Raw genomic sequence first — 144,179 nt, 5'->3', positions numbered from 1 at the left:
CCTTCCTTGGCTAGTGCTTGCAAGGCAGATACCTTACCTCTAGAGCCACCTCGCCGGCCCCAAAATAAATTTTTAAAAATTTTATTTTTGGGCCACACCCTATGTGCTCAGGGATTACTCCTGGCTCTGCTGCATTTAAGAATTACTTCTGAAGGGCTTGGGAGACTATTTGGGAGACTCCCTTTTGAGCTTCAGAGAATTGAAGCCTGATTTATGCAGGGCAGACACCCTACCTACTGTACCATCCTCTTAAAAAATTGTAAAAGGGGCTGGAGAGATAGCTTGGAGGTAGGGCACTTGCCTTGCATGCAGAAGGATGATGGTTCTAATCCTGGCATCCCATATAGTCCCCCGAGCCTGCCAGGAGCAATTTCTGAGCATAGAGCCAGGAGTAATCCCTGAGTACTGCCAGATGTGACCACCCCCCCCCCCAAAAAAAAAAAAAAAAGGTAAAAGAAAAGAGACTCTTTTTTTTTCTTTTGTTTTTGGGGCATACTCGGCGGCTCTCAGGGGTTACTCCTGGCTATGCGCTTAGAAATTGCTTCTGGCAGGCTCAGGGTACCATGTAGGATGCCGGGGATTGAACCTGGGTTCATCTTGGGATGGCTGTGTGCAAGACAAATGCCCTACTGCTCTACTATTGCTCTGGCCCCCAAAGTTACTCATTTGATAGCTGTATTTATGTGGTTTAAAAATAATGGGGCAGGGGCCGAGCGATAACACAGGAGTAAGGCCTTTGCCTTGCATGTGGCCAACACAGGACAGACCCCGGTACGAATCTTGGCATCCCATATGGTTCCCCGAGCCTGCCAGGAGTGACTTCTGAGCACAGAGCCAGGAGAAATCCCTGAGCACCACTGGGTATGACCCAAAAACAGAACAAAAACAAAAACAAAAAAAATAATGGGGCAGGAGATTGCTCAAAGAACTGGTGTACATGTTTTGCTTTGGGGAACCCTGCATTTTATCCTATACCCGAGATGACGAACCAATGGCACGCATGCCAGCTGTGGCACGTGAAGGCCTTGCAGCTGGCACACTGGAAGGTCCGCAATTAATAAATTTATAAAATTTATAAAGAGTTTTTAGATACTAAAATCTTGTTATTAAGGTTTAATTGACGTGTTGGCACTTTGAGGAAATTCTTTGGTTTTGTGCAGCAGTTTAGGCACTTGGGCTCAAAAAGGTTAGGTATCACTGTCCTATACTCTGCCCCCCGCCACATAGTCAGGAGTAATCCCTGGTATTAGGGATTATTTCCTGAACTTTGCTGGTTATAGCCCAAGAACCAAACACACATTCAAAGTTTTCATGAAGTTTAACAAGTTACTGTGAAAACTAAGCTTACTTCCTACAGCCACTACTATACACATGTTTTAGGGACATGAATTGACCAACATGACTTAAAAATATTTTTTAAATTCATTTTTGTTTGGGGGCCATTTTTGGTAGTGCACTGAAGCTACTCCTGGCTCTGCTTCAGGGTTGTTTTGTGATTCTTGAGGGATCTTCTTAGGTGCTGGGGATTGGACTTCGGTTAGCTGCATTCAAGGCAGGTGCCATCCCTGTGCAGTAACTCTGGCCCCAATCAACTAAGCAATAACTGAAAGACTGCCTTCTAAATAAGAGGTTGGTTGTTTGTTTATAAATTGTATAGTCTCAAAACTGGGGCTGGAGAGATAGCATGGAGGTAGGGTGTTTGCCTTGCACGAAGAAGGACAGTGGTTCGAATCCCGGCATCCCACATGGTTCCTGAGCCTGCCAGGAGCAATTTCTGAGTGTAGAGCCAGGAGTAATCCCTGAGTGCTGCTGGGTCTGACCCAAAAACCAAACCAAAACAAAATAAAACAAAAAAACCCTGGAGACAGCTTTTTGTTTGTTTTTGGGGTCATATAGCAGTATTTAGAATTCACTCCTGACTTTGACCTTAGGGATCACTCCTGGTGGGGCTCCGGGGACTTTATGGGATTTTGGGGATGAAATCTGAGTTGACTGTATTCAAGGCAAGCATTCTCCTGACAGTACTATCTCTCCAGTCCCTGGAGACAGCTTCTAACATATTTATTCTAGGGTTCAACAAATTATTGTTGCTGACCCTGGCCCATTTATATTTTTTCTTTTTTGGGGGGTTGTGGGAGGAGTCGTTGGAGGGTGAGGGAGAATTAGGGGCTGCTATCAGTGACTGCTACCAGTGGTGTTGGCTCTGGACTGGCAACTGAATTTAGGACCTGAGGATTTGGTGCTGGGGATAACTTGGGCCATACCTGGTAGGGCTTGGGGGCCTCCATAGCTGCATACCTGGCAGTACTGGGGGACTGGGGATTCAAACCAAGGTGAACTCATGCAAGGCACATGTCTTTATGCCTTTATATCCTCTCCCATCCTTCCTGCTTCTTATTAGAGTTCCCCTAAGTGAGAGTGCAAATCCTTTATCAGTTATTTGTATTTTTTTGTTTGTTTTTTTTTGGAACATACCCATCTGTGCTCAGGATTCATTCCTGGCTCTTGGCTCAGGGATCATTCCTGGTGGACTTGGGGGACCATATGTGGTGCTGGGGATCAAATCTGGGTAGATCATCTGCTAGGCAAGCTCCCTGCCCTCTGTATAAAGTAATAAAAGTTGGGGGGTTGTTTTGGTAGGGGGGATCCTGACATTCAAGACCAGAATAACTGGGTCTTTGTTGTTCTAATCTCTATTCTTCTTCCTCATGAATATTATTTTTCGAGAAAAATGAAATGCTTTATTGCCCAAATATGTCTTCTGGTCCTGTTTCTTCAGGTTAGAATTCTCGTTATCCTTAAGTTTTCAAAACTTTCCTTATTTATTTTTTAAATTCAATTAAAAAAATTTTTTTTTGGTTTTGGGTCACACCCAGCAATGCTCAGGTGTTACTCCTGGCTCTGTGCATAAAGTCACTCCTGGCAGGCTCTGGGTACCATATGGTATGCCAGGATTCAAATCAGGGTCCAGCCTGTGTTGGCCGCGTGTCAGACAAGTGCCTTATCACTGTGCTATCGCTCCAGTCCCCTCTTTCGTTTTTTAAATATGTGGATTATAGTGACCACTTGATACATGCATTTAGAGGAAGGATTCTGTTGCAAGTGGTTTATTTTTTAATAGATTAATTTGCTTTTCACAATAGTTCACTATCATATATGTAATGTCCTTATTCTCAGAAAAAGAAATTGAGCACAGAGAGGTTAAATAATTTGCTAGAAGGTATGCAGCTGTTAAGAGTGTTTTCTGGGATATTTATTATCTCAAGCCATCTAGTTCAAGAGTCTTTATTTTTTGCTGTCATGTTTTACTTATTTTATATAGATAGCCTGACAAACTTAACAGTTCATTTTGGTACTACAAGATTGAATATAAGCAAATGTACACTGAGAGAATCAACAGTCTTTTTTTTTTTTTTTTTGTAGCAGGGGATTCATCCCAGGGCTTTTAAGCACACTAGGCATGTGCCCTCCTGACATAGAACTTTCATTGACCCTAAGGATTTATAGATTTTTAGTTCACCTTTGTTTTCCTTTCACCTTTGCTCTTCCTGAAAAAAATTTCAGATAAAAAGTTGTAAATTATTGTGTTAATATTATTATTATTTTGAGTGTGTGAGTATATATGTGTGTGTGGGGGTTTGGGTCACACTCTGCAGTGCTCAGAAGTGACCCTTGTGAGGCAGTTCTCAGGGACCTATATGTGGTGGTGCTGGAGGTTCCAAATGGGGTCGCTCTCTTCCTGTTCTTACCTCTCTGGCCCTTCTTTATTCATTACTTTTCCACATAGCGAATAGGTGTGTTGGTGTGGGTTTACTATAAACTGATTTGTCTCAAGCCAAAGTATAAACATGGACCTTTTTTCACGAGCATAAGATGTGAACAGTTGGGCCCGGAGAGATAGCACAGCGGCATTTGCCTTGCAAGCAGCCGATCCAGGACCAAAGGTGGTTGGTTTGAATCCCGGTGTCCCATATGGTCCCCCGTGCCTGCCAGGAGCTATTTCTGAGCAGACCGCCAGGAGTAACCCCTGAGCATCGCCGGGTGTGGCCCAAAAACAAAAAACAACAACAAAAAACAAAACAAAAAAAAAAAGATGTGAACAGTTCAGGTGCCAATTGGAGAACCTGATGTTGGATTGCTGTTGTCTTAGTGGAATCTTTGGGGGAAGATAATGTAGCATAATGGTTCCCAATGAACTTTTTCAAAATTGGTTGGAATCCTTGTTTAAAATACTCTAAAATGGCCAAAGGTTGTCATCTGAGAGTGAATTTTCTCATAAGCCATTATAATTGGTTATTATTTCACCAATCTTGTAAGCGTATAACACTGGTAGAGCATTTAGAACAGTGGTACATACACACATCACCCTGATGTGCACACACAGTGCCCCCCCCCACATCACACCATATCACACTACACCACACCACACCACCCAACACCACACACCCTGATGTGCTCAGTCAGGGCTAACCACTGCAGAAGCACGAGAGACCATTTGGGGTGACTGGGAATGAACCTGGGTTGGTGGCTTGCAAGGCAACATCTACTGATCTCCCCAGGCACCAGATATAAGTGATGTTAACATAAAAATTCTGTAAATCCCCTACCTCACAGTAATAGTACAGAGGGTAGGGTTTTTACCTTGCATATGGCTGACCTGGGTTCTGTCCCTAACATCTAACATCCCATTTTATTCCCCAAGCACTGCTAGAAATGACCCTTGAGCACAGAGCCAGGAGTAAATCCTGAGCGCTGCCAGGTGTGCCCCCAAAACAAAAACAAATTCTGTGGGGTTGAAGATTGAAATCAAACTGGATTTACCATACTGAAAACTTTTAGAGGCAAACATGGTTCCTTTAGATAACATTTTTTTTTTTTATTTAGAATGGTTGTTATATTTTGATGTCATGTGAATTTGGAAGCACAGAGCCAAAATTTAAGATTTAAGTATTTATTTTTTACAGAAGAAAAGTTATCAATTTGATAAAAGGCTTTAGAAATGGTATGACTGGGACCGGAGAGATAGCATGGAGGTAAGGTGTTTGCCTTTCATGCAGAAGGTCATTGGTTTGAATCCCAGTACCCCATATGGTCCCCCGAGCCTGCCAGGAGTGATTTCTGAGAGTGAAGCGAGGAGTAACCCCTGAACACTGCGGGTGTGACCCAAAAACCAAAAAAAAAAAAAAAAAAAAAAGAAATGGTATCACGGGGCCAGAGAGATAGCGCAGTAGGGAGTTTGCCTTGCAAGCAGCCAACCCAGGACCAACAGTGGTTCGAATCCCAGTATCCCATATGGTCCCCTGTGCCTGCCAGGAGTAACCCTGAGCACCACTGGGTATGGCCCCAAAACCAAAAAAAAAATTGGTATGACCAAGCTTTAGGAAGGGAGGTGCCAATCAAGTGATATGTGGGCCCCTTCCTGGGTCAGGAGAGGGGGCTTGTTTTGAAAAGGGGGTGGGGTGTCTGACTAGTCAGAACTCAAAGTGAAACTGGAAGTTTCTTTAAAAAGAGGGGGTGATTGCTTTAGGCTGAGTCATGTTTCACTGAGCAGTGAGACAATGAATCAGGCACAAAGTTGTGTGTTGTGCAGTTCTGTTAGCCATTTACTGGGGACTGAATTCAGATTATGGATGGAAATAAAGGAGATAAAAGGGAAGGGACAGAGGCAGTGTTTGTCAGCCTTTCTTCATCCTGGCCCCTCTGGCCTTTCTTTTTCTTTCCTGTACATCCCCCCCAGCCCCAGCCCCACTTTCCTATCATTTGCTCCCTTTGCTTGTGCTATACCCTTCCGTAACCCCCATTTATGCTGTTTTCACCTATGGCCTCTTTGGAAGCCCACAAAGGGATCTTATACCCCCTAGTTGAGAAACAGTGCCTTAGGGTGCAGTTGTTTTGTTTTTGGGGGGCCCATCTGGTGGTGTCCAGGGGCTCTTTCCCCCCTCAGTGCTCTTGTGGTCACTTCCAGGAGTACTCAGGGCTTCTGTGTGCAAGGTATGTGTCTGCCCTTTGAGCTGTCTCCCCAGTCTGATAAGTTTTGAAAGGTTTCTTCTGAGCCTTTACTGGAGGCAGTCCAAAATTCTAGATGGAGTTCTGAAGGACAACCACCTCCACTCTTCCAGTCCCAGTCCTCATACCAGCTGAATCCTGGTGGAGACTTGGAGACTGCAGGAAGTGAGGAATAAATTATATACTGTATAAACTTGCATATAAGCTGAGTTTTTCTGGCACAGAATTTGTGCCGAAAACCCCGAACTTGTTTTATACTTGGGTCACACAGGTTATTTGATTTGGTGTGCACAGTTTTCTGCACTTTATTTAAAGTTTTAAAGTTATTTTTGCTAGTTTACAGCTTTCTTTAGCAATAAATATTGAAAAGCATTCAGCCTACAGGTTCCTTAATTATTGTAATTGTTTTGGGTATATATTTTTATCTTTGAAATTTACCAATGGCTGCTGCATTTTTTACTTCGGCTTACATCTAGTCACTAAGTTTCCCCAGTTTTTAGGGTAAAATTAGGGGGGTCGGCTTATACTCAGGTCAGCATATACTCAAGTATATACGATACTTGTAGGGGTTGGGGAAATTATCCTTGTTAGAAGGAAAATATGTTTAAATGGTGGGGTTTATTTGTTTTGTTGGTTTCTGCACTCACAGATCACTACTAGTGATGCTTGGCAGTGGGACCATACTTGGTGTGAGGCTCTAACTTGGTTCGGCTACATGCAAGGCAAATCCCCAACCTGCTGTTCTGTCTCTTCAGCCCCTATATGATGGGGGTTAGTAGGTGGATTTCCAGTTAGGCCTGGGCTTAAAATTGAAATTCACTTAATTTAAAAGGAAAAGAGAAATTTAAGATTGATATCTAAGATCCATTCATTTCCAGAGTGGCATGCTGATAGTCATGGCTTGTCTAGCTGGGACATGAGAGATGCTCTTCCCATGAGAACCCCAGATATACTCAAAGAGAATAGAAGGCACTGGGTACCCTTCCCCTGGCCTCACTCTTAAGAACATAGAAAAGCTGCACTACGGTACTCTGTGATGGTGGGTACTGGAACTGTGGATTGGAGTCAGGCTCCAGACTTTGAGATAGACCAGTGCTTCTCACACTTGAGTTAATTTATTAATCCCCAGGAGATCTTGCTGAAATGCAGATTTCTAACTTTGCAGATTTTTGGCCAGGATATAGGTAAAGGCTGTATAATTTTGAGTAGCCAAGTAGGCCTTAAATTAGCACTGAAAGTGGTTAACAGATTATTGAGGGCTGGAGCGATAGCACAACGGTAAGGCATTTGCCTTGCACGCGGCCAACCCCGGACAGACCCCAGTTTGCATCCTGGCATCCCATATGGTCCTCCGAGCCTGCCAGGAGTAACTTGTGAGCACAGAGCCAGAAGTATTCCCTGAGCGCCTCTGGGTGTGACCCAAAAACCAAAAACCAAACAAACCCTCCCTCCCTCCCTCCCTTCCTCCCTCCCTCCCTCCCTTCTTCCCTTCCTTCCTTCCTTCCTTCCTTCCTTCCTTCCTTCCTTCCTTCCTTCCTTCCTTCCTTCCTTCCTTCCTTCCTTCCTTCCTTCCTTCCTTCCTTCCTTCCTTCCTTCCTTCCTTCCTTCCTTCCTTCCTTCCTTCCTTCCTTCTTTCCTTCCTCCCTCCCTCCCTTCCTCCCTCCCTCCCTTCCTTCTCTCCCTTTTTTCTTTCCTTCCCTTTTTCCTTTCTTTCTCTCCTTCCTTTCTCCCCATCCCCCCACATATGCAAGGCAAACAAATTCCTAGGGATGTGTGTTTGGGCTGTGTGTTAGGTTCTTTAGAATTATAACTGAGGGGCTGGGCGGTGGCGCTAAAGGTAAGGTGCGCCTGCCTTGCTTGCGCTAGCCTTGGACAGACCGCGGTTCGATCCCCCGGTGTCCCATATGGTCCCCCAAGCCAGGAGCAACTTCTGAGCGCATAGCCAGGAGTAACCCCTGAGCGTTACCGGGTGTGGCCCAAAAACCAAAAAAAAAAAAAAAAAAAAAAAGAATTATAACTGAATTTTTTTTTTGTTTTTTGTTTTTTTTTTTTTTGTTTTTAGGTCACACCCGGCGGTGCTCAGGGGTTACTCCTGGCTGTCTGCTCAGAAATAGCTCCTGGCAGGCACGGGGGACCATATGGGATACCGGGTTTCGAACCAACCACCTTTGGTTCTGGATCGGCTGCTTGCAAGGCAAATGCTGCTGTGCTATCTCTCCGGGCCCTGAATTATAACTGAATTTTTAAGTGGTGAATTGTGGATATCCCCTCCCCAACTTCTTATTTATCCCACCTGAATGATCAGAACCGCATACATCTGGAATGGGTGAGAAGAGGAGTCTGCGGGGAGAAAGGGGATAGGAAGGCGAGTTAGAGAAAGAAAAGAGAATCAGAATCAGCAGAAAGAATCAACAAGGAGAATCAGCAAAGGGAAGTCAGTCAGCAATGAAGCCTGAAGAGCAGCTGAAAGGGAGATAGAGGCTGAAGTATCACGTTCTCTAGGAGATTGGTTGAGGTTTGATTCCCACCGAGCTCCCAGACAGGAAAGGCAGTTCCCATTCCCCTGTCTGATTAGGACAGGGGGAACAGTTCCAATTGTAGAGGAAATAATTCACACAGTGAAAAGGTACAAAAATGGGTTCAGGAAATCCAGTGCTCAAGCAAGGAAATCAAACCACAAACGCTTTCTGCTCCTAAGATGGAGTGCAGCCCAGTGGAAGAAGACTGAAGAATGAGCCCCTGCCTTCCTCAGACCTCTAGGGTTGAACAGAATACAAAGTAAGGAATAATTCAATATACTATCACCAGGTCACACCGTAGGGTGTGATTAGGGTAGGATCAGCAACCCAATAGAGTTAGAGAGAACCAGAGAAGGAGCAGAAAAGTAGCTGCTAGGAAAAGGCTAGCATAGAAGCCTTATGAGGAAATGTACATGGCGGTTAGGATAGGACCCTGAAATAAAGCTGGCTGATTCCTGGAATTTTATCTGACTGCTTTGTGAATTTCTCTGCAGTCACCCTACAACCTTCAGACCCACCAGGCCTTAGGGACTGTAGGAGTTGGGCTGAGCTGAGAAAGACCTCACCCATCCCCCTACCAACTCAGGGATTCTTTAAACTAAATTAAAACAACAGTGAATAAAAGTGATTGTTCGACTGGAGAGAGCACAGCAGTAAGGCGTTTGCCTTAGACGCAGAACGACGGTGGTTCAAATCCAAATCCCGGCATCCTGCCAGGAGCGATTTCTGAGCATAGAGCCAGGAGTAACCCCTGAGTGCTGCCAGGTGTGACCCAAAAACCAAACCCCCCCCCCAAAAAAAAAGTGATTGTTCATATTAAGTAAATAACTTCTCATAAAACAAATTTTCTGGGGCTGTTGAGGTGGCGATAGAGGTAAGGTGTCTGCCTTGCAAGCTCTAGCCAAGGAAGGACCATGGTTAAATCTCCCGGTGTCCCATATGGTCTCCCTCAAGCCGGGGGCAATTTCTGAGCGCTTAGCCAGGAGTAACCCCTGAGCATCAAATGGGTGTGCCCCCCCCAAAAAAAACAAAAACAAAAACAAATTTTCTGGGGCTGGAGCCGGTGGCACAGAGCTAGCCTAGGACAGACCACCCTTCGATCACTAGCATCCCATATGGTCCCCCAAGTCAGGAGCGATTTCTGAGCCCATAGCCAGGAGTAACCCCTGAGCATCACCAGGTGTGGCACAAAAACAAAAACAAAAACAAAAAAAAACAAATTTTCGGGGGACGGAGAGATAGCACAGTAGTAGGGCGTTTGCCTTGCATGGGGAAGGATGGTGGTTTGAATCCCGGCGTCCCATATGGTCCCCGAGCCTGCCAGGGGCGATTTCTGGGCATAGAGCAGGAGTAGCCCCTGAGTGCTGCTGGGTGTGACCCAAAACCCAAAACAAAAGAACAAATTTTCTATTTTATTATGGTACATGTCCTTGCCTAGAAAAATCAACAGTAAATCTAGTCAAACTGATGGTAATAAGATGATTGAATACTTTTAAGAAGAAAATCTGATTTTGGAGGATGGGATTTTAATTTTTTGTGTAAGACTGTCAAAAATTTTAGCACCTGGTTGAGGTATATATTTCACTAATGACCTACATCCCTGACAGAGGTTTGAATTTTGTGTGTATGTGGGGTGGGGCACTTCTCTGTTGGTGCTCTGAAGGTTAGGTCTCCTGCTGCTAGTGATTCAGTGCATGGACCTGAGAATGTAAGACAGCTGAGGCCATCCAGGGCTGTACTTGGCAAAACTTGGAATGCCATATTTTGCTGGGAATCACACTGCTAGGGTACGTGCCTGGCATAGATTGCTGTACGTGGGTCCAAAGTGATAGCACGGCAGTAGGGCGTTTGCCTTTCATGCTGCCTACCTATGATAGACCGTGGTTCGATCCCCAGCATCCCACATGGCAGCGTTTTTCAACCACTGTGCCGAGGCACTCTAGTGTGCCGTGAGATATTGTCTGGTGTGCCGTGGGAAAAATTCCAATTTCATCTGTTATCTGCAGCTTCGGCATGATTGATCTATTTGTGAGCCGAAGCACATGCTATGGACTATAAAAACTAAAGACAGAGACTTAGAGCTGTTGATGAAGAGCTATGTGTGTGTCTTTCTTCGATTCCTGCCAGAATATCAGCTTTGTGTTCAGCCAAACAGGCCCAGGTTTCACACTGAGTAAGTAAATAGAAATATGAACAATTATAAAATACTTTATTATTTCATAATAAATTATCAAAAATTTCTTTATGTTTATTTGATTCCTATTCAGAATTACTTTATATATAGTCAATATAGGCACAAATTTAAATTTTTCTTTAACGTTTTCTAATAGTGGTGTGCCTCGTGATTTTTTTCATGAAAAAAATGCACAAAAAGGTTGAAAAACACTGCCATGTGGTCCCTGAGCCTGCCAAGAATGATTTCTGAGCACAGAGCCAGGAGTAATCCCTGAGTACCGCCGGGTGCAGCCCAAAAACCTAAATAAATAAGTAAATATTGTTACACCTATCTCCCAACCACCCAAGTATACCCCATTGATGATCAGGGGTTACTCTGCATTCAGGAATCACCTCTGGCGGTGCACAGAGGACCATATGGCACGTTGGGAATTGAACTCAGGTGGGCATCGTGCAAGGCAAGCACCCTACTTGCTGTTCTATTGTTCTGGCCCCCAGATTTTCTTTTCTTTTTTTTTGGACCACACCCACCAGTACTCAGAGATTACTCCTGCCTCTGTGTCAGAAATAACTTCTGGCAGGCTCAGGGGGACCATATGGGATGCTGGGGATGGAACCTGTGTTGGTCACATGCAAGGCAAACACCCTGCCCTCTGTGCTTTGCTCCAGCCCCAGATTTTATAAGAAAGATATTTTATTATGAAGAGATTCATACCAGTAGTTTGTTTGTTTGGGGAGTTTGGGGGTATTTAGAGATTACTTCTAGTGGTGTTGGGGATCAAGCTCTGGTTTGCCATATGCAAGGCCTTACCTCCTGTACTTCGTCTCTGACCCCTGTATCTTGTATAAGTTTATAAAAGAAATCTGGGCCAGTTCTCTTTTCGTTTATATTTCCATATTTGTTCTCCGCACTTTCCCACCTGGCTCTCTGCCCTAGAAAAAGATAACCCAGGGCCTCTGGCTTCTTGTTGGGTTTAATTTCTTGGAGGCTGATGGGGAAAAGTCAGATCCTCTTTCCTCTACCAGTAACCTTCATGGTTTTACTTGGACTCCATTCATAAGTCTCCTGTCTCCTTAGTTGGAGCAATAATTGTATTGTTGGGATTGAAGAGATAATGGGTGTATGCTTTGTTGGCAGCTGACCTGGATTTGATCCTCGGCATCCTATATGGTCCCCCAAGTACCACCAGGAGTATTTCATCAGTGCAGAGCCAGGAGTAACCCCTGATCATCACCAAGTTGGTCCCAAAACAAAACAACCAACCAAAAATTGTTGGTCCTACTTTATGCTTCACCTTCATTGCTTTCTGAGGTCTTTACTTTCCAACTATGTTTATTCTTTTTCTATAGAAACTGTTTTCTGATTCTTCTAATTTGGGGATTTTACCCATCTTTGCAATATTTTCCTCATTTAATTGACTATATTGTATTTTCCAGAAAAATGTCATGTAATTGAATTGTTTTTTTAGTTTTTTTGTTTTTTGGTTTTTGGCCACATCCAGTGGCACTCGAGTTACTCCTGGCTCTGCACATAGAAATCACCTCTGACAGGCTTGGGGGACCATATGGGATACTGGGGATCAAACCTGGATTCATCTCAGGTTGGCTAAGAGCAAGGCAAACACCCTACATCTGTGCTATTGCTCCGGCCCCACTTGATTGTTACAGAGTTGACTGGCTGAAACTTATCGAGTTAAAAGGAATTTTTAAAACTTTATTAGGTTTGTCAAATGCTTTTCATCAGGAGGTTTATCAAATGCTTTTCAACTTTTAGAAATTATTTCTTTTTTAATTTATGTATTTATCTGTTGAATCAGTTTTAGTGCGGGATTGTTGCTAAATTTTGGAAATTTTGCAGTACTGGATTGATTCATGGATATTTTTGACTTTTGGTATTATTTCACAAGAAAGGCAGCTTTCAGAGAAAACAGGATTTTTGAGAGATGAGGGCAGTTGCTTATTCTGTTTTACTTTTTGTTCTCTCTATTTTGTTTTATTAAAAAAAAATTTTTTTTTTTTTTTTGCTTTTGTGGCACACATAGCAATGCTCTGGGGCTCCTGCGTGCACATCATGAGTTCTAGCCTGCTGAGCTTTCTCTGTGTCCCTCTTACTTTTTTGAGGGATGGGGTGGAGGAGAAGGGACTTTATAGACTTTTGTTGAACTAGGTTTTTTTTTTTTTGGGGGGGGGGGGGAGCTTACTCCTGAGGCTCAGGGATTGAATTTGGGTTGGCAGTGTACGAGGCAAACAAGCATTCTACTGCCTACCGTGCCTCTAGGTTTTGTTTATTTATTTTTGGGCCACACCCAGCAGGGCTCCCATGTTACTCTGACATTGTACTCATGAATTACTCCTAGGGCTGCTCAGGGAATCATATGGGACAACAGGGATTGGATTGCATTTGGGACTTGCAAGGAAAATGTACTATCACACTGGCCCCTAGATTGTTTTTGTTAGTTTATTTTGGGGTGCTGGCAGTGCTTTGGGTTTCCTACTGGCTTTGCACTCAGAGTTCACTCCATGTGGGGTTTAGGGAACCATATGTGGTGTTAGGGATCATACCTGATCTTCAGTGTGCAAATCAAGTGCCCTATCCGTTACTTTATCTCTCCTGCCCCTAGTTTTTTTTGTTTGTTTTTTTGTTTTTGTTTGTTTTTTTTGACCACACCCATTTGATGCTCAGGGGTTACTCCTGGCTAAGCGCAAAGAAATTGCCCGTGGCTTGGGGGGACCATATGGGACACTGGGGATCAAACCGTGGTCCTTCCTTGGCTAGAGCTTGCAAGGCAGACACCTAACCTCTAGCGCCACCTCGCCGGGCCCCATGCCCCTAGTTTTTTTATAAGATTAAATCCTTGGACTGGAGATGTGACTCAGCAGTAGAACTTGCATGTGTGAGGTCCTAGGTGGTTTCATTCCCTGGGCAGACAGCTCAATGGGCTGGATGTTTTGTATGATGGAGTCCTGCGTGTGATCCCTATATGTCCCTCCAGCACTGAGTGGGAAGTAGCCCCCTCAGCACAGCTGGTATGATGTCCCCTGGTTCCCCTCCGAAAAACAAACTAGTAGATAAAGGGGAGGAAGGAGGGAAGGATAGGAGTAGTTCTACCAAGTTGTGTACAAGATATCATTGGATCTCTACCAGTGGCCTGAGCAAGCCTGCATGGGCCCTAGGGTCAAGAGAATGAAATGCTTCTATTCCTGCAGTGTCAGATGGTACTGGGGGCTTTTCAGAGCTGTACTTAGAGATGTATTAGGATTCTATGCTGTTGGGGATGGGACCGGGTCTGCTCCATGCAAAGCAAGGTCTTAACCTCTGTACTTCTCAGTATGCCCCCACTTCCAATGTTTTATACTTATTTTTGGGTTTGAGACCACATCCAGTGATGCTTAGTTAGGCTTATTCTAGGCAGGGCACAGGACACTATATTGTATGCCAGTGATTCAACCCAGGTCAGCTACATGCAAGGCAAGTAAGTGCCTTACCTTCTGTACTATCGCTCTGCTCTGTATTTTTTGTTTTGTTTTGTCTTTAGGCCACACCAACCATGATCAGGGGTTACTCCTGGCTCTGCGCTCAGAAATTATTTCTGGCAGGTTCAAGAGATGATATGCTATGCTGGGGATAGAACCGGATCTGACATGTGCCAGGCAAATGCCCTTCCCCTGTGCTATTCCTCTGGCCCCTCTGCTCTGTTGTTTTCTTTTTTTTTTTTTTCATTGCAAAGTACACATCATAAATAATTCAAATTTTATGGAAATGTATATCAGTGTGGATAAAAGTTCCTATACTTGAATTCTTGGTAAGATATGTATGGATAGAATATTTTTCAAAAATATGGGTATATGTATGTATATGTATATTTATTAAAGGTAGGACCATCTGTAGATATTGTTGAAATTTTTTTTCATTTAATGCCTTCCCAAACCAGTATTTATAGACCACCTTGTTCTTTAATAAAAACATTTTATGACATGCATATTGAAACATATACACTTACTTTGGGGGACACACCAAAGTAGGGCTTACTCAGGGCTTACTCCTGGCTGTGCACCCAGGCAGTGCTGGAGGAACATATGATGCTGGAGATTGAACTTGGGTTGGCTGCATGCAGAGTGTACTATCCCTTGGTCCCATTTTTTTTAAAATAATATATTTAAGTACCATGATTACAAACATGTTTGTAGTTTGGGTTTCAGTCATAAAAAAACACCCCCTTTTTGGTCCCATTTTTGTTTTTGTTTTTGGGTCACACGCGGCAGCGCTCAGGGGTTACTCCAGGCTCTGCACTCAGAAATCGTCCCTGGCTGGCTCGGGGGACCATATGGGATGCTGGGATTTGAACCACCATCCGTCTGTGTGCAAGGCAAACACCCTACCGCCATGCTATCTCTCTGGTCCTTGGTCCCATTTTTTATAGCCAGCAATCAGGTCAAATAATATTTGGCAAGAGGGATAGTATAGTGGTTAGATTCATCCACTATAAGAGGCACAAGCCTCACTGTGCTCTCTCTTTGGCTCTGGAAATAATGTATTTTGTCTATCATTTTATGAACATTTGGGTTGCATCCACTCAAGCTATTATGAGTAATGCTGCTGTGAAAATTTGTGTAATAGATTTTATGTGAGCATATGTTTCTGCTTCAGACACACATGTAGAATTGTGCTTCCATGGACATTAAGTTTCTTTTATAGACCCCCCTCCCTGCCATGTTTTCTCTTTTTTTTTTTTTTTTTTTTTTTGGTTTTTGGGCCACACCCAGCGGTGCTCAGGGGTTACTCCTGGCTGTCTGCTCAGAAATAGCTCCTGGCAGGCACGGGGGACCATATGGGACACCGGGATTCGAACCAACCACCTTTGGTCCTGGATCGGCTGCTTGCAAGGCAAACACCGCTGTGCTATCTCTCCGGCCCCGCCATGTTTTCTCTTACCCCACCTCATCTTGGAATTGATCTGCAGTCAGTGATAACTGTGATTAATCTTTTCAGGAGCTTCCCAGCTTTTTCAGGGTTGCAACATTTACATTTCCACCTACAATGTCCTAATTGCTCATCTATACCTTATCATCTCCTTAAGCATGACCATCCTACCAGGGATGCATGGGCAGTTTCAAGTGATTTTGAGGGGCCAGAGAGATAGCACAGTGGTAGGGTGTTTGCCTTGCATGCAGCAAATTCAGGATGGACAGTGATTTGAATTCCGGCATCCCATATGGTCCCCTGTGCCTGCCAGGAGCAATTTCTGAGCATAGAGCCAGGAGTAACCCCTGAACCTCGCTGGGTGTGACCCAAAAACAAAACAAACAAAAAATATATGAGCTCTGCCTACAACGATTATTTGACTTTGTTTTGTTGTTGCCTTTCATCTTTATTCAGTAAACATAAGTCTATTCACCCAGCAAGTGCTGCATTTTTTGAGGTTTGTGTTACCACAGATTCACATGATCTAAATGACTGATAAACTTGAGTCAGCTTCCCACAGGTACATTTAAGGTTGCATTTCTTTTTTGCAGGGAGGGAGCTACACCCAGTGACGCTCTGGGGCCACAGCCAGTGGTGCTCAGGGAATCGTTCTTGACAGAGCTCAGGGGACCATATTAGGTCCTGGGGATTGAAGCCAGGTCAGCTGTGTAAGCCAAGTGCCCTACTCACTGTACAGTTGCTTTGACTCTACCATCATTATTTGGAAGAATCACCTGGTCCTGGAGTATCATACCTACTTACCTTTGTTCACATATGTTCAGTAGAATCAAGGAAGAACTCAGTGGGCTAAGCACATGATTTGCCAGCTGGAGGCCCAGGTTTGATTCTGGCACCACATGCCAGTACCAAGAAGGCCTGAGCACAACCTGGAGCAGCTGGTGTAGTCTCCCTCAACAGCCCCTCCTCCAAAATAAACAAAAAACTCTCCCTAAAACACCCTATAGATATTTACCTGCTTCATATTTGTGTTACTCATCATTACCACTTCCCCTTCATGATGACTGTTCTCTCAGTTTTCTTTTTTTTGGTTTTTGGGGTCACACCCGGCAGCGCTCAGACATTCCTCCTGGCTCTATGCTCAGAAATCGCTCCTGGCAGGCTCAGGGGACCATATGGGATGCTGGGATTCGAACCACCGTCCTTCTACAAGCAAGGCAAACACACTACCTCCATGCTATCTCTCCGACCCCAGATGACTGTTCTCTTACAAATAATTTTTGTCCAATGTACCTTTTATGGGGTTTTTTTTTGGGCTACACCTGGTGACGCTTAGGGGTTACTCCTGCCTCAGCTCAGAAATGGCTCCTGGCAGCCTCGGGTGACCATATGGGATGCTGGGAATCGAACCAGGGTCCGTCTGGGGTTGGACACATGCTAAACAAACGCTCTACTGCTATGCTATCGCTCTGGCCTCAATGTCCCAGTGTACCTTTTTTTTTTTTTTCATACCCTGCAACAAATGGGTCACTACTGACTCAGCACTCAGGAATTACTCTTGATAGTGCTTGGGGGAACCATATGGCATGTGGGGGATTGAACCCAGGTTGGTTGTATACAAGTAGGCTCCCTACCCACTGTATTATCTCTCTAGGCTAGACCCTTTACTTTAACTTTTCCTGTAAAGTTTATATTAAAATCTGCAAGAAAATGCTTCTTGGATTTGGCCTATGAGAAGATATTAAGAGTTTTCTGAGGTATAGAAACTTAATTTCAGTTTTATGGCCCCAGAAACTGGACTATTTTCACTTATCCACAGATGATCCAACTCCACTGTGTTCTTAGTTTTATATCAAGACAGAAAGACTCAGCTTATGAATTTATAATATGGAAGGGTCTTTTAAATTGTTACATGCCACAAAAATAAGTCTTCTGTGTACCAGACCCAAGAAGATACACCATAGTGCAGGGACAAGAAGGCAACAGAAATACAGTACTGCTCTTTTGAAGCTACTTCCTGACAAAAGGAAGACAGTAGTTAATAGACAGTATAACTATATATGCTATGCAGATTGGATGGGGTAAGGAAAGCTACACACAGAATGAAAGGAGCCTAAAGTTGGGTGGAAGTAGGGAAAATGGTCCACTCCGGGAGGGCAGCAAATGATAAGGTGACTTTTGTTGCTTAGTAGCACCTGGGTGGACAACTAAGCCAGGAACAAGTAGGGCTGTTTAATGTCAACTTCCCCAAAATGCTCCCACTTTTTTTGAGGGGGTAGTCACACCCAGTGGCACTCAGAGGTTATTTCTGGCTCTTCACTCAGAAATCGCCCCTGGCTGGCTCAGTGGACCATATGGGATGCTGGGAATTGAACCCGGGCCCGTCCCTGGGTCAGCAGTGTGCAAGGCAAATGCCCTACCGCTTGTTATTGCTCTGGCCCCTCACCCTCTTTCTTGAATCTCCCTTGTCCTGATCTGTGATCTCATCACTCTGGTTTTCCTCTTGCCTATATGTGTATTGTTTTGCCTTTTTTTTTTTTTTTTTTTAGGTCCTACCCACTGGTACACGGGGGTTATTCCTGGCTATGTGCTCAGAAATTGCTCCTGGCATGCTTGGAGGACTATACGGGGGGCTGGGGATTGAACTGAGGTCTGTTCTGGGTCAGCCGCATGCAAGGCAAACACCCTACCCCTGTGCTACCGCTCCAACCCCTATATGTGTACTGTTTTGCTTTTGTTGTTTGTTTTTATTTGGGACACACCAGTGATACTCAGGGGGTTACTTTGTGCTCAGAAACTACTCCTGTCAGTACTTGGGGACTATATGGGATTCTAGAGATTGAACATATGTCATCTGCATGCCAAGTCAAGTGCCCTACCCACTGTAATATCTTTGTCCCCTGTTTTCTGTTTTAGCCCCTTTTCTGGGTCCTTTCAGCTTTGGATTTTTCAGGGCTTGACCCTCTGCCCACTGCCTCTTCTTTGTGTTTTCTTTCTTGATTCCCAAAGATTTAAACATTTACACACCTAGAATCTTCAAATTCTATTTTACAGGAAATCAGATTTCACAAAACCCAACATTGGAGTGGGAGTAATGACTTTTGAGGGTTGGAGTGCATTATATGTCCCACTGATGCTGTGACATTTCTTTTTTTTTTTCTTCTTTTTTTTGGTTTTTGGGCCACACCCTGTGATGCTCAGGGGTTACTCCTGGCTATGCGCTCAGAAGTTGCTCCTGGCTTCTTGGGGGACCATATGGGACGCCAGGGGATTGAACCGCGGTCCATCCTAGGCTAGCGCAGGCAAGGCAGGCACCTTACCTCCAGCGCCACCGCCCGGCCCCATCTGTGACATTTCTTAGGTGACTGATAGCACCTGAGCCAAGAGTATCTTCTGGCACCCCAGTATGATCCATAAAGAAACAAAATCTAAAATTATTAACCAGCTAGTGGGAACTGACCATTTGACACCCCTATTCCCCACTTATTCCATCAGAAAATGAAATTCAGTTGCTTAAATTGGGGAGCCTAGCAATTACTTTAGTGTTGCTTGTTTCCTTGTATTTTTATTTTTGGGATCTGTGCTTAGAAGTCACTCCTGATGGTGCTCAGGGAGTTCTGATTGAACCATGGCCTCCCACATGCAAAACTTGCATCAAGCCCTTGAAGCTCTCTCCTACCGTAGCATTTATTTTCGCTGTCTCTATTTTTCCCGCCCCCCTCTTCATGCCCCTTCCCCCCATTCTACACTAAGTTCTTGTACCTTAACCTTTCAAGGCATCATACCTCATCTTCCCGGCCACCAGAATCTTGTCTCCCCCAGTAGTATCCTTTAAGTGAGCTTGGACACTCACTGGCCTCACTGGCCTCTCTCCCACTTTCTCTTTGCACAGCAGCCAGAGACTTTCTAAAAGAGTGGGTACATGGCAACTTAAACCATTCGGTGGCTTCTTGTTGCATTTGAACTTACCCAGTTTGCCTTTCCTTCTCAGCGGCTGTTTTTTCCTCAAATAGATATTCTGTCCTTTGGAACCTGAGTGCCTGCTTCTCTCTAGCTCTCTTTGTCTTCCTTGATGGTACATCTAAAAGAGGTTCTATCACTGTTCTCTCATTATGGCCCAGACACTGGTCCCTCTAGGTTCATCAATACAGATGAAATCTGTCCTTTAAAATTTTTTTGTGGGGGACCACACCTGGCTGTGCTCAGAGATCAATCTTGGTCATGATCAGGGGACCAAATGGGATGCTGGGTTGGCCAGCATGCAAAGCAAAACACCCTATCCACTGTACTATCTCTGGCCCTATTGAAATCTTGTTATGTTTTAGTTTGGGCCACACCACTAGTACTCAGGGGTTATTCCTTTCTCTCTGCTCAGAAATTACTCCAGGCAAGCTCGAGGGAACTGATGGGATGTTGGGCATCGAATCTGGGTTGGCCACGTGCAAGGCAAACACCCTTACCCGATGTGTATCTCTCTGGCTCTTTAAATTTTTTTTTTTTTTAAGTGCTGGGGTCAAACTCAGAACCTCACACTTGCGAGCAGTGTTCTTTCTGGGGCCGGAGAGATAGCATAGCGGCGTTTGCCTTGCAAGCAGCCGACCCAGGACCTAAGGTGGTTGGTTCAAATTCCGGCAACCCATATGGTCCCCCATGCCTGCCAGGAGCTATTTCTGAGCAGATAGCCAGGAGTAACCCCTGAGCACAGCCAGGTGTGGCCCAAAAACCAAAAAAAAAAAAAAAAAAGAAAGTGTTCTTTCTGACACTGAGCTACAATTGTGGCCCTGAAGTTCTTTAAACAAATAATTCAATGTGAATTGTAAAGTATCACAAAGAAAATGAATGCACAAATGGTTGCAAATAAATTTTCACTTTGTCTTGTATGACTTCCCATAAGTTAATCTCCTTTAAGCGTTCTTCCTTGTCTTTACTCTTACCTTTCTTTGTGCTCAACATTGGAAAGATGTTGGAAAGATGACAGCTTGTTCCTGATTCCATCCCTAAGATGCTTTCTGTATCATCATCATCATCCTCAAAACTGAATATTTACAAGACAGAAAGTCATCTTTATTTGGCATCCTCTCTTAGTGTAGCTTTAATATATTTTTGTATTTTATTTAAGTCAAACTATTGGGGGTGGGAACTTGAGTTTTATTGAGTATTTTTAGGGGTGAATATAGGAGAAGATGGACTGGAGGTGAACTAAGGGGAAGGGCAAAGAAAATGGGAAGAGAGAGGCGTGGGAAGAGAAGAGGAGAAGGGAGGGGAGGGGAGATGAGAAGAGATAAGATGAGAGGAGACTGGGGGGGTGAGGATCCAGTCCCATTAGTTTGTACTTAGGTCTTATTCCAGGCTTTGTTCATGGAACCATGTATGTAGCATGGGATCAAATGAGGTCAGCTGCTTGCAAGGGAGTGCCCTATTCACTGTACTATGGCTCCAGCTCCAAACCTCCCTCCCTCCCTCCCTCCCTCCCTTCCTCCCTCCCTCCCTCCCTTCCTCCCTCCCTCCCTCCATGTGAAGGGGATTTGGGCCATACCCAGAACTGCACAGGGGTTACTTCTGGTTCTCTGCTCAGAGATCACTCCTGATGGACTCAGGGACCATATGGGGTTGGGAATAGAACCCGAACCATACAAATACAAAAACAAGCACCTTACCCATTGTACTCTCTTTAAACTCCTGACATTAATTTCTGTGACCTAGGTCACTGTATCTTCCTTAATGGGTTACCCTCCAAGCAGGGAGGTTGAGGGTGGTTTTTTTTTTTTTTTTTTTTTTTAATTGTTCTTGGCTAGTGCTACAGGGATCCGTAGAGAGCCTGGAATTCAACCCAATATTCTTCATGTATAGCACACGGCCCAACCCCTGAAACTATAGCTCTCCAATCTCAGGAGACTGACCTCTTATGACTAAGGCTCTCCTCACAATTCCAAGACAGTTCTACCTGTCTACAGTTCTACCACTGATTGGGCAAGTTAGAGATTAGTACAGTGTAGTCAGTCGGTCAGCCTTCACATCTGACAATGTAGGCTATAGCAATTCTAGGACCAAAGAGAGTGATATTCTTGCTAGCCAGGAAGAGAGTAGTTACCATCCATTTGTTAGGTTCCTTGAGTGCAGGGACTAAGAGCTGACTCATAGGAAGAGGTGAGAGACTCTGAATCCAGGAGAGAGACTGGATACTTCCAATTAGATCCATATGACAAGTTGTTTGAGTCTAAGACCAGGAGGTAGGCCTCTGAGAAGTGGATGTCTGGGTCTTCTTGATCCTGTAGTTTCAGCCTGAGTCAGCATCACTGAGATTTAGGAACATGAACATTAAGTTACTTTGGATTTAATGTTTTATTTTGTTTTGTGTGTGTGGGGAGGGAAGAAGGGAGGGAGAGAGGAGTGAGGGAGAGTGCTTTGTGTCACACTAGGCTGGTGCTCTGGGACTATTCCTGGCTCTATGCTCAAGAGTGACCCCTGGTGGTGATCTAGGATTCATACATGGTACAGGAAATTGGATCCCAGGTTGGTAGGATAAACACAAATAAGATAGATTACCTCCTGTGCTATCTCTCCTGTCCCTGAATTTAATGTTTTATAAAGCAGAGGCATGTCTGTTACATTTTAGGATACTATTAGTAAATATGGCTGAAGTAGAGGCACATCTTGTTACATTTTGGAATACTGTTAGTAAAGATGGCTGAAGTAAGGGTTATTTGTTTGGTACATTGTTACTGAGAAAATTTGTTCAGGCAGTGAGAGCTATTCCCTGCTGATACTGGAAAAAATAAAAAAAAAAATCCACCAAGCTCGCTTTTATGTTCTGGTCAAATGACAGTTCCTGAAAGAGGAAGAAAAAGAATCAAAAATGAATTCACTGCTAAATGAACTCATTTGTCCCTTAGCTTCCTTCTACTTTAGATAGTTGAGAGTGGATTCCTTTGTGTGATTGTGCTAATATTACAGAAACAGAGCCTCGGCTAGTATAAAGTACAGTGCTGTGTTTGCAGTTATTCTGTGAATTTGTTTCTGAACACTTATGGGAGTTGAATCCTGAAAAAAATTCCAATTTTCACTTTTGTAGCAAATGAGGCTTAGCAAAGTTTTGCTAAGCAGAAATATGAAGCTTTGAAAATTGGCTATCAAGTTACATGATTTTAAAAACAGCATATAGGACTGGAGTGATAGTACAGCAATAGGGTGTTTGCTTTGCATGCTGCCAACCCAGGACTAACCCGGGTTCAATCCCCAGCATCCCATATGTTCCCCTAGGCTGCCAGGAGCAATTTCTGAGCATAAAACTAGGAGTAACCCTTGAGCGTTGCTGGGTGTGACCCCAAAATGAAAACAGAAGCACATATAAACAAAAACAAAATCAGCATATAATTACTAATTTTGTTAGGCATAAATATTTTCTCAGGTTTAAAAATTATCTAAAGAAATAGTTATTTGTATAATGGAACAGGTATGCCATTTTATTTCTCAGGGTTTAAAATAATAAGATGAAATAATCCTGTATATAATAGGTAGGTACACTTTATCTGTCCTCCTTGGGATACATCTGGCAATGCTCAGGCGAGACTCCTGTCCTCATAGTGATCACTTCTGGTTCTGCTCTGGGGACCATTAGATGCTGGGGATAGATCAGGTCTCTTTGCTTTCCAAGTATGTACTCCAGCCTGTTGAACTCTCTCCTGTCTTGTATTTGTTACAGGAAAATTTGAAGACGTGGCTATTTAGAGAAGAGGATCTAACCATATCTCCATCCCTCATTTAGGATACTGGCTAGCTTGGATGATGATGATGATGATGATGATGATGATGATTTTGGGTTTGGGTTTGAGGCAATACTCAGCAGTGTTCAGCGCCTACTTGTAGTTCTGTGCTCAAGGATCACTCCTGGCGATGTTCATGGAGTCATGTGTGGTGCTGGGGGTTCAAGCTCAGGGCTGCTGCCATAACCCACAGTACAATGTCTCTCTGGCCCCAAATATGGCATTATTTTGAAGCAATTGATTACTGTGACACAACCTTGCCACCTGGTGGCAGCACCCCATAGTTTAAAAGTTAGTAAGTCCTTAGAGACTATAAAGGTCTGCGAGGATAGGAAGTTGTTGCTTAATGGCTTAAGGCAGTGGTTCTCAAATAGTGGGATGCGCCCCCTGGGGCTCGAGGCTCCGTAAAGGGGAGCACGTTTGACAAACACTGTCATAACAAGCTAAGCCCCGTGTTTATGTTTCTGTATGTCTTTGGAGCTGAGAATTGCTGTGTCCTGCTTCAAAACGTGCTCATTGTAGCCATTAAGCCAGGCATCACCTCTGAATTAAAAATCAGCTCAAATTATTTTATATATTTTTGTTTTGTAGGTTAAAGTTTTCTTAAATAAAGACACTATTTTTTTTCTTCTTCCTAGGGGGGCATGACAGAAAATAATTGAGAAGCACTGGATTAAGGGGTTTCTGTTTGTGGCAATTAAAATGTTTTAGAAAGTTATAATAGTGCTGACTGCACAATAACATGAATATAATTAACACTACTGAATTGTACATTTAACATTGCTATGGCAGTTAATTTTATTATATTTATCACACTGAAAATTATTATTATTTTTTTTGTTTGTTTGTTTTTTGGTTTTTGGGCCACACCCATTTGACGCTCAGGGGTTACTCCTGGCTATGCGCTCAGAAGTCGCTCCTGGCTTGGGGGACCATATGGGACTCGGGGGGATGGAACCGCGGTCCGTCCTAGGCTAGCGCAGGCAAGGCAGGCACCTTACCTCTAGCGCCACCGCCCGGCCCCACTGAAAATTATTTTTAAAAAATCGAACAGCGTCTTGACCCAGCCTAAAATAGCATTTAAATACATAAGGTTCTGTGGTATATTTAATTTAATTGTGTGGTATGGCTCTTGTGAAAAGGCCTAAATGCTGTTGTCAAACTATCTTTTGGGAGGGGGTTTGTTAGGCCACATCTAGTGATACTCAGGGATGACTCTGGCTCTGCACTTTTATTATTCCTGGCAGTACTCGAGGACCATGGCACCCACAGCTTCATCTAGGACTATATAGGGACCACATAGGATGCCGGGGATTAAACCCAGCACTGCATGCGTAAGGCAAGCACCTTATCCTCTGCACTATCTGACCATTCTATACTTTTTGAGAGAAAGATGTAGACCAGCCTTAAAAATCTGCTGAGCTCTCAAAATACTTTAACAGCAAAACAATTATAAATGTGAGTATAGAACTCTGCCTTAACCCCACCACAGGTTTTCTCGTTGTCTCTGGCAATTCTCAGTCTAGGAGATGCTGGACAGTACCACGTTTTGTCCTGTTGTGTGAAAGCCCAGGCAGCACAGAGGAGTATCTGAATTGTGAGGCCTAGCTAGTGATGGACACTGGTTATCTACTCACAGTTGATAGAATTTAAAATCAGGCTAACTTGCCATATATTTATACTTAGCAGTAATTTTTTTAGGATTTTAATTAAATTTTATTACAGATAAGCAAATAGTTGTTTTACAAGCCATTCCCTTTAAGTTCTTGTAGAAATTCACATGATTTCCTCTTCCTTTCCCCTCCTTTTGTTGTTCTGATGACCAGTAGTTGCTTGGTTGGCTGTGGTGGTGCCCTGGAGAAGCTATATTGCATAAAGGCTCAGAGGGTCGCAGATGGCATTGCTGACATTTAGGCATGTGGATTGGCACCAGGGTTTGTGAGTTGGCACCCACAGCTTCATATTTGGAAGGCGGGCACTCTACCACTGAACTATTCATGGGTTTTTCAAACCTTTTTCTTTTCAACAAGCATATGGGTAAATAGAATCATTTTGTGTAACTGAAATTGTTACACAAAAATTGTTTTGCCTTCAACTTCAAGAAGATGATGGAAAAATTCTCTCTCTCTCTCTCTCTTTCTCTTTCTCTCTTTCTCAGTTCTTTTCTTGTGGTTTAGGTTGGAACTCAGGGTCTCTGACTGGCAAAGCAAGTATTCTTCTATTGAGCTATATTCACTGCCCCTCCTCAGCCTTTCTGTTTGTTTTTGGGCCACACCTAGTGGCACTCTGGTTATTCCTGGCAGGCTTGGGGGACCATGTGGGATGCTGGGGATTGAAACTGGGTTGGCCTTGTGCAAGGCAAATGCCCTACCTGCTGTGTTATTGATTGCTCAGCCCCATCTTAGCCTTCCTGAGGCTTCCTATTAGCTCTTTGTTTTCAAACTCAGGGCATAGAAAGTAAATTCCTGTTATAGAAGTCAGCAAGAAAGCTTGCCTGGAGTCTTGTTAGCTATTGGGCAGGACTGCCACAAGGAAATTTTGACTTAAATGTTTGTTCAGTTGTGCATGTGGACAGCACACACACACACACACACACACACACACACACACACACACACACACACACACACACACAAAAACACCCGGGGAGATTTGTTGTTGTTTGTAAAAGTAACACCACAGAGCTCAGTAAACTTGTCTATGCAAGAATCACAAATTTGGGTGAAGAGGAAGGAGGCAGCCAAGGAATTAGTGTGGAAGAAGCAGATAATTCAAGCTAATCGAATCGCTAAATTGCTAACACTGTGTGGGACTAGACTAGCTCTCAATGTCCACATCAGGGTGACATATTTCAAACCTGGATGAGGGTTGAAAGATAAATAAATGCACATTGTTCTATCTTTGCCGAGGCTGTCATTTCAGATGACACAAACAGCATTCATGACTGGTGTTAGGTGGTTTTGTGACACTCCTTGCCATCAAGCTGACACTGAGGTACTGAATTGAGAACTTGGATTAAGGAGTGTGAGCTGACTCTGAGAGGGCCACTATTTGCTTGTTCAGGGATGGTCACCAGTTGGTTTGCTTCCCTGACTTTTCTGTTCTGCGGTTTGACTTGCTGCTCTTCACGAGGTCTGCCTTCATTACCTCTTATCCGTTTCAGTCATTTGTCTCTATCTCTGTATCAGTGTTGTAGATTCCTCTGCCTCAATACATGGCACAACCATCTCAGTGAGCATCACAATGAGGCCTGTGCACACAGTGCAGGCTCACAACAGCATTAAAAAAAAAGGAAAGGGGTAAGGAGGAGAGAATAGGAGGTCTTTAAATTTTTTTTAATTGGATTTGGGGTCACACCTAGCAGTGCTCAGGGATCACACTTGGTGGGCTCAGAGAACCAAATGGTATGCTGGAGATTGAACTCCAGCAAGCCACATTCAAGGCAAGCAAGTGCCCCTACCCTTTGTAATCTCTCTAGCCACCTGTTAGATGGCTTGAAATTTTTTCTTTCTTTTTTTTTATTGTGGGCAAAGTAAATTACAAATCTTTCACAGTGATATTTAAGGCAGTGATATTTAAGTAATAGTGAATGAGGGGCATTCCCACCACCAGTGTTGTCCTCCTTCCACCCCTGTTCCCAGCATGCATCCCACCTCCCCCAGCTCTACTCCCCATAATACTAGTGCAACTGTTCCCCCATGTACAGCTTGATGTAGCTTGATATCTGTTGTCGTTGACTTTGGATTTTGTGTTCAAGTCTGATCATTTTTTATTTCCACCAAATGGACATAACGACTGTGTGATCTTGTTCCATCCATTTTTCTCCCTCCAACTATGATGTTGATCAAGGTGATTCCAGTAATGTGGCTCTATTGGAGATATAAGAAGGGATATGGGAGGAGTCTGTCTAGGTGTTGTAAGTGTCCCTTTGGTAGAAGAAACGGGAAAGAAGAAAAAAGTAACAAAAGAAAACGAAAACCAATTAGGGAGTAACAAAAAAGTACAAAAAGAATTAAGAAAAAGAAAAAAAATAGAATAAACCAAAAACGTTATAAAACCATCAGCCACAAAGAAACAAACCAAAACCAAAACCAAAAACAACAACAACAACAACCAAAAAAATCAAAAACAAAAAATAAAGCAAAAAAAAAAAAAAAAGACCAGAACTTCTTAAAAAAAGGGTTGTGTTTCTTTTTTCTTTTTCTTTTCCCTTTTCTTTTTCTTTTCTTTTTTTTTTGTAAAGGCACAGTAAACATTGGGGAAATTAGAACAGGAATTCCCTTGGCCTGGGAGATACAGGATTTCTCTGCCCTTGAAGCATACTGCCATGGGAACAACTACAGGCTCCGTACTCACTCTTTTACACGCCCCAAGGTCTTTTTATGGTGCCAGAAGACTTTCTGCTCAGGTGTGGGTGATGACATCCCACCTCTGTAGCTGAAGATCTTATTATTTGCATAGGTCATAGGGCGAAGGCTAGGAGAGAGGTTTTTTGTTTGTTTATTTGTTTTACGGTTCTAGGATTTCTGTTCCATCACGTTGTAATCAGTCTTCTGTGGTTAGTGGACTTAGTTTTTGCTCTGATCCTAGGTCAGAGCCTAGGCTATATAGTCTTTCAGCATGGTTCCAGATGTTCTGCTCACTTGCAGTTGTCAAAGTCAGACCTCTGGGATTAGAGATCCTGGTTTTTGTACGAATCTGAAGCTGAGGCCTAGTCTAGGAACTTCCTCATTGGTCCCTTGCTAAGTTCTGTCCAGTCCGTGTTTGTCAAGGTCAATCTTTTGTAAATAGCAATTTTGTTTTTTGCTTAGGGCAGGGGTGGTGAACAAGTTCGACACAAAGAGCCAAAATTTTATAACTGTGAGAGTCAGAGAGGCACACCACATAGTGACCTGCCAAAACAGAAAACACTTACACAAAAGCATATAATTTTAACAATAATATATTAAACACATATTGCATTTTGCCATTTTGAATGAGGGTAAAAATCCTGTTCGCCACCCCTGGCTAGGGCAAAGGACGACATGTCTCCCAATTGTATCATACCGCTAGATGATGAGATAGGGTGGCCCTCTCCTAGCTCAAGTTGTTACCATTTCCTCTTGTCAGGATGTCATGGTAAAACTGTGCAAGTTGGTGCCAGTGTGGGGTGTGGCATTCAGAATTTCCCTGGGCGGAGTGTGGTTCCTGGTGATGTTGCTGGGACCTGTGTCAGTTTCACGTCTGGGATCTGGGGTTCTGGGTTGGATGGTCACTGTCCGGTCACATGGAGTCTAAGTTGGGTCCACATGACATATGTTGAAAATTTTCTATTTAGACTTTTTTATCTGTTGAGAGTGAGTCCCCATTGTTAATTTCAGTTTTCTGTGTTCCAACAACTTTATTTTTTTGGGTATTTGGACCACAGCCAGTGGTACTCTGGCTATTTGCTCAGAAATCTCACCTGGCTTGGGGGACCATATGGTATGCCAGGGGATCTAACTACAGACCGTCCTAGATTAGCATGTGCAAGGCAGATGCTCTACCGCTTGTGCCAGCCCTCGGCCCAAGTGTTCCAACAACTTTGTGGTTGTAGTGTGCTTAAAAACATTGGAAAGGGCCAGAAAGATAGCCTGGAGGTAAGGCATTTGCCTTGCATGCAGAAGACGTTAGTTAGTTAGTTAGTTAGTTAGTTAGTTAGTTAGTTAGTTAGTTAGTTAGTTAGTTAGTTCGAATCCTAGCATCCCATGTGGTCCGCTGAGCCTGCCAGGAGCGATTTCTGAGCATAGAGCTAGGAGGAACCCCTGAGCACTGCTGGGTGTGACCCAAAAATAACAAACAAACAAAAAACATTGTAAAGATCAAATTGCTTTGTTTTTTACCTTTTAATCAAAGCACACAGCAGCATTGGCATTGTTCTTAGTCCTGCATATTTTGTACCTTTGCTTGAAAACCCTGGTGTGGAAAGCCCATCTTCCTTCTTTCCTTCCTTCCTTCCTTCCTTCCTTCCTTCCTTCCTTCCTTCCTTCCTTCCTTCCTTCCTTCCTTCCTTCCTTCCTTCCTTCCTTCCTTCCTTCCTTCCTTCCTTCCTTCCTTCCTTCCTTTTTTCCTTCCTTTCTTCCTCCCTCCCTCCCTCCCTCTCTCACTCCCTCCCTTCCTTCCTTCCTTTTTTCCTTCCTTTCTTCCTCCCTCCCTTCCTTCCTTCCTTTTTTCCTTCCTTTCTTCCTCCCTTCCTTCCTTCCTCCCTCCCTCCCTCCCTCTCTCACTCCCTCCCTTCCTTCCTTTTTTCCTTCCTTTCTTTCTTCCTCCCTCCCTCTCCCTCCCTCCCTCCCTCCTTCCTTCCTTCCTTCCTTCCTTCCTTCCTTCCTTCCTTCCTTCCTTCCTTCCTTCCTTCCTTCCTCCCTCCCTCCCTCTCTCCCTCCCTCCCTTTTTTCCTTCCTTTCTTCCTCCCTCCCTTCCTTCCTTCCTCCCTCCCTTCCTTCCTTCCTCCCTCCCTCTCTCACTCCCTCCCTTCCTTCCTTTTTTCCTTCCTTTCTTTCTTCCTCCCTCCCTCCCTCTTTCCTTCCTTTCTTCCTTCCCTCCCTCCTTCCTTCCTCCCTCCCTCTTTCCTCCCTCCGTCTTCCCTCCCTCCCTCCGTCTTCCCTCCCTCCCTCCCTCCCTCCCTCCCTCCTTCCTTCCTTCCTTCCTTCCTTCCTTCCTTCCTTCCTTCCTTCCTTCCTTCCTTCCTTCCTTCCTTCCTTCCTTCTCTCCCCCCCTCCCTTCCTTCTTTCTGTGACACTCAGAGGTTACTGCTAGCTCTGTGCTCAGAAATTGCTCCTGGCAGGCATAGGAACCATATGGGATACCGGCATTTGAACCACCATCTATCCTGGATCCGCTGCATGCAAGGCAAATGCCCTACCATTGTGCTATCTTTCTGGCCCAAAAGCCCATCTTTAAATTTGATCTTGTAGTGTCCTTCCTGAGCTTTGTGGTTATCCACCAAACTCCTGGCAGAGTCATTTCTTTTATCCTGACTTCCCTTAGTCCATCTGGTTTTCCTCTCTATGCCATGTCTTGCCATACTATGCCTCTAGACATTAAATTAATATATTTGAAGATAACAAAGTGAAGACAGTAAAAGATACAAATGTTTTATGGCCTCCATAGAAGGGAAATGATGTTAAAGTAATACATTAGGAAAGAATTTAATGAATTGATGCTTTAATATAGTACATCATAAAGCATATACTATCATCACAGTTTGATTAAACAGGCAAAGATAGACTTACGGTTCAGTGTTCACTGTGAATAGTTTGGAAGTACAAATGATTTCATGTACTAGGAAATAGTCTTTCTTGAAGACAGTAATTTCTTAAGTGGTTGTGATTTTTTTATTTGTTTTTTGGGCCACACCCAATGACACTCCGGGGTTACTCCTGGCTCTGTGCTCAGAAGTCGTTCCTGGCTTGGGGGACCATATGGGACGCTGGGAATAGAACAGAGGTCCGTCCTGGGTCAACCACGTGCAAGGCAAACACCCTACCACTTTCACCAAGGCTGTGATTTATTTGAACTTCTGGAAGGCTGTTTTAAAATCGTCCTGGGGCATCAATAGTAATTACCCAAAGCAAATCCTTTGGAAGGTGTATGCTTTTGTTCATTGAATTCATGCATGTGAATATATGATCTTTTCTAGTGTATGGTAAAATAAAATGTGTTGAGAAGAAAACTTTTGGAAACTTTTCTAGGTAATATAATTGAATATTAAAAAGATTTGTCTGGGGCTGGAGCAGTAGCACAAAGGTAGGTCATTTGCCTTGTATGTGACCAACCCGGGACTGATCTCAATTCAATCTCCTGCATTTCATATGATCGATCCCCAGAGCTTGCCAGGAGCAATTACTGAACACAGAGCCAGTAGTAAACCTGGAGCGCCACTGGTTGCCCAAGAACCTAAAACCAAAAAAACAACACCCCCCCCCAAAGAAAAAAGATTTGTCAGAGTAATTTAGTAACTCTGAACAGGTGCAGGACTTATAAAATGAAATGATGCACATTTTCTTTTTACATCTCAACTAGCATTTGTGGAGAGGTTCCATTGGCTATGTTGTAGATACATAACTGGTGTCATATTAGGTGTCCAAATGCATGTTGTCACCTCAGTGTATCTTTGTTGAGGCCGTTATGCCTTGGGCCTTTGTTTCTCATTGTCCTCCCACTCTTTCCCCTTTCCCCTCACCACTATTGTGAGGAGAGGAGCCAAACACAGCTTTGCTGGGCTTGTGTTAAATTGCCTGGCAGATGGAGCCCCAAACAAGTCTGCTCATGGGGTGTTCAAGATTGCCAGATCATGAACAGCTATTAAAAACAACAACAATAAATGCTTGGGATTATTTGGTTAAATTGACTTTACATGAGTAGTTTTCACTTTATTAATACATGTAATACTATTTTTCTTCTTGGATTTAGGGTTTTGGGAGTTCCCCCCACCCACCCCCTGCTTTTCTAGCAGTGTTCAGGACACCTTACAAGTGCCCTAATCCCTCTACTCTTTCCTAACCCTGCTTTTAGTTTTAATTATATATGCAGTGCTTATAATTGGAGAGGAGCATAAAGAACAAAAATTATAATCCTAGCCCCATTATCCAGTTCAAGAATAATTACTGTTAACAATTTATGTATACTTTCAATATCTGTTTAGATTAATTGAACCTTGTTACATTTATTTATTGTTTTGCAGCCTGCTTTTATTTCTCCACTTAATATATATTGGCAGCTTTTCTATGTGAGTAAACTTCTTGAGGGTTATATAATAATTTGGATCATGAGAAGGGAAATAATAATTTAGCACATTCCTTTTCATGGATACTCGTAAGATTTTTCCAAGTAGAATATAAGAGGCAATTTTTGGAGGCTTAAAGAAATACAGGTACTATTAATTACCATCTCTGTTGATACAGTATAGGAATCATCTCTTAGGAAACATTTTTGTGTCACATGGATAATTTTTTTTAATGCATCAAATGCTAACTTTGCAACAATTGTGTCAAAGCTTTTGCATACCTTTTCAGATGGAAAAAAAATTAAGCTTATGTACCCAAGGTCTCATATTTTATGTATGAAAGAACATTGATAAATTTATATAATCTTTGTGTTGTGTTTTAAAATGTGTGCCTCTTTTATTTGTTTTTTTTTTTTTTGGGGGGGGCCACACCCGTTTGATGCTCAAGGGTTACTCCTGGCTAAGCGCTCAGAAATTGCCCCTGGCTTGGGGGGACCATATGGGATGCCGGGGAATCGAACCATGGTCCTTCCTTGGCTAGCGCTTGCAAGGCAGACACCTTACCCCTAGTGCCACCTCACCAGCCCCTGCCTTTTTTATTTGTAATTCTAAAGTTTTCCTCATGAATTCATTATGCTGTATAGATTTGGAATATAGCACTTTGACGTGTTTCCTCAGGTTCAGCTGTCTCCTCTGTTAGTTTGCAGGGTAGGACTTATGTGAATGTCTGTCTGTATAGTGGTATTCAAAGCTGAGAAAAATATTTAATGATTCTGTGTTAAAAATGTTGTTTCTGTATACTGCTTTACCTTTCCCAGGCCAGTGGCCCTTGTGGTAGTGAGATTAGATGAGGAGCACTCAGAGCAAGATGCCCAGCCTAGAAATCAGCAGTTAAATTTTACTTATTTTAGAGGCTGGAGTGGTGGCACAAGCAGTAGGGTGTCTGCCTTGCATCCTCTAACCTAGGATGTACCGCGGTTCGATCCCTGGCGTCCCATATGGTCCCCCAAGCTAGGAGCGATTTGTGAGCATAGCCAGGAGTAACCAACCCCCTGAGTGTCACCGTGTGTGGCCCAAAAACCAAAACAAAAAAATTTACTTACTTTACAATGCAAGGAGTAGTCTGTAGTCATTCTCAAAGTTTTGTCTGGATTCAGAATTTCTCCTTTATTTTGCCTCACAGAGAATAAGGAGATGCTAATTAAAAAAATTACTTTGAATCATCACCACATATAGAGTTGTTCATGATTGAATTCCAGTCATACAGTGTCTAATATCCATCCTTCACCCACGCACATTTCCCACCACCAGTGTTCTGTTTGACTCCTGGCCTCTTTCCTGGCCTCCCCCCAACCTGCCATGCATTTTCTTTCTCTCTCTTCCTCCACCCCTGTCTTTTTCTTTCTTTTTTTGTTTTTTGGGTCACACCCAGCGATGCTCAGGAGTTACTCCTGGCTCTGTGCTCAGAAGTCGCTCCTGGCAGGAGCAAGGAGCACAGGGGACCATATGAGATGCCGGGATTTGAACTGTGGTCATCCTTTGATATCACTCCGCTCCCCTTTTTTTTTCCTTTTAAATATTGGTTCGCAATATGGTTATTGAAGGGTACCATTTATATCACTTTACTTCCTTTCAGCTCCTAGTTTTTGTCCAGAATGATCATTCCCAACTATTATTGTCAAACTGGTCCCTTCTCCGCCCTAACTGCACTCCCTGGTTCTTTGTAGCAAGTTTTCTACCATGGACCAGTCCTTCTGATTGAAGTTAAATAATCCTGTCCCACCCAATTTAATTTAGCATTTTATTCAAAAAAATATATTTTTGGGCCACACCAGGCAGTGCTCAGGGGTTACTCCTGGCTGTCTGCTCAGAAATAGCTCCTGGCAGGCATGGGGGACCATATGGGACACCGGGATTCGAACCAACCACTTTTGGTCCTGGATCGGCTGCTTGCAAGGCAAACACTGCTGTGCTATCTCTCCCGGCCCTCAAAAATATTCTTAAAGTGAAACTTTCCTTTATTAGTCTTTGATTAAAACTTAATATATATATATATATATATATATATATATATATATATCAGGAATCAGTTACGTTCTTCTTGCTCTTTCCATTGCTCTCGAAATTGCTACCCTTGTTTTTATTTTCTTCTGTTTTCTTTCTCTTTACTGTCATTATTAACTTGTACCATGCTGTCTCCCATATATTTCCATACTAACAAGTTTTAGTGGTTATCTATCTGCCTTTTCTCTGTCTACAGCTCCTCTTTCGCAAATCTTACCTATTTTTGTATCAAAAGGATTATCGTTTTGATACAAATACAATCTAACATATTTATGTTGGAGGACTGGAAAGAGTTTAATTCTGATAGTAAATAACATGGCAGAAACTGAATAAATAGTTCATGTTATTGATAAATCAAGACAGTCATCTAAATATATTAGCAAAATTGAGATTTTTTTTTTACTGGAGAAGAAGCCAAAAAGATCTGTGGATGCTGGGGAATAGGTAGGCAGGGAGAGGCCTTTTTTTTTTATCATCTTAAAAGCACCTTTACTCTTTTGCTTTTGAAACATGCCATATTCTGTATTTGACAGAATTATTGACAGGAAAATAATTAAATATAGAATTAGTTAAAATAGAATATAGCTAAAATAGAATTAGTTAAAATATAAAATGGCGGGTCCGGGCGGTGGCGCTAAAGGTAAGGTGCCTGCCTTGCCTGCGCTAGCCTTGGACGGACCGCGGTTCGATCCCCTGGCATCCCATATGGTCCCCCAAGCCAGGAGCAACTTCTGAGCACATAGCCAGGAGTAACCCCTGTGCATTACTGGGTGTGGCCCAAAAATCAAAAAAAAAATATATATATATATATAAAATGGCAAATATCCTGTCTTTCTTAGTTATTCCTATCACCTCAGTGCTTGGGATAGACCTGACACATAGTAGTAGGTGTTTACTGAATATTCATTGAATGAGTGAAGCTCTTGCAAATATACAATTTCCAAACTTGGAATGAGATTAAAGTCTTGATGCAGCCAGCAAATGCTCTCTCCTGAATTCTCGAACTTAGGTAGAGTTAGGGCTCTTTATCTCCCTGAGTCTTGTACCAGTGTTTGCTATAAAGTAGGTACTCAGTAAGTAACCCGAACTATACCCCTGCGTGGGAGACGACAAGACCATCTCCCCACTTTTGCACCTGTCCAGTTATCCTATATTAACTTTCTCATCTGATTGGTTTCTTTTTTATTTATTTGGGGGGGGCCACACCCAGCAGCGCTCAGAGATTACTCCTGGTTCTGCATTCAGAAATCGCTCCTGATAGGCTCGGGGGACCATAAGGGATGCCAGGTATTGAACTAAGGTCTGTCCTGGGTTGGCTGCCTGCAAGGCAAACACCTTACCACTGAACTACTGCTTCAGTACCCAGGGTTCTTTTATAGGTATAAAGTCAGAATTAAGTCGCATAGAGATATGACTTAAAGGGGTTGGAATATGACACTCATATTTGAAACCCCAAGTTAGGTTCTTGTTAACCACTGTGTGAACCCTGGCACTGTCTGGTGTGGCTGTAGTGGCATTCCTTAGCATAGCAGCCTTGTTCTGACAGAGAACTGTCAGGCCCTCATGGGCCAAGTGTGGCCAGGAATGGCCCCTCCTTAAAGATAACTCAGAGAGGTTTAAAGGTAGGTACTTGGCCTTACATGTAGCCTACTTTTGCTTCCTTTCCTCGTTTTGAATCCCAAATTAGAATTTCTGCCACTGCATAGGAGAAGTTGCTTAGGATTTCCTAAGCACTACCAGGACTCTCCTGAACACAGAGCCAGAAATAATCCCTAAGCACTACCAGCTGTTCTCCCCAACACCCCTTCCCCCAATAATAATTTAAAGAAAAAAAAAAAAGAACAGGGCCAGGGAGATAGCACAGTGGTAAGGTGTTTGCCTTGCATGTGGCCAGCACAGGATGGACCCCGATTTGAATCCCGGTGTCCCATATGGTCCTCCAAGCCTGCCAGGAGCGACTTCAGGAGTAACCCCTGAGCAAAGCCGGGTGTGACCCAAAAACCAAAAAAAAAAAAAAAAAAAAAAAAAAAGAAAGAAAGAAAAAGAAAAAAGAACTCTAGAATTACTTGGTCTTCAAAGTCTATGTATTCAGTAAAAATTTTTAGTAAAGCCTCCAGTGAACATAACATTAGACTCTGCAGATCATGAAGATACAAAAGGGCCAGTCTTTGGCACCAAAGACATTATAATTATAAGGGGAAATGGATTCTTTTTGCTTTTAACTAGTATCTACAAGACATACTATGAGGCCTAAGTTTTATGGGGGAGGGGAAGCAGGTAGGGAGGAAGGCAGGAATGAACTCTCACAGCTATTTGAGGAGAGAGGAACAGTTTGAAATGTAGGCCTGAGAAAGAAGGGATTAATTCAAAAGGGTTTCTTTGTTTCTACATTTACTTTTTGCTTGCCATGAGTCAGGAAATACCCCCCCCCCCCACATCCCACACCCTGAGTCTTCCTACACTCTCAGTGTTCTTCATGATAGACTCTAGAAAGGCAGATTAAGGATCATGTGCAATGTACATATATAGTCAAGTTGGAGAAGCAGACATAAAACCAAAAATTGCAGTATGTTGACTACAATGACAGTGTTACAGTTAAAAGTTAAGAAGTTAGGGGCCGGTGAGGTGGCGCTAGAGGTAAGGTGTCTGCCTTGCAAGTGCTAGCCAAGGAAGGACCGCGGTTTGATCCCCCAGCATCCCTATGGTCCCCCCTCCCGCCCCCCGCTTAGCCAGGAGTAACCCCTGAGCATCAAATGGGTGTGGCCCAGGGACCGGAGAGATAGCATGGAAGTAAGGCGTTTGCCTTTCATGCAGATGGGTCAGTGGTTCGAATCCTGGCATCCCATATGGTCCCCTGAGCCTGCCAGGAGCGATTTTTGAGCATAGAGCCAGGAGTAACCCCTGAGCTCGGCCGGGTGTGACCCAAAAAAACAAAAACAAAAACAAAAAAACCGGGTGTGGCCCAAAAACCAAACAAACAAAATCAAAAAAAAGAAGTTAGGGAGCTGGAGAGGTGGCGCTAGAGATAAGATGTCTGCCTTGCAAGGGCTAGCCAAGGAAGGACCGCGGTTCGATCCCCCTGCGTCCCATGTGGTTCCCCCAAGCCAGGGGCAATTTCTGAGCGCTTAGCCAGGAGTAACCCCTCAGCATCAAACGGGTGTGACCCGAAAAACAAAACAAAACAAAACAAAAAAAAAAAGAAGTTAGGCAGTGTCTCACAAGAAAGTCAACAGTGTTGGCATTGAGTCAGAATATTTGTTATGATAGGATTTCTTCCATTGTTAGGTGCCAGGCCCTGTATTACATAAATATTTGTATGCCTTCAGCCTTATTTTGGGCGGGGGGCACACCCAGCAGTGCTCAGGGATTATTCCTGCTTCTGTGCTCAGAAATTGCTCCTGTCAGGGGGCCAGAGAGATAGCATGGAGGTAAGGCGTTTGCCTTGCATGCAGAAGGACGGTGGTTCAAATCCCGGCATCTCATATGGTCTCCTGAGTCTGCCAGGGGTGATTTCTGAGCATAGAGCCAGGAGTGACCTCTGAGCGCTGCTGGGTGTGACCCAAAAACCAAAAAAAAAAAAAAAAAAAAAAAATTGCTCCTGTCAGGTTTGGGTGACTGTATGGGATGCAGGAATTGAACTTGGATCTATCCCAGGTTGGCAGTATGCAAGGCAAACGCCCTACAACTGCGCTATTACTGTCTTTTTGTTTGTGTGTTTGTTTTTTGTTTTTCGGTCACACCTGGTGGCGCTCAGGGGTTACTCCTGACTCTGCACTCAGAAATCGCTCCTGGTATGGGGGACCATATAGGATGCCAGGAATAGAACCCAGGTTCATTCTGAGTCAGCCACGTGCAAGTCAAACGCCCTACTGCTGTGTTATCACTCTGGCCCCAGACCTTCAGTTTTAATTACCCTCAACTCTTGAGTAGCTCTAGGCATAAGTATTACTGTTCCCATTTTATAGATGAGAAAGCATATGGTTTGTTAAAATTAGTTGGCCCTGGGCCCGAGCGATAGCTCAGCAGTAGGTCATTTGCCTTGCACACAGCTGACCCAGGACAGATGGTGGTTTGAATCTCAGCATCCCATATGGTCCCCCACGCCTACCAGGGGTGATTTCTGAGCACAGAGCCAGGAGTAAACCCAGAGCACCACTGAATGTGAACCAAAAACCAAAAATTAAAAAAAGTTGGTCCTCGGGGCCAGAGAGATAGCATGGAGGTAAGGCATTTATTTGCCTTGCATGCAGGAGGATGGTGGTTCGAATCCTGGCATCTTATATGGACCCCTGAGCCTGCCAGGATTGATTTCTGAGCATAGAGCCAGGAGTATCCCCTGAGCACTGCCGGGTGTGACCCAAAAACCAAAAAAAAAAAAAAAAAAAAAAAAAAAGTTGGCCTTGACCAGTCAACTATGTCCAAGAAATGACAGAACTGTATCTAGATCTGACACTAAGATCACTGTACTCAGAAGCCGAGAGATTCTTATATACTTTTGGTGGGATCTTAAAATGATGTGAATGCTTTAGAACACTCTTTGGCAGTTTCTTAGAGTGTTGTGTGGAGGTATCATATGACTTGGCAATCCTCACAGAATCTTGAATCTTGACTAGATATCATTGTGGCATTATCCCAAATGTCCACTAGCTGGTACATATATGAGGCTGTTATTTTATTGTGAGAAAAGAATGAATGAATACATGTTATGGCATAGATGATGAACCTTGCAAACATACTAGACAAAAGTCAGGAAGATCACATGCTGGGTTGAGGGAGAACTCAGAGGGCTGAAGTGTGCCTTGCTTAGGAAGCCAGAGTTCCACCTCTAATGCCACATCATCCCCTGAGCACTGCAGGGAGTGACCTACAGCCCTCTAGCATTGCCAGCAGAGCACTAGCCCTTCCAGGACAAGAATTACCAGAAAGTGGCCTCAGGGCCTCCTGAATACTACTTGAGAGCCCCTCTGCATCACTTATGTATGATTCATATATGATTTCAAACACTTTTTTGAATAGGAAAAGTACAATAGTGGTTTTGAGGGTCTTCAGAAGGGGAAAATGAGATAGGAGCCTAGGGTTTCCTTCCTTCCTTCCTTCCTTCCTTCCTTCCTTCCTTCCTTCCTTCCTTCCTTCCTTCCTTCCTTCCTTCCTTCCTTCCTTCCTTCCTTCCTTCCTTCCTTCCTTCCTTCCTCCCTCCCTTCCTTCCTTCCTCCCTCCCTCCCTCCCTCCCTCCCTCCCTCCCTTCCTCCCTTCCTCCCTCCCTCCCTCCCTCCCTCCCTTCCTCCCTCCCTCCCTCCCTCCCTTCCTGCCTCCCTCCCTCCCGCCCGCCCTCCCTCCCTCCCTCCCTCCCTTCCTTCCTCCCTCCTCCCTCCCTCCCTCCCTCCCTCCCTCCCTCCCTCCCTCCCTCCCTCCCTTCCTTCCTTCCTCCCTCCCTCCCCCCTCCCTCCCTCCCTCCCTCCCTCCCTCCATCCCTCCCCCTCCCTCCCTCCCCCCCTCCCTCCCTCCCTCCCTCCCTCCCTCCTTCCTTCCTTCCTTCCTTCCTTCCTTCCTTCCTTCCTTCCTTCCTTCCTTCCTTCCTTCCTTCCTTCCTTCCTTCCTCCCTCCCTCCCTCCCTCCCTCGTCTCTCTCTCTCTCTCTCTCTCTCTCTCTCTCTCTCTCTCTCTCTCTCTCTCTCTCTCCCTCCCCCTCTCCCTCCCCCCCCCCCCAACAATGCTCAGAGGTTACTTCTGCCTCTATACTCACAAATCCTCCTGGTCTTCTGGGGAGACAATATGGGATGCTGGGATTCAAACCACTGTCCTTCTGCATGCAAGGCAAATGCAGGTAGCTCCATGCTATCTCTTCGGACCCCCTGATTCTAACGTTTTAAGGAGATTGAAGAGTAATTTCAGTTTGTAATGACTGGTCAGTAGTTGGTCCAAGCCTGGATCATCAGCTTCTATACTTAATGGTGAATAACAAGCCCTAGTTAGATCACTGATTAACAAATTCAGTGCTTACCCTTCCAGTGCTGTTTGAGAGTCTATGTCTCTACTTACTGTTTTCTATTTTTGAAAAAAGATGGAGCAGAGAAGAGAGGTTTTTCTATGAAGTTTTATGGACAAGCCAGGCCAAGTGATCATAGGCTGGTCACAACTGCCTGCTGCTCCAGTGAACTACTGTCAGTTATTAGGTATTTAGATTGCTTATAATAATAAAATGGAGTCAGAATATTCCTGTCTCCAGCCAAGTTAACATCTATCACCAGTTACCACCAAGATCTCTTTGTGGACAGGTCTCCTAGGAGAGAGAAGGTAATGGATAGTTTTCTTCATTTTTAATCATTGTGAAGACAGAGGAGGGAATGTGAGGAGGTGTACTTTTGAAGTTATCCTTTTTTTTTCATTAAGTTCACCATTCCATCAGGTTCAGTACCTCTAGGACAGTGGAGCTGATTTTCTCAGATACCACAAAAAACCAGAAACTGCTAGTGAGGAAAAATGATTATGAAAAAAATAGGGGTCGGAGAGATAGCATGGAGTAAAAGCGTATGTCTTGCATGCAGAAGGTCAGTGGTTCGAATCCTGGCATCCCGTATGGTCCCCGCCCCGAACAATTTCTGAGCATAGAGCCAGGAGTAACCCCTGAGCGCTGCCGGGTGTGACCCCCCCCAAAAAAAAAGTTACCTAGGATCACCGCTATATATTTATATAAGTGAATGTTTCCAGTGCCTAGCTACATACCATAAAGTCATACTATTAATATTCAATGTCTTCCTTTTCTCCCTCTACAGGACCTCAATGCTGAATACCCACCGAATCTTTTGTTTTATTTTTCTTCTCCTTCATTTTACTTTCTTTTTTGTTTGTTTGTTTTTTGGGTAACACCTGGTGACGCTCAGGGGTTACTTCTGGTTCTGCGCTCAGAAATCGCTCCTGGCAGTCATGGGGGACCATATGGGATGCTGGCATTCGAACCACTGTCCGTCCTGGGTTGGCCGCTTGCAAAGCAAATTCTCTATCTCTCCGACTCCATCCTTCATTTTACATTCTGATCTTACTATGACCAGGCACTGCACACATGAGCTGTTTGAGATGTTGGTATACTTACACTTGCCAGTGCTTGCACACAGTGTGGTGTTACTGCACAAACTTGGTTGCATCATGATGACTAGTCTCACACTCTTGTGATGTGGTGCATGTACTCCAGTTCTTTTGGTTATCTCCCTGGCCCCCAATATAATTTTCATTTAGTAAATTTGTCTCATGTGAATTTTTGGGTGGAGGGATCTTGGGTACCAGACCCATAATGCCAGACCTGTTTAAAAAAAAAAAAAAGCATGGGCCAGAGAGATAGCACAGCGGTAGGGCGTTTGCCTTGCATGCAGCTGATTCAGGAAGGACAGTGGTTCAAATCTCAGCATCCCATATGGTCCACTGAGCCTGGCAGGAGTGATTTCTGAGCGCAGAGCCAGGAGTAACCCCTGAGCTCCACCGAGTGTGATCCCTAAACAAAAACAAAACAAATAAAAAAAGCATGTGTTCAACCAATGAACATCATGTACTTCATCTAATTTCAACAGTTTTCCCCATTTTTTCTCCAAATAGATACTTTAACTGCTTTATTCAAACATATATAATCTGACACCTCCCATATATCTGATTAGGTCCCTTATTTTGTCTTTCAATATAGCATAGATTCCTTTTCTTTTAAAGTAGTAATAAAACTGACTTATTGAGTAGCTGTGCCAGTTTTGCAGAACAACTTTTGGATGAACTGATTACTTCCTTGTGATCTTTATTTATTGCCTGTATTTCCTATAAACTGGAAACCATATTTCAGTTTGATGGATCCAGGAGAAGTGTTTTGGCTCTAATGCTAAAAGTTATGACTGAACTTCATATTTTTAGTTTCACATATTACTTTTACAGTGCAAACCCCCCATTTCAGATGTGCATACCATGGAATAATTGTAATAGTGCTCCTAAAGTCACACTTTTTTTGGTTTGTTTGTTTTTTTGTTTTTGGGCCACACCCAACAGCATGCAGGTTATTCCTTGCTATGTGCTCAGAAATCGTTCCTGGCTTTGGGGGACCATATGGGATACTGGGGATGAACCTAGATCTGTCCAGGGTCAACCGCATGCAAGGCAAACACCCTACTGCTGTGCTATCGCTTCAGCCCTAAAGCCACACTTTTATGATAGTTTAGCCAAGGTACAGCCCCCCAACCCCCCATTCTACTCCTAAAATATAGGCACATTGTTCAAGTCTCTGAGATTGTTTCATGGTTTAATACTGCTTGTTTTCATACCTGGAATTAAAACTAAGGTTATGCTTAGCATTGCCATTCTACTTATGTTTGTAGGATATATCTTTATGTTTTACAGACTCAGCGCAATTGTTTGATTTTTGTTGTTTTGTTAAATGTGTCTATGACATCCTCTGCTATTCAGGTACTATTTCCAGCTCATAGAGCATTGTATAGTGTCAGTCCTGCCCCTCACTCAGTTTTTGCGTGTTTACGCTCACTCGCACGCACGTGCGTTTGTGTGTGTGTGTGTGTGTTTGTGTGTGTAAGCAGAGTAATCTGCCAAACTCTCTGTGTGCTTGTTTTGTGGTGTGTATGTGTGTTTAAACATAGTGTAACTTGCCGTAGTTTTTCCATAACATTCCAGCTATCCTTGAGAGAACATATCAGTTGAAAACCCATGCTGTATATCAAAGGAGGGGATTGTAAATTTTGGTCCAGGACACCATGTTACTGCATACAAAAAACTGTTCATGTTTGGCAGTGCTTTAAGTTTGTTTTTTTTTGTTTTTGTTTTGTTTTTTTGTTTATTGTAAGAATTTATTCAAGAGACAAAATTGATTAGCATAATGAGGTAAACTAACAACAATATAGTGACATAACATAACATATAATATAATTGATATAATAATACATGTAAGTCAAAGAAAGTTTCTGATTAAAAACAATTTTTTTTCATAATGGCTTACATATCCATCTGCATGCAAGGCAAATGCTCTACCGCTGTGCTATCTTTCCAGCCTCAGGTCCCCCAAAGCCAGGAACGATTTCTGAGCGCATAGCAAGAAATAACCTGAGTGCCGCTGGATGTGGCCCAAAAACAAAAACAGAAACAAAACAAAAAAAAGTGTGGCTTTGGGAGCACTATTACAATTATTCCGTGGTATGCACATCTGAGATGGGGGTTTGCACTGTAAAAGTTATATATGAATCTAAAAATTAAAAATTTAATACTTTAGGGCCTGGAGAGATAGCACAGCAGCATTTGCCTCACAAGCAGCCGATCCAGGACCTAAGGTGGTTTGTTCGAATCCCAGTGTCCCATATGGTCCCCCGTGCCTGCCAGGAGCTGTTTCTGAGCAGACAGCCAGGAGTAACTCCTGAGCACCGCCGGGTGTGGCCCAAAAACCAAAAAAAAAAAAAAAAAATTAATACTTTACTAACATGATACCTTTTACTCTGCTTTAGTTTACTTTGGAAACTGAGACTTGTCAGGAGATATGATCAGAAAGGTCTTGGTTAATCTGGTCATGTGAAATAGTAAACCAAACTGGAAGGACTTTGGATTTTACTTTAAGTTCATAAAGGATCCCAGAATTTTATTGGTGATGTGATGTAATCTGTTTGAAACCTTGAAAGAGTGATTCACTCTACTATGTGGAAAATAGAATGGAAAGGAAGAAAGGGGGAGGAAAAGTTGCCAGGGTATGAGTAGAACATAAAGAGGCCATTTGGATTTGAAACCTTTGCCTTGACTTGGGTGGTAGTAGTAAAGATAGTGTGAAATGATCGTGTCTCCAGGATATCTTGAAAATGGAACCAGCAGGATTTGCTGACTAGTCAAGTGTAAGATCTGAATGAATGAGAACTTTTTTTTTTAATATAATTTTTATTTTGATCATGAATGAGAACTTTTGAGAATGATTGCAACCAAAGGTTTTGGCCAGAGTTGCTAGACAGTTGATAAAACTGGAGGAAGGACCAGGTTTGAAGGAGAAAACCAAGCAGTAAGACTTGTCTCAATTGATGCTAGGTAAATTCTAAGTTGTTGTGAGACTCATGGATTACAGATACATTTTGTTTGGTTTTGTTTGTTTTGATTTTTTGGGCCATACCTGGCTGTGTTCAGGGATTTCTCCTTCTTCTACACTTAGGAATTAATCCTGGCAGTGGTTTAGGGAACATCTGATGCTGGAGATTGAGTCTGAGTTGGCTGTGTGCAAAGCAAGCACTCTATGCACTGTTCTGTCGTTTCGGCCCTGAGATATATCTCATAGGGATAGTTGAGAACACTAAAAGAGTCAATGTAGGTAGCAAAGAGAAGTCTAAGGATTGATTTGGGGTGGGAGAAGGGCATTCCCTCAGCCTTTAAAAATTCGGAAGAAAAAGTGAACCAAGAATAAGAACACGATTGCATTCAGTAGTAACTTCATCACCATTGCAACTTTTACCTTTCAGTGCTTTATTATTCTTATTTTGGGGTTGGGGGGTTCCATACCTGGTGTCGCTCAGGAGTTACTTCTGGCTATGTGCTCAGAAATCATTCCTGGCTCGGGGAACCAACCATATGGGACACCAGGGATTGAGCCCAGGTCCATCCTAGGCCGTCCTTGTGCAAGGCAAATGCCTTACCACTGTGCTATCGTTCTGGCTCCCTATAATTCTTAATGTTGGACTTCATACTCTAAATTATTTCTGTTCTCTTCCCTGGATTTTTCCTCCCCACTATTTTTCTGATGGCCCAGGATGTTATATTCTGGAAAACTTTTGATCTGATTTGTTATTCTAAGTCTGGCATCTTCTGTCCACTCAAGTAAGACTTGTGACTTTGATTGAGATGAGGTGTGAGTTCCTATAGTTATAACATGAAGGTTATTGATCCCTTTCATGGAGAATCTTTAATTGCTAAAATGAAGTGCATGATATTATAGAAGAAATCTATTATACTGTAATGTGGCTCTCAAATATGAGAAACAATAGGAAGTATATTGGCATATTTATTATTCTATTAAAAATGTATTCTAGCAGTGGGCCAAATAGTTCTTGTGAAAATTTAGAGTAGGGATCATTATAAATGTTATTTCAAAATACCTACAGTCAGCTGTTTTATATTAAAACAATGGTGGTTTTATTAATCACAGGTACTTTCAATACTAATGTGTTTTCATGTTTATATTCATAATGGAGTGAATTTTTACATTTCAGTTTCAAGTTAATGAAAATAAAGATCAAATTTTATTCCCATGTAAGTCTTAGGTTCCAGATTAAGAGCCTAGAGTGAAAACTCTAATGCTGGTGTGAGCAGACCCCTGAAGGCCACCAGGTGGAAGAACAAGCCTTGTCTGCATGGAAAAATACTGCCACTTTGTTTCCTCTGGCACCTACCAGGCAGCATTCCTCACTGGGGAGAGGATTCAGACATGGACTTTATGCCTTGAGTAGTAGAGTGCCAGGTAGGTTCTTGAGCAGGAATAATTTTACAAAAAAATTTTTTTAATTAGAAAATTGGTGGTAAACACTGTCATTAATTTACTGTGTTTGGCTTATCTTACTAGAGTCACTCAAGTTTAAAAAAATGGACCCCTTTTTTCAGTAGTTTCTTCTTTTACCGTTGTGTGCTACTTTCTCTGATTAGCTCTATCCAAATTTGCCTCAAAACCTCTTTTATTTTTAAGGAGTTCAGTTTGAACCATATGTCTGCATCCTCTGTCTTATGTGGCAGGAAGAGCTGCAGGGGAAACTGGTGCTGTGACTATTCATTAGCCTCTGACATGCTTCTGCTTTGCTTTCCATCAAAAGGCCAGAAGTAGTTAAGGAGTGAGTTCTGATATTTAGAACAGAAGGTCCAAGAGCAACCTTGCCCATTTCCTTGGGGGTTATATTATGTTTTCTTATTGTTGAGTTTCAAGTTTGAATAATTTCTGATACCAGTACTTGAACAGAGATGTGTCTTTGCAAGTATCTTTTTAACTAGTCTGTGGATTTGTCTTCTCTATCTCGTTGACAGTGCCTTTTGCAGAACAGACACTGAATTTTAGTGCTGTTTATTTTATCAGGTTTTTTTTAATAGATTATATGTAGTGTTGTATCTGAAAAAAATTTTTAATTACATTTAAGATCACAAATTTGTTACCCATGTTACTTTTTTAAAAGTCTTACAGTTTTGTGGGTTTTTGTTGTTGTTATTGTTGTTGTATATAGGGTTAGCTACAGTCCGTTTTCAGTTAAATTTTGGGGGAGGGCTTTTTGGTTTTTTGGGAGCCACACCCAGTTACTCCTGGCTATGTGCTCAGAAATTGCTCCTGGTTCGGGGGACCATATGGGACTCTGGGGATTGAATCAGGTTCATCTTGGATCAGCCACATGCAAAGCAAATGCCCTACTGCTGTGCTATCACTCTGGCCCCAATTTTCAGTTAATTTTTTAATGAAAGGTGTAAAATCAGAGTCTAGGCTTTTTATTTGTGATTTGTTTATTTTTAATCTTTCAGAAGAGATTTGAAGTTTTTGACTAATGTTCATCCTTCCAGTGCTCATATTCTAGTTTTGGGTGGTGATCCAAATGTGGTATTAGGTGGTATTACACAAACTGTTTCCAGCTCAATATCAATTTCTTTAATATGTTTACTAGAAACACCTGGGCTGTGTATATGTTAGATACAAGGATTTAGGATATGAAAAAAATAGTGTCTGTTCTGGGATCTCTTTAAAAGTAGCTAATGTAAACTTACAATCATCAGTACTGAGGTTTCAAACATGAAAACTACTTGGCATTAAGTTAATGACATTGAAAGTATAGTTTTTATTATATTTCCCCTTGAGGCATATGGACTCAGTAGTAGTGTGATTTAATTTAGCATTCTGCCCTCCTAGAAGATTGTAATTGGGAACCTTATTTGTATTTTTTCTTCCAAATCAAGCATTTGAAAGACATCTAATGATATCTGATAACAATGCCAGAGGTAACTCTAATGGCTTATGTTTTTCTTATTTGTAATAGAACTTTTTTTGCCAACTGTATAACTTCTTTTATATCTTTCCAGAACTGTCATCAAGTGACAAAAATTTAAGTTTATATATTTAACAAGTTTCTGAAAAAATAGGAATTGATATGAATATTATCATATACTTCTGTAGCATCTTTAGATGTGCCAAACTCTAAAATATTTTTCACCCTAACACTGTTGAAATTATGTGTGTATAGAAATAATTGGTTAAGGTTAGGAATCAGGCTTTCTCCAGTGACACACTCTTGCATAAGTTGTCACTGTTCTATATAAGATGTGCTATTTATTTAATGTTCTTGTTCATGTGTTTGAGTGGTCTTCATTTTGTCTTATTTCATTGCTGTTCTTTTTACATTTTATAATTAACTCCCTGTAACATGAGCTGGGAGACAACCACTTATTTTACGTTTTTAACCACAGGTTAGGTAGGTAAATCACTTTCATGGGAGTGACTGAGTTTGTTTTTGGAAAGATTCATAGATACACCTACTAAGGTAGAGGCTGGAGCAATAGTACTGTAGGTAAGGTATTTGCCACTACACCTTTCCATGTGTCTGCCTTACTTTTGATCCCTGGCATCCCATATGGTCTCCTGAGCATTGCTGGGTATGATCCAAAAGCCAAAACCTAGTAAGGTATCTTTTATTGTTGTTGTTGTTGTTTTATTTTTATTAACTAATAGTTTTTCTCTTTAAGGAAGGCGTGATTCTTATTAAATTCTTTTTATAGTTTTTGTTTTTATTTTTGTTTGTTTGGGCCACACCTGGTGATGGTCCAGGGTTACTCCTGGCAAGCTTGGGGGACCATGTGGGATACCAGGGATTGAACCCAGGACAGCCGTGTGCAAGGCAAATGCCCTACCTGCTGTGCTATTGCTCCAGCCCCATAAATTTAATTTTATATGTAATGTACTTAATTTAAAACTCGGCCCTTAAACAGGTCTAAGCAGCATCAGTAAGTGTGCTATATAGATTTTTTGCATTAAGACAATTTTGGGTTGGGAAGTTGGCTCACTGGGTTGAACTCATGCTTTGTATGCAGCAGTTCTGGGTTTGATCCCCAGCACTGAGTGCTTGACTCCAGGCTTCTTCCCACAACCCCCACCACTATCACCAGAGCTGTCCCTGGGCACTGCACTGTGAATAAGCCCTGGGTACCACCAGTCTCCTTTTCCCAATTCAATATGGAATAATCAGATGCTGATTTTATGGCATAAAATTTGGAGATGGGCACTCTTCCACATATTGCTCAGGAATCCCTGGGTCCCCATTAGATATTCGTGGCTAACCAAGCATGTGGTTTAATGCAAAGGCCCAAGGATATTGAACCACCCAGGCTTTGAGGTTCTGGGAATAACTCTGTCACTGCAGTGATGTCTTGGGAACCATGTAGTGTTGGGAATTGAGCCCAGGATTGCTGTGCTATCTCCTGACTGACTCCAGTGGAATCAATTTTTATAGAATACAATGTCCACAGTGGGGGTGTTGGGATGTCTTTTTAGGTTCAGCTAAACATGCATACATTTAGACTGATCAAACCATCTTAGGTCTCATCTGACACTACTTTATTTGGAAGGATCTAGGAAACTGATTTGTTAATAAGACCATGGAGACCAGCCTTGGGAACTGTCCATCGTGTAGCTCATGATATTTTAAATGCGCTTCCAGCAGACAGGCCAGATCTAAAGAGATGACACCCACGTAGGGTGGCAAAGATGATTCCCTGTGCACCATTCCCAGGGTCATCTGCCCAGGAAACAGTCCAGTACTTCTCTCACATTCAGAGAAACTCACTATCATTCTCTGCCAAGTGTCTGTTGTACTTCTAGTCCAGATCTGATTAATTGGCTTGTTCATTTCTATCATAAGCAGTGTGGTATCCGTTCCTCATTTGGTTAACAAGGATTAGTCTGGGCTTAGGAGAGAGCTCAGTGTGCAGAGTTGCAGAGTTGTATACTGGCATGCTCTGGTGCTTGAGTTTGCACTGGGGCATCATGCTGACTTGAGTATACCTGGCTCTGACCCTGCTGGTTCCTAGCACCCTCAGCCTTGAGCATCACCAGCCAAGCATACTAGAAATGCCCCATAGGACTCCTTGAACACTGCTTGGGAGGCTCTCACACAAAGAAGAAAAACAAAAGCAAAGATTAATCCAGGATCAGATTCTCATGCATAGAAAGGACTTTGTTCATCTGTGGTCTGGTCCATTCATGCTGACTTTTCAGTTATGGCTATGTTTTAGTCTGTTCTATCAAGTATTTCTTATTTCAAAGTTAATTTTTTAACCTAAATGTAAAAAAATTGTTTTTTTAACCTTTGCATAGATATTTGAGCCACTTTATGTATGATATGAGATAGGAAACAAATATTTTATATGGTTAATTGATTGTTTCAGTTCATTTACATAATTACTTTTGTTTGTTTGTTTGTTTGGCCACACCTAGTGACCCTCAGGGGTTACTCCTGGCTCTGTGTTCAGAAATCGCTCCTGGCTTGGGAGACCATATGGGACGCTGGGGGATTGAGCCACAGTCTGTCCTAGGCTAGCGCTCAAGGCAGACACCTTACGGCTTGCGCTACCACTCCGGCCCCCATAATGATTTTTAAATGTCACTATTTTTGTAGAGTAGTTAATCATTAGGAGATGGGTTTTGTTTAAATCAAATGGTCCCACATATTAAAAATGTACATCACTAATACGTCTTATTCATATTATATGAACGTATATTTTATGTGCTGAGAATTTATATGGTTAGGTTCCCCCCCCCCCCAAAAGTACATGTCGTCTGAAAAGGAATGTACTCTTCTTCTAAGTGAAAGTTTATATTATTGAAGGCTCATGTGCTCATTTAGGTATCCTTTTTTATTGCAAACTTAGCCTTGAGATGTGGTAAAAATTAGGGGTTTGAAGAATGGAGTCCTAGTTTCATATTTACCACTTCACAGACTTTGTACATGTTAGCCTCCCTGTGTTTTGTTGGACTCAATTAAACTCAGTGAATAATGACCTTGATCCTGCCTCCTTCCTAGTATTGTCTGATAATGAATATTAAAGGATATTTTAATCAGTGAAGCAGCTGAACTGTAAGGGATGATTGCATTTTAACTTTTCCTCCCTTTCTCTTGTAGGTAGTGTTGGTGCTTCTTTTCAGTGCCAGTCCATCCATCACGACCACATTTGTCATGATGACAGTGACAAGGTGAGGTCCGTGTTGACGCCACCCTGGTGATGTGCATGCTGTCCTTAGAGTATGAAGTCACCTGCCACGCGAGGATGCCCCTGGGGGCACAATTGTAAGATGCAAAGGGCCTTGCTGTTTGTGTCAGATTATCAGACTTCCCAGAAAACTTGAGGATGGTGTCCAGGAGGTGGACTAGACTCGATAAACACTCCATTTCCTCAGCCCCTCTCCTGTCCATGAACTTTCTCTTCCTCTGTACAGTCTGGATGGGTTATCAGTATGTGAACCAGTGCTCCCAATTCTCTCAGCAATTTGTGTCTGTTTCCCATTTGAAATGTCTTAGATTTTTTAGGTTCATGGTTTCTTCTCATATACCTTAAATTTTTTATTACAGTTTTTTTGTTTGTTTTGTTTTGTTTTGTTTTGTTTTTGGGTCACACCCGGCAGTGCTCAGGGTTACTCCTGGCTCTACACTCAGAAATTGCTCCTGGCAGGCTTGGGGACCATATGGGATGCCTGGATTCGAACCACTGTCCTTCTGCATGCAAGGCAAATGCCCTACCGCTGTGCACATGGCTGATCCAAGTTCAATCCCTAGTACCCCAAATGGTCCCCTAAGCCACACCAGGAATAATCCCTGAGTAGAGTCAGGAGCAAGCTCTGAACACTACTGGGCGTGGCACCAAACTAAAACAAAAAATATAATTTTAAAATACTGAAATAGAGGCCGGAGAGATAGTATGGAGGTAGGGCATTTGCCTTGCAAGGGGGGAGGGGCAAACTTGGTAGTGCTTACGGGTTGTAACTTACGGGTTCTGAACTCAGGAATTACTACTGGTAGTGCTGGGGGACCATATGGGATGCTGGGGATCAAACTCGATTAGCCCTACCTGCTATAGTTGACTTTGGTCCCTTTGGCCCCTCATACTATTTCTATCACATTTGAACTCATTGTGTTTTCTTGTTTTGTTTTGTTAATTGAAATTTTATTTTTAAGTTTGTGGGCTACTTAAAGCATTAGGATCTACTCTCTGCTTGGTCACTTCTTGGTAGTGCTCTAGGGACTGTGTTGTGCTGAGTTCAAATCTTTAGTTGCAAAGCATGTGCTTCAGCCCTTGTACTGTCTCCCCAGCCAATGCTTCTGTTCTTTTTATATCTAAAGAAACTTGGTCTTTAAGAGTACTTTTAATATTCATTTGTAATCTTGATTTCCTAGTCCTTGTACTAGATATTGATGTGGACTTAGTTTTAGGAATATCTGGTGGGCTTATATTCTATATTTTCATCTGTTTCTATTGGCTTCCATTCTATTTCCTGTGTCCTTGATATGGGAGTGGATTTCTTTTGGATCAGTCCAAATGACCTTCTGTTTCAGTCAAGATTTGCCTCTCATCCTGTTGGATCCATCCCAAGAAGTTAGCTGATCACTGGGATAGTCCAAATAGCCTTCTTTGTTCTGTGTGTTATGCTTGGTTATTGTGAGCTTTGCTTAAACAGATTTTAGTTTGTTTACAGAGCTCCATGCTTTTAGCATTCCACAGTCTCTTTTATTATTATTATTATTTTTTTTTTTTTATTTTTTTATTTATTTTTTTTTTTTTTGGTTTTCGGGCCACACTTGTTTGATGATCAGGGGTTACTCCTGGCTAAGCGCTCAGAAATTGTCCCTGGCTTTGGGGGACCATACAGGACACCAGGGAATCAAACCGTGGTCCTTCCTTAGCTAGCGCTTGCAAGGCAGACAACTTACATTTAGTGCCACCTCGCCGGCCCCCACAGTCTCTTTTATTATTATAGTATTTCTGAAGTTAACTTTTAACTTCTTTTTTTTAGAAGCAAGCCACTGAAAGAATCTATCAGACCATGTAGTTAACGCCATAAAATTCAGCATATAACCAATTAAGCTTTTAAAATAGGAGTGATCCTGGAAGGAAAAGGCAAATCATGTTAGGTCAGTGCTGATACCGTTTTATAATGGTTAAGGTGTACATTTTCTCTGCTAAGTATAATAAGGTTCTATCCACTTGTTTTGTTCAAGGTGTACAAGCTAAACCATCACCCCAAAGCCAGTCAGGGCAGAACCATTGGCTCTGTCACACAGTTGTAGCAAAGAATGAAACAAACACTGGCTTGTCTAGGCAATAGAGATCACCTAAACTTTCCCCCAAAAGAGGGTCTGCCTGAACATTTTATTTGTAAGCCTTTGAATTTCCTCTCTTTCCTGCTTACATAATTTTCTATAAATTAGTACGTATCTTTTTTTAGAACCATGGAGTTATGTAGCCATCGGCATATGGATATAATGTAGATGAGCAACCGGCTCGTACGCTTTATATATGTATAATTTAGGTATGGGATTATCTTGTTTTTCTGAGCAGATACTCCCTGCCAAGCCACATGGTTTACAGTTCTGGTAAACTTCCTTAAGATTACATATCCCCTATAGGACATTTCCTGCTTTACCACACATTTGCTGCTCTGTTGCATGTTTGATCTTAAATGTCCCTTACTAAACTAGTTTTCTTATATATTCCTAGCAGGATGTTTTCTGCTTGACCACTCATTTGGAGCTCTGATGCACATTTGTATCTCACCTTACTATGATTGCATTACCCACAAACTGTCCAGATCTTGGCACCTGTTTAGCAGGACAGTTTCCTACACCATACCTTGTTGTTTTTAGTTTTAGAGAATGGAGATGAGTTGTCTGCCTGACATCCTCATTTTATTGTTATAAGGTCTTCCTAATGTTTGAATTTTTGTACGGCTGATGGAGATAAGATATTTTTTTCACAACTACACGGGGAGGTGAAGGAAAAGTCTTAAGGGATTTTGACACTTGTTGAGCTAGCCTAAGAATGATTACAAATGTTTTCTTCTATCTTCTGCCTATCCTATTTACATCTAGATTGTCCTCGATGGAGAGAATGGATTGGGGTCTTAGTTTTTCAACCTATCCATTCTGTGAATAACACAAATCCTCAAAAGTCTTAGGCACTGGGGGAATGGAATAGTATACAAAATAAAGACTTTTGGTGATGCTGGGAATTAAACTTAGAACTTTGCACATGTAAGACAATTGTTCTGTTGCGAGCCACATCACTGTCTTCCAAAACAAAGATATTTTTTCCTCATGAATTTATAGTCAGGCTGCAGGAGACAATAAAAATAAATATAAAATCAATCATCTAGCAATAAAAATATATTAAAGAAAACAGAGCTGAATAAATGGAGCCATATAAAAGGAGGGAACATGGGTCCACACCCAGGAAGAATGCCAGCATTTTTTTAAAAAGAAGTATAGGAAGACTTTGTATGTTCAAATTGGAAAATAAATACATCAGCACATTAAAAGTACATAAAACTTTTATTAAAATGGTTTCTTAATATTTTGTCATGAGGGTACAAAGTAAATTATATTAAGTACGCACTGTGTGCCAGGCACTCTTGAACCATCAGGATATAATGGTGAGAAAAACAAAAGAAGTACCTTATTTTTAGTGTGTCTGTCTGTATGTGAGAGAGTAAGGGGCAGAAAATGCATGTGTATATGTGACTAGATACACATAAATGCTGAGCAAGTAATTGGACAGTTAGTACTATTTAGTCTAAGACCTGAGTAATAAGAAAGATCAAGTTATATGAAAATCTTTGCCATAGTTAAGCCCTCTATGAAAAGGTTGTCAAATGTGAGCAGAAAGAAGTCTGTTACCTGCATAACCCAGGTAATAAGGAAGGTGCATAAGGGTAAAAGAGGGATGAGATCAGTTTGTTTCCAAGCTGAAAAGTTACTTTAATTTAATTTTTTGGTGGTGCCAGGTACCTTTCAGACACACACATATACAAGGCATTTGTTCTACCACTGAATCATGTATTCAGCATCTTGAGATAAGTTTCAGGAGATACCACAAACCAGTTTATGTAGCTTCTGGTAAGTCAGGGATGACACTAACATTTATCCAACCTTAAAAGCCTTTGGAACTTTTTTTTTCCTTTGTTTTTGTTTGTGGGTCACACCCTGTGGTGTACAGGAATTACTCCTCATTCTGAGCTCAGGGATCATTTCTGGCAGTGCTTAGACCATAATGAGTGATGGGATCAAACCCAAGTTAGCCATGAGCAAGGCAAGAGCCCTACCCACTGTACTATCACTATAAGCCACACCATTGGAACCTTTTAGCAAAAGAATGACATAATTTGATATAAATTTGGGGACCACAGCAGATGTTGGCCAGGGGTTGTACCCTATTAATTTTATTTGTGGACTGGTGTATGGTTGCTTGAGCTTTGGTTATTGTGAATGATGCTCCTATTGAATATGAGTTTACAAATATCCATCTGAGAACCCATTTATGTTCTTTTTGTTGTTGTAGTTTTGGGATACACCCAGTGGTGCTCAGGACTAACTCCTGGTGGGTTCAGGAGACTATCAAACAGTCAGCCTTTCACAAGGCAAGCACCCTATGTGCTGTACTATTTTTAACCACTCACTTTCTTTTTTTTGAATGTGATTCACAAAGTGGAATTGTTAGATCATTTTCAGGGTTTATTTTTCTCTTTGTGCTTGTAGTGCACTGGGGCTCACAAATTTGGTGGCTTGGCTTGTATATTTGGTGGTGGTCCTGCAATATGGCTTGCTAACATGTTTTTTAGTTCCTTCAGTTCTATTTGTATGGATTCTCTCATCTTTTGAAAGAATTCTTCTTTGAGTTGGTTGAATTGTTCATTTATATATTTCTTTTTTTGGGGGGGCACACCCGTTTGATGCTCAGGAGTTACTCCTGGTTAAACGCTCAGAAATTGGTCCCCCCTAGCTTGGGGGGACCATATGGGACGCCGGGGGATCGAACCGCAGTCCTTCCTTGGCTAGCGCTTGCAAGGCAGACACCTTACCTCTAGCACCACCTCACCAGCCCCCATTTATAGATTTCTTAATTTTGCAGGCTAATGACTCCTTGATTCCCATTGCTAAACCATTAAGTGTTGATTTTAGATCCTCATAAGGTTCAGGCATTTGGGTGGTGTCGGAGATTTGCCAGGATTTCTCTCCATATCCCCCCAACAGTAGATATCTTCCTTAGCTTCCTCATTGATCTTTGTATTTAGTGGTTTGGAGTGCTGGAGTATCAGGGTATTTAAGAAAGTGATCCATTGAATTGTTTGTATGAAATGTGGCTCAAGGTATATATTCTTTAGAGGTTATTTTTCTAAATTAATAAGGTTGTTTTAAGTATTATAAAAATATGGCATACTAGTTTATTGATTTGTTCAGCTGATGATCATCTTCATCAGTAATCATCATCAATCATTGTTTTATATAGGGGTCAGCATTGATTAGGGGTATAATGGCCACTCTATTGGAGGGCAACACCCAGAGTTGCTCAGGGGTTACTCCTGGCTCTGTGCTCAGGGGTCATTTCTGTTGGTGCTTGGGGGACCATATAAGATGTTGGGGATCAAACTCAAGTCAGCTGTGTGCAAGGCAAACACCCTACCCACTGTGCTATTGCTCTGACCTCTTGGAGCCACACTGTAAGGGAGTGGGCCACATCTGGTTGTACTCATTGGTTACTCTTGGCTCTGTGCTCAGAAATTGCTCCCTGCAAGCATTTTTTATGGTCAGGGGACCATACAGGATGTAGGGGTTCGAACCTAGTTCCGTCCTGGGTCGGCCGTATGCAGGGCAAACACCCTACCCACTGTGCTATCGCTCCAGCCCCTTAAGGGCCACTCTTTTTTGTTTTATTTTGTTTTGGGATCACACCTGGCAGCACTCAGGAGTTACTCCTGGCTCTACACTCAGAGATTGCCCCTGGCAGGCTCGGGGGACCATATGGGATGTCAAAATTCGAACCACCGACCTTCTACATGCAAGGCAAATGCCTTACCTCAATGCTATCTCTCCGGTCCCTTAAGGGCGCCACTCTTTCTGATCCTTTGCAAAGTGGTCCTCAGGCTTGGTGTTGCTTGAGGGCCAATAGGCCTATATCACATGGTGCTCAGGGATCACACAGTGCCAGAGATAAAATTCAGAGTCTCACATAAGAAGAGAATGTGGTCTGTCACCAAACTGTCTTGCCAGGCCAGATATTTAATTAAGTGCATGATATATTTCTTGTGATTTTGATTTGCATTTCCCTAAAAATTGCTGACACTGTGTATTTTTTCTTTTTACTTTTTTTTTCCCCCTTGGGCCACACCCGGCTGCTCTCAGGGGTGTTCAGGGCTTACTCCTGGCTCTTCGCTCAGAAATCACTCCTGGCACGCTCGGGGGACCATCTGGGATACTGAGAATTGAACCCTGGTTCGTCCTGGGTCAGCTGCAGCAAGGAGAAAGCCCTGCCATGTGCTATCACTCCGGCCCCCTGGGTATTTTTTTTTCATAAGCTTATTGACCATTTGTGTATTTTCTTTGATGACTTGTCTTACTTAACTTTAATTCAATCTTATTTTATTACTTTTGGCTCCCACTCTAAGTTGAGGCATACAAGTGATGGTTGTGGAGCTTGCCAGGTCCCTGTGGTGCTTATACATGCTTGCGAGAAGTTGCTCTTCTAAATTGTGGTGCTTGGAACATCTATTTGTGATCACTAGTGCTTACGGAATTGCACTTCTTGTGGTATTTATGCACACCTGCCTGTCTGTGGCTATAAATTAATTCTAATGTCTTAGATCACAGATAGTTGGGCTGCCATGATTATTCAGCACCCTGGGGGCACTGACAATTGAATTTGTGACCTTGCACTTGCAAAGCAGATGCTCTCTAAAACCCTTTGATCTTCCTCTAGGCCACTATCTTCCCTGATTTTTTTCTTTTGAATAATCCAATTTATCTACTTTTTCCATTTCATGCCTGGTGTCATTTACTAAGTCATTGCCAAAGTCAGCACCATGAAGTTTTCCCATTGCTTCTTTCTAAAAATTACATAGTTTATTAAGCATAGAGAGCTTTGACTCATTTTGAGTCAAATACATACATTGTTAAGATTTCCTTTATTTTATATATGGACATCCAGTTTTCCCAAAACTGTTCTTTATCAATACTATGAACAAAAAAAATTTTTTTTTTTTGCTTTTTGGGCCACACCTGGTGACTCTCAGGGGTTATTCTTGGCTATGTGCTCAGAAATTGCTCCTGGCTTGGGGGACCATATGGGACATCGGGCTATCAAACTGCAGTCCGTCCTAGGTTAGTGTGTGCAAGGCAAATACCCTACCGCTTGCACCACCACTCTGGCTCCAACTTTTTTTTTTTTTTTTTTTTTGGTTTTTGGTCCACACCCAGTGACACTCAGGAGTTACTCCTGGCTCTGCGCTCAGAAATCACCCCTGACAGGCTCGGGGGACCATATGCGATGCTGGGATTCGGGATTCGAACCTGTGTCAGTCCTGTGTTGGCCGCATGCAAGGCAAATCCCCTGCTGCTGTGCTATCACTCAGGTCTCAAGAATGCTTGTTTTTACATATTTTCTCATCTTTTGTGTCTCATCTTTTTGAAAACGATGAGAAATGGTTTCTAGTTGCCTTTGTGTATTTTTCACATGAAAATTCACATATTTGGAGGGGGCAAGCCCCTTCTACTTGGAGACTATTTCCAGTTTCTTGTCCAGGAGCTCTCACAGTGGTAATGGGAGGTGGTGGTGGTGGGCACTATGGTCTGGGGATAGAATCAAGGCCTCATACATGCAAAGCAAATCCTCTACTGCTGACATATTTGTGGGTCCATGTGTTTTTAAAATAGATTTTCTTTCAGCCTTATTTGATGTATTTGAGGTGATTAGGCATAATGTGTAATGATTAGTCATTTGAAATGACTGTTGTTTGGCATTTTCCAGTTTGCTTTTAAAAAATCATTATCGGCCAAATGAATTTTTACAAGCCATTTGCTGTTACAATAGGAAGAGGCAAGCCTAGGGGATGAATTAAATTCCTATGGAAGGAGATAAATTTTATGGGTTTTTTTTTCCTATAAAGAGATGTCCTGCTTTAGGAGTTTTATTTAATGCTAGAATTCTGCATCTACATTCTGTATCTATCATCCAGAGTAACTTAGGGGCCAGAGAGATAGCACAGTGGTAAGGCATTTGCCTTGCAAAGCAGCTGACCCAGGACTAATGGTGGTTCAAATCCCAGCATCCCATATGGTCCCTCATGCCTGCCAGGAGCAATTTCTGAGCACAGAGCCAGGAGCCTGAGCCTCAGTGCCACCAGTGTGGCCCAAAAATCAAAATCAATCAATAAATAAAAGAATTATGCAATCATATTGGACCATATGGATTCCAAAATGTTGTCTGGTCTACTTCTTACTGAAAAAAGTTCTAATGTTGTTCACATGAGAGACTCCACTTTTTTCTTTTTTGCTTTTTGGGCCCGGTGACGCTCAGGGGTTACTCTTCACTGTGTACTTAGAAATTGCTCCTGGCTTGGGGGACCATATGGGATGCTGGGGGATCGAATTGTGGTCCGTCCTAAGCTAGTGCGGGCAAGGCAGATGCCTTACTGCTTGTGCCACTGCTCTGGCCCCTGAGAAAATATTCTAATTGTTCCTTATATATCAGACATTTTACTACCTGCTGTCATTTCAGTGTCCCCTCCAAAAACTTTATTTTCATTGACCTCCCCACAAATTTACAGAGCCACTTGTCTGTGCTTCTCTGTATCTTAATCAATATTTATACCATCGTATCACTATTACTAGCTTATTACTCTCCTGTTCTTTTGTTTTGTTTTGGAGCCAATCTGGTGGTGCTTGGGCTTTACTCCTGGCTATGTGATCAGAAATCAGTCAGGGCTGAAGTGATAGCACAGCAGCAGGGCATTTGCCTTGCACGTGGCCAACTCAGGATGGACCCAGGTTCAATTCCCGGCATCTGATATGGTCCCCTGAGCCTGCCAGGATTGATTTCTGAGTGCAGAGCCAGAAGTAACCCCTGTTCGACATCGGGTGTTGTATATTGGGTATCCATTCTGTTGTCGTTGGCTTTGGATTTGGTGTTTAAGTCTGATCATCGTTTTATTTCTACTTTATGTCCATATGACTGTTTGGTCTTGGTACCCTTCATTATTTCCCCCTCAACTTGTGAGGCAGAACAAGATGGTTCAATTTATGTGGTTCTGTTTGAAGGAAAGAAAAAATAAAATAAAATGGGGCAAAAATCAAACAAGCAAACAATGGGAGGAGTCCTTAAATATCAATTTAAAAGAAGAAAGAGAAAAAGGAGGGGCCGGCGAGGTGGCGCTAGAGTGGTCCACATATTGTATTTGTATCTGTTTTGTTTCTTCATTGCAAAATAAGATATATGCAGTGTGCATAAGAATTCATTCATAAGTTTTGTTTTTTACTATAGTCAGACCCTCCAATGGTCTGAGGGATAGTGAACTGGCCCCCTATTTAAAAAGTTTGAGGACCCCTGCAGAGGTAAGGTGTCTGCCTTGCAAGTGCTAGCCAAGGAAGGACCGAGATTTGATCCCCCGGCATCCTATATGGTCCCCCCAAGCCAGGGGTGATTTCTGAGCGCTTAGCCAGGAGTAACCCCTGAGCATCAAACGAGTGTGGCCTGAAAAAAAAAAAAAAAAAAAGGGAAAAAGGAAGAAAAACAACAATCCTAAAAAACCCCAAAACCTGGAAAAGCACCACAGCAATAAAGACAACAACCACACTATAACCGTGGTCCTGAAATAAAACAAAACAAAGCGCACACACACACACACACACACACACACACACACACACACACACACACACACACCCGGGGGGGGGGACAACAAAATAACAAAACCAAAAAAAATTAATTTGTGCTTCTCTTTTTTTTTTTCCTTTTTTCTTGCATAGGCACAGTAAATATTAGGGAGATTAGAAAGGGAATTCCCTTGACCTAAGAAATATAGGGTTTCTCCGCCCTTGAAGTATACTGTCATGGGAATAACTACAGGCTCTGTACATGTTCTTTTACTCTCCCCTAGCTCCTTCTGTGATGTCTGGAAATTTTCCACTCCATCATGGATGATAAAATCCTGCCTCTGTAGCGAGAAATCTTGGTATTTGCACAGGTCAAAGGATGGAACCTAGGATGGAGTCTTTCATTATGGTTCTAGTTCTGTTCCATCACTGTTGTTTTAATCAGTCTTCTATAGTTGGTGGTCTTGGTTTTTGCCCTTATCCTAGGATGAAGCACAGAATAGAGCCTTTCCTTATGTTTCCAGAAGATCTGCTCAGTTGCAGTTGTCTCAGTCAGATCTCTGGAATTAGAGATCTTGGTTGTATAGATCATAGGCCAAGGCCTAAACTAGGGCCTTTTTTTATTGGTCCCAGGATAAATTCTGCCCAGTCATGGTTGTCACAGTCAGTCTTCTGTAGATATCAAACTTGGCTTTTGTACAAATCAAAGGATGGTATGTCTTATGATTTTATCTTATCCTTAGTAGGTGAGGTAAGACCACCTGCTCTTAGACCAAGTTGTTGCCATTTCTTCATTGTCAGAATGTCATATCAAACCGGTGCATGTTGGTGTCAGAGCAGTATTAATAATGTTCCAGAGGGAGTTTGGTTCCTGGAGCTGTTGCGGAAAACTGTCTCAGTTCTATGTCTGAGATATAGGGTTCAGGGTTGGATGGTCACTGTCTAATCACATGGAGTCTTAAGTTGGGACCACATGACATATGTTCAAAATGGAGGTGCCCCTGTATTGTAAAGTGTATGTGTTCTTATCCCTAATAGGTAAGAGCTTGTTTCTTTATGTAAAATTTCCCCATTTTTAGTATGCCTTTGCAAAAAGAAATGGTGCTATATTATATTGCTGGTGCATTTGGGGGTGAGAGTGTCAGGCTCCATCATCTCTCTGCCCTGGTTTTGACCTGAACTATTACCCCAGGCAAGACTTTTTCTTGTAGATTTTATATCAAGCAGAACCAAAACAGGTGGAGTTAAGGAAGAAAACAGAAACCAGACTATATATATATTTTTTTCATATATATATAAAATAAATAAAATGAAAAATAAATAAAAATAAGTTTAAAAATATTAAGGGAAGAAAGTGATGCAGGTGACTACCTTACATTTGGGGATAAGCTGGTTAAGAGGTAGTATTATATAGGTCTTCAACTTATAAATGAAATATAGGCTTCCTCATCCCCATTGTCTTTTGAGATATTCTTGTGGTGGGTGGGATTCAGGGCACATTTTCATCTCACACACTGGTCTTCTTGAGATTGAGAAAAGATTTGCGGCAGAGAGGTCTTGGGTAGAGTTCTTGCACTGGGGATCCTTCTGGAGCTGAGTCCGGTATCAAACAACAGTTCACATTTGGGGAGGGTGAGAAGGAGGGCCACAAAGCATGAGTTAGCAGAGGCCGAGATCTACTCTTACCTGAATGGAATTAGCAAGGATCTCTGCTTCGCTGGAGTATGTTTATAGGCATGTTTGACCAGTTTTCCTGCCCTGTAGGTGAACTATGATGTGATTTACGCATTTTATTTGTATGCTTGCCTCTCAACATAGGTCTGCCTTGCCCATTTTTGACATGGCTTATTTTTTTTGGGGGGGGGGGCACACCTGGTAACGCTCAAGGGTTGCTCCTGGCTTGGGGGACCATATGGGACACCGGGGGATCAAACTGCGGTCCATCCAAGGCTAACTCAGGAAAGGCAGGCACCTTACCTCTAGCACCACTGCCTGGCCCCGACATGGCTTATTTTAAATACAGAGGTTTATTCACTTATGTCTGTGGAACTACTACTTCATGGTTTTATTTTGGGTTGATTTTGAGGCCACTCCCAGTAGTACTCAAAGCTTATGCCTGGCTCTGTACTCAAGGGTTATTTCTGGTGGTATTCATGGAATACAGGGATCCAGCCCAAGTCGGAGCCCTAAGAGGTTTTTCTTGTCATCCTCAAAGATAAAGTTCAGGCCATCTCATCTAATCACTTTCCTGTTCCAGAAATCATGTGACCACTTTTTCAGCCCAGGGACTCTTATCCCAGGCTTTCAAAGGCTTCAGACTTGGGTGAACCTCTGCTGCCCCTTTGTGGTCCTTGGCCACTATGGCTGGTAGCTGCTGCCCATTAACCTTTCCAATGGAAGGGAGCTGACAAGTGTGGGTGAAAGTACATGTCTCTTGACTGTTTTGCAATTGTTTTTGGTGATACTTGCCAGTACTATGCAGCCTGGATATTGCTAGATCACTCTCCATTTCCTTCAGTTGATTATTTTATTGGGATCAAAGAAGAAAAAAATTTTTTTTTTTTTTTTTGTTTTTGGTTTTTGGGCCACACCCGGCGTTGCTCAGGGTTTACTCCTGGCTGTCTGCTCAGAAATAGCTCCTGGCAGGCTCGGGGGACCATATGGGACACCGGGATTTGAACCAACCACCTTTGGTCCTGGATCGGCTGCTTGCAAGGCAAACGCCGCTGTGCTATCTCTCCGGGCCCAGAAGAAAAAATTTTGAGGTAGAAGGGCAGAATTAAATTTAGGAAATTTTCCAGATTAATTTTTTGCCTCCTTATTGTTCTCTTTCACTCCCCATACTATTCTTTTAAGACCCATTCCTTCCTGGGACTTTACTATTGAGAAAACATGGGAATAGCCACTGCTATGAAGTATTTACATATTATTTACATATTTAGATATAGTTAATTTACATATAATTAACTGACACTTATTTAGTACCTGCTATGTGGTTCTGTGCCAGAACTGAAGACTTATTCTGTGACTTAAGGAGCTATATTTGTTTGTTTGTTATTTGTGGGTTTTTGTTTTGTTTCGTTTTGGTTGGTTGGTTGGTTGGTTTTTGGGCCACACCCAGCAGCGCTCAGGAGTTACTGTTGGCTCTGTGCTCAGAAGTTATTCCTTACAGGCTCGGGTGACCATATGGGATGCTGGGGATTAAACCCAGGTTCATCCTGAACCGGCCACATGCAAGGCAAACGCCCTATTGCTGTGCTATCGCTCCGACCCCCCCCCCATAGCTTACTGTTTATAGGCAGAAGAATCCAGTATCATATTTGTAAGGCAGAATAATGAGGAGCTGCATTAGAAAAATAGGATGCCAATAGCTCTTTGCCTTAGTTCTTGAGCTGGCATAAGGGCAGTGAGGGGAAGCAGCTGTGGGTGTGATACAGCAACACTCCCAGAGTGTTAGCCACAGAGAACTACCTCCTTGATTCTGGAGCTCATAGACTTCTATTAGGATGTTTATTGCCCTCTCTATAGTGCTGCCTTTGTCAGGACCTTGACATCTGTAGCAGGTTTATTTTTTTCCATTCTTTTTTGTTTTGGGGCCACATCCAGTGGTGCTCAGAACTTACTCTTGGCTTTGCACTCACTACTAGTAGGCTTGTGGGATGATATGATATGTAAGGGATCTAGGCTGGGTCATTTGTATGGAAGGCAAGTGCCTTACCCATTGTACTATCTCTGGCCCTTGTAGTAGTTCTGTTTTGTGATTATTTTTATTCTGTATGGTTCTTCTAACCAGGTAACTATCTGCAGCCCTTCAATTTAATTCAATATATTAAAATAGATGACTTGCCTTTTGTGTGTGTGTGTGTTTTTCTGTCATTATCTTTCTAATATTAGTGTCATTGAGGAAAAATGGACCCTGCAATCAAGGAGCATAGTTTAATAGAAGGGAGATATGACAGGAAGCAGACCTGGGAACTTACTTTTTTTTTTTTTTTTTTGGGCCACACCCGGCGGTGCTCAGGGGTTACTCCTGGCTGTCTGCTCAGAAATAGCTCCTGGCAGGCACGGGGGACCATATGGGACACCGGGATTCGAACCAACCACCTTTGGTCCTGGATCGGCTGCTTGCAAGGCAAACGCCACTGTACTATCTCTCTGGGCCCGGGAACTTACTTTTAATAAATCTAGAACACCAAAAAAAAAAAAAATCTAGAACACCACTATTTTAAGTTTTCTTTTTTTCTTTTTTTTTTTTAAACACCATGGTAAGATGGTACCTCATTGTTAGTTTGATTTGAATCTCCCTGATGATTAGTGAGTGGGGCATTTTTTCATGTGCCTTTTTCGCCATTTCTTTTTTTTTTTTTTAATTTTTTTTTTCAGGCCACATCTGTTTGATGCTCAGGGGTTACTCCTGGCTAAGCGCTCAGAAATCGCCCCTGGCTTGGGGGGACCATATGGGACGCCGGGGGATTGAACCACGGTCCTTCCTTGGCTAGCGCTTGCAAGGCAGACACCTTACTCTAGTGCCACCTCACCGGGCCCTATTTTAAGTTTTCTTAGAAAATCACTCAGCATCCCTTTTTTTTTTTTTTTTGGTGTTTGGGCCACACCTAGCTGTGCTCAGAAATCACTCTGATCACTCCGGCCCCTTTAGCTTTTTTTTTTCCTCCTCCTCCTCCTCCCCCCCCTCCTCCCTCCCTTCTTCCTTCTTCTTCACGCACGCACGTGCGTGCGTGTGTGTGTGTGTGTGTGTGTGTGTGTGTGTTTGTTTTATTTTGGGGGGGCACACTTGGCTGCTCTTAGGAGTTACTCATTGCTCTGCATTCAGAAATTACTCCTTGCAGGCTTAGGGGACCTTATGGGATGTTGGGGATCAAACCCAGGTTGGCCATGTGCAAGACAAATGCCTTACTCACTGTGCTATCACTCTGGAAATCCAACTTCTTTTAGTGAACAAACATAAAGCACTCTTTAATTGTACCCCAGATTACTATGTCCCCTCTATATATCATTCCAATCTTTACCTCTCAGGTGGGATGGTATGGCATCCTTTGGGAAACACTAACTTCTAGGGACCAGAAAGCCACAGCTTCATAGAGATATTCTACAGTGGGTGGGATACTTGCCTTGCACATAGCCCTGACAACCAAGCTTGATCCTCAGTACCATATTATGATCTCATGTGCCTACCAGAGGTTTTTCCCTAAGGAGCAACACCAGGAATAAGCCCTTTACACCACTGGGAGATGCCCAAAAGAAATAAGCCTCATAGTCACTACTTCTGTATAAAGGTACTTCAGATAGTCATGATTAGATGGACTTTGATATCCAGAAACTCCACATTGAGCACAAAACTAAATTATAAGTTTACTGTAGGGAAACCATGCCCTAATTTGTGGGAAAAAATTATAATTGTTTATACAGTTGTTTGTCCAGTAAGAGAAAGAATTCTAAAATTTCACAAGATTGAGAAATGGTTTTCTAGAAGTAGATTTTGAGTTTCAGAATGAGATATTTTTCATATTCTAAGATTGTAGGGTTTTTTTTCTTTTTTTGCTAGAAATAAGAGAAAAGCCAAAATCTGACAAGATCCATACTTAAGATTTTTAATAAGTCTAGCCTAAGAAATTCTCAAATTTTACTGAATGTTTAAATAAAGCATAAGTAGTTCGGAATGTAGCTCAGAGATTGAACACTTGCCTTTTATGTGTGAATCCTAGGTTCAATCCTAGGGTGGGGTATGCTGGGTAGAGAGAGAAAAGTTGCACTTTGAGGTGTGTGTGTGGGGGTTGGCAGCTGTAAAGGTTGAATTAATGCAAACCCTGGTATGGCATAATGATCTCCCAAGTACCACTTGGAGCAGCTCAAAAATAGAGGAGAGTGGGAGGGAGGAGTGAAGAGAAAGCAAAGAATATTCTTATAGAAAATATCCTAGAGGATATATATATATATATGTATGTATATGTATACATATAGAGAGATGCCCTTGATTATTTTCTGTGGTTAGCTTAATCCTTGTAGCAAGAATATTGCAAAAAAGGGAAATAATAACTACTCTTAGTAACAGATGTAAAATTCCTAAACAAAACACTATATTCCACAATCTGTAAAAGAGCAATATAATAAAGCCTGTTTTTATTAGGAATGTAAAATTATTTCATTATCTAAACGCAATGTGTCAGTGATGCAAACACTTTTCAGTTAGATATTCAGTTATGGTTTACATGTTTTTTACAGCCATACCACTGTACTCTCTGACCACCTGTGATAAAACTTTAATAATGTAGAAATAAAAGAATCTTCTAACTTTCTGAAAGTATCTACACTAAAGACATTATATGTCATATTGGAAAGTTGAAATTTTTTTTTGAAAAGTTGAAATTTTTAATGGCGATTTGGGAGAGATAAAAATGTCTGCTCTCAGGGCCAAAGTGATAATATAGCAGGTAAGCTGTTATCCTTGTATGTGGCCAACCCAGGTTCAATTCTATATTGTCACATATGGTTCCCCCAAGCACCACCAGAAGTAATTTCTGAGTGCAGAGTCAGGAGTAACTCCTGAGCATTTCTTGGTGTGGCTCCAAAACAAAATAAAATAAAGCAAAGAAAGTGCCTGATCTTGGGCCGTAGAAAGAGCACAGCAGTAGAGCATTTGCCTTGCACACAGCTGATCCAGGACAGTCTGTGGTTTGAATTCCAGCATCCCAAATGGCCCCCCAAGCCTGCCAGGAGTGATTTCTGAGCGCAGAAACAGGAGTAACCCCTGAGCACTGCCGATGTGACCCAAAAACCAAAATAATAATAATAATAATAAAAGTGCCTGATCTTGTCATATTTGTGTAGCTCTTTACTAGGAGCCCTTTTGAGGAAGAGAAGACTAAGAGACTGTTGAAAGAAATTGAAGTGCCTGTTTTCTGACAGAATTTTTGTTTGAGGGCCACATCTGGCAATGCTCAGGGGTTACTCTTAGAAGGTTGCATGGCAGTTACTCCAGGAGTGGTGAACTACCAGGCAGTGCTTGGAATTGAACCTGGGCCTCCTTCATTTGCTCCAGCCTTTTGAAACATCTCTGTAGTCTTCCCCAAAGAATTGATATACAGGAAACTCTAAGAATTGAGATAACTATTAGAATTACATATATATGTAGAAATCTAAATTAAATCAAAGAATAGAAATATATAAGGTCAACACAAAGCTGAAATACGATGGGGAAAGACTGTGGTGGGCACTCATAGGAGTGTTTAGGGGTTAATAGTTCCTCTGTAATTCCCAGGAATTACTCCTGTTCAGTAGTAAGTTCAGGAGACCATATAGAATATGGTCGAAACTAGGTTGCCTGTTTGCAAGGCAAGCTCCCTACCCTCTGTGGTATCGCTCCACCTCCTGAAATACTATTAAAATAAAACATAGGGGCCCGGTAGGTGGCGCTGGAGGTAAGGTGTCTGCCTTGCAAGCGCTAGCCAAGGAAGGACCGTGGTTCGATCCCCCGGCGTCCCATATGGTCCCCCCAAGCCAGGGGCAATTTCTGAGCACATAGCCAGGAGTAACCCCTGAGCGTCAAACGGGTGTGGCCCAAAAACCAAAATAAAACATAGTATCCCAGATGTGACCCCCAAAACAAAAAGTAAAAGGATACATTCCATTTATAGATTGTTTTATAGAGATTATTAATAATTAAGCTCTAGCTCCAAAAGTAATGAAGTAAAAAAAAATATATATATATATATATATATTTTGGTTACTCCTGGTTCTGTGCTCAGAAATCGCTCCTGGCAGGCTTGGGGGACCATCTGGGATACTGGGAATCGAACCCGGGTCTGTCCTGGGTTGGCCATGTGCAAGGCTGTGCTATCACTCTGGCCCATGCTATAAAATTTTAACTGATAGTCCCGTAAGTTTAAGAGATAGCCACCATGATAGACAACCCCAATAACCAAGGACATTTGCAGGAATTTGGTTTCATATTTGGTATGAAATGGACCAGTATATTTTTTTGATGAATTTTAGAAGTGAGAGGACTTAATGATTGATATCCCAGGAAATTTTTAGTAATCCTTCATTTGTTTTTATTTGTGAAGTGAAAACCAATTTTATTTATTTATATATATATATATATATATATATATATTTTTTTTTTTTTTTTTGGTTTTTGGGCCACACCCTGTGACGCTCAGGGGTTACTCCTGGCTATGCGCTCAGAAGTTGCTCCTGGCTTCTTGGGGGACCATATGGGACGCCGGGGGATCGAACCTCGGTCCGTCCTAGGCTAGCGCAGGCAAGGCAGGCACCTTACCTCCAGCGCCACCGCCCGGTCCCTATTTATATATATATTTTTTACTACAGTCAGTGGTGCTCTGTAGCCACATGCAATGTGAGGGATGAAATCCACATTGGCCACATGCAATGCAAGCACTTAACTCTGTACTATCTCTAATCCCTTTCACATTATTAACTGTCTTAAAGGACAGTCCTAAATCAGAATTCTTTTTTTTTTGGGGGGGGGCCACACCCGGTGGTGCTCAGGGGTTACTCCTGGCTGTCTGCTCAGAAATAGCTCCTGGCAAGCACTGGGACCATATGGGACACCGGGATTCGAACCAACCACCTTTGGTCCTGGATCGGCTGCTTGCAAGGCAAACACCGCTGTGCTATCTCTCTGGGCCCCTAAATTAGAATTCTTGATTTTGCCATTAGGAACTTATTTAAGTGTACTGTTCCCTAGCCAGCTAAGCCTATTTAAGCTGATTCTGGTCAGTACATTAATTGGATTAGTTCCCATGTAATTGCGTAGGAGTCACTTTTAGCTAGTGGCTACTTTTACTTTTTATTTTTGGGTCACACCCGGCAGTGCTCAGTAGTTACTCCTGGCTCTACGCGCTCAGAAATCACTCTTGGCAGACTCGGCGGACCATATGGGATGCCGAGATTCGAACCACCGTCCTTCTGCATGCAAGGCAAACGCTCTACCTCCATGTTATCTCTCCAGCCCCTAGTGGCTACCTTTTGAACAGTGATGATGTAGAACATTTCCTTCACTGCAGCATTTTTTCCCTTTTAATTGGTAGTTACGTTCCTAAAAGGCCTCCCAGCTGTGTATGCCTACATTAAATAAAATTTCAGGATTTGGCTGAAAAATTGCTTTGGTATAATTGCCTCTTATTACATCAGATGGTCAAATGTTAACAGCAGGGTGCCAGATTTTTCTGTTTGAGAAAATCAGAAGATTGAAGAGACAGCTCATTCAGGAGACTTAGTTAGATCCCTGCTACCTCATGGTCTTCCCAGCACTGCTGGGTGTAGCCCCAAATTTGAAGCAATTTAAATATAGAAAGAAAAAAAAATTAAAGCTCCAGAGGCTTGAATGCTTTGTATGTGGGAGCCCCAACTTCAATTCCCAGGGGTTGGAGCGATAACACAGTGGTAGGGCATTTTGCCTTGCACGCAGCTGACCCAGGACAGATCTGGGTTCGATCCCCGGCGTCCTATATAGTCCCCCGAATCAGGAGCGATTTCTGAGTGCATAGCCAGGAGTAACAACTCCTGAGCATCACCAGGTGTGGCCCAAAGCCCAAAATACAAAAAGGGAAAAAAAAAACCAAACCCAACTTCAATTCCCAGCATCATGTGATTACTGCTAGGGAGGCAGCCCTTAAACATTGCAAGGTATGCCCTAAAACAACATAAAGAAGTTTTGGGGCCGGAGAGATAGCATGGAGGTAAGGCGTTTGCCTTTCATGCAGAAGGTCATCGGTTCGAATCCCGGCGTCCCATATGGTCCCCCGTGCCTGCCAGGAGCAATTTCTGAGCATGGAGCCAGGAGTAACCCCTGAGCACAGCCGAATGTGACCCAGAAACCACAAAAAAAAAAAAAAAAAAAGTTTAGACTGTCCTATCTTGTAGTATGGGAGCAGTATTTACAGCTAGCTTCTTGGGTAAAGCCCTCAAGTCAACCCAGTTAACTTTGATTTTCATTTGTGATAGGCTCTCTTAAGATTTTGTCTCTTAAAGGATTATAAAACCAAGGAGAAGGAGATTCAAATAAGCTTAGGAACCCTGGAGGACTATAATAGAGTTTTGCTTCTGAAATTCAGTATATGAGGAATATGACTCTTAAGAGGGGGCAGTGCCATCAGGAAATTCTCCCCACCCCAATCACATTACCCATATCTGAGTCAGTCATATCATGGGTCCTAAGATTATGCCAGACGAATCTCCAGGAGTAAAGGAGAAGTTGTGAGGAATTCCGAGATTAAAAGTGAATTAAAGTGACTCCTGTGCCTTTTGGATTGTGCCATAAAATGAGAAAAATAAAGCAACATCTTTAAAACGTTTTTCTCCAAACTATTTTGGAAGACTGGTGGGAGCACTCTTGGAGAAGTCAGCTAGATAACTCATATACGTAAAAGAAGCACATATAGAGCTAGGGCAGATGTGCTCATTGGAGCCTACTATCTTTACCTTTTTGTGCAGCAGTTTTAAAAACCAGGATGTTTTGTTGGGATTTTTATAGAGCAATTGAACCTGTGATTTAGAGTCAAAACAGTCAGCTTCAGCTTGATACGAGAAACTTACACAAATAGTTTCCATATCTATGTATTATACGTGGAGATTTTCCGTACGTCCTAGAAATAAAAAAAATTTTTTTTGTGGAAGACCAAGTAATACCAAAGAAACTAAAACCAGGTTTTGGTTGTTGCCTTAATTGTGATCCGCATTTCTTGTAGACATCGAGATCCTAACTTTATTTTGGTTTGGGGGTCACACCGGGTGATGCTTAGGGCGAACTCGTGGCTCTACGCTCCGGAATCACTTGTGGTGCTGAGAGTTGCTGGAGATCGAACCTGGATTGGCCACAAGTGCCTTAACGTGCTGTTGCATATGATCTCTCCGGTCCCTCAAGCCCTAATTTTAAAATTGCATTTCCCTAACGACCTCCTAGAACGCCTGCCCTCTTTCCTTTGCTCGAATGCCTTTTGTTGGTACTTCTTTTATCTAAGGCCCTCCCCCTGCGCGGTCCGGAACGCGAGCGCGGCTCGAGGAGCTGAGGCCATTGGGTTTCCTCGCCTATCTCCTTTCTCCTCTTGAGCAGCCTTAAGTACTTAAGTTGGACCGGCTGAGTTGAGCGAGTCGAAACGCTCCTCGCTTGGCACCTTACCTACCGCCCTCTGCATCCCAAAGCTCCTCCTCGCCAGGCCACAAGGATACTACAGATTATTTTTGTGACTTGTGAGGCTAGGACCTTCGCTGAACGCCTAGTGAGTTTCGAGAACCGGCGAGGCCCTGCACAGCCTCTCGGCCGGAGGTGAGACGCAGTCGGTCCCAGGCCGCCCGCCCGGCCCAGCGTCGGTCTTCGGCACCGAGTGGGCGGAGCCGAGCGAGGCCGCGCGCCGCGCCCCCGACCCCGCCTGGTGTTGCCGGAATCCGGCCGAGCCGCGTGGCCCCGCCCCCACGCCGCGGATGGGAACAAAAGGGGCTCGGGCCGCGGAGCCGGGCCCCGTCGGGGAGAGGCGGAGTCTCGGCCCGGCGGAGGTGGGTTCCGGCCGCCCGGGTCCGTGCGTCCGCGGAGGCCCGAGTGGCCGGGGCGCCCCTGCGCGCGCAGCCGCAGCCGCGGACAGTGCGCCTGCGCGTGCGGCTGTGCGGGCTGTGGGGCGGGCGGGGGTCGGGGCGGGGCGGCGGCCTGCGCGGTCGGGGCGCGGGGCGCAGGGCATGGGGCACCCCGGGCGTTAGGCGGCCGCCGGGCCCGGGCGTGCGGCGGACGTGGGTCGGCTCGGCCGTGGGATGGTGCGGGGAGGAGGGCCGCGCCGCCACAGCGCCTCGGAGGGAGCGCGGGTTCCGGGGGCGACGAGGCCCGGCGGCCCGGCGAGCGGTCACAATAGGAGGCGGCGACCCGGCGCGGAGCCGCGGGACCAGCCCCGCAGGGCGGAGCCTCCCTCTCCAGGTACTGCGGGCCGCCGGGCTGCCCGGGCCGGACGCGGGAGCCTGCGGGGGCGGCGCCCGGCGGGCCTGGGCGGAGGCGTGGTGGCCGCGGGAGAGCCTCGGTGGGCGCGGTCCCGCCCGCCCGCCCGCCCGGCGCTCTTTGTTCGCGAGGCGGTGCGGGGCGCCGCGGGCGGAGGGCGAGCGAGCGAGCGGGCGAGCGGGCGAGGGGAGAGCGGCCCCGCGCCCGCCCCTGCGCCGCGGCGAGAGTGGAGTGATGTCACCGCGGAGAACGCGGAACCCGGGAGGACGGGGCCCCCTCGAGCCCTGGCGCGCCGCGGCTCTCCGGACACGCTGCGTCTCGGCGGCGAGTGCCCGTCGTTGCTCCGCGGGCCGGAGGATGCGAGAGGTCGGTCGGAGCCGCCCCGGCAACCCCGCTCCCCTCCCGCGTGCCGCGGGGGTCGCGCTCGCCGCTCAGCGGCGCCCGGAGCGTCGGACGCTCGGGGAGCCCAGGGCCGGAGCGAAACGCCCCTCCGGGGTGGCTCTTCGCCTCGCCTCGCCTCGCCTCGCCTCGCCTCGCCTCGCCTGGGGGGCCGGTGTCACGCCGCGTCCGGGGCGCGTTTGAGGGAGCGCGGGCTGGAGGGGGACGAGCCCCGCTCTGCCACCGTCTAGGGCGGCCCCGAGCGCTCGGGAAGGCGCTTTGTGTCCCGGGCGCCCGAGGCTCCGAGACCCGCCTGGTCCCGTCGTTAGGCTTCGAGCTGGCGTTAACGGCCGGGCCGCTTCCCCAGCAGCTGGCTCTCGGCCGTGGGGGCCACCGCGGGGTCCCCGGCCCGACCCGCCTCCCCGGTCCGACCCGCCTCCCCGGTCCGCTGGCATCGTTAGCGCAGGTTGCGCGTTGTAGGCCCGCTCCCTTCAGTCGCCTCCCCTGAGGGGTGCTTGTTGACGCGCTTGCATTTTCAGTCTCCCCACCTCACCCCATCCCGGGAATTGAGGGTGCGAAATCTTCAGGTACAAGTGTGTGTGACAGTGTCTGTGTGTGTGTGTGTGTGTGTGTGTTTGTGTGTGTACACACACCCAACGGGTCTGTTTCTTCTCGCAGTCGGTTCATCCGCTTGCTTCTCTCTGCTGCCCCAGTTTGGCTGGGCCAGGGCACCACCGCTTCTCTGCAAAGGCAATTCTTGACTAGTCTCTTAATCTTCGATCGAGCGCCTGCCTGGGTTTGCTTGCTAGGTTCCTCATTCTTTGTTTTTCTAGCAGCTACTTTGGCCAGACATCTGCTTTCACTCGCTTTACCTTGGATGACTCACAGCCCTGCTCTTCTCTGAAGAGAGTTGTCAGATTAGATACTTTGGCCCCATTCAGAAAATGCTAAGAATTCTTACAGCAGGGCCTGGAGATTAAACAAACATTTTAGCTTTTCTATAGTAAATTAACGAGTTAGCAAGAAATTCAAGCACAGGTGGAAAAGGACCATGTTACAGAATTACTTCTACCTTTAACTGGTCTTTATAAGAACCTGGACACTGCCTCATCTGCCTAGGTCAGAGGGCCCTACTTTCCGCATAAAATTCTTTTAGTTTGGCCGTCGCTAGACTGAATCTCTTTGAGAGCAAGGACTCTACTCCCCTTCCCCTTTGTATTCACAGTACCTAGTACTTGGTAGACATGGAGCAGGTATTTGACTTAAAATATTTGAGAAGAATCATAAGCTTACTCACTTTATATTTGTAGACAAATCAGGGAAATTTGACTATTTTTTAACCTTTATCACCCTAATGTTATCAGTAGAGATTCTTTAATTGCATATCCCTCTCTCTGCCCCATTAATTTATGGTACTGTAATATAGGGATGGGACCCTTGAGGCTATTTTGATTCTGCTCAACTCCCTGGAAGACAGTCATGATTAATTGCTCACTTTGATTCAGAATTGAAATGATAGTTTGTAGTATTGTGGTACGATGAATATTTTTAAGTGATTGTCTCCATACCAGACAGTAATGTTCTCCTTCCCACACACAAAACATCCATATGCCAGTTCTTGAATGACATAAGGGCTACATGATCATTCTTTTACTCTTAATTCTTCTGTGGGGGGCCTGCACCTGTTGGTGCTCAAGACTTATTTAAGCTTTGTGCTCAGGGATCCAACCTCAATTAATTCATGCAAGGCAAACACCCTACCTGCTGTACTGACACTTCAGCCTGTCTTACACTTATTTTTTACTCAGCAAATATTGCTAAATATTTTCCAATACTATGATTACTATAATGAACATACTTCTGCATAGTTTTGTTCCCACATGGGGAGCATAGCTTGAGAATTTATCGGATTAAAGAATGCTCATTCAGACTCTTTGAATTATTAATATTTTCCCAATTAGTACTACTAAATTGTTTTTTAGAGGCTACTCCAGACTTGGGGGACCATGTGAGACTATTTGGTGCCAAGGATGGAACTCCCACATAAAAAACATGCCTCTTATTTTGTTCAGACCTTCCTTTCCTTCTTCCTGATTTCTTTTGATATTAACCTTAGCCACTGTGGGTATAGTGGGAATATTTGGATATTTAGATGAAGTGGTTTTTCAACTGCCAGTTCATGGACGAGTGCTGGTCCTCTCAGAAATTACTGCCACTTAATATGAATGCCTGAATTATGTAGTACTGTTATAAAAGTTTCCATTTCTGTCTTAGTTGTATACAAAACATCCTATTTCAGAACCATTTTAAGTAGCTGGGATTAAACCTTAGGGTTTTGTCAGAACTGAGCCCCAACTACTTCTTATCTTTTGTTTTGTATTTCTTTCTTTCTGTGAGATTAAGATTTGAGTAGTTTTTGACAGCTGGTGCTAGGAACTGTAAACATATTTCCCCAACCCCTTTGGAGAATTTAGCCATTTTGAAGTAAAGTCTATTTGAGTCTTAAATCAATTTATCTTTTTCCTTTTTACTTTTGGGCCACACCTGGCGGTGCTCATGTGTTACTTTTGGCTCTGCACTCAGAAATTACTCCTGGCAGGCTTGGGGTACCATTTGAGATATTGGGAATCAAACCTGGGTCCGCTGCATGCTAGGCCAACACCTTACTTAGGGTACTATTGATCTTGCCCCAAAGCAATTTATTTTATGGAGGATGTCTAATGTTGCCCTAGAAGTCATACACCTGTTTGCCCTCTTTTACCTTGATGATGATGAGAAAAACGTAAATGAAGAACATTGCCATCTGAAGCAATTTGGAGGAAATAAATTCTAAGACCTAAGTAGTCTATTGTTTTCAGCTTTTTAGCAGAATCATTGCTGTAGTCCCCAAGATGAATATTAGGTAAGTGGTTATTATGATAACTATCAAGATAGAAAAGAGAAAAAAGAAAGATCATGTTTAAAAAAATAAAGATGTCGGGGCTGGAGAGATAGCATGGAGGTAAGGCATTTGCCTTGCATGCAGAAGGTCATTGGTTTGAATCCCATATGGTCCTCTGAGCCTGCCAGCAGCAATTTCTGAGCATAGAGCCAGGAGTAACCCCTGAGCACTGCCGGATGTGACCCAAAAACCAAAAAAATAAAATAAAAATTAAAAAAAAAGATGTTCTAATACAGTGGGTAGGCACTTACCTTGAATGCAGCCAACCTAGGTTCAATCCTTGGTATCCCATATGGTACCACAAACGCACACAGCTCTCCACAAGTCCTGATATAATATTGTATTGTGCTTAAAATTTTAAACTGTATTTAGTTCTGCAAAATGTTTCTTTTCCCAACTATGTATGATGAATTATTCATAGTTAGATATGTAAATAAGCATTAAAAATGAAAAGCATGGAGAAGTGTAAATTTAATCCTATCACAATTTTTTTTTTAATCACTGACTTGGTTTTGTTTTGTTTTGTTTTTTGTAGGCTGCATCCTGAAAGAACGCTTTATTTAGTTCTTAAAAATTTGTAAAGTTCAAATGTCACCTTTGAGAAAAATAGATTTGGATTAGATTTCAGATATAATCTCAGTAAATTATATAGATATAATATATATAATCTGAGTAAATTATATAGTTATAAATTATATATGATAATAGGGAATTAGAAGTTAGGCAGAAACAGTTACAAGGAAATATTTAAAATAGCTTTAAATAGGTATTGTGAAATAGTTTATACTAATTTAGATTATAATAGAAAAAGGATGTAGGGTCTGGAGCCCCATAGCACAGCAGGTAGAACATTTGGTGAATATTTTCCATTTGATTGTAAGAGCTGAGGTCTCTCATTTTCTTGCTCTCTTCTGGTGACTGACCACCTACAATTCTTAGATTAGGCCTTTAAGCCTGCTACATAGTCCCCTTTATTTGCCTTCTCATAAAATGGCCATTTGGCTAAGAAGTTCTTCAGGAAGGGCTCATTTCTTTTTAGAGCTTTCCTGTTAAGTCAGAACTCTTACAGGGGTCCTCAAACTTTTTAAACAGGGGGCAAGTTCACTGTCCTTCAGTCTGTTGGATTATATGTAAAATTATAGTAAAAACAAAAATTATGAACAAATTTCTATGCACACTGCATATATTTTATTTAGAAGTGAAATACTTTAATAAATACAATAATTTAATACTTTAATAAATAATACTTTAATAAATACAATATGTGGCCCACGGGCCGTAGTTTGAGAACCATTGGGATACACTGATGACCATTGTGGAGGGAGAGAAGAAAGGGTTGCTATAATTTAGGTTCTAACTGTGGAGTGAAATGCACCAGTCCTCACACTCCAGACATGTTGATATCACTGGAGATGTATACCAAAACTGGGAATCTTGGAGACCACCTTCAAATTCTGCTCCATGAGCCCCTATCACCCACCTCCGAAAGTCTGATCTTACCTTGCCAAAGGGTACCTAATTTCTTTCCATATGTATATTGATGATGTGATCTGGTTTTATACATGATTTTTGTAGTACTATCAAATCACACATGCTTGTTGTTTTCCATGTGATGATAGATAGGATTTAATTGAATTATCTCTCTTTTATGATTTGGGGCCACACCCAGCAGTGCACTGGGCTTAGAGATTACTCTTGGCAGGGCTGGGAAATGGGTTCTGAGGATTAAACCTGGGTCAGCTGTGTGCAAGGCAAAATGCTCTATCTGTTCTTAATATCTATCTGCTCTGGCCCCTGTCAAGAGCTTCTGACTAAAGGAAATTGTGGGTAGGAGAGTATCTTGAAATTATTTGCTTGTGGCCATGGGGGTAGTTCTTTTTTGTAAACTTATTTATGACAGACTTTAAAGTTTTTTTTTGTTTGTTTGTTTTTTGGGGGGGGGTTGGGCCACCCAGTGACACTCCTGGTTTGGGGACCCATATGCGATGCTAGGGATCAAACTGAGGTCCATCCTGGATCAGCCGGCTGCATGAAAGGCAAACACCCTACCTCTGCACTATCACTCTGGCCCTCTAAAGTTTTTTTTTTAAAAACTTCATAGGTGAAAGGGAATCCTATCCCCCACCCTATTAATTTTCTTAGCTACTTGCACTAAATTTTGTTAGAGTGCTATTCTGTTACCTTGACAGACTGAGAGTTGAAGCAGGTGGCCATTTAGAACTTTTTGTGCGATTCTAAGTTAAAGAGTATAAAATCTACATGAAAGAGCCAACTAAATATTTTAAGAAAGTTACTTAAGTGTTAACACTTTTATTTTATTTTGATTTTTGGGTCACACCCAGCAGCTCTCAGGGGTTACTCCTGGCTCTAAACTCAGAAATTGCTCCTGGCAGGCTCAGGGAACCAAATGGGATGCCGGGATTCGAATTGCCATCGATCTGCATGAAAAGCAAACGCCTACCTCCGTGCTATCTCTCCAGCCCCTGGTTAACACTCTTTAGACTAAAAAATCAGGAATGTAAAATGTAAAATCTTTTCTTAGTCTTGAGTAGGGTATATGTTGAGATTCACCTATAACAGTGCTCAGGAATTACTCCTGGTAGTGCTCAGGAGATTAGAGCAGTATACCAGGGATCAAACTGGGTCAGCCAGGAAAAATGTGTTAATGCAAGTACTGTTTCTCCAGTTTCTCTTTTATGCCTCAAATAAACACTAGGCTCCGTTCTCTAATCTTCTGATTTTTGCCTATTTTTTTTCTCTCTAAAACAAAACGAAAAGTTTTATTTTGTGCCACACCTGGTCTCCTGCATCTAAAACATGTGCTCAGTGCTATGAGCTACTTCTGTAGCCCCATATTAACCTCTAAGGCATCTTAAAGTGTGTTTTCCTTCCTTCCTTCCTTCCTTCCTTCCTTCCTTCCTTCCTTCCTTCCTTCCTTCCTTCCTTCCTTCCTTCCTTCCTTCCTTTACTGTAATAAGGCTCTTAGAGGGCAGACTCCATGTTTTATCCTTTAAATTGACATAACTGCTTGTAGGAAGCATTCAGTAATCGCTTCTCGGCCTTTTGGCTAAGATCAAGTGTAGGAAGCATTCAGTAAAAGTAAAATTCATCAGAGATACAGGATAGTAGTAATGCATTCATTTGTTTTTTAGTATAGATGTTAACTCCAGCTGTTTTCCAAAAATATTTAGTGTACAGTAATGAATTAGGAAGTTCTGCCCTCAATTACTTAGCTTTTACTCAAAGGATGAGTAACAAGGCATATTTAATCTGTTTACCAAGTTGATTGCAAATTAGAAAAAATATCAGATGAGATAAGGTTGTTATAACAGGGTTATTAATGTAAATAGCATGCCACTTCATTTCATGATTTTTTTTATTATTATTATTTTTTGCTTTAACTTCTTACTGACCAGCCATTCTGAACTATCTTACTCTTTCTGACTAGAGTACTGTTGTTGCAAGGCCTACTATGAAGATGAAGATACCTTTGTGGTTTTCTTATTTTTTTTTTAATAGCATAAACTTCTTGGAGTTTAGGAAACCATCTGGCTTATTTAACTGAATGGTTGATGGAACAAAATTCTGAAAACAAGATATAGCATGGACAGTTTCACCCACTCCTCACTATAGTGGAACCAGTTATGCTTGTGATGTCTATGATTAATAATGCAGCAACAGACTAAGTGTATTTGCATAAGAGTTTATAGAATCAAGCCACAGTTATAATTCATACTTTTAAAATTCTTTTACTTTGGTGCTTATTACCATGGTCCTTATTCCTTAGGAAGGTCAGTCTCTAGGTTTGTGTTGAATAGAAATGATGAGATTCCTCAAGTCAGTTTTTGTTTTTCATACCTCTTATCATTGTGGTTTTGACAGATGTTCAGAAAACTCTCATCTTTCTTTGCCATGTTCATTTTGAAGATTATCTTTTTAAAAATAGGGTGCAGAAAAATACTAATTCTAGCCCTACTGTGTACTAATCTTCCATGCTTGTTATGTTATTTTAGATGAAGTCTAAAGATTTTCTTAAGATGAAGTCCTAGGTGTCCTTTGGGATTTTAGAGTTCATGCCAACAAAATTTAACACTAACATACCTGAGGGAACTTGACAAAGGACTTTGAATTCTTAGGCGGTGCCTTAAAACAAGTTTCTAAAGAGCACTCCATTGACAGGAGCAACTTTTGCCTTCCATCCTTAATATTTGTTATGATGTTTAAGATTAATTTTTATATTTCTTCCTAATCTCTGCTAACAAGATCATCAAATACCTAGAAAATCCAGACTGTCTGCAGAGGCATGATTCTCTCCACATTGGTGCGCTAGCCATGAAACTATCCTTTTCTTCTCCCTCTTTTTCCCAGATATCTCCCGGGTCCAATACAGCACCTCTACCTGGCCATCCTAACAAGGTGATTTGTGAAAGGGTGAGACTTCAGAGCCTGTTCCCTCTCCTCCCAAGTGATCAGAACACTACCGTTCAAGAGGATGCCCACTTCAAAGCTTTCTTCCAGGTTCTTATATATTTACCCTTTCCCTACTGAGGACTGAAAGAAACAGATGCCAGTCTAAGTTATTTCTAGGGAGGCTTGAAACAAAATTCTTATATCTTCTCAATTCTATTTTCTATTATGTGGGAGTAAGTATTCTTCTTGGGACTTCTTTAATATGACTTTTTGGCCAGTTTTTTTTTTTTTTTTGAATAATGTTTGTCTTTCTGCTTTTTTGTCCTAACGGCCAAATTCTGCAGGAAAGAAGATATTGTATAATATGTGAAATTATGTAGGAAAGGAAATATTGAAACATGTAAGAGTTTTATTTTTATAGTCATCACTTATTTGCTCAGTTCCCAGAGTTTGATATGAATGCATTCTTTATAGAGAAGAAAAATGGTTAGTTGCCTTCTAATGGTTACTTTATACTCGGCTGTAGAATGAAACTTAAAATGTTGCTATAAAATGAATATAAGTTGATATGAATTAAAATGGTCAGTTTGCTAACTAGATTACTAGGGTGTCCTTTAAAAGATAGCTGGTTGTAACACATTTAAAATAGATGTGGAATTTGTGAAGATAGTTCACCTGATAATTCTGTGTTGGAATTTGCTAGATTCTCTGCACGTATTTTCACCTTTTGTAATGGGGGAGAAGAGGGTTTTTTGTTTTTTTTTTGGTTTTTGGGCCACACCCGGCGGTGCTCAGGGGTTACTCCTGGCTGTCTGCTCAGAAATAGCTTCTGGCAGGCATGGGGGACCATATGGGACACGGGATTCGAACCAGCCACCTTTGGTCCTGAATCGGCTGCTTGCAAGGCAAATGCGGCTGTGCTATCTCTCCGGGCCCGAGGTTTTTTTTTTTTTTTTTTTTATTATGGGCCATGGCTATGTCACGGTTTATTCCTAACTGCAGTGGGGGAATCACGATCCCTGATAGTGCTAGGGGTACCATATGTGAGATGCTAGATATCATACAGAGGTCAGTTTGCATGCAAGGTAAAGGCCTTACCCACTGTACTAACACTTGGGCCCCTTGCCTTTTCGTTTTTAAATCTTATAGAAACTAGTCATCAATAGTTTACTAGTTGTGAGTTTTTTTAGAAAATCAGATATACTCAGATAATAGCTAACAATAAAATCCGTATTTCTTGTCAACTATGTCATACCACCTTTATTTCCTTCCCCCCCCCACTGTTTTTCCTTTATTATTATTGCTTTTTATGCCTAGCTGTTGTGCTTTTATGTTTTTGGTTGTACTTATTAGGATCTATTAATAGGTCAAAGTTCTTCTACCGTTGATCCTGGTATTTGCTCACATGCTTGCTGGGGGATTTCTCTCATTGTGTTCCAACACTTCTAGCTGTACTTTCTTGGAGGGATGAACACTTTGGTTGTGCTTGCATACCTGCCATTGGCAGAATGGCCAGAAATATCTTGTCTCTCTAGAGATGACAGACAAGAATTGTGCTTGGTGTATGCAGCAGTGCTGATGCATGGAAGGCACTCCAGGCAGCTGAGCTATCCTGATGCCATACCCCCTCTATGTACTTCTGTAAACACAGTGCAGTTCCAATTACCTGCATGAAATTAAATAGTATATTGACTCAAGTTTATGATACAAGTAAGCCTGCAATAACTTGATACTTAGTAGTAGACTAATAAAAGAAAGGACTTGATTTAGTATCTTAATATCTATCAAGTTTGGTTATTTGACACTGTTGTTCTCTTTACTTCTTTTTAGTCTTCAAGCATTAATTTTAAATTCAGAGACTGTAATCAATTTTTGTTTCCTTTTGTTTGGGGACAAAAATGGCATTGCCCAGGGCTATTCCCAGCAGCTATTCTCATTTCATCCCAGGAAATTAGTACCAAGGCTGAACCTGGACCTCCTGAATGCAAATCTTGGCTTGTTCTCTCCAATTATTTGAGTTGATCTAATTTTAGTATTTCAGAAATGTTAAAGAGGCTGGTGAGGTCAGATATCAGACAAGTAAAGCACTCACAAAGAAGCATCCACCAGCCACCTTGGGAGAGTAACTCCCAGGTTTATTGTAGGTGGGAAAGGGCTATTTTTATTAGGGGAGAGTAAAGTGTGGATTCTGTCAGTCTGCTAGGATGTGAGAGGTATTACAATAGGGTGACAGGGTGTATACTCTGTGTTTAGGGAAGACAGGATAAAGGAAAACAAGTGTGTTCTCTGGAGGTTAAAAGAGTGTGTTTGTAAGGTCTTTAGCTACATCTCCCCCCCCTTTTTTTTTGTTCTTGTTGTTTTGTTTTTGTTTTTTTTTGGGTCACACCCGGCATTGCTCAGTGGTTACTCCTGTCTCAACACTCAGAAATCGCTCCTGGCAGCCTTGGGGGACCATATGGGATGCCGGGATTCAAACCACCATCCTTCTGCTTGCGAGGCAAACACCCTACCTCTATGCTATTTCTCCGGCCCAATATTTCCCCCTTCTTAACTTTATAGGACATTGAAGAAATATGAGGTAAAACAAAGTAATTTGTGCCCCAAGGTTCTAAGAAAAAGGTGGATGTCTATCTAAAAGATAAAAGAAGTGGTAGTGTTTTGCATAGGTGCAGCAAAGGATGGGAAAAATAGAAAAACTTTTGGCCTAAAAACAGGGTGTCCCTACCCATAAAGCATCCTTCAATAAGACCAACTACAGGCTCCAGGTATACAGATTTGTCTAACTCCAAAAACCCTTTTTATTGTCCCAGGAAAGGCTTTTAGTCACAGTTGTCACAGTCAGGCTTCAGTAATTAGAGATCTTGGTATTTGCACAGATCCTATGTTGTAGTTAGGGTGTCTTGAAGTTTCCTGGTATTATCTCACTGATAGGTGGTGAGGCAGGGAGGGAAGTCATCTGCTTTGAAAGCAAGTGGTTACTGATTTCCAGGGCATTGTTAGGGTGACGTAGGAGCCCACCTTGGGCCAAGTAGGTGCTGAGGCAGTTCTAGAGCCTGCCCTGGTAGAAGGTCAATTCCTAGTGTAGGTGCAGAAAACCTTGCTGGATCCGTGATCGACTGATGTCCAAGAAACTGAAGACTTGACTTATCAAGTCACTATGGCAAATGTTCAGGTGGAAGATCTCCCTGTAACAAAACATTTTTGAAGTTCCCATCCCTAATGGATAGTAACTCCTCTTTATCTAAAGTCTCCCCATTTTAAATGCACCCATGCAAAAAGTACAGTGCCATGGGATACTATTGGAGCCTAAGGGGGAATAATAACAAAACCAACGATCTCTACCAAAACCCACAAAACTCAAAGGATTCTATCTACTATGAATTCCTACTAGCAAATCCAAAGGGGGAAGCACTACACCTTTATAATGAACTATACAATAAAGAATTATACATATTGAGGAAATATACAGAGGAGGTATTCATATCCTCTTGAAGTCTTTTGAAATAGTCTGAGGGGAGAATAAATTCCAAATCACACCTTCAGCGGCAATGTGGTCTTGTACAGTCTGAAAAAATGGCTCACAGCAGTCACAGATGAGGAAATGTTCTAGAGCCGAGGGTCTCCTCTCAAAAGCCAGTTGCATACACATGTCCATGGTGAAGGTAAGTGAGAGAAAAGGGCACCACTGAGAACATAGTAGCAGTAGTAGCAGTAGCAGTAACAGCATTATCTTCTTCCCTGGAGAAAGAAATGGAAGAATACAAGAAGGAAGGGCTATATACAACATAGACATTATATACAATACAAACAGACTTAAAACATAGAGGTGGCCACCACATACACAGTCTCACACACAAAGACAAAAATGATTTTTTTTCCAAGTAATTGGAAAACTCTGCCACTTGATATGCTGGCTTTGTTTTGAAGTGCTTTGACCCATTCCACCTGGGCCAGTTTTCCAATTACTTGGCGGAATCAACATTGGTGAGGTCAGAGTCACTGGATGTTGAAGTCACTGCTGAGGGCCAGATCTTTAGGCAAGTAGAGCACTCACAAAGAAGCATCCACCAGCCAATTTGGGAGAGTAACTCAGTTTATTGTAAGTGGGAAAGGGATATTTATATTAGAGGAGAGTAAGGTGTGGACTCTGTCTGCCAGTCCAGTAAGTAAGATGTCAGGGGATTACAACAAGGTGTGTGCTTTGTGTTTAGGGAAGAAAGGTTAAAGGGATTAGGGAAAGCAGGGTGTGTGCTTAAGTGATTGGCTACACAGAAAGGCCTAAGATACTGCTAAATTTTGATAGTTGTGATTTCACTTAAAGCAGTGGATATACTTTGTTCCAAGGAAGATGAGCTTTTCATTTTTTTAACCTACTTAGTACTTTCCTACCACTGTTCTGTATTTAGTGAAGTAAATCCCCACATCCTCTTTGTTGTCAAATACCTTCAGCTAAAACTGACACCAAAGCTAGGTGTGCTTTCTTAGTTTATACTATGCTTTTCTCAAGCGTATAAAATTGAGTTGATGCATGGAAAGGAGAAGTTACCCATTTACCTCACTAAATTAATTCCTTAGTGTATATGGTGTGTGTATGTATATATGTGTGTGAGCTGGGGGTAGGGGCAGGGAAGAGATGGGGGGAGAGAGTTCTTCTTTCCTTCAAGTTCTTCTATTTCAGTTCCTTTCTACCTTTTCTTTTGAAATATTCCATTTTAGACCTTGAGCTATTCCCCACCCCACCCCCCCCTTTAAAGTACTTGTATTTTCTTAAGTGAAACTAGGCTCTCTTCCAAGGATATACTTTTCCCTGCAGGTATTCTTTAGATAAATAATTGATTTTTTTTTTGGTTTTTGGGCCACACCGGCGATGCTCAGGGGTTACTCCTGGTTGTCTGCTCAGAAATAGCTCCTGGCAGGCTCGGGGACCACATGGGATGCTGGGACTCGACCACCAACCTTCTGCATGCAAGGCAAATGCCTTACCACCATGCTATCTCTCCGGTCCCATTAATTGATTTTTTTCATCCCAATCATGGTATTGGGTATGCAACTAGGTAGGTGAGGTGGTAGGTCAGAGAGAAGACAATGTTGGCATTCTTTTTTGTCCTATACGACAGAAATATTCAGCTGTTCTTTGTTTGGTTTTGGTTTGCCTTTTTTTTTTTTTTCTTTTTGCTGTCATTATAATGTATAAATTCTTTGTCCTTTTGCACTTTATACATTTTGTGAGTTTTTTTTTTTGTTTTGGGGAGCATACCCGGTGATGCTCAGGGATTACTCCTGGTTCTGGGATCAGAAATCACTCCTGGTAGCCTCTAGGGACCATATGGGATGCCAGGGTTCAAACCTGATGATCTAACTTGGGTCAGCCACATGCAGGGCAAATACCTTACCTGCTATGCTATTTGCTCTGGGCCCACTTCATACCTCTTTAACTTGTTTTATGTTTGATTTCTCCTAATCAAAGATCTTTTATATTTTGCATTTTTTAAAAATGCTTAAAGTTATTTAATACAGGCTAAGGCAATAATAGCTCAAGGGGTTTTGTGTGCAGGAGTCTAGGGTTGTCTTTAGAACATTATGGTCTCCCAAATTTAGCTTAAAGTAGTACCCTAGATACTAGTGAGTATAGCACAAAAGCAAAACAAAATTATGAAATGTAAAAACACTCCAGGGTCTGGAGTGAGATAGCACAGCAGTAAGGTGTTTGCCTTGTACATGGCCAACCTGGGACAGACCCAGGTAGCATCCCATATAGTATCCCAAGCCTGCCTGGAGTGATTCCTGACACACACCGCCCCCCCCCCCCAAAAAAAAAAAACACTCCAGAAGACAATAATAATTACATCTAAATGTCAGAATCTTGTTGTTATTTTGTTTTTTGGGATTACTCCTGGCTCTGTGCTCTGAAATCGCTCCTGGCAGGCTCAGGGGACCATAGGGGATGCCGGATTGAACCCAAGCCCCTCCCATGTCAGCTGTGTGCAAGGCAAACCGCCCTACTACGTGCTCTCTCTTTGGTTCCTTTTTTCCTTTTTTTGTTTGTTTGATTTTGATTTTGGGTCACACCCAGCAGCACTCGGGCTACTCCTGGCTCTACACTCTAGCTAGCTATTTTCTGAAGTTTATGTCTACAGTCAAATCCATGTGGGTTTGTCTAAGGCAGGGGTCTCAAACTCCAGGCCCTCGGGCGCAAACGGCTCTCCATACAACATTTTGTGGCCCTGCCCTAGAGGAATCTTTTTTTGTTTTGTTTTGTTTTAGTTGTTTGAGTCACACCTCCGAATGTTCAAGGCTTACTACTGACTTTGCACTCAAGGATCACTCCGACTTTGCCTCCTGCGGCCCCCAGGTAAATTGAGTTTGAGACCCCTGGCTAAGGGATCCTTTGAATATCTTTTTTTTTTTTTTTTTTTTTTTATTGCTTGCACCACCGGTCCAGCCCCTGACTATATCTTTTCTATTTAAAATTGCTTTTCTGGGGCCAGAGAGATAGCACAGTAATAGGGCGTTTGCCTTGCACGCAGCTGATCCAGGATAGACAGTGGTTCCGGCATCCCATATGGTCCCTTGTGCTGGCCTGAAGCCATTTCTGAGTGCAGAGCCAGGAATAACCCCTGAAAGCCTCTGGGTGTGACGCAAAAATAAAAAAAAATTTTTGCTTTTCTGCCTGTAAATTGAATTTTTTTTAACTGTTGATCTGTTTCTTGGTGCATTAAATAATGTTTCAATAGAACTGGATATAGCATCACGTTTTTATCAACTAATGATTTGAGTAATTAAAATTAAGACCAATATAGGACTTGAGATTACTAATAAGATTATTTTAAAATGTTGGTGTTTGGAGTGTCAAAGAGTGCTAGTTAGAAAGGGCTGAATGCATGCTTTGCATGACAGCTCTGGATTTGATTCTGGGTTCCACTGGGAGTGACTGTCTTACCACAGAACCCCAGCCAGGAGTAGCCACTGAGTACCATTAGGTGTGGTTCCAAAATAGCAAACTAAATATATAGCATTTAAGTCTCCTTAAACTTGGGAAATCACTTTTAGATTAGCAGTTATGGCCATTTGTAAAATTTTTTTGATGTGAAACATGATGTAATATTACTGAACTAATTTCTTGGAGTAAAAATAATGTCCTTTGAAAACCAAATAATAGCGAGTATTTTCATAAAGCAGCTCTGTGTTATGATGGGATTGTAATGTTACACCAATGGAGTTCCTTTCCCAAACACTTCAGGGGTCTCAAACTCAATTTACCTAGGGGCCGTAGGAGGCAAAATCGGGGTGATCCTTGAGTGCAAAGTCAGTAGTAAGCCTTGAACATTGGGGGGTGTGACCCAAACAACTAAAACAAAACAAAAAAAGATTCCTCTAGGGCAGGGCCACAAAATGTTGTATGGAGGGCCATTTGCGGCCCAGAGTTTGAGACCCCTGCTCTAGCACATAGAACTGTTCTTTTGGGGCTGAAGAGATAATACAGTGGGTAGGGTACTTGCCTTGCATGCATCTGACCTAGAGTTCGATTCCTTGGCATCCCTGAGCCTTCCAGGAGTAAGCCCGAGCACTGCTGGGTGTCCCCCCCACACACACACACAAATAGGGATGGGATTGATAAAATGTTCCTTCCTTTTGTTTCATCATTAATAAAAGGAAAGACAAACTTGGGCATATTAAAAAGCAAAGTTCTGGGGGCTGGACAGATAGCACCTTACCCAGGACTGACAGTAGTTTGAATCCCGGCATCTTATATGGTCTCCCTTGCCTGTCAAGAGCGATTTCTGAGCACTGCTGGGTGTGGACCCCCCCCCCCAAAAAAAAAAAGCTAAGTGCTGAATTTTTGTTGTTTTCCCTTTGGGGGCCACCACCCCACAGTAATAGAGTAAGATGGGAAAATCTGTAGTATCAGGTATCAAACCAGAGCTCCTCCTCTTACATGCAAGGTATATATTCCAGTCTTTGAGCAATTTCTTAGGCCCCAGGTTCTGATTTTTTATTTTTGTTTTTGTTTGTTTGGTTTTGGTATTCAGGTTGTACTTAGCGGTGCTCAGGGCTTACTGCACTTAGGTATCACTCCTAATAAGAAATTAGCTCAGTAATATTACATCATATTTCACATTAAAAAAAAGGGAATTCTGGGGACCATATAGGGTGCTGCCAGTCAAACTCAAAATTGGCTGGGTACAAGACAAGCACAGACACATTGTACTATTTCTCAAGTCTTTTTTTTGGGGGGGGGGGTTGGGTCACACCCAGCAGTGCTCCTGGCTTTGCACTACACACTTACAAGTCACTCCTGCCAGGCTTGGGGGACCATATGGGATGCCAGGATTTGAACTGGGGTCCGCACTTTATTGGCTGCATAAAGGCAAAACCACTGTGCTATCACTTCGGCACCATGTCCTTTTTTATTAATGCTATCAGAAAATGAACTCAGGATCATACCACTGAACTACAATTGATTCACATTGATCCAGACCCTGATTTTTTGGTTACATACTTGATGAGATATCTCATAATAGAATCTTTAGCCTCCTTTATGTTCCAATAAAAGCAAAATAATATCCTAGAAGAAAGATATTTTAGTCTACTTATAAAGATGAGTTATTTTTCTGAAGTTGAGAAATAATCATGGTTAGACATTATACAATTAAAATCCTTTGAATGCTGTGAAATAGTACTATGTTCATTTATTTGTAGTTTGGTCATTATGACCTGTTTTTGGTTTAGCTTCACTAAACTTTAAATTTGTTTTGGGGCCATACCCACGGTTTTCAGGCCTTACTCACAGTTCTGTGCTCAGGGATTGCTCCTGCAAGGCCAAGGGATCATATGGAAATGCTGGGAATGGAACTTGGGTCAGCCTTATGCAAAGCAAAGTACCTTACCTATTTTACTATCATTCTGGTCCCTAGAAACACTTCTTTGGGGTGGGAGGGTTATGTAAGGCAAATGCCCTACCTGCTGTGCTATTATTCTGCCCCACTTTTATTTCTGAATGTAGTTTAAACTCTGAAGTTTTCTTTTCTTTTTTTGGGGGGCAGGGGAGTGGGGTCACATCCGGCAGCTCTCAGGGGCCACTCCTGGCTCTACACTCAGAAATCACTCCTGGCAGGCTCAGGGACTAAATGAGACGCCGGGATTCAAACCACTGTCCTTCTGCATGCAAGGCAAATGCCTTACCTCCATGCCATCTCTCCGGTCCCCAAAGTTTAGTTTTTAAGCCCAAATTCTTCCTTAACACACATTTCCTCTTTCTCTTCCTGCACATCTAGGTTTCAATTTAAAAAAAGAACCAAAAACCTCTCTTACTTTACACACTAACAATAGTTTTAATTTAAAACAAACATCAAAGTTTGGTGTTTTTGAGTAAGATCATATTGTACTGTTGTGTGATTCAATTTTAACGTTCATTTCCTGCTATCTCTATTTTTATTTTTTAGCTTTGGGGCCACACCCAGTAGTTCTCAGTTACTATTAGCTTAGTGCTCCAGCCTCTTGAGCTATCTCCCAGCCATTTCTCATATAACCTTATTTTGCAAGCAAAAATTGTTTCTCTTGGTAGTTCTCTATTAGCCAGTTTCATGTGGTGTGCTCGTTATTTTTTTTAAGTGCTTTCATACTGCCATTTAAAATGAATGCAATTCTATGTATTTCTCCTTTGAACATTTTAATGTAACATTTAAAAAACATTGGAATGAGACTATCAGCTTTGATTAAGTATAATTTTAAGGCAAGTGGGAATTTTGCTAAAAGAGTTGGGAACTCTTGACTCATGCTGTGCCTTTTTTTTTTTTTTTTTTTTTGGTTTTTGGGCCACACCCAGCGGTGCTCAGGGGTTACTCCTGGCTGTCTGCTCAGAAATAGCTCCTGGCAAGCACAGGGGACCATATGGGACACCCGAATTCAAACCAACCACCTTTAGTCCTGGGATCAGCTGCTTGTAAGGCAAACGCCGCTGTGCTATCTCTCTGGGCCCGTGACTATACATTTTTATATTTCACTCTTAGGAGTCCTTGGGGCTCACTACTGGCTGCTAAAATTCAAAGCACATTTATTCCACTAGTTTCTATCCAGGAATTGGAATATTTTTCTTATTTGGGAAAAGTTTGATTCAGCATCTCCCATTTTTATTTAAAATTTCATTATTAACATATATATATTTATATATATATATGCCTTTGTTGTATTTTACATAGCACTTAACTTTTTGGTTTTTGTTTCTGGGCCATACTTAGCTGTGCTCTGGACATTCCTGGCTGTGTATCAGATACTTAATATCTGTCTCTCTCCTTCTCTTCTCTCCCACCTCTTTTGTGTACTCTAGTAGTAGCTATACCAACAGAGAAAGTACTTGTACTTGATTTGAATCTACATCTCAGATTCAGGTTCTCAGTACTTAGCACTTTCTAAAATCAGCCAAGTTGAAGAGAGAATTTCTTTTTTGTTTGTTTGTTTGTTTTGCCACACCTGGTATGCTCAGGGGTTACTCCTGGCCCCACAAGGATGATTGATCATCCTTGTGCCACCACTCCGGCCCCAGGAGAGAATTAAATTTTGTTTGTTTTTAGGCCACACCCGGTGACACTGGGGGTGGGGGGGGGTTACTCCTGGCTAAGCACTCAGAAATTCTTCCTGGCTTGGGGGACCATATGGGACACCAGGGATCGAACCTAGGTTCATCCTTGGTCAGCCGTTTTCAAAGCAAACGCCCTACCCTACCCCTGTGCTGTCTCAGGCCCCAGAATTTTCTTATTCTAATAATATTTTGTTGTTGTTGTTGTATCCTTAGGATATCCTTAGGTATCCTTTAGGGCCCTAAATCTCTTAATTCTTAATTTCTTTAGTTCATTGATTTTCAAAGTGTAGTCTTAGATCTGCAACAGTAAACATCAGGAGAAATTGTTAAAAATTCAAATTCTATGGCCTGAATGATAGTACAGTGAGTAGTGCATTTGCCTTGTAAGCAATCTACCTGACTTCAGTCCCATGTGGTCCATGAACCCACCAGGAGTGATTCCTGAGCTCAGAGCCAGGAAGTTACTCCTGAGCACTGCTAAGTGTGGCCCCAAACCAAAAATAAATCTCAAATTTTGGGTCCTCACCCAAACTTTCTGAATCAGAAACTGAAGTGGGCCTAAAAAATCAGGTGGGTTTTTTTTTTCTTTGAGCGTGGATTGGAGCTCAAAAGCTGTTTTTTCTTTCTTTTTTTTTTTTTTTTCATCAGAGTACTGAAGTAAGGTTCTTGCAGGTTTTTTTTAAGTAAAATAAATTGAATCATTGTGAGATACTTTGTTACGAAGTTGTTCATGATTAAGTTTCATACAGTGTCCCTTCACATCCACCTCTTCACCAGTGCATTTACATTTCCCATCATCATTGCACCATTGTCCCTGTTTTTCTCCCTCTTTACCTCCTCCTCTCTCCCTCTCCTTCCTGCCTCTAGCAAACATTATCTCTCTCTCCCTCTCTCCCCCCTCTCCCCTTCCCCCTCCCTCTCCATTCCCCTCCTTCCCTTTATACATTGTGGTTTGCAATATGTTACTTAAGGTATATCATGCATATCACTTTACCTCCTTTCAGCACCCATTTCTTGTACAGAGTGAGCATTTCCATCTATCATTGTCATAGTGGTCCTTTCTCTGCCTTAACTGTACTCCCCCTCTCTTATTGTAAGCTTTCTACCATGGACTGGTCCTCTTGGCCCTTGTCTCTTTTGTCTTGGGGATTATTACCATACTATCTTGTATTTTTATATCCCAGAAATCATTCTGGGTTTATAACTCTTCCTCAGCATATTTTTCATATTCATCCATATATAAGCAGATTTCATGATTTCATTTTTTTTTTGGTTTTGGTTTTGGTTTTTGGGCCACACCTGGTGGTGCTCAGGGGTTACTCCTGGCTGTCTGCTCAGAAATAGCTCCTGGCAAGCACGGGGGACCATATGGGACACCGGGATTCAAACCAACCACCTTTGGTCCTGGATCGGCTGCTTGCAAGGCAAACGCCGCTGTGCTATCTCTCCGGGCCCATGATTTCATTTTTCTAACAGCTGCATAGTATTCCGTTGTATGGATGTTACATAGTTTATTTATTCATCTGTTCTCAGCCCTACTTGCCAACCCCAACCCAGTTTGAACTCCAGTTTGATTCCTATGTATTACACTATATGCCCCCTGAGAAGAAACCTAAACAGAGAGCCAGGAGTAGTCTCCAAGCCCTGTCATGAGCTCCCAAAAATTCAGAAGCAAGTTTGAAATCCAGCCTAGGTACAATAGGTATAATCCTCCTGATTCTGCTTTGCATTTATTTTAAAAATACTTTTTGGTGGCACCTGTGAAGGTGTTAAGAACTCGAGGGTTCACAGGATGATTTCCTGAAGAGCCTAGAGAAACAAGCAAAAAGGATTATATTGACTAAAGGGAAAGTAAGGATAGTGTTAAGGGAGATAGCTCTGGGATCATACTTTGAATGCATGGGCCTCAAATTTGGTCCCCGGACTCACAAATTATATTGTGGAGGACCTCATGCATCACTGAGCATGACCATATTGATCCCGAACCCTAGCACTTCTGGACCTGTGAGAGGTAGACATCATGTAAAAAGTGAGCTGAGTAAAATTTCCTGAAAAGATGTTTAAGATGCCAGTTTATGCATGTTTACATAGAAAATTATTTGCTTTTGCCTTTAAATAGATTAATAAACTTGATTACAAATCTTAGGTTTAATGTTATTTCCTCAGAACACTTAGCATCTTTTGATTTCTATGGAAATTTTGTGTTGAATCTTAATTCTCTATTTTTTCTTTCTCTCTCTCTTTTTTAAGCCCCATTCATCTGTGCTCAGGGCTTAGTCCTGGCTCTTTGCTTAATGGATCACTTCCAGAAGAGCTGGGGCAGGTATCTAAGGGACAGCATGTTTGATACCAGGGATTAAATCCAGGTCATCTTCATGCAGAGCAAGCACTTTGCTTGTTGTTTTATTACTCCAGACCCAATAATTAATCTTATTCTGGTTTCTTTGTAGGTTACTGCCTCTTTGTTTTCTCGAAGCTATTTCTTAGAAAACTAAAATTGATCAGGAATATAGTGAAACTACTTTGCATTGTAGTAAACTAACTTTGTAAGATTTCTCCTTAAATAAATCATTATGCTTCCTTGCTGTTTTGAATTGAAAAAGTAAGGCATACTGCCTTAATGTACAGTTCTTTTGTTTTACTTTTTTCATTTAAAAATTTTTTTATTTAACCATGATTTACAAAATAAGTTACTGATAATTGAATTTAAATATATATTTCAACTCCAATCTCACTGCCAGTATATCAGCTCCTTTCATTAATATTCCATACTTCGTTATCCCTACCCCCTCCCTGCCATCTTGAAAGGCACATTATAAAGTTTGGTGCTTGCAATTTAGATTTATGTTTTCAGTGTTATTGAATCTGGATTTATTGAGTTTATAGCTATACATTTTTCCCATGTCCTCATTCCTTGTTGTTTGCCCATTACTTCCCTTCTCATCATCTTCCTGCCTGCCTTAATTTCTTTTTTTTTTGGGGGGGGGCATGCGTGGTGATGCTCAAGAGTTACTCCTGGCTATGTGCTCAGAAATTGCTTCTGGTTTGCGGACCATATGGGATTCTGAGGGATCGAACTGAGGTCCATCCTAGGTTAGCGCATGCAAGGCAAATGCCCTACTGCTTGCGCCATCATTCTGGCCCTAACTGCCATAATTTCTTTTTTTTTTCTTCCATAATTTCTTTCCTCCTTAGTCTTCCACCCTAAACTTTGGATTCTGAAGGATAATCTAGGTATTCCCCACTTTACTACATTACATTTCCTCATCCAGCTATTCTATACCACAGATAAGTGAGATCAGCCTGTGTTTTTTTTCTCCTGACTTCATTCATTGTACCATCCATCTTGTGGTTCCAAACAACTTGCAGAAAATTACATTATTTCATTATTCCGTGCAGCTACATACTGTTTGGTATAGATACCACATCTTCATAATCTATTCATTTGTGACATACATGGTGTACAATACAGTAGTGTAGTATAGTAAACTAGCTTTGTAAGTTTGTGGTTTCTTGCTGTTTTGAATAAAGTAGGCATTTTGCCTAGTGTACATAATTCTTTTTAATTTTTTTCTTCATTCACTAATGCACAGAGTAGAAATGGAAATTTTTCATATGTGTTACTTAAAATTATTTTAAATTTTTACTTTTAAGAAAAAAGCATTTGTTATAAGAAGTGTAAGCCCTCATAGTTCAGTATCACTAAAAAATTTATAGGTTTTTTTTTTGGGGGGGGGGGTCACACCCAGCAGCGCTCAGGGGTTACTCCTGGCTCTACGCTCAGAAACTGCTCTTGGCAGGCTCGGGACCATATGGGATGCTGGGATTCGAACCACTGTCCTTCTGCATGCAAGGCAAATGCCCTACCTCCATGCTATCTCTCCGGCACAAAATGTATAGTTTTTTTTAAGACAATTTTTTTGTGGGGCCACATTAGATATGTGTACAGTATATACATATATGTATATACGTACATATACTGCATATACATACACATAGTACAGCAAGCCAGGGTAATTGCCTTGCACATGGCCCACTCATGTTCATTCTCTGGTATGCCACTCAGAATCACTACTAGAAGTGATTCCTGAGTGCAGAGCCAAGAGTAGGACCTGAGCATTGCCAGGTATGGAGCACCCACCCCTTTAAAAAAATTATTGAACATATGTGTATGACTGTGGGTGGAATATAGATCACACCTGTGTGTTCAAAGTTTACTACTGTTCTATGTTCAGGAATCAGTGCTAGGGAACCATATGTAATGACCAAGGATCAAACCCACGTCAGCAATAATGCAAGGAAAGTACCTTCTGCTGTACCAAATGTTTTTTAAGCCTCCGCCCCCCCCCCCCCCCCGGTTTTTTTGGGTCACACCTGGCAGCATTCGGGCTACTCCTGCCTCTATGCTCAGAAATTGCTACCGGCAGGCTTGGGGGACCATATGGGATGTTGGGATTCGAACCACCATCCTCTTGCACACAAGGCAAACGCCTTAACTCCATGCTATCTCTCCGGCCCTTAAACCTATTTTTAACAATTGGTGTTTATTTCTATAATTTATAGATAAAATTCACAGTTTCTTAGGTTGGCACAGTGCCACATGTTCATTTTTGATCTAATCAAAATGTCTACATTTCTGTGATTATTTTTCTTTTTAAGTTTTAGCATTTTTTAAAACATAAATTATTTTTATATTAAAGTCAAGGGCAAAAATAAGTATTTTAATAGCAAAATTAATCTGTTAAATAATTTGAAATGATTAAAATAGCAATTTGGTTCATTGTACTTTATGCTTATCTTTTAAAATCAAATGTATGAAGTACCCTGTACTCTGTTAACATTATTTGTGATATAATTTGGAATCCAAATGCAGGCAGCAGTTATTTTGGAACTAAAAGTATTCTGATATTCAAAATAATTAGAACTTACAGTTGGAAACATACATCCTCAGAGACTTTTTGTTAATTTATAATTTTGACAGTTTTGCTGAGACTCAGTAGGGAAATTGTAGAGAAAGAATAAATCAGTCATGTGATCCACACCAATTTTATAGTTTAATAATGAGCAAGTAGTCGCAGGGCTACCTTTGAGACTTTTAAACGTGTTAAAACATAAAGGCTTTGAATTATATATTAATCTCCCTGAAGCTCCATGTCTTTCCAACGATAGAATTTAAGAATCGATGCAAGTAGATCAGTTGACTGACTTGTTTTAGAGAGCCCATTTTAGCTATATAGACTTGATTTGGATTTCAGGGTCTCACATGAAGGGTCTCTATCACTGAGCTATATCTCCGTCCCCAAATGAACTATCTGGAACAATAAGTGTGACATTAAACAACAGGAATATATAAGAATATGATTTAGGGCCGGGCGGTGGCGCTAAAGGTAAGGTGCCTGCCTTGCCTGCGCTAGCCTTGGACGGACCGCAGTTCGATCCCCCGGTGTCCCATATGGTCCCCCAAGCCAGGAGCAACTTCTGAGCGCATAGCCAGGAGTAACCTCTGAGCGTCACAGGGTGTGGCCCAAAAACCAAAAAAAAAAAAAGAATATGATTTAGAATCAAAACAGATGTCAACTTAGATTGTATCTCTTCCCACTGAGAGTGAAATTTACAGTGAATGCTTAAAATGTTAATTCATGGGTGAATGTATTGGATTTCTCAGTTTAGAACTGTAGAGATGTAATCAAGTATCATATAATTCATGTTGTTGTGTACACATATGTCAAGTTTGCTTTAAAGGTATTTGGTTCTGGTGCTGAAGTGACAGCACAGCAGGTAGGGCCTTGTACTTGACCAACCTGCATCCCAAATGGTCCCCAAGTTCCCCAGGAGTGATTCCTAAGCTCAGAGCAAGGAGTAACTCCTGAGTATCATAGGGTGTGGTCACAAAACAAACACCTAATAAAGGTATTGGATAAAGAGCACTTTTTCTCTTTAAACACATGTACATTATAAAGATTGAAAAATCCTTAAAAGTAATCTTAATAGGGGCCGGAGAGATAGCATGGAGGTAAGGCGTTTGCCTTTCATGCAGAAAATCATCAGTTCGAATGCGGCGTCCCATATGGTACCTCGTGCCTGCCAGGAGCAATTTCTGAGCATTGAGCCAGGAGTTTCCCCTGAGCACTGCCAGGTGTGACCCAAAAACCACACACACACACACACACACACACACACACACACACACACACACAAACGTAATCTTAATTAATTCTGTTGCATTGGCAGAGTGAAGATAGTCCAAGTCCCAAGAGACAGCGCCTCTCTCATTCAGTCTTTGATTATACAACAGCATCACCAGCTCCCTCACCACCAATGCGACCATGGGAGATGACATCAAATAGGCAGCCCCCTTCAGTTCGACCAAACCAACATCACTTCTCAGGGGAACGATGCAACACACCTGCACGCAACAGAAGAAGGTTGGTTGATTATAATTGATTTCTTAAATTTGCTCCCATCAGTAAATTGATGAGTTTTTAATTTATGAACAAATTATAGCATGCACTTACATACAAAAAAAATACTATAATTGAACATTGTTCAGACTCCTGCTCTAAATCTTGAGAATTCATTAAGTTCATGATTAACGAAAAGTTGAAACAGACTGAAGTTTCTTTTCCTAACCCCAGTCATTGCTGTTATATGTTAATTTAGCTTTCTTGCAGATAAGACAAAGTGAGTTAGTAGTAAAATGGACTAGCAATCTGACAATGTGAGAATGCATTTTATAGATTACAACTCTAAAGAAAATAGAGAAATCCTAGAAAATGCTACCTGTGTCCACTTTTTTTTGTTTCTTTTGTGTCCTTTAAAGCATATGGAAGCTCAGTTAAGTTTCTTATAGAAAGTATTGAGACTGGGACCAGCAGGTGAGGCTTTGCCTTGCACATGGCGACCTAAGTTTGATCCCCAGCATTCCGTACGGTTCCCCGAGCCTACTATAAGTAATTTCTGAATGCAGAGCCAGGAGTAACCCAAGTGCTGCTGGGTATAGGACTCCCCCCCACCCCCCAAATTAAAAAAGTATGGAGTCTATGATGAGTGACAACTATTGGCCTTCTTTTGCTTGGGACTTAGTTCTTGTCTTTGCTTCTGAGAAGAGTACACTGCAGCCTGAACTTCTTCCTTCCTCCTTAGTTTACCTCTAATTAGTTAACGATATATAATAATATACTTATTAGCTATAAGTTATTAATATATTCTTTCAGGAAAATAATGCATGCTTAGAATGAGACAACAGTTTGCATGTCTGAGTGTTAATAATCTAAGATATTGATAAGCTCCTGATTTAGGATGGTGCTTTATATATAGACTGTTTCAGTATATGTTTGATACAGCCTTAACTTGTATTTGAAAAGGGATCCTCTTAAGTTTGAATGAATTCATAAGGTTGGGCCTCTCATGCAATGCAGTACCATTAACAATCTTTGAAAATGAGACCTCAGAGTGCCATTCTTCTGGCACATGAGCACACATGCAGAATGTAGCCAGCCATTTACAAGCCAGGAGCAATGTTTTAGCTAGAAGCCCAGCATGCTGGTTCCTTATTCTTGAACTCTACCTTTCTGTCCAGGTTGATATTTTAAATTACCTAGACCTCAAAAAACATTTAAGAAACCAAACTAAATTTAATAAAATAGAATAGGAGTGCCCACATTCCACAGCCACTGCCATGTAAACTCATCAGCCATTTTCACAAATTCATGATTAATTTTTGAAGATATGCAAGCGAGGCCCCTAGACACTGGTCTCATAGAAAACTTTGGGGCACACTCCCAAGTCCTCACCCTCCTGAAGGCCCCACATGCACACCCACACCCTCAGCCATGCCAATGGCTGGCTCAATTTCACTACTTCATGATTAATTTCTGCAGAAACACCAAATGGACAAAAAACTCTAGGTACACTGGTTTTTGGACTGAAAAAGGTCTTCTTGGAGTGAGGGTGACCTATTCCAAGCCCCATACTACCAGAAGCCCCAGAACCACAGCCACAGCCCAGAACCTTCAACAGCTGTCACCATGTAAATTCATGGGCTCATTTTTCTAGATCCTGAAGCCACATGGCTGCATATGCAGCTGTGCAACAGCTCCAAATTCCACAATACTGACAGCACACCAGTTTAGATGAGAAAGTAGCATAGAACCCAGCTAAGATCAATGAAAAAAGAAAAGACTCAATAAACATCTTAGTAACCCTCAGACAATGACTTCATGACCCCATTATAAAATATAGCAATTTTTACAGTACTAATTTTCTTTTAATGAAGTATTTTTTTTTATGATTCCATTAGCCACTTAGTTGTAACAAGCAATATAAAATTTACTTTGTGCTTGCTAAGGGGATAAGGAGAAAACTGGGAACATTAGTGGAGGGAAGGTCACAGTGGTGCTGGGATTGGGGTTAGAACATGAATACCTTAAACAACTTATGAACAGTTTCATAAATTTAAATGAAGTTTAAATTAAAAAATGGATATAAGAATTTGGAGGGGTTGTTTTGTTTAGTTTTGGGTTTTATTGTTTTGTTTTGTTTTGTTTTGTTTTAATTTTGGGCCACACCAGTGATGCTCAGGGCTTACTCCTGGCTTTGCGCTCAGAAATCGCTCCTGGCTTGGGGGTGCATATGGGACGTTGGTGGATTGAACTGCAGTCTGTCCTAGGCTAGAGTGTGCAAGGCAAGCGCCCTATCACTTGAGCTACCACTCAGGCCCCTATTTTTGTTTTTATTTTGGTTTTCAGGCTATCCCTGGTAGCATTCGGGTTATTCCTGGCAGGCTCATGAGACTATATGGGATGCCGGGAATGGAACCTGGGTCTGTCCCTGGTCAGCTGCATGCAAGGCAAACACCCTACTGCTGTGCTGTCACTCCAGCCCTGGATATAGATTTTTGACACAAAAAAGATACACTACAGATACAGAATTTTGAAAGAACCGGAGGGACTTTATCAGAGCAGTATTGTGTTACCTGTTATTTAAGATTGGAAATAAAAAACATTTGAAGATGCAAAGTAGAACTTAATTTTTAACTTTTTGAGCTCTGTGCTCAGGAATTACTCATGCAATGCTTGTGGGGATTGGAATGCCAGGGATTGAACCCAGATTGTCCACATTCAAGGAAAGTGATCTGACTTTGCAGAGACATCAGTGGGCTTCTCAAAGATTGCTCAGGTGCTTGTTTAACTTGTTTGAAAGAAGGTTTTCTTTTTTGTCTTTTATCCAATGTGGAGTACATTTTAATGAGCTCTGCTGCTGTTTTTAATTGAAGTGGTGCTGAACCATTGTAAATAGGCAGTGGAGACAAATTATAGAATTATATAGACAAGTAACAAATGGAAATCCATGCACCATAACAGTTTGCTATAATGATTGGTGCATTAAAGTAAAACTGATCTTTAATAACCAGATTATAGTGAAAAATTCTATATACTTGGGATTCTTTGCTGCTATATCAAGATTAGTATTTGCAATTGTGAGCAAATTCAGTTTTTAGTTGTTACATTTTTCCATTTTGATTTTCTTTTTAATTTAGGATATACTGGGAGCTGGAGTAATAACACAGCAGTAGGGCATTTGCCTTGCATGCAGCCGATCCAGGACAGATGGCTCAAATCCCGGCGTCCTATGTAGTTCCCCAAGCCAGGAGCGATTCTGAGTGCATAGCTAGGAATAACCTCTGAGCATCATCGGGTGTGGCCCAAAAAAATCAAACAAACAAAAAAATTAGAACGTACTACTTTATCTCATAAGTAAATATTGACTATAATCATAAGAGAAATGGTACAAGATGTCTATAGATAAAAATGTATTTAATATTTGGGATGCAAAGATAGTACAGTGGGTAATACACTTGCCTTACATGAAGCTGACCAGCCCTAGTCCCCTAGCACAAAGTTGGGATTTACACTGAGTTTTGCTGGGTATGTCACAAAAGTCCAAAAAAGAAGTTTTAATGTTTATAAAATAAAGGGAGTAAGATAATATTAAAACTTATAAAATGGCTAGAATTTGTTACTTATTTTAGTAAGCATTTTCATATTAAATTAAAATCCTAGTTTATTGATTCATAGATGAGAACTGAGAGCCACATTTAAATTTTTGTTAAAACATGAATATTTAATTTCTAGTTTGTTTTGTTTCGTTTTGGTTTTGGTTATTGGGTCATATTCAGCGATATCAGGGATTACTCCTGGCTCTGCACTCAGAAATCACTCCTGGTAGTCTTGGGACAATATGGAATACCGGGGATTGAATCCCAGGCCAGTCCCGGGTCAGCCACATGCAAGGCAAATGCCTTACCTCTGTGCTATTGCTCCGACTTCTCAGTTTATAAATTTTTTAAAGCTGTGTGTGTGTGTGTGTGTGAGAGAGAGAGAGAGAGAGAGAGAGAGAGAGAGAGAGAGAGAGAGAGAGAGAGAGAGAGAGAGAGAGAGAGAGAGAGAGAGAGAGAGAGAGAGAGAGAGGGGAGAGAGAGAGAGAGATTTTTGGGTCATACCTAGTGTGTGTGTGTGTGTGTGTGTGAGTGAGTGAGTGAGTGAGTGAGTGAGTGAGTGAGTGAGTGAGTGAGTGAGAGAGAGAGAGAGATTTTTGGGTCATACCTAGAGGCGCTCAGGAGTTACTCCTGGCTCTGCACTCAGAAGTTGCTCCTGACAGGCTCAGGGGACCATATGGGATGCCAGGATTTGAACTGGGGTCCGTCCTGTGTTGACCGCATGCAAGGCAAACTCCTTACCACTGTGCTATCACTCCAGCCCCTAAATTGACCTTTTTGATCTTTTCTGTATTACAGTCCTCCTGTCAGGCGCCAGAGAGGAAGAAGGGATCGTCTGTCTCGGCATAATTCCATTAGTCAAGATGAAAACTATCACCATCTTCCTTATGCACAGCAGCAAGCAATAGAGGAACCTCGAGCCTTTCACCCTCCGAATGTATCTCCCCGTCTATTACACCCTGCTGCTCATCCACCCCAACAGAATGCAGTAATGGTTGACATACATGATCAGGTATAACAACAATGTGGGGAAGCTGTGCTGCAGTTTATTGAGGTTTTTATTGTTGTTGTTGTTGTAAATTTTAAAAATAGGGGGCTGGAGAGATAGCATGGAGGTAAGGTGTTTGCCTTGCATGCAGAAGGTCTGTGGTTCGAATCCCAGCATCCCATATGGCCCCCTGAGCCTGCCAGGAGCGATTTCTGAGCATGGAGCCCCTGAACGCTGCTGGGTGTGACCAAAAAAAAACAAAAAAAAAATGTTTATAAATATAATACCCTTAGATATATTTATATTTTGAACTATAACATTATTTTAGTTAAGTTGCTCATTCTTCATAATTAAATTATATCCAGTTTCCCTTTTTTGTTTCTGTTTTGGGACCACACCTGGCAGTGGTCAGCACTCAGGATCAGTCCTGGTGGGGCTCAGGGTACTATATAGGATGTCTGGGATTGACCGTAGGTGGGCTGCACACAAGCAGATGCCCTATCCCCTGTATTATTGCTCCAGCTCTAGAGGCAAAAATTCTGTCCTGCCTTGGAGTAAGGAAAAACTGCTCTCTATCACATCAAAACTAAGTGTGTACAAGCATCACAACCAAATGTAAGAGTCTCCTGATTATTTGAACAACAAAAGGAAGAGGAAAAAAAAATAAAAAAAAATAGTGGGGCATTAAAAGATTAACATGGGCTGGAAAGGCCACTAGTATAGAATGTGTGTGTTGGGGGAAGTAAGAATCTTGTCTTGGGGCTGGAGTAGTGCAAGCGGTAAGGTGTCTACCTTGCCCGCTCTAGTCTAGGACAGACCGCGGTTCAATCCCCCAACATCCCATATGGTTCCCCAAGCCAGGAGCAATTTCTGAGTGCACAGCCAGGAGTAATCCCTGATCATCACCAGCTATGGCCCCCAAAAAAACCAAAAATAAAGAATCTTGCCTTGTGTACAGTAAACCCTGGTTTGATATCCCTAGCAGGACATCCCTGAGCACCACCACTGATATGGCGCTAAATCAAAAAGAATAACAGCATGAGGGCAGGAATAATTTAAGAACTTCACTTATTCTTAGATAATAAAGCCTTGTCAGTGAGGCTGAGTTTGACCTCTGGCACCTCTTGCTGAGCTGCTTTTGGCTATTCCCAGCATCACCACAAGTGTGCGATTACGTGCACTGCAGCCACATAAGCAAGCACCACCTGTAAGTATCCCCTAAATGGAGCATATGAAAAAGTGTTTGCATTTTTTTTTTTTTTTTTTTTTTTGGTTTTTGGGCCACACCCGGCGGTACTCAGGGGTTACTCCTGGCTGTCTGCTCAGAAATAGCTCCTGGCAGGCACGGGGACCATATGGGACACCGGGATTCGAACCAACCACCGTTGGTCCTGGATTGACTGCTTGCAAGGCAAACACCGCTGTGCTTTCTCTCCGGGCCCAAGTGTTTGCATTTTAACCAGGTGTTTTAATGTCCAGTTATTGTAACAGCAACAAAAAGAAAAGGAATGGAAGTGATAAAATTAGGATAAAGGTTATGAGCTCAGAATGATTGATTTCAAGTAAGGGGGTTTGAAATGACAATAAGATTAATAGAAAATACTGAATAACTCGTATGAGCACATATGTCCCATTTATGTTTCTGGAATAATTCAGTGGATGAGGTAATTGTGCACATTTTTGTTTTTTTTTTTTTGTTTTGGTTTTTGTTTTGGTTTTTGGTTTTTGGGCCACACCCGGCGATGCTCAGGGGTAACTCCTGGCTGTCTGCTCAGAAATAGCTCCTGGCAGGCACGGGGGACCATATGGGACACCGGGATTCTAGCCAACCACCTTTGGTCCTGGATATGCTGCTTGCAAGGCAAACGCCGCTGTGCTATCTCTCCGGGCCCCATTTGTGCACTTTTTTTTTTTTTTTTTTTTTTGGTTTTTGGGCCACACCCGTTTGACGCTCAGGGGTTACTCCTGACTATGCGCTCAGAAATTGCTCCTGGCTTGGGGGGACCATATGGGACGCCGGGGGATCGGACTGGGGGATCGAACCTCAGTCTGCCGTACGCGCTTGCAAGGTTGACACCTTACCTCTAGCACCACCTTCCCGGCCCCTTAAAGAGGGGACATTAATTCTTGGTTTTTTGTTTTTTTTTTTTTTTTTTTTTTTTTTGGTTTTTGGGCCACACCCAGCGGTGCTCAGGGGTTCCTCCTGGCTGTCTGCTCAGAAATAGTTCCTGGCAGGCACAGGGGACCATATGGGGCACCGGGATTCGAACTAACCACCTTTGGTCCTGGATCGGCTGCTTGCAAGGCAAACGCCGCTGTGCTATCTCTCCGGGCCCTTTGTGCACATTTTTAATGTTTGCAGAGATTGTCAAGAAAATGACAGGTACACTTTTCATTTTTCCATTAAAGATTGTAGTATTTTCTGTTGAATTTCAGATGTCAGAAAAGACCCAAATCTAGGGAGCAGAGTAATAGGGCAATGTTTAGGGTATTTGCCTTGCACACAGTTGACCCTAGTTTGAGCCCTAACTTTCCATGTGCTCCCCTGAGCTCTGTCAGGAATAAGTCTTGAGCACCACTGGGTGTGACCAAGAAAAGAAAAAAAAAAGATCCAAATTTTGATTTAATAGTAAATTTTTAAGAATAAAAGTTTGTACAGGAGAAATAAACAGGACTGGTACCTAAGCATTCAATTTTTTGTTTTTGTTTTTTGGGTCACACCCAGCAGCGCTCAGGGGTTCCTCCTGACTCTATGCTCAGAAATCGCCCCTGGCAGGCATGGGGGAACCAAATGGATGCCAGGATTCGAATCACCGTTCTTCTGAACACAAGGCAAAACGCCTTACCTCCATGCTATCTCTCTGGCCCCCAGCATACAGTTTTTTAATCTACTGTTCTGGATGATAGAAAATGAAAATATTTGAGCCGGAGAGATAGCATGGAGGTAGGGCATTTGCCTTGCATGCAGAAGGATGGTGGTTCAAATCTCGGCATCTCATATGGTCCCCACCCAAGCCCGTCAGGATTGACTTCTGAGCACAGAACCAGGAGTAACCTCCGAATGCTGCCGGGTATAAATCCAAAAAAAAAAAAAAAGAAAAGAAAATACTTGGGCTGGAACAATATACGGCGGTAGGGCATTTGCCTTGCACGCAGCGAAATCCAGGACAGACCCTGGTTTGATACCTGGTGGCCCATATGGTCCCCTGAGCCAGGAGTAACCCCAGAGCATCACAGGGTATGGCCCAAAAAGCAAAAAAAAAAAAAAAAAAAAAAAAAGGAAAGGGAGGGAGAGGGAGAGAGAGAAATGAAAATACAATATACCAGAGAGATAGTGCGGAGTAGCCCCTGAGCACTGACAAGTGTGACCAAAAAAAAAAAAAGAGAGAGACAAAGGAAATACTATATACTGAGAATTTAAACATTTTTTCTCACATACTTTCTAGTCATAATTCAAGAAAATACTAATTGTGAAATATCAACAAGTACTGTATTTTCCGGCATATAAGACGACCTTTGAAACAAAAAAAAGTCAACCGAAAAACAGGGGTCGTCTTATACTCGAGTATATCCCGAAAAATGTTTCAATATGCCGCTAAACGAAAATTGTCTGAATATTGCCACAAAACAAATTTTCCAACTCGATCCTGCACCAATCACTGCAAGGCTGCTTGGACCGCCTCTCTTAACTCAGCCAATCCAAGCAGGCTTTTTATGCATGCAAATTATACAGTGTTCTGTACTTGAATCTACACTGTAAAAAGCCTGCTCAGATTGGCCAGAGTCAGAGAGGAAGTCTATTACAGTATAACCTTTGAACCTTTGCTTGTTATTGGCTCACTGTAGTACATGAGCACAGGAACATATGCAGCACAGGAACATTCTGTCTGATACAGCGAATATAGGCCTAAACCTATGCTTTAACTGCAAAATTAGGGGGTCGTCTTATACGCCAGCAAATACGGTATATCTACAAATAATAGAAGAGTAATTATGATTATATCTGTAAGTTTAAGAACAATTTTTTAATTTAAACGCCATGATTTTCAAAGTTTCCATTCATGATATAATTTCAGTCATTCATTGTTCCAATACCAACCCATCATTCATGTGAACTTCTTTCCACCAAATGTCCTCCTCACCTAAAAAAATGTCTGCCCCCTGAAGTACAAATTTACTTTATATTGCTTGATAAAGAAAATGACAAATGGAATTATCAAATAATAAATCAAAGGGAACAGAGCAAATAGTACAGTGGGGAGGACACTTGACTTTCATGTGATCTATTCTGATTCAATCCGTGGCATCCCATACGGTCCCCCCAAGCGCCCTCCAAGACTTGAGCACAGCAGGGTGTGAGCTAGATATAAATCAAAAGTTATTTGGGTACACTGTTCTATCTCACATGGTGTTTCTAAATTATTAAGGATTAACTGACATGGTTGGTGCTAGTTGAGCTATCTGTGCTTTCACTCTTTGAGCTTGATTTTTTTTTTTTAAAGTTTACAAGAGCTTGGTTGTTTTCTATGCAACTTCCCCGTGAAATTTGCTTGTGTTGTTGATGTGAAATTTGTGGGTGTTGCACACTCCAGGAGATGATATGAAGCTGAGGTGGTTTTGGTGGCTTGCCTATTTGTTGAGGAGGTTCAGTTGTACAGCTCCATTTATATGCCAGAGGATATGGGTGTGGGTTTTCCTGGGCCTTTTGCCTGTTCCCATTCTAAAAAGGTCATAAGAATTCTCAGCCTGGGCAATTTGTTGGTTTAGTATTAGATGTTAAAAACTAAACCACATGTGCTACGTTAAAATTTAGTAATATCCACAAACCATCAAAAGAGCCTTAAAATAAAAAGAAAAATAAGAAAATTTCCCTAAATTTTGATAATGCTAGTACTAAAAAAATGAGTTGCCTTTAGTTTTTCTTGTGTTCTGTTTGTTTCTGGTTTGGGGAGCACACCTCGCAGCACTCAGGCATTACTTCTAGAGCTGTACTCAGAAATCAGATTTGACAGGGTTGGGACACTGACTTTATGGGATGCTGGGGGTCAACCCTGGGTCTGCTGCATACAAAGCAAACACTCTACCTGTTGTGCAGTCACTCCAGCCCCATCTTTAGTTCTTTTAAAGGGATGTCTACAATGTAAGATGAATTGCAAGGTAGTAATACCTCATTTCTGTAAGAAAGCAAAGCATACAGCAATTTGAATAGTCATGTTTGTCTTTTGCTTAAGGAGAAAGATATGTTAATACTTTTGTTTCAAGATGGGAATAAGACTGACAGAAAAATGTTTCATTTGTTTTAATGCTACTTGACATTGTTTCACTAGTTAAGATTGTTGTTTTTTTTTTAAGATGTTTTTTCAAGTTAGCTCTGACATCATGTATTGTGAAATTGGAGCTTTCAGTTCTCCACATTTGATCTATTTTTTTTTTCCCTTTTCTTATTTTTGATTTTGGGCCATACCTTGCAATGCTCAGGTAACTAACTGCCTTGCCAAGTTTCAGGCTCATTCCTCCCACATAGTAAGCCATGTGCTTCTCCAACCTTTTTTTTTTTTTTAAATATGGAATGCTTCACAAATTTGCGTGTCATCCTTGCGCAGGGGCCAGGCTAATCTCTGTATCATTCCAATGTTAGTATATGTGCTGCCAAAGCGAGCACTCCTCCAACCTTTTGAACTATTTCCCTGGTGTGCCTGTCTACTCATCTTCTACTCACCTCCACCCCATTTCTTTAGAACAAGTTTCTGATCTTAAGACAGACTAAAAGAGGAAATAGAGAGGGCCCAGAGAGATAGCACAGTGGCGTTTGCCTTGCAAGCAGCCAATCCAGGACCAAAGGTGGTTGGTTCGAATCCCGGTGTCCCATATGGTCCCCTGTGCCTGCCAGGAGCTATTTCTGAGCAGACAGCCAGGAGTAACCCCTGAGCACCGCCGGGTGTGGCCCAAAAACCAAAAAAAAAAAAAAAAAAAAGAGGAAATAGAGCAATTCATTATCATGTATTTTTATCAAGTGTTGGAAGCATTTAGCTTCAATTCTATGGCCACTATAGACTGTTGGGAGTCAGATCCTTTGAAATATAGTGTAGCATAAGTACAGCCATTTTGCCTCGGACAGACATTTTGTCTCAGCATTGCCCTTAATCTGAATTCAAGATGTATGTACCTGCCAAATGGGCAGGAGTTGACGCAGACTGCCCTGCAAGAATTTGACCACACAGGAAGGCTTGTTATATAACTATGGTATGTACTTGCAGGAGGTATGCTGGCAGAGCATTGTGGTTTTTATGAATACATCTAGAGATTGTATTGTTCATGTAACCACCCACTATTATTCACTCCATATAAAAGCCCTGCTTGCTTGAAATAAAATTGACACCTTGATCAGCATCCTTGTCTTGGTGTCCCTTTTCTCCCAACCTTCTTTCAGGTAAAAGTCCTTTCCACATCCACGAATAACTGAGCCACGGGCCGGCTCAATAGACTATTCTTAAAATGCTCCTAAACAATGAGAATGAATATTCTAAAAACAAATAATTGTGGAAATCTCTGCAACTGATAAGGGAATCAATAAAAACTCCCATACTGATTTCATATTTTAATTTTTAATAGTTAATATTTATCCAAACAACTCAAGTTCTGTTTTCTCTCCTAATAGCTTCATCAGGGCACTGTCCCTGTTTCTTACACAGTGACAACAGTGGCACCACATGGGATTCCACTCTGCACAGGCCAGCACATCCCTGCTTGCAGCACACAACAGGTCCCAGGATGCTCTGTGGTCTTCAGTGGGCAGCACCTCCCTGTCTGCAGTGTGCCTCCTCCGGTAAGTGTTTGGCTATTGCTCTAGGGGACTCCCTGCTTCATAGAAGGAGCCAAGATATAATAAATTACCTTGGTATCTTTCTACTTAGAAGTGAAAAAGGAATTTTATGGCAACAGAAGTCTCTATACCCTACTGACATTAACAATTGGGTAAAATTAGCTTTAAAACCGATGTGTTCTGGGGCCGGAGAGATAGCATGGAGGTAAGGCGTTTGCCTTGCGTGTAGAAGGACGGTGGTTTGAATCCCAGCATCCCATATGGTTCCCCGAGCCTGCCCGGAGCAATTTCTGAGCGTAGAGCCAGGAATAACCCCTGAGCGCTGTCGGGTGTGACCCAGAAACCAAACCAACAAACGAAACTGATGTGTTCTAAATTTTATGTTTTTATATATCCTTTCCTTTCAATACCATTTATGATAAAAAACTTTGTAAACGTTGACCTTGGGTTGTTAAGAGTAAGCTGTTGGACTGATTAGTAATCAAGACTGATTAGTAATCAAACCTACTGAGCAACAAAAGTCTTAATACTTGCTGGGGTTTTTTTTTGGTGGGGGGGAACACCCTTAGGTATCCTGGCTCTGTGCTCAGAAATCACTCCTGGGATGTTGGGGATCAAACCTGGTTTGGTCCCATACCAACTGCGTTCAAGGCAAATGCCCTTCCTGCTGTGCTAATGCTCCAGCCCCCAATACTTACTGGGTTTTATTGGGTACTTCAAGTACTTGATATTGTTCATTCTTTATGTGAGGGAGCCTATGATGGAATTGAAATGGTATCTCCAGTTTATATGATGAAAGTGACTTCATGTCATTGGTGCCAGTACAAGAGATCAGAGATTGACATGCACATTTTTCTCATAAGCTAATTCTGTCTTTTATTGTTTTGCTTTGTTTTGGGGTCACACCCTGGTAATGTTCAGGGATTATTTCTGGCTTGGCACATTCAGGAATTTTATCTGACGATGCTCAGGTGACCACATGAGATACTGGGGTTTGGACCCAGGTTGGCCATGTGCAAGGAAAGTGTCTTATTGGCTGTACTGTATCTCTGGTTCTAAAACTTTACAGATTTTCTGTGTGTGTGCGTGCGTGCATGCATGCATGTCTGGGCCACACTTGGTTTACTCCTGAGAAGTTTACTCCTGGCTCTGCACATAGGGCATCACTCTTTGTAAGCTCAGGAAATCATACGGAGTTCTGGGGATTAAGTCTTACCTACTGTACTATGTCTTTTACTCTGTCACCCACCAATTGTTTCTTTTTTTCTTTTTTTTCCAGAAGTCACGTTGAATTCAAGTTCTTTTTATTGTTTGTTTGTTTTGATTTGATTTAGTTTTTGGTATTTGGTTTTTCGGCCACACCTGGTGATGCTCAGGGGTTACTCCGGGCTTTGCACTCAGAAATCGCTCCTGGCTTGGGGGATCATATGGGACATGTGCAAGACAGACGCCTTACCGCTTGCGCCACTGCTCTGGCCCAGAATTCAAGTTTTAAATGTTTAAAGTCAATAATGTCTTCAAAGTAAAACAGTTTTCTAAATGTAAACAATTCTTTATATATTATCCTTGTGTGAATGTGACATTAAAGTATAAATACGGGGCTGGAGATAGTGTACATGGACTTAAAGCTCTCAATTTGTGTGCTTCTGATTCTGGTTCAATTCCCAGCACCACAGTACTGCCAGGGGTCACTCCTGAGCATACACTACAGTAGCCCCTGGGCACTACCTGGTATGGCCTAAGCCCAACCCAAACCCAATGTGACACACACAAATACATGTACCAGTATCAGTTTAACAGTAATTCACCAAATCTGTTTGATAGTAGATTTAGAACAACAATACTAAATTTGTAAACTAAAATATTACTTTATAAGCACTCAATTTATGAGTTGGTCTCTTAAATTACAAAAGGGTCTGATAACTCAAAAGACTGAGCACATGTGGGAGACCCAGGGATTTGTTTGTTTGTTGGCAGGTTCAGAGGACCCTATGGGATACCGGGAATCGAGCCTGGGTTGGTTGCGGGTCGGTCACATGCAAAGCAAATGAGTGCATTTGTTTGTGTGTACCTTTGTGTGTGTATGTATATATAATATAAATTATATAAATTTATAATATTCTATAAATAAAAATATATTCACTATTGAAATGGAGACCTTTCTGGAAGATGTAGTACATCTTAGATCAAGCAGACAGATTCCTCTTATTCCACTTTTCTCCCATTTCATAATATATTTAGAAGGCTAAAGGGAGGTTAGGTGTTTGCTTTGTAAAAACTATAAGATAGTGTATTTAAAAATATGTTACTGGTATTTTACTGATGGATGTAAAATGTTTATCAGTGTTGTTAATACTACAGGAAAGCATTTTGGAATAGAGAATACTGGTCATTTTTATCTTTTTTGTAAAATATATTCTGATACTTAACAAAACCCATTTCTCTTACAGATGCTTCAAGCATGTTCAGTTCAGCACTTACCAGTACCATATGCTGCATTCCCACCCCTTATTTCTAGCGATCCATTTCTTTTACATCCTCCTCACCTTTCTCCCCATCATCCTCCTCATTTGCCACCACCAGGCCAGTTTGTCCCTTTCCAAACACAGCAGTCACGTTCGGTAGGTATCTCTACTTTCACCATCTTTTATTTTAATGGTATGTTTAGACCTTTATAAAGGGTTGATTAATACATGTAAATATTAATAAATAAAAACCATAAGTTAGTGATCAGAGATTGGGCTCCAGTGATCCAGTGATGGCATTTGATTCTTGGGACTACATTACCCCAATACCTGGGAGTGCCACCCTCCTGACACCCCTGAGAAGAATTAATAAATGTGGTCACTAAAACTAACCAAAACAAAATATTCTTTTAGTTTGTAAAAAGAATTAGAGTTCATAGATTTTGACAAACCAATATAGGAAGTCAGGGTAAACAGATTTGTTTGCGTAGATAATCTTGGTTTCTTCAGTTTTTGTAATTATTTTATGTATATATTTAACAGTTTCTTCAGGGCTTAGGGCAGGAGCACATGCTGTGCATGCAGAGGCCTTTGATTCAACCCCTGACATCAGATAGCATCATCTACCTCAGCCTTGTTAGTGGCTATCCCCAGCACTATCAAACCAAACCACTGAACCAACCAACCCACATAGCTTCTAGCTGCTTTAGTGGAAGGCTCATAATCATTTTGTTCCTTTTTTATCCATAATATTCAGGAAGTAAAGATGAAAAACATAAGTTGTGATTTTTCCAAAGTATAAAATTATGAACATTTTAAATACTTGTTAAAATAATATTTTTATTCATTTAGGTAAGTAAAATAAACCCTCAGATTCTCATTTGTTTTTCTTAAAGACCTGTTTTTTTCACCATTCAGGTGAAACTAGATGAGATCATCTGTTAGTGTAGCATCATCTATTCCTGTCTTTGGGCTGGAATACAGCTGAGAGGTATTTTATTGGGGGAGAAAGGGATAAGTACTATCAAAGTGGAAATAAGGGCACAGTAGAAAATCAAGAGGATTTTTTGACAAGCCAAGTTAAAATATCTGAACTCAAGCATTAAGCTAGAACATAAAACCTGGTAAAATAGCGTGGAATTTTTAGCTGTGGATATAAACCTTCTTTGTTAAGAATCGACATCTTCTGGAATCAGAGCTATAGTACAGCTGATAGGGTGTTTTCCTTGCCTGAGGCTGACCTCAGTTCCATCCCCAGCATCCCATAAACTCACCAGGAGTGATTCCTGAGCATAGAATTAGGAGTAATTTAAGCACTACTGGGTATGCCCGTGCCCTCCACTCCCACCCCTAGCAGCCTGGGCAGGAGGCCCTTAATCAAAAAACTGTTAATTGTTTTAATTTAGGAAAGGAGGCTTATTAAAATAGTATAGCATTAAAAAGCACAATATAAGCACTAGAAGTATATTTAATTTCTCCCTCTTTCTCTTTTCCCCACCCCCCACCCCCCAGCCTCTGCAAAGGATAGAAAATGAAGTGGAGCTCTTAGGAGAACATCTACCTGTAGGTGGTTTTACGTACCCTCCATCAGCTCATCCCCCAACATTACCTCCATCAGCTCCGTTGCAGTTCTTAACACATGATCCCTTACATCAAGAGGTGTCTTTTGGAGTAGTAAGTTTTTATTCAGTTACTGATTTTTACTTATTTTGATAAATTATTCTGAATTGTTTTAGTTTATTCTAGAATTACAATTATTTTTCAAAGTATTCATTTGGAACTCAAATTTAGGAATACATATAAGATATATTTTATGGGCCCGGAGAGATAGCACAGCAGCGGCATTTGCCTTGCAAGCAGCCGATCCAGGACCAAAGGTGGTTGGTTCGAATCCCGGTATCCCATATGGTCCCCCGTGCCTGCCAAGAGCCATTTCTGAGCAGATAGCCAGGAGTAACCCTTGAGCACTGCCGGGTGTGGCCCAAAAACCAAATATATATATATATATATTTTATACTGCTTATTGCACCCATGTTAACATTTAAAAAACATGGAAGTAAGGAACTCTTTTAGGTTTTTGGAGAGAAATTTTTTTCAGTAAATTAGCTTAAAAGGTAATAATTAAATTATTTTAAACATTTTCCCCCTTACAGCCTTATCCTCCTTTTATGCCTCGGAGACTCACAGGACGTAGTAGATACCGGTCCCAGCAGCCTATGCCTCCTCCCCCTTACCATCCCAGCTTACTACCATATGTGTTGTAAGTTACGTCTTTCTTTAATGAGTAATGAATTTTTACCTTTGGAATTATCTTACCTTTATTAGATCTTCTATGTGGTTTTGCAGCTAAATTGTATGTTACACAATGCTAATGGTTTTCCATTATAGATTTATTGTTTAAGGAAAAAGACAGTAAGGCTATGGGAGATGTGGGGAGGGAGATATTTGTGAACCAGAAAATAAAGTTTAACATTTCAAAAGCTGGGAACATTTGGGGCCAGAGATGCACGCAGCCAACCCAGGACAGATGGTGGTTCAAATCCCAGCATCCCATATGGTCCTCGTGCCTGTCAGGAGCAATTTCTGAGTGCAAAGCCAGGAGTAACCCCTGAGCATTGCCGGGTCTGACACAAAAGCCAAAAACAAACAAAAGCTGTCTTCCCTATTTTATAGGTTGCATTACTTGTCACCTTGTTTTATTTTTGAGGGCTGTGCGCCTCAAAGGAAAAGAATTTGTTTCCTAAAGCTACTCTTAGGATTGTAACTTAAAACACTCATGAGTTAAACATGATAGTTCTTTTTTTTTTTTTTTTTTTTGAGGCTAGTCAAGTGAAACAGTGGGAGTGGAGAAAGAAAGGAACAAGAAAATCTGTAACTGGCTGTGATCAGTTAATTGTAAACACCACTGCACTCGAACCAGCCGATAGTTCTTTATTTTTGTTTCATATAATGAAATCTATCGGTCCAAAAAAATTTCTCAGGGGATAGAGAAGATAGTTCAGTAGGTAGGGCCCTTGCCTTTTATGCAACCAACTTAATTTCTATCTCTCAAATTTCATGATCTCGAGTGCAGAGCCAGGAGTAAGCCTTGAGCACCACTGGGTGTGGCCCAACTTCCTCATTCCCGATAAGCCCCACCTCCTTCCAAATAACTTCTCAGTCTCTAGCCATCATTTTCACATTCCATCTAGCAAAAGTAAAAATAGCCATCTCAAAAACAAAAATAAATAAAATTTAGGGGGCCGGAGAGATAGCATAGAGGCAAAGCATTTGCCTTGCATGCAGGACGGTGGTTCGAATCCCGGCATCCCATATGGTCCCCAGAATTTGCCAGAAGCAATTTCTGAGCGTAGAGCCAGGAGTAACCCCTGAGCGGCACCGGGTGTGACCCCAAAGAAAACCAAAAAAAAAAAAAAAGGAAAAGAAAAAGAAATAAAATTTTTAAAAAAATAACTATCTCTGTTCCTCCTCTTGCTGGCACTATTAACATGCATATATTAATTATGTCTGTATCCCACTGGCTGAACCTTCTAGTAAATCTGGGAAATTTACACCTGAGGGCTATGTATCCTATCACTATTTTAATAATTGTAGCTTTATATAATTCTTAAATTTTGGTGATTAATTCTCTTTAGCTTTTCTCAGTGATTTATTAAATATATTTTAAAATTAGCAAATCATTTTTACTTTTACAAATTGGCATTTTGGTTGAGGTTGTATGAACTAATTAAAATCTTTTGATTACTCAGATGATATATTTCCACATTAATCCTTTTTTGTTTATTCTACCAATGTTTTAGTTTTCAATGCAACCAAGGTTTTATCAAATTCATTCTTTATATTTTTTTATACTGTTCGATTTTTTTGTTTGGGTTTTGTTTTGGGGCCACATCTGGCAGTGGTCAGGGCTCAGTCCTGACTCTTCATTCAAGAATAACTCATTACATTTGTACACAAAGGACCATATGAGGTTCTAGGGATTGAACCCATGTTGGTCTTGTACAAGACAAGCACCCTCCTGTACTTTCACTTAGGCCCGGTACAGTTACAGAATTTTTATCATTTATTATTATTATTATTATTATTATTATTATTATTATTATTATTATTATTATTATTATTTTGGGGCTTGGGGTTACACCTGGTGATGCTCTGGGCTCTGCACTCCAAAGTTACTCCTGGCAAGTTCAGGGAATGATGTGGGATGTTGGGGATCAAGCCCAGATTGGCCGTGTGCAAGGCAAATGCCTTAATAACTATGCTATTAATCTGGCCTGTCTATTTTTTTTATTTTTATTTATTTATTTTATTTTATTTTTTTTGGTTTTTGGGCCACACCTGTTTGACGCTCAGGGGTTATTCCTGGCTATGTGCTCAGAAATCGCCCCTGGCTTGGGGGGACCATATGGGACATCGGGATTGAACCCGCTGTCCGTCCTACACTAGCGCTTGCAAGGCAGACACCTTACCTCTAGTGCCACCTTCCTGGCCCCTGGCCTCTCTATTTTTAAAAAAATTTATTGCTAGTGAATTTAGCCTCTATAGAGGGTTGCTAATGGTTTTCTCATTTCTGTAACACTAACCTTTTATTTCCTCTCCCGTTCATTGACATAACATACTAAAATTACATCATTGTTAACATTTTCAATTCAGATCCATGCTTCCAGTACCACCTACAGTGGGCCCAACTTTCAGCTTTGAATTGGATGTGGAAGATGGAGAAGTAGAAAATTATGAGGTTAGTAGGTGAACTAAGAACTATTTTAATGGATTATTGTGTACATAAAAATGAATAGGGGGCTGGAGTGATAACAGAATGGGTCATGCATTTGCCTTGCATGCAACCAATTTAGGTTCAATCCCTGCCATCCTATACAGTCCCCTGTGCCTGCCAGAATGCTTTCTGAGCAAAAAGCCAAGAGTAACCCTTGAGTACTGCCAGGTGTGACTCCAAAAAATTATCTTGTTAGGGTCCGAGTTGACACCTAGACAGCACTGAGAGTCAAAGACCACCTCAACCAAGTTTGATTTCTTGTACCCCATCTATAATTCCCCAAGCCCAGCCAGGAGTAGCACTTGAGTACCTCTGGGTATTACTGACTCAAAAGACCAAAATACAGAACAAAAGAAAATTGGTTTATCATTAAGTATGTAGGATGCATATGCAGTGGGCAGGTAGTGTGGGGAAGAGGACTCCAGGGGGAATTTTATTATGTTTTATTAAAACATAATAAAACCAAGATGTGATTTGAGGAAGTCACTGGTTTTTGACTACTCAGTAATCCTAGACCTAAGAGCTAAAAACATTATTGCTGGACTCAGTTTGTGGACACTGGAACTGAAATCTGGTAACTGGCCCAGAGAAGACTGGAGGCACTTAACTTACACACACATATCCCATTATCCCAAAAAAAGCTTTGGCAGGAACAAAAGGGTTGTGATAAGGACAAAGAGATGGGCCATCAAGTGTCAAACTCCTTGGCAAAGCCATAGCAACAGTCAGTGCAGAAAACCCCATTTGGGGGAAACTTGGGAGAAAAACTTTAAAAAAAATTACTTTGCAAAGGCAAGCATACACTTCCTCATTCTAGATTGTGGTAGCTGGCCCACATTTCTACCTGGGATGTGTACTTGACTCTGGAGAAATCCATGTTTCCTGTTGAGCACATAACTTAACCTCTACCTTCTCTCCCTTTATTTCACAATAAACTTGTTATATATATACTTCATTATTTGCCTCCTCTTGAAATTCATATCTATAAGGGAAAGATAACAAACCCAAAAGGCCTGGGTACAATTAAAGACTTTCATTTTCTTTTTTTGATTTTTTCTTTTTGGGCCACACCTGGTGATGCTTGGGTTACTCCTGGCTATGCGTTCAGAAAGCGCTCCTGGCTTGGGGGACCATATGGGACACCGGGGATCGAACTGAGGTCCGTCCTGAGTCAGCCGTGTGCAGATGCCCTACCGCTGCGCTATTGCTCTGGCCCCAAGACTGACATTCTTTTTTTTTTTTTTTTTTGGTTTTTGGGCCACACCCGGCGGTGCTCAGGGGTTACTCCTGGCTATCTGCTCAGAAATAGCTCCTGGCAGGCACGGGGGACCATATGGGACACCGGGATTCGAACCAACCACCTTTGGTCCTGGATCGGCTGCTTGCAAGGCAAACGCCGCTGTGCTATCTCTCCGGGCCCAAGACTGACATTCTTTTTTTTTTTTTTTTTTTTTTTTTTTTTTTTTTTTTTTTGTGGTTTTTGGGTCACACCCGGCAGTGCTCAGAGATTATTCCTGGCTCCAGGCTCAGAAATTGTTCCTGGCAGGCACGGGGGACCATATGGGACGCCGGGATTCGAACCGATGACCTTCTGCATGAAAGGCAAACGCCTTACCTCCATGCTATCTCTCCGGCCCCAAGACTGACATTCTTATAAAGAGTAATTCCTTGCTCAAACCTGACAGCTCCCCGGGAAATTGGATGGCAGGGATTATGCCAACAATATACAGGACAAGTGGACTGCAGGCATAATAGCTTGATGGCTACCTCATGAGGCTAGTGACATGTAAAGTCTATACTGTACAGGGACTAATGGCAGGGTTTTATCAGTCCTGAATTCCCAGGTGTTTTCAGCGGTGACAGGTAGGTAGAGAGAAAGTAGTATATTTCCTTCTCAAGGCTTCCACTTCTGTCCTATCCCAGGGAATATCCCTTAGCAACAATATGAGCCTACCACCAAAGTTCCAGTGCCATGAAAAACCTCTTTTTTTTTTTTTTAAAAAAAAACCTCTTATAAGACAGGAAATATTTATTTTAGTGTATTCTGGAAGAATAGCATGTGGCTAAAAATGAATGGGAGAAATTTAACTGATATCCTTAGATCATAGAAAGTAGATGTAGGGGCTGGAACAATAGCGCAAGCCATAGGCAGGACAGACTGTGGTTCGATCCCCCAGCATCTCATATGCTCCCCTAAGCCAGGAGCAGAGCCAGGAGTAACCCCTGAGTGTTATTGGGTGTGGCCCAAGAACAACAAAAAAAAAAGTCAAAATTCTGCTTATAGTTAAAGTGATTGGAAATTGTTGACAGGGAAACCTAAGTTATAAAATTATGTAAATTTTTTATCTTTGAGGCTGCTTCTAGCAATGCTCAGAGGGACCATATGTTGTGGGGAATCAAACCTGAGCCCCCTGGATCATCAGTTCAGCCCCAAACTTCACAGTTTGGGAATTACAGGAACTGCAAATAGAAAAAAAAAAATACATATTGGGAAATAATGCTAACACAAGAATCAACCAAATTGGATGACATGGAATTGCCATGGGTGAGGGTAGGAAGGTTGTTGTGATCAGATGTGCTTTGGCCTATGAAGAAGCTATATCAGAGAAGAGACATTATTATATTATTTGAAATTAGGAATAGGTGAAATTTATAGATTTCCACTTCAGTTAAAGTTTGAGTTCACTCAAAGTCTGTGTGTGTGTGTGTGTGTGTGTGTGTGTGTGTGTGTGTGTGTGTGTGTGTAACCTACATTTTTTTAAATAGCATATCCTATTCTTGCCTGAGTACTTTCCTTGATTTCTCCCACCACATTTTATAACATAAACATCTTCGTAGATCCAGCACTATACTACCCTGAGAGGCATTTTAAATCTATAATCTCAATAAATCTTACCTCTTTTCTAAAACTACTTGTTATTCAACATGTCCCATATATTTTTCTCTACATTGTACTTGCAGTTGTTTTGATAATTGATCATACAAATTTATTGAGGACTTGATGATCAGTTTAATTGTAAAGTTAGAATCTTACTGTCATAGAGATGACAATAGTAATACTTTCTTTGTTTTGTTTTGGGCAATGCACAGGGGTTAGTTACTCCTGGCTCTTCACTCAGATCATTCCTGGCAGGCTCAAGGAACCATATGGGATGGCAGGAATCAAACCTGGGTTGGCCACGTACAACGTAAATGCCCTACCATTCGTTGTACTATCGCTCTGACCCCAACAATAATACTTTTAAAGGCAAGAACAATAGTAGGATAAATGTAGTAATGACACTTAAAGTCAGCTAATTACAAGTGCTTTAAGGTAAAAAAGTGAAAAGGAAACATATTTAAGCATGCAGATGAGTGCTGAAAAACTTTGTTTTATTGTTTTCCTGGCAGTGAACTACCACTGCCCTTATGTTTTATAGTATGTTCTGAAAGTATCAAATGATGCTATGAAACTTTGCAGTCAATTCTTTTTATTTGCATTTGAAGCATCCTACAGATAAGACATGATTAGCCCCAATAGTGTAAGGGGTTAGTGCATCCCGACAGACAATAGTATGAATACCCAGCATAATAATTTAGTTCTCTGAGCACCTCTAGGTGTGGTTTAATCCTCTATCCCCCAACAATTCAGATAAAAGATAAACATTTTGGCCGTGTGTGTGTGTGTGTGTGTGTGTGTGTGTGTGTGTGTGTTGTGTGTGTGTGTGTAGACCACCAGTTATATAGTTATATTGGTACACAAACCAAACATTTAAGTGAATGTCATTTTGGCCGCGCGTGCGTGTGTGTGTGGACCACCAGTTATATTGGTACACAAACCAAACATTTAAGTGAATGTCAATGTGTAGCACTTGTCTGAATCTGTACTGCAGCCAGAGCAGCAAATTTAGTGCTAATGTTCCTTGAGTTTAAAATTGCTTTTTTAAAGGGCCGGCATGATAACACAGTGGTAAGGCATTTTTGCCTTGCATACAGCCAACCTGAACCCTGGTTCTATTCCCAACATCCCATATGGTCCCCTGAGCCTGCCAGGAGTGATTTCTGAGTGTAGAGCCAGGAGTATTCTCTGAGCATAGCTGGGTGTGGCCCAAGAACAAACAAAGCTTTTTTGAAAATTTAAGATTTTTTTTTTTTACCGTTTTTATTTTTTTTAAATATTGAATTATAGAATTAAAAAATAATACAGGGCTAGAAACACAGTGCTGGAATTAAGGCATATACCTTGGATATGACTGAGCCCAAATGTTACTGAGTTCAACCTTAGAAACCCTGAAGCACTGCCAGGACAGCCTGTATAACTCCAGGACCCCAACAGTACTACATCCTTCGGTATTGAAATGCTGGAGAGTGGTGGGAGGAATGGCTGAGTAATGCTTCATAAACACTTCCTTCTACCTCCAATAGCATTTCACAGAATAAGGGGGCCGGAGTGATAGCACAGTGATAGGGTGTTTGCCTTGCACACTGCTAACACTGGACGAAGTCAGGTTTGCTTTCCGGCATCCCATATGGTCCCCAAGGCTGCCAGGAGCAATTTCTGAGTGCAGAGCCAGGAGTAACTCGAGTGTCTTGAGGTGTGGCCCCCCGAAAAAAATTTCACAGAATAAAATTAATTTTTTTTATCTCAGTCTTGGCAGTAGACTGTTATAAATGAAATAAGATTTGCCATTAATCGTTTTTTGGGTCATACTGGTGGTGCTCAGGTCTTAACAATATTCTCTCTCTCTCTCTCGACCTACCTTGATTTTTTTTCATAGTCGTAGCATTTTATTTTACTTTATTTTATATAATTACATTAGGCACTGTGCTTACAAAATTGTTCATGGTTGAGTTTCAGTCATAGAATGCACACCACCCTTTACCAGAGCACATTTCCCATCACCAGTGTCTCCAGTTTCCCTCCTAACTTCCCCTGCCTGCCTCTGAGCTAGGCATCTCTTCCTCTCCTACCCTTTCTCCTTTTTCTCTCCCTCCCTCTTCACTTCTCCCTTCCCCTCTCCCCCTCTCTCTTCCCTCTCCCTCTCCTTATCTTCCTGTGATTTGCACTATCATTAATGAAGGCGTATATATCACTATCCCCTTTCAGTTTCAACTATCATTGTCACATGGCCCATTCTCTACCCTATCTGCATTCACCATTCTTTTTGTCAAGTTTCCTACGATGAACTGATCCTCCTAGCCTTCATCTCTATTGTCTCTGGATATTATAATCATACTCTTTGATTTTTCTTATATCCTACAAATGAGTGTGATTATTCTATGTCTGTCCCCCTCTCTGACTCATTTCACTCAGCATAATTTCATAGCCATCCATGTATAAGCACATTTCATAACTTCATTTTTCCTAACAGCTGTGTAAGTATTCCATTATGTAGATGTTCCACCGTTTTTTTAGCCACTCATCTGTTCTTGGGCATTTGGGTTGTTTCCAGATTCTGGCTATTATAAATAGTGCTATGACAAATAATAGAAATGCAGAGGACTTCTCATTGTGTTTTTGGGTTCCTAGGGTATATCCCTAGGTGTGGTATTGCTAGGTCATATGGAAGCTCAATTTCTAGTTTTCTGAGGGATATCCAAAATGTTTTCCACAAGGGCTGGACCAGTCAGCATTCCTGCCAGCAGTGAATGAGAGTCCCTTTCTCCTCACATCCACACCAGCACTGGTTGTTCTTGTTCTTTGTGACCGACCTTGAATTTTTGAGCCTGGGTAATAGGAATATGAAAGTTTATCTTATTAGTATTCTACTTTTCATATACATTGATTTTCCTGTAACTGTTTTATCAAACAACTTATGGGTAGAAAATTAGTATTTAAAGTGTTTTCTTTCCCCTCTACAGGCCCTTTTAAACCTAGCAGAGCGTCTGGGAGAGGCTAAGCCACGAGGACTAACTAAAGCAGATATTGAACAGCTTCCTTCTTACCGGTTCAATCCTAACAACCACCAGTCAGAACAGACTTTGTAAGTACATTCTGACATTGCTGTTTAGTTTCTTTTTCTACTTTTATAAAATAAAGCTCGAGTCAAAGATAATTTAAGAATCTATTTCATACTCCAGATGTATACTGTTAGTCACATGGGATGTTCAAATGAAAAGTTAAGTTTTCTTAGTTCTAGTGAGACTGCATTGGAAGATAAAGATGTAAACATTCTATTGATGATTGTTCTTCTGGATTTTTAGATTTTCTCTAAACTTTAGAATCTTTTTCTATATAAAATGCATGTAAAATAATAAACATTAAAAGTATACAGTTCAGTGGCTAGAGTATAGAGGATAGCATAGAGGATAAGGCACTTGATTTGAACACAGACAACCTGAATTTGATTTCTGGCACTGTCATTGATCTTCCAAATTCAACCAGGAGTGGTCCCTGTGTGCAGAGGCAGGAATAAGCCCTTATCACTGCTAGATGTAGCCTTAAAACCAAAATATACAGTTCAGGGCCAGAGAGATAATACTGTGGGTAAGGCTATAATCCTTTATGTACCCTGGTTTTTTTCTCAACGTCTCATATGATTCCCCCAAGCACCTTTAGAATCATTCCTGAGCACCACAGGGTTATAGCCTAAAAGCAAACCCATATAAAGTACACAGTTCAGGATCTGGTATATAGTAATAGTTTAGACTGCATGCAAGTTTTGCTAGGTTTGGTCCCTGGCACTGTAGGCCTTCTTTATATTATGGCCCCTGTAACCCTAGCACTTCTTTTTTTTTTTTTTTTTTTTTTTTTTTTTTTTTTTTTTTTTGTGGTTTTTGGGTCACACCCGGCAGTGCTCAGGGGTTATTTCTGGCTCCAGGCTCAGAAATTGCTCCTGGCAGGCACAGGGGACCATATGGGGCGCCGGGATTCGAACCGATGACCTCCTGCATGAAAGGCAAACGCCTTACCTCCACGCTATCTCTCCGGCCCCACCCTAGCACTTCTTAAGAGCACCCTTTGCCCTCCCAGCCCATTGTGAGCTTTTTCTAATGATATGGACAACCAATGCATTCAGTTTCTGTTTTCTTAACCCCTTTCTCATTAGCAGCTACTCCCTCATTTCTCTCCAAACTTAAGACATTCTAGCATTATCCACCACCTTCACTTAACTTTTGATTTTGTCTTAGTTTTGCAGCCACACCTGGACATGCTCAGGTTACTTCTGGCTCTGTGCTTAGGAGTCAGTCCTGGCAGGTTCAGGGGCCATATGGGATGCTAGAGATCAAACCCATGTCAGTCGCGTGCAAGGCAAGCGCCGTACCCACTATACTATCACTGTGGCCCTAACTTTTTGTTTTTATTAGATTTTTGCATTTTGGGCATTCCACATACATGGCTTCATATGGTCTTGATATGTATTGGTTATATGATATTTTTATAAAAATCTGAAAGCTGGGGCCAGAGAGATAACATTGAGGTAAGGCATTTGCCTTTTATGTAGAAGGTCATTGGTTTGAATCCCGGCATCCCATATGGTCCCCTGAGCCCGCCAGGAGCGATTTCTGAGCATGGAGCCAGGAGTAACCCCTGAGCACTGCCAGGTGTGACCCAAAAACAAAACAAAACAAAACAAATCTGAAAGCTTTCATATAGGGTAGCATTTTCAAATCTCATGTTGTAATTTGTAGTAGTATTTTCATTATGTAGCAATCTACCATTCCATTTTATGAATAGATAAATGGTTTTTCTATCTATTGATGATTGTTTACTTGGGAGGTTTCTACTTTTTGTTTAGTATGAATAATACCATGTATATTAAATATAAATGTAGATCATAGAAAATATGCTTTCTGGCTGGGCCTATGCAAACAATTTCCACATTAACACAGTCTTTGCTGTGCTCCTTTCACTCATTCTTTATGTTTGTTTGTTTGGTTGGTTGGTTTTTGGGCCACACCTGGCGGCGTTCAGGGGCTGCTCCTGACTATCTGCTCAGAAATAGCTCCTGGCAGGCACAGGGGACCATATGGGACACTGGAATTTGAATCAACCACCTTAGGTCCTGGGTCCGCTGCTTGCGAAGCAAATACCACTGTGCTATCTCTCCGGCCCCTTTGACTCATTCTTAATGAATTACTGTATTATGATCAATTGTGTCAACAATCCCTTTTAATGTTAAGGGAGTTGCATAAATTTTTTGGCTTGGATTGCTTTGTGTAAGAAATATTGTAATGTACTACAATCTGGGGGCTCAAGGGACAAAGTAAATGTACATGTTAAAATTAAAAAATGTATGCATCTCTTTATAATGGGAAACAAATGATAAAAAATATATGCTTTCTGAATTTTTATTTCATTTCTCTTGGTTAAATAGCCATATATGGGGATGTTCTAATTTCTCTTTTTATTTTTCTCTCTTGCATAAATAGGTTACAGGGTTCATAATAGTCTGCAACTCAGTTAAAGTTAAAGTCTGTTTAACTTTCTGAAGCTTTTACAAAGTTACTATCATTTTATCTTCCCACCAGCTGTGTACAAATTTTCCTTGTCCTCCCTTGCTTATTAGCCACTTATTATAGCCACTCTAGTGGAAATGAAGTGAATCTCCTTAAGATTTTGATTTCATTTTCATGAAAGCTAATGTTACATGTTGGGTTATTTTAATGTAATTAATGACCATTACTGTTCAGATCCACAGTCATTTTTAAATTTACTTATTATAATATTGTTAGTTTTATTATTAGTTGGGAGCAACTCCTAGTTCTGTATTGGGGAAATGCTCCTGGCTCTGCTTGGTGACCATATATACCAGCAATAGAAACCCAGAACTCTCCGGCTTGCAAAGTGTGTGCTCAGCCCTTTGAACACTCTCTGGCCCTTTATCTTTTTATTACTAAATGTAGAAAATAGGTATTATATGTATTTGCCATTTAGCTACATGACTTGTTTGGGGGCTATACTTGGCAGTGTTCTAGGCTTACTACTCCTGGATGCGTACTTCAGGATTACTCCTGACAGTACTGGGGGGAAACCATATGTTGTGCCAGGGATTGAACGTGGGTCAACCACATGCAAGACAAGCAAGTGCCCTATTTACCACATTATCTCTCCAATCTAAATTCATAAGTTTCAAAAATGTCTCCCATTGGGACTGCAGAGATAATATAGGCTGTGTGCTTTGCACATGGCTGGCCCAGGTTCAATCAGCAGCATTCCATATGGTCCCCAAGCACCTCCTGAAGTGATTCCTGAATGTAGAGCCTAGGAATAACCCCTGAGCATTGCCATGTATGGCCCAAAAACAAAAAATAACTCCATTGTATAATTAAACTTATCTTCCTTTTCTCATTCTTGATAATTTTTGAAAAACGTTTTTTATTTTCCTTCTTTGTGATATCAGTATCCTCTCATTGTTATTGTTGTTTGTTTCTTCTTGGGAGGGGGGCCACATCTGGTGGCAGTCAGGGGTTACTCATAGCTCTGCACTAAAAAAATCACTCTTGGTAGGCTTGGAGACCATAGGGGATGCTGAGATCAAACCTGGGTTGGCAATGTGCAATACAGATATGTGCAATACAGATGCCCTATCCGCTTGTACTATCTCTCCAGCCCCTGTAACATCCTCTCATAAGCCATTGCCTAATCAAGGATTGGATAATTTTATATCTGCTCGGGTCTTTAATTCATTTTAGACTGATTTTTATATATAGTCTTAAGAGGGAATCCTCTTTATTCTTTAGCATGATGATATTTAGTTGTTTCAGTACCACTTGGTAAATATAGCATTATAACTGACTCTGGGTTTGAACCAGAAAATTTAATGATTTCTTTTAAGTAACAGATGCTTATTTAATCTTTTTATTGTCATTTTTCCTTCCAGAGTATTTAGAGTATTGTGTTTTAAAATTGAATAATATTTTTAATTGTATGTCTTTTTTTAATTTTAGTAATCATAAAATAGAAGACAATTTTGTGCCTAAAATGTTTTTTTTTTTGCTTTTTGTTTTAGGTGTGTAGTATGCATGTGTGATTTTGAGTCAAGGCAGCTACTTAGAGTTTTACCCTGTAACCATGAGTTCCATGCCAAGTGTGTTGACAAATGGCTTAAGGTAAAGTCATAGAGTTTGTAAAGAGAATAATACTGAACTTTCTTTATTAATTATAGTTATATTAGAATTAGTCCAGGTTTTTTATTGGAAGTAGGTATAGGAGACTAAATTGAGGTAGCTTTTTTTATAATTGCTGTAATGAAGAGAGCCAGTTTAAAACATAAGATTGTTTTAGATTGTCCAAAAGTTAAAGATGAAATATTTATGTCTGATAATATGTCTTATTTTTTTCCATCTATTATGGCAATAAGGCCTGAACTTATAGGCCACAGTTTACTCTAGAAGTTTAGAGGTGGACTTATTTGAAGAGAACTCCTTCATCCTTTATCAGAAATTTTTATGGGAGATAAAACTTATTGTTGCTTTTTGACCATTTTCTCATTTGTATATATTGCCCAAGAGATAGAGATTCAGTACTTAGGCCAGTGTGAAATTATATCAGGGCTTCCGGAGTTTTTTGGGGGTTTTGTTTGTTTCTTTTTTCTTTTTCTTTTTTACTATTTCATGTTACTAGTCTTTATAATTGACTCTAAAAAGTTATGACGTAATAATAAAGTAAGTCAAAACAAATAAATCAACTTTAGTTAGGAAGACAGATTGATGAGTTAAAAAGTAGAAGCATCCTTTCTTTTTGTTTTTTGGGTCATACTCGGCAGGATTCAGGGGTTACTCCTGGCTCTGGTCACTCCTGCCAGCACTCAGGGGCTACTCCTGGCTCTGTATCAGGAGTCACTCCGGGCAGACTCGGGACCAGGCTCGGGTTGCCAGGATTCAAACGGGTTTATTCTTTGTTGGCCTTGTGCAAGACAATCGCCTAACCACGGTGCTATCACTCCAGAAGCAGTCCTTTCTGTAAGCACAAATTAAGGACAACAGTTTAATTCATGCTGAATTTTGAGGTCTTTGACATTTTAGGAAAACTATTATTTTATTCATAACTCTGAATATGAGAACAGAATGAGCAGAACACTCAAATTTTTGTAACTTGATCACTAGAGTATAAAGAGACACCAAAGTCCCAGAGTATTGCGTGAGGTTTGGTCTTGATCCTTTGGAAAGTGTAGTAGAGGAGCCGGAGCGAGAGCAGAGCGGTAAGGCCTTTGTTTGCCTTGCAGGTGGCCAACATAGGACAGACCTGGTTTGAATCCTGGTATCCCATATGGTCCCCTGAGCGCTGCCGGGTGTGACCAACTCCCTTCCCAACCCCCTCCCCCCAAAAAAAGAAAAGTGTAGTAGAAAAGAAAATTTTCTGGGGCACAGGGAGAGGCAAATAAGAATATTCTGGACTAGACAAAGGGTATGTAGTGGTGATTGGAGAAAAAGGAGGAGGACTGGTTTGATAACTACCATACTATAGAAGAGGACTGGTTTGATAATACTATCACATAGAAATTTGACAGTTATATACAGTCAAGATTAGGTTATAAAAAATTAACTTCAGTGGTGAGGCCTGTTTCTGACCTTAGCATTCAGCAAACAATGGCATTCTTGAGATGTAAATTTACTCCAGTCACTAAATTTATATGAAATTGTGATGAGTAATCTTATTATTAATATGCTATCTTAAATATTTGAAACTTGTGGGGCATTTTTGTAAAATAAAATGGTTTGCATGTCCTCAAAGGATCAAAGAATGAAAAAATATATAAGAAATAAAAGCTTCAATTTTTCAAAATAAGTCGTTTTTATTTGTTTTTTTTTTTTTTTCAGGCAAATCGTACTTGCCCAATTTGCCGAGCTGATGCTTCAGAAGTTCATCGCGATTCAGAATGACCGACCTAAGAGCACAAATTTCATTTGGTTGTTCCTCATCACATGTATATACGGACTATATCCATTGAACTTAATCTGTGGCTTCCAGCCCTCCCTTTTTCAAAAGGGTCAATGGACCTTTCTTTGCACTGTGTGACTTAATCAACTATAAAAGCTTACAATTAGTCTTCACAATTATGGGATTGTTATACTAACCGTGTGACTGGAACTCCAAAGACTTTTTCTTTAGCTTATTTTGTGTGTGCACTAACATTCCCTGGTTTTTGTGTGATCATTCCGAGTGTTGCTGCAAGATTACAGTGGACGTGATCTTTTAGCATGTGCTTTTATAAAAAGTGGTAGCTCCAGATGATATAGCAATCTACCTTATATAGAGCCTTCAGAAACTGTGAGTGGAAATGAATGCAGCGTATGACTGTCGGTGATAAATGTTTCTGTGTGCGTGTGTGCAACTACTTGTGTGAGGGCATGGTAGCTAAAGTGCGTATGAGATCCTATATACCAGCATGTACCAAGAATGTGTGTGTAGTTTTAATTATGCTGCAATGTATAATCTGGTGTGTTATTTAAACAGCACTAGTACTGTACACTGGTTTATTTTTCCCTTGTGTTTGCTGTTGCACACTGATTGCTAAGGGTGCATCGATTATAAGCATTGAATACTCCTGTCCCTTTCCCTCCCAATGAATGGAATGAGAAAGCCTTCTTCCTTTGCTTCAGGCAGCTGTCACCTTCTCTTCGTGGTGGCCCCAAGTGGGTCACTTAAGAAAAAGCGTAGCAGAATCTCACTCCATGAACCTGATCTTTTTATTCAGTTGTGAAAAAAATTTTTTAATCTCCAACTTGCTGTTTTCCAAAAAGAAGGTGCAATATCATACATCATCTGTTAGCAATATTAGCATTTCAATCAATGGTTTGAATGTTGATACTGTTTTTTTTTTCCTTTACATTTCCAGTAAGCTTCTTATAGGAAGCACTTGTGATGATTTTTTAAAAATATTTTGATTTGTAGTCTATTCTGAAGATATGAGTAATATATTTTTAAGAATACCACTGGTCCCCCACAAAGTCTAATCTCTTTGACTTCTGATACTTTGCCTTTGTTCAAGTGCCCATTGGCAACTAAATTATTTTAAGTAAGCTGTATTTTTGTTTATAATAATTCACCTAACAAGCTCCAGTTCTGAAAGTTGCCTAGTTGTTCATCCCTCAGTAAATGTGCTTCTCATCAAAACCATTTTCAGGATGGATCAAATGCTGTGACAGTTCAAGTTCCTTAGACCTGATCTACTTCGATGTTTTACTGCTTTTGTTTGAGAAATTTTAATATAACAGGTGTCCAGAATACTTGCAGTATAAATAAGATTTGATTTTTGTATAAAAATAATGCTGTAAAATGGGAATTGACCTTCATTTAGTTGACCTGAAATACATAGTTGTGTGTTTTTTTTAAAAGGTCCATTAACCATAATTCAGATTATTTAAAGTCATTTTTTCAAGCAGTGCTTAGATTTAGCTCTTGTTTTAATGCATTGTCTGCCTCTTCTGCGGTTACTTCATTACTTTATTTACAGTAGCACAAGCTACATAATTTCAGTCAGAACTGTGATCACTTGCTTGCTACCAGCCTTACTCAGCTTTTTGTTGGCTCTGCATCAGCTTCTACTCAGTGTTAACTGCCTGTCACTGCCATCCTGTTTTCCCTCCCTTGAAGATTAAAAGCTCATCACAGTTTAGAACTTAGTAAAATCTATTCACACAGAAGCACAATTTTGCCCTTTTCCAAACACTGTTGCCTCTCTACTAGTCAAACAAACAGGATTTTGCATTCTTTCTGTTTGTTCCTATACTTGTCAGTGTATCAGATACACATCTAAAGAGTGGCAACATGTGACTTTTTAAAGCATTAGGGTTGTCCCTCGCCTATTGATGAAAAAGGTATGTTATGGCCAAAATGATTGGCATATAATCAGTTACATTACAAATCATGTATAGTTTAATCTTTTTTAATGAAAAATCATGTTTAAAATGGCTAAAGTCTATCTTACACATTGACTTTTATATAGCTGCAAAAAAGTTTATATCTGTACAGATTTAACATAACACTACTACACTCAGTATTCATTTTATTGAAGCATGCAATTAAAGCACTTTTTTCTAATTTATATAGATACCTTATTAACAAGGCACATTGTACTAATGCCCAGGAAAAGTAGCTTTTTTTCTCTTTCTGGCAACTAATTCGTATAGCATTCCTTTTGTAGTAAAATTTTGAGAGGCAGTTGGCAGTATAGGAGGCAGCAGGGTCAATTTTGGTAAAAATCTAAATTGTTGCACTGTTACGACTAATCTGTCTCGATCTTATTTGCATGGGACGCTCTAGACTTGCTTATGAAGTGGTCAGTGGGTATTAAGAACACACATGCATGTGACCCAGCATAGACCAACCACAATGAGCAACTTTGTGGGTAGCAATAGAGAAAAGTTGATTCATGCCCAACTTTTGTCACCTTGGGTAAGCCAGATAGCAAGCAGATGTTTTGTTGCCTTCCTCTTTCCTTCTAAAACAATATTGATTTTATCATCTTATCTCTGCTGTGGGGGTGTTTTTTAGGTAGACGTTTTGTTGGGGCTTTTTTCCCCATGAGTTATCTGATTTATTTTTTTAAAGGAAGCCTCCAACCCCCTCCCCAAAACAAAAAAGCAAGCCAAGGCCTTTGGGTATCAGGATCTCTAGGAATTTTCTGTCCTGATTTTGTTCTTTGAACAAAGTCTTGAAAATGTTGAAAGCATATCTAGATTTTATGTGTTCTGAAATGTGATTTGTTAAAGATTCTTAAATTGAGGCCTCATAATATTTTGAATAAGATCTCAAGTCATGTGAGAATATTTTTCACAGATATCTTTAGGCCTTCAATAAGAAGCTATTTTTCCCCTGTTGGTACATTTGGTTACCTCATTTTGCTGTTTGAGATTATGAAAGCTTACAGGGGTATTTTCTGGGAATCATTTGCTGAGTCATTTCCTCAAATCATATTCCATTGTATCAGTTAACATAGTTTTAAATGTACGTATTATAAATATCTGTAACCAAATCATTTGAAGGCTTGATAAATTTTTAACAAAGTTTGTACATTTTTTATGAAAGTTACTAGTAATGCTTTACTAAGTAGTGCAATGAATTTTTATTTTTAATCCCTGTGCCCACTTTTGGAGTTGAGAGGGTTGTTGGTAATAAATGTATGATGTACACTTAACTCTCGTTGTGTTTCATGCTACTGTATTATGGAAGGGTAGTGGATGTGTGTGAGGGCTAAAAGAAGATTTTGTGGGAGTATAGAATTAAGTTACTGGCTGTTAAATATTTAGAATATGATTCACTGTTCTTCATGAACATTTTAATTATTTTGGTTTGGGGGCCACACCTGTTGTGCTCAGGTATTACTCCTGACTGCATTCAGGAATTACTCCTTGCAGGCTCAAAGGACCATATGGGGTGCCAAGCATCAAATCAAGGTTGGCCACATGCAAGGCATGTGCCCTACCACTGTTATCTCTCTGGCCCTTGTAAATATCTTGGAAACACATAATTACATTTTTAAAAGGCCAAGATAACTAAAATGAGCTTCTTTTAAGTTCATTTAGCTCATTGAATATCAGAGATACCTAAGTAATTTCTTCTTAGTGCTCAGAGATCCATAACATGAGCTCAAATATGGCTTTAACATGCAGAAACGTGCTCTGTCCAATCCTTTGCGTTATCTCCCTGGCTCCATAGATTTATTTTGTTGTTGTTGTTGTTTTGTTTGTTTTACTCCAGGCTCTGCGCTCAGAAATCACTCCTGGCAGGCTTGGAGAATTATATGAGTTGCTGGGGATCGAACCCAGGCCAGCCACATTCAAGGCAAATGCCTTATCCCTTGTGCTATTGCTTCAGCCTCAACCATAGTGTTCTTCCTTTTTGGATTTTTTTTGGGGGTGGGGCATAGAGATGACGATAGAAATACTGTTTTGGTTTTGGGCCACACCAGTGGTGCTCAGGGGTTACTCCTGGCTCTGCACTCAGAAATCATTCCTGGCAGACTCGGGACTATATGGGATGCCAGGAATCGAACCCAGGTCCTTCCCGGATCAGCCATGTGCAAGATAAACACCCTACTACTGTGCTAGTCCTTCAGCCTCCATAGATTTCATTAACGACAGATCTAGGAAGTACTGCTTGTTGATAATTGGACAGTTTTGTGTATATTAAGTTCTAATGTCATGCTCATGTCAAATGGAAAGAAGGAGCCACTGCTTGATGTTTTTATACACAATAGATGCCAATTTTCTTTTTTAGGAGGTTGTCATGATTTGGCTAAGAAAAGGTAGTATCTTGACTTAAATACTCAACTGACAAAAAAAATAATGTATTTTTCGGTTTCCTTTGATTTTCTACCATACTTTGAAGAGTATTAGGTTTTTGATGTCTCAACAAATCTCCAAACTTGGACTATGCCAGAGGCATTTACTGTTCAGTGAACAAGGCAGGAAGGACCTTGGGACTGGCCTATACCATAGCCATATGGAAGCCTTCAAAAATACCTCACTTCACTCTGCCTCAATGATGGCTGCCCAGCATCTATGTCACAACTGGGCAGAATTGTCCCAGGAAGCCACAGGACTCTCAGGGTCTCTTCAAGTGACAGAGGTCCTTGAAGATAGAATAGAATGTGAAATCTCAACTTCATCTTTGTCAAAATTAACTTGTCCATTTATGCAAGTAAGAGCTATGTCATCTGTATACCTTGGTGTAATGCTAAGTGTACCAAATGTGCCAATTAAAACACCACTGGCTACTGTATTCTTAAAAATTCATAAAACTGGTCCTGTTCTAAAATTCTTTTGAACATCTGTGTCAGATCACTTACAAACACTTTAGATCTCTCAGGTGCTTCATACTAATACTTGTATAGATGGTGGTACTCAACAGAGATACTTTATATTTTTTGAGGGGTCACAGGCAGCAATATTCTGGGGTTATTTCAAGAATGTTGGAGTGTTGTTCCTGGAACTAATTGGTGCAGGGGAACAAAGTTAAGTCTCCAACATGCAAAGTACGCACACTATCTTCCCCACCTGTACAGTAAACTTTACATTTTAGTAGCCACATTTAAAAAGACAATGGGGCCGGAGAGAGAATGGAGGTAAGGCATTTTGCCTTGCATGCAGAAGGACAGTGGTTCAAATCCCAGCATCCCATATGGTCCCCCAAGCCTTCCAGGAGTGATTTCTGAGCGTAGAGCCAGGAGTAAACCCTGAGTGCTAAAAAATTAAAAAAAAAAAAATGGGGCTGGCGAGGTGGCGCTAGAGGTAAGGTGTCTGCCTTGCAAGCGCTAGCCAAAGAAAGGACCACAGTTTGATCCCCCGGCATCCCATATGGTCCCCCCAAGCCAGGGGCAATTTCTGAGTGCTTAGCCAGGAATAACCCCTTAGCATCAAACAGGTGTGACCCGAAAAACAAAAAATTAAACCCTGAGTGCTGCTGGGTGTGACCAAAAAAAAGATAAAAGACAGTTAAGCAGTTAAGATAGTTTGAAAATACCAGCATTGCATAACCAAAGTAGAACATGCCCAGCATAAAATGAAATATTCTTATTTTCCTATAGCAAGTCTCAATGCCAGTGTATTAAATGCATTCATAGTATAAGTACAGTTCAATTCAGACTGCCCTCATATGGTTGCCACCAAGCACTGGAGAGTCTGAGATTATGCCAGCTTACCAAGTTTCAAAGAAATGAACATTACTCATGGTTTCTCAAGACTTCTCATCTTTATAGTTTTATCCCTTACCAGGAACTCTAGACCTTGGGGTGGTGAAGATCACTTTAGTAGTGAATGGCATAGGAGGCTGAACTGTTGAACTTATATTGTGAGCAATCTTTTGATTCCATTGACCCGTTTGGGGCCCTTTCATTTTTTATCATTGTGTGCCTTAAACTACAGGATGGGGATGTAGGGGAGTGGTGTAGGTAGATTATCTGAGGCTAACTTGTTGCCCCCCCCCAAATTTTTTTTGAACATTGACTTCTTCCATTGTCAATACTTGAATGAAAAATACATGAAAAGACATATAGATATATAGATAAAAAGATACAGATAAAAACAAATATTTTCTTGTTTGTCAGAAAATACCTGAATGGAGGAGATCTTTAGGAGTCACAGCTATTTGGAATATTAGCTAGACAGAAAACCTGTAACTGAGAATAGGGGACTTGGAACCCACATTGAAATGAAGGGATGGATTCCTGTTGAGATCAGTCTTGTTATTTTCTCATGAAATTTGCTGCCTTCATGACTGGTATGAATGATAGGAATAGAAAAAACAAATTGGGGCTAGAGAAATAAATAGTACATAGAACTTCAGTTCTCAGGTTCTTTGAGCTACACTCGGAAATGACAGCAATGTCGATGCTCAGCATAGTGTAATAAGATAATAAGCCACCTTTGCTTTTTTGTCAGTATGAGAATCTCATTCTCTACGCTCCTCAGTAGTACCGTATTTTCTGACATATAAGACAACTTTTTTTTTTTTTTTTTTTTGGTTTTTGGGCCACACCCAGCGGTGCTCAGGGGTGACTCCTGGCTGTCTGCTCAGAAATAGCTCCTGCCAGGAATGGGGAACCATATGGGATACCGGGATTCGAACCAACCACCTTTGGTCCTGGATCGGGTGCCTGTAAGGCAAAGGCCGCTGTGCTATCTCTCCGGGCCCATAAGGCAACTTTTTAACCCATGAAAACCTTAAAAGTCGGGAGTTGGAGCCGGCGTGGTGACGGCCCCCGGCATCCCATATGGTCCCCCAAGCCAGGAGCGACTTCTGAGCGCATAGCCAGGAATAACCCCTGGGCGTCACCGGGTGTGGCCCAAAAACAAAAGTCGGGAGTCATAAGCTGGAATAAGGCATGCTGAAACTCCAACTTCAGGGAAGAGTGATCTGCCCCCCTCTTACCATAGCTTACCATCCAGCTGCCAGGCATCATCACTCAGTCCTCTGCTTGTCCTTATTCCTCTTTCAGGGCACACAGAGAAGCTGAGTTACCAAGCACCACATCTCATCCAGCCACCGGGTATGTGTCTTTCTGATGCTCAGAAAGCTCTGTTCAGCTTTTACAGGACACAGAGGAGGAGCTCTGTCTCTCTCTAGCAGTCCTATTAATCACTGTACCCCAGCCAGCTACTCTGGGAGGAGCCCCCCTCCCTGCTCTCAATGTAGATCACAAAAAAATCACAGTTACTCACTACAGATGACAAATGTAAAATGATTGTTGGCCCTCCAAAGTCTAGCTTTATTAAACATAATGTTAACCTTTGAGGGTTCTACTTTTTCTCTTACATTTTTTAATTTCCATTTGGTGTATTTTAAAAGAAAGGTCTGGGCCGGAGCGGTGGCTCAGTGGTAAGGCATTTGCCTTACACGTGTCTGACCTAGTATGGGCTGCGGTTCAACCCCCGGTGTCCCATATAGTCCCCCAAGCCAGGAGCAATTTCTGAGTACATAGCCAGGAGTAACCCATGAGTGTCACCAGATGTGGCCCAAAATCCAAAAAAATGGTAGTCTTATATGGCAACTATAGTTCAAACCCTGTATTTATTTATTTTTATTTATTTTTTTTTTTTTTTTGGTTTTTCGAGCCACACCCGTTTGATGCTCAGGGGTTACTCCTGGCTAAGCGCTCAGAAATTTCCCCTGGCTTGGGGGGACATATGGGACGCCGGGGGATCGAATCGTGGTCCTTCCTTGGCTAGTGCTTGCAAGGCAGACACCTTACCTCTAGCGCCACCTCACCGGCCCCCAAACCCTGTATTTTAACAGGAAAAGTAGGGAGTTGTCTTATACACCAAAAAATACAGTAAGTTGTTTACCACGTAGTGGTCTCCCTAGTCCCTACACCCTTGCTCATTTGTGTACAAATTTATATTGCACAACCTTCATAATTTATCTTCAGAGCTCTCCAAGCATGTGCCATGTTTCTGGGCAAGAGAACAATCAAGTGCAAGCAATATAGTAGCTGCATGTTCTTTTCTTCCTTCTGCAAGACCTGTTGATGTTGAATTCCAATTTAAATTAGAAGGAAATAACCATGATTTTTCTTTTGTTTTGTTTTGGGGGGGCCACACTCGCCTGCACTCTGGTTACTCCTGGCTCTGCGCTCAGGAATTTTTCAAAGAATCATATGGGATGCTGGGAATCGAACCACCATCCGTCCTGGGTCAGCCACGTGCAAGGCAAACGCCCTACCACTGTGCTACCACTCCGGCCCCTTGATTTTTTAACTAGATACCAGCCTTGCCAAAAATAAATGTATTACTGTGAATGTATTACTATTCAGGTTCAAAGTGCTCCAGTTTTGCTACCAGTAAGAGTAGAAACGATTATGTATTTCAGCTTCAGAGGCTGGAGTGATTGTATACAGGGTCCTCAAACTTTGTTTTTAATATCTTTATTTGTTTTTGTTTTTGTTTTTTTGGGTCACACCCGGCAGTGCTCAGGGGTTACTCCTGGCTCTATGCTCAGAAATCACTCCTTGGTAGGCTCGAGAGACCATATGGGATGCCAGGATTTGAAACGATCTTCTGCATGAAAGATAAACACCTTACCTCCATGCTATCTCTCTGGCCCCTAATATCTTTATTTAAACACCTTGATTACAAATATGATTGTACTTGGGCTTCAGTCATGTAAAGAACACCCCCCTTCACCAGTGCAACATTCCCATCACCAATGTCCCAAATCTCCCTTCTCCCCAGCCCACCCCCGCCTGTGCTCTAGACAGGCTTTCCACTTCCCTCATTCTTCACATTGTTATGATAGTTCTCAATGTAGTTATTTTTCTAACTGCACTCACTCTTTGTGGTGAGTTTCATGTCGTGAGCTGGACCTTCCAGCCCTCCTCTCTTTTGCCTCTGAAAATTATTGCACGAATGTCTTTTTTTCTTAAAACCCATAGATGAGGGGCCGGAGAGAGCATGGAGGTAAGGCGTTTGCCTTTTATGCAGAAGGTCAGTGGTTTGAATCCCGGCATCCCATATGGTCCCCCGAGCCTGCCAGGAGCAATTTCTGAGCATAGAACCAGGAGTAACCCCAGAGCACTGCCGGGTGTGACCAAACCAAAAAACACATAGATGCATCTGTCTCTCTCCCTCTGACTTATTTCACTCAGCATAATAGATTCCATGTATATCCATGTTTAGAGAAATTTGATGACTTCATCTCTCCTGACTGCTGCATAATATTCCATCATACTTTTTAAATGGGGCCAGTCACTGTCCTTCAGACCATTGCAGGGCTGGACTATAGTTTAAAACACACACAAACACACACACACACACACACACACACACACAAAAATATATGGGACTGTAGTGATAATAGCACAATGGGTAGGGTGTTTTCCTTGCAAAAAACACCCTGGTTTGATCCCTGGCATCTGACTGACCCTGATTTGATCCCTGGCATCCATATGGTCCCTGAGACTGCCAGGAGTGAGTTCTGAGCACAGAGCCAGGAGTAACCCCTGGGCGCCACCAGGTGTGGCCAATAAAAATTCCTATGCACACTGCACATCTTATTTTGAAGTAAACAAAAGGGGGGACAAATACAATATTTAAAATGAAGAACAAATCAAATTTACCAGTGTTTCAATGGGAAGAATGGGCCTGCTTTTGGGGGGGTGGGGTCAGACAGTGCAACACACACTCTACATGTACACGTTACTCACTGCCAGTCAATGGCAAGTCAGCTGCTAAGCAGGACAGGCATCGGTGGCAAAAAAACAACAACAAAATAAAAAACACCCAACGACCAGATAAATGTCCTTGACAGGCCGCATGTGGCCTGCAGGCAGTAATTTGGGGGCACCAGGTATAGCCAATGAGGTGATTGCTTTGCATGCAGCTGACTAACCTTTGATCCTTGGCTTCCTATAGTCCAAGCCATATCAGGAGTGATCCCTGAGTACCTCTGTGTATAGTCCCCTCATTTCCCTCCCTTAAAAAAATCTACTACAGAATATCTAAAGATAACTTGGAGTAAAGGTGTAGCTGAGCTACGCCTATCAGCAGTATAGTGTTTGCCTTGTGTGAGGCCCTGGGTTTGATCCCTGGAACAACTTAAAAATATTGAGAGCATCTATCCAGTGTTACAGGTGAGCCAGGTCAAAATAGGAAAAAATGAGCTGAAGGTCAATAAATGAAAATGATCCAAGTACTGCTTAAGGAGTTTACAGCCCAACTGGAAATATCAGCAATCCATTATTGTTCTGTCATGGAATCAAAATCTGTGAATTTTTAAAAACATGATAAAGTTATAAGGCCATGTATTTTAATTTGATTATGATTTACAAAGTTAGTCATAGTTGAATTTTAGACATTCAATGTTACAGCACCAATTTCACCACCAATGTCAACTTCCCTCCACTAAGGTTTCCAGAGTCATCCTCTTGCCTTCGATGTCACCACCAACATCTCCTTCCCCCACCCCAGCCTGCCATTATAACAGGTCCTTTTTGGGGGTTTGTTCATTTTTGTTTTGGGGCTCACACCTGGTGGGAGCGCTCAGGAGGTTACTCCTGGCTCAGCACTCAGAAATCGCTCCCGGCAGGCTCGGGGGACCATATGGAATGCTGGGGATTGAATCCTGGTCCGCCCAGGGTTCACAGCATGCAAGGCAAACGCCCTACTACTCTGGCTCTACCTCCTTGTCTTGGCTATTTAGTTCTGTCCTTAACACCACCAGTGCACTGAGTCACCTTGTTCCCTGTTATTTGACATCTGTCTTTTTCCTTCATTTTTTACTCAGTATACTCTAGGGCCAAGAGTGTTCTAGACAACCCACATTTAAACCACTGCATCCTTCATACAGTTACTAAATACCACACATAAGTGATGTCATCATGTATATATAAACTTTTAACATATTTACTATGCTAAATGGCTTATTTACTTCATTTAACATAATATCTTTCAATTTCATCCATTTTGCAGCGAACTGAATGATTAGTCATTCTTTTCAGCTATGTAGTATCCCATTGTATATGTGGAATATGATATGTGTGTGTGCATGTATTAGCACATCTTTATCTGTTGTTGGACATGTAGGTTGATTTTTAACTCTTAGCTGTTATACTGAATGCTGCGATTAATATGGTGCATTTTCAACATTTTGAATGAATGTTTTTTCAAAGAGGTTTTTATTTTCTCTCTCCATTTTTTTTGTTTGTTTGTTTTTGTTTTTGTTTTTGGGCACACCCAGCAGCTCTCAGGGGTTACTCCTGGCTCTATGCTCAGAAATTGCTCCGGGCAGGCTCGGGGGACCATATGGGGTGCCGGGATTAGAATCATCGTCCTTCTACATGCAAACACCTTACCTTCATGCTATCTCTCCAGCCCCTCTCTCTCCATTTTTTGATGGAGTTTTTAGATGTTGAGGGACTAATCTTTGTGAGTACTTTGTATATTCTATCAATCCTTTATCTAATGTGTTGAGTACAAATATTTTCTCCCATTGTTATCTGACTTTTAGTTTATTTTAGCCCATGTTTTTTCGACTGTTTTGGTTTTTTGCCATACAGAAACTTTTCAGTTTGCTGTAATCCCATTTGTTCGATTTGATTCTGTAGTGTTTGCCATTGGCATGTTGTTGAAGACTCCTTTAAAGTCTGGTCTTGGAGTGCTCTGCCTATATTTTCCTCGATATAAATTCAGGTCTTATCTCCAAGTCTTTGATCTACTTTGAGTTGACATTTGTGTAAGTGTGATATATGGATCCAATTTTAATTTCTTACACGTGGTTGTTTATTCGATTGTCTTAGCACACTTTGTTGAAGAGGCGCTCTTTATTCCATTTCATGTTCTCAGCTCCTTTGTCAAAAATTAATTGGCCATATAGTTAGAGAGGGTAAGTGTCATTGAATAGTCTATACTGAACTATTGGTCTCAAAGTCTTTGTTCCAATACCATGCTGTTTTGATCACTATGACTTTGCAGTACAACTTCAAGTTAGGCAATGAGATGCCTCCCCGTTTCTTGTTTTTCAGTATGATTTTGGCTATCCGAAGTTTTTTATGGTTCCACAAACTTTGTAATTGACTGTTCTAAGTTCTTGAAGAATATTTTCTGAATTTCAATAGGGGTTGCATTAAATCTATATAGTAGGTTAGGTAAGAAAGCTATTTTTCTTTCTTTTTAGTTTTTGGGTCACACCCAGTGATGTTCAAGGGTTATTCCTGGCTATGCTCTCAGAAATTGCTTCTGGCTTGGGGGACTATATGGGATGCCGGGTGATCGAACTACAGTCTGTCCTAGGTTAGCATGTGCAAGGCAAATATCCTACCACTTATGCCACCACTCCAGCTCGTATTTTTAATATTTTGCTTTGTTTATTTAAAGAAAATGCATCACTTGGGGCCAGAGCGGTAGCGCAAGAGGTAAGGCTTTCGCCTTGCACATGGTGACCTAGACCAGACCGTGGTTCAATCCCCCAGCTTCCCATATGGTTCCCCAAGCCAGAAGCGATTTCTGAGCGAATAGCCAGGAGTAACCCCTGAGCATCACCGGATGTGGCCCAAAAACCAAATTAAAATAAAAGAAAATGCATCACCTAGTTGATTATAATACATTTGTTTTGTTTCCAAATAAGTGAAAGCAATGAAAAAATGAAAAGGAAAAAGAAAATGGAAGAGAAGAGAAAAAAAAAGAAAAAGTACAGTAGCAAGCTCATTTGTGAAAATTAATATTAATGAAGTCATTAATACAATGGCAAAAGGTTTAGTAAGCTCTTGTTATATGTCCAGTCTATTAAATTGGGGTGTTTTTGGGCCCGGAGAGATAGCACAGCGGCGTTTGCCTTGCAAGCAGCCGATCCAGGACCAAAGGTGGTTGGTTCGAATCCCGGTGTCCCATATGGTCCCCCGTGCCTGCCAGGAGCTATTTCTGAGCAGACAGCCAGGAGTAATCCCTGTGCATCGCCAGGTGTGACCCAAAAACAAAAACAACAACAACAACAAAAAATTGGGCTGTTTTTTTTTTTAGGAATTACAGCACCAAACAAATGAAATTGTCCAGAAATTCAAAGATACGATACTACAAAGTTTAGGGGCATATATTCAGCTGCAGGGCTTCCTGGAAGAAGGCCTGGTTGGAACATGGCAACTGAGTTTGTGGGCATGGTTTTAGCTACTAGGTTTTCCAGGAAGAAGGAAGATAAGGGGGAAGGTGCTCGCACTCACTCCAAAAAAAGTTCTGGTAATATCATCCAAACAACCAGATTGGTGTCCCCAAAGGGAATCGTAGAAGATCAGTGATAAGGCAGGCCATTGGGAAAATGGTGATTCTGGGTGATGGAGGCAGTAAGTGTGGCTTCTGCAGGGTGAGGACTTGGCCCACTCTCTCCTCCTGAGATACCAGCTTTGTGCTTCATGGGCCAGTGTAACCATACTCTTTCATGGCTCTGTTTGCTTGTTTGAGAGCGCCGAATTCTAACCACTAGACCACCAGGGAGTTACTTCTTGTTTGAGAAAAGAGTGAGCCTATGGAGCTGGCCCAGCTCAAACATGGCTACTGTGTTTGTGGATGTGGTGACAGCTGCCAAGATGGGTATTTTGATAGCCTTGATTCTTTCGATCCATGAGCACAGAATGTTTTTCCATTTCCTTAGGTCTTCTTTAATTTCTTTCTTAAACGTTTTGACCTTTTCCTGGTATAGGTATCTCACTCCTTTTGTTATGTTATCAAACTCCTTTTGAATGAGGCCAGTTTTTGTGTATTGACTTTGTAGCCAGCCACCTTACTATACTTGTTGAGTGTTTCTAGGAGCTTTTTTGGTGGACTCTTTGGGATCTTCAGTATACATTATCATGTCATCTGCAAATAGAGATAGTTTGACTTCCTCTTTTTGAATTTGGATCTCTTTGATTTCCTTCTCTTGAATGATTGTTCTTGCTAGGACTTCTAATACTATATTGAGTAAGAGTGGAGACAATGGACACCCTTGCCACAAAAGGCCATATTTTGTAGGACTTCATGTATGTAAAATGTTAACGATAAATCTATAGAAACCATATATCTATGTACACTACGATCAGATTTGGTGTGGTGAAGGTGTATGGGGAGGGGAATCTATGTTCACAACATTCCTGTGTTGTAATAGACGCACAATTGCTACTATCTTGAAAGCCAGGTCAATAGAGGGAAGCTGCAGTACTTCCCTTACATCTTGGTATCTGGAGTTTAGTTCCCAGAATCACATGATTCCTAGAACCCTGATTCTGGAGCACTGCCAAGTGTGGTCCTAAAACAACAAAATCTTCGAATTGTATATTTTAAATAGTGAACTGTATGGTAATTAAATTACATCTTAATAAAGCAGCTATGAAGGGAGAAGGGCGGAATTTCTAGCAGTGTTCCAAGGCTATGCCTGGTAGTTAAAATGGATATTTTGTTTTTGCTTTTGGGACCATACGTAACTGTGCTCAGTAATCACTTCTGGCAGGGCTCAGGGGACCATAAAGCAGCTGTTTTTAATACAATACTCTCACCAGAATATCTATAATGAAAAAAGATTGATGAGACCATATGTGAGGGTATGAAGCTACTTATCCGTTGCTGATAATGTAAACAAAGCTAAGCACATTCTGTCGGCCACCAGTTCCTCTCCTCAATATCTGCTTATCAAAAGACCTATAAAAGAATGTTCATAGTAAGATGTAATATAAGACAAAGAATTTTGCTTTGGGGCAGGCAGAAGGCATACCCAGCTGTACTCAGGGCTTACTTCTGGCAGAGCAAATCAAGCCTGTACCTCTAACTCCTTGCCTTTTTTTTTTATGTAGTTAAGGTAATAGGTTTAGGATAGGGTTAATGTTCATGTGTTTGGTGTCCAAAGTTACTGAGACCTGTCCTGATGCCATTGATTCCAACTTCTTCCTCCTTCCCCCATCCAAACTCCACCTCTACTTCTTAGTAATCAGTTGCTCACACAAAGTTTGAGGGTTTGTGATCAGATACTGTTTGTTCTTTTGTTTCTTTGTATAACAGCCTAAGAGTAGGGCCATGGGTAATTTCCCTTCCTAAGGCTTAATCTTATTTAATGTGACATTTTAGCTTTTAGTCCAGTAGTAGTGCTTCGTGTATATATACACCAAGACTTCTTTCACTCATGTAAAAATTCTGATACAGTAGAGAATGATCCTACTGCTATACAAAGCAACATGGGTGAAATCTCAGCAAATACATTAAAACAAAAGAACTTGCACTTTACAGATAATGTTCAAGCGTGAGAGACTGGAGAGAGAGTAGAGGGGGCAGAACACTTGCCTTGTACACTTCAGTCCTCCTGGGTTCCATCTTGAGCACAGCCAGGTGTGACCAAAACCCAAAAATAAAGTTTAAACAGAAACAAAATGATTCTGTGCTATAAGAAAGCAGGACAGTCAGGCAGTAGCTATAGCACAGTGGGAAGGGCATTTTCCTTGTATGCATCAGACCCAGGTTCAATCCCCAGCATACCATATGGTCCCCAAGTCTACCCGAATTAGAGTGAAGAGCCAGGAGTAACCTCTGTACTCCACCAGGTGTCGCCCAAAACAAACAAACAAAAAGGCAGTACAGTGTTGGAGTAACCAGTTTTCAACTTATTCAAGATATTTCTTCTTTGCATGTGTTTGTCCCACCTGGGCTTGTCTTCATCTGAGCCGGAAGAACCTCTGGATTGGCCCCCTACCCATACCTGTTCTCCACCCATGGGGATGGGTGGGTCCTACTCTTTCCAATACAGACCTCTGGTTAGAGAGAATTCTTCTGGTATTTGGCCCACAACTTGCCTGTCTGCCTGCCAGTGCCCTTTTGCCTGCTTGCAGATAGCTTGTCCTGAAAGTTCCTGAGTCTGTTTTATCTCTCGAACCTATGTGAATTATTTCCTGTGTCCATATCACTTCCAGACCCGCATTCCCCGATACCCTCGGGATTGGGGTATGAGGCTTCCTTTACAGTATAGTGACCGAAAGGGACATGGAGGCATCTGTCATAGATGAATGTGCTTGATTACACAAGTGGTTCCCATTTGAGAAATTTACTATGCTCTACACTTAACATTTTGTTCAACTTTATATGTAATTTTATAAACTTTTTGGGAGGTTCTCAATCATCTCTTTGTGTGACTCCCCAAAAATAATAAATTAAACAAATGGTCATTCCATGTCTTTGCCTTGTTTGGACCACCCTCAGCAGTGTTCAGGGTTTGTTTACTCCTAATTTTGTGCTCAAGGGTCACTCTTTGTGGAATTCAGGAAACTATATGTGGTTTCAGGAATCAAACCCAGATTGACTATATGCAAGACATGCAAGACAAGCAACTTGGCCCCTGTACTATTCTAGCTGGATCTCCATGACCCATCTGGTAGGGCAGTTCCATAGTGCAAATGTGCATGTGTTTAGCATCTTAAATGAGCATAGCAGCAACATCAGTATTCCCGGTTGTATCACATAAGTCTTCAAGAGAAAACTTACCATGTGCTAAAACAACTGTTAGAGCCAGACCAAATAAAGTGTTTGCCTTGCACAAATCTGGCCTGGGTTTGATTCCCAGCACTACATATGGTCTCCTAAGACCTGCTATGAGTGATCTCTGAGGAACACCAGGTGTGGCTTCCCAACCACACCCTGTCCTGCCCCCCAAAGGCAACCAGAATAACTTAGATTTGCTTCTATTCATAAAAAAAAGTATCTGCAGTACAACCATTCCAGGGGGCACTGTTGAACAAAACTAAGATCCAAATAAAAGCTTTTTAATGTACAGGTCAAGACTGCAAGGGTTATAATTATTCAAAATGCATTTGAATGTTGCCAAAATTAAAAAAAAAACATAATTGTTTCCTAGAATATAACTAAACCACTATAACTCAAAATCACATTCCTTCCTGAGCATGTGCGGGCAAAGTTTATTTACTTACTTTGG

The 144,179-nt window shown here is 41.6% G+C and overlaps 1 protein-coding gene and 1 non-coding gene across 6 annotated transcripts; one reads left to right on the top strand and one right to left on the bottom strand.

Moving 5' to 3' along the window:
* The first annotated feature begins 50,342 nt into the window (after positions 1-50,342).
* On the top strand, positions 50,343-129,044 carry RNF38 (ring finger protein 38). 5 transcript variants are annotated; one of them, XM_049773504.1, is made up of 12 exons: positions 50,372-50,406; positions 79,714-79,863; positions 96,566-96,759; positions 101,130-101,343; positions 107,978-108,145; positions 110,593-110,763; positions 112,120-112,281; positions 112,761-112,867; positions 115,261-115,345; positions 121,223-121,344; positions 125,314-125,413; positions 127,124-129,044. In XM_049773504.1, the coding sequence occupies exons 3-12, from the start codon at positions 96,653-96,655 to the stop codon at positions 127,184-127,186; spliced, it is 1,299 nt and encodes a 432-aa protein (XP_049629461.1). In that variant the 5' UTR covers positions 50,372-50,406; positions 79,714-79,863; positions 96,566-96,652; the 3' UTR covers positions 127,187-129,044. The 5 variants fall into 5 exon arrangements, with proteins under 5 accessions (XP_049629469.1, XP_049629461.1, XP_049629454.1 ...); XM_049773497.1 differs by lacking the exon at positions 50,372-50,406 and adding an exon at positions 71,801-72,008; XM_049773512.1 differs by lacking the exon at positions 79,714-79,863 and having other exon boundaries at positions 50,343-50,406.
* LOC126027855 (U6 spliceosomal RNA) lies at positions 106,878-106,981 on the bottom strand. The gene has a single exon (XR_007502339.1). It is a non-coding gene; the product is annotated as a U6 spliceosomal RNA (small nuclear RNA).
* Positions 129,045-144,179: the final 15,135 nt, after the last annotated feature.

Source organism: Suncus etruscus, chromosome 1 (assembly GCF_024139225.1).
Source record: "Suncus etruscus isolate mSunEtr1 chromosome 1, mSunEtr1.pri.cur, whole genome shotgun sequence".
Lineage (NCBI taxonomy): Eukaryota > Metazoa > Chordata > Mammalia > Eulipotyphla > Soricidae > Suncus > Suncus etruscus.
The sequence above is the reverse complement of the archived record's forward strand: the minus strand, read 5'-3'. Positions and strand labels throughout refer to the sequence as shown.

Coding starts and splice junctions, on each gene's coding strand:
- RNF38 (XM_049773481.1), top strand. Junction 112,868..115,260: donor AGCTTACTACCATATGTGTT/GTAAGTTACGTC, acceptor TTTTCAATTCAG/ATCCATGCTTCCAGTACCAC. Junction 125,414..127,123: donor GTGTTGACAAATGGCTTAAG/GTAAAGTCATAG, acceptor TTTTTTTTTCAG/GCAAATCGTACTTGCCCAAT.